This window comes from Cibotium barometz, chromosome 63, assembly GCF_041138505.1.
Source record: "Cibotium barometz isolate CiBa-2024 chromosome 63, ASM4113850v1, whole genome shotgun sequence".
Lineage (NCBI taxonomy): Eukaryota > Viridiplantae > Streptophyta > Polypodiopsida > Cyatheales > Cibotiaceae > Cibotium > Cibotium barometz.
The window spans coordinates 15,242,157-15,386,335 of record NC_141108.1 but is presented as its reverse complement, the minus strand read 5'-3'; the positions used below and the strand labels follow the sequence as shown (position 1 = coordinate 15,386,335).

Genomic DNA, 144,179 nt, shown 5'->3' with positions numbered 1-144,179 from the left:
AGATTGAAGCGTAGCGTCCCTCGAAACAATGTCGGATCCTGATCAAATTAACATTGGAAGAATACTAAGATAAGCCAACATTTCATTGTGATTGTTAGTTAGTCTCACATCTTGCATATGTGTAAAACATGCACAAATATCTCTTCATAACACATGTTTGTTGGACCTTGGAATTTGAAACAAGTTCATTGTTTTACTTAAAAACACATGATATTACGAGAATGAAAAGTAACAAATGAACTTATGAGAATGAAAAGTAACAAATCATCCATTCAAAAGAAAACAAGCATATTTTCTCAAAAATCTATTTAGGTGATTACAAATTTCAACTAAGCATAAGTAAGAAGAAAGAAAGAAAACAAGCATATTTTCTCAAAAATCTATGTAGGTGATTACAAATTTCAACTAAGCATAAGTAAGAAGAAAGAAAGAAAGTTCAATTAATGTCTACAAAGACCAAAGGGTCTATGAGACCCAAAGGGTCTGTGAGACCAAAAGGGTGTATGAGACATCTCATCAAACTATTGGTCATCTAGCTTGTTGCACTTGTGTCTCTCTATCTAAGGTAGGGTGGCATCTATGGCACATGTGCTATTAGTGTGCATTGCCTAGTCCACTGAGTAGGGGCATTCAGGTTGGGGCTATCTCATGGTCGGTGGGGTGACATTTGTGGCACATGTGCTACTAGTGTGCATTGCCTGGTCTGGTGAGTAGGGGCAGGTTGGAGTTATCTCATGGTCATCGACAAGGGCCTCCATCCTAAGTCAGATGAAAGAAACGTGATGGCAGACTATGAGGTTTAGAGCCCCATCTCACTAGGATGACTAGGGACAAAAAAAAATCTTCTACCCGTGCCATGACTCAAAGAGGATGAAAAACCATCAGAAGGTGCTCAACAACATCAAATTATTGGCTACATCAAATTATTGGCTTGACTATTTTTTTTATAGATTCCTTATGCCTGCATTAGAGGGTTTACAAGCCCCCACAAGCATCACTCCCCCTTGGTGGGACGAGGATTTTACTTGTGCTAGAAGTGCATGTCTTATCTAAGCCCATGGATTGAGCACACCCATCATGTCTCTTAGTGTACACACGTCTTGAATTTACATGCCATGTAAGATTCCTACATTAGAATCTCAACCATAAGACGTACTAAAGATTTCTCTCAGATTGCTGAAGTAAAGATACAATAAAGAGTGGTCAAATGACACCTTCTAAGCATCTTAAAGGCATATCACTTTGCAAACTCATGTGAAAGTGCCATCACATTTGGCCAATTTCCACACTTATAAAACCTATTAGTTATAAATATATTATTGGAGTGGCTCTTCATGAGCTCTTTCATAGCAATGAGAATTTGCAAGCATGTCTAAAAAGTTGTTTGTGAGAGAAGATAGGTTCATTGAGAAATGTTCAAAAACCAAGAATTGTGAGCTTAAGAGACAACCTAGCCTATCTCTTGAGCTCACAAATAGCTTCTAATTTGAAAATCCATGCTCACCTATGTACATGGTTCAAGTTTGCGAGCTATTTATGCTTGCCAATGCAACGAGAGAATTCGTGATGGAAATTGGCCCCTTGAGATGGGTAGAGGACTCCTTCTAAGCATCTAATAGGCATAATTGTTCACAACCACTAAAATACTCCTAATATTCATGGATCGTTTTGGCTATATTCTAAATCTTGAAAGCAAAAATGTGGTGATGGCACTCTAAGGGAACTACCTAAGGGTAATAAATTGCTCCTAAGCTACACTTGGCACAAATTATAATCACACTACATGGTTATCCCATCTTGGGTTCCTATTAGATTCTCGCACCCTTAATCTCCTGCATTTGTATGCCCATGTTGAGGATGCTAACATGCAGACATAAATGAAAACATGTTGAGGATGCTAACATGCAGATATAAATGAAAAAAATAATCTCCCATGCTTTTTTTTTTGTGTGGAGAGAGCTTGAGATGAAAAAAAAACTATAGAGATGGTGATAGTTCACATTCAGAGAAGGCATTGACTCATGTGGGATGCCTTGAGTATGGGTCTCATGCCATCATGTGTGGGTTTCATGTTAATCCTGGGATAACTTTATGCAAGGCATTGGCATCTAATGATGTGCTGCATCGGTGTCTCCACATTTGCATTTATGACATTTATCCATGAACATGCATATCTCATGCATGGGGTCTCATGCACACAAGGAATTACATGTGTATTTGTGTCGACAGTATGATACAAACTACTTATAATTGATTAGTGCATAAGGATAGCCCTAATTAAGCTAAATACAGTTATAATCACTTTTCTAAATGCGATAGTGGGCGAACCTGTGGTATCATGGAGATCCGTTGTCGCAGATCATCAAGAGCGATGAGTTTGATGTCAACATTATCGACAAGGATACGGCCTTGGCATGCCTTGTTTTCCACAATCCGAAACAGTGCAGTCGCTAAGCTGGACTTGCCGCTTCCGGTACGCCCTATTATACCAATCTTCTCCCTTGCATCCACCTGCACAGTTCCTTGTTTAGCATGTGCGATTAAGAGGCTTTTAAACAACCCATTTTTGGTGAAACCTGGTATTTTACTTTTGAATTGCTCAGTTTTTTAGCTTATTAATCAGGAGAAGACCTTGAGATCTCCCTTTGTATGATTTTATTTTACATAATAGAAGCCTCTTTTCTGGAAAAAAAAGGAATAATTAGAAGTATAAGGCTAGATAGTTGTCACAGCAAGCAAGCTCCAACCTGTGTAAGCCCTAAATCAGCAGAGGATAGGATATAGGAGATAGGGAGTAGAAAGGAGTTGATGGAAGATAGGAGAACAACAAAACTCCCAACTAAAGTATGTCATGGTGTGATTGTATATTACAAGGCACGGCAGGTTGTTCACTCTCACATCCTTTACTGTCAAATGTGTGCATCAAATGAAATTTACATTCCCTTTGAGGTGTTGAGTTTGTACCTGGAAGGTGAGTTGTTTAAGAATGGGAGGAAGATCTTCTCTGTAAGCCATGGTATAATTGATGAATTCGATCCTTCCTTCTTGTGGCCAATGACTTGAGATCAATTCTGGTGAAGTCACCTGATCTGCTTCTGTTTGTAGGTCAGCATAGGTATGAATCCTCTCCACACTAGTGAAGCAGTTCTCTGTGTCTGCAGCTAGACGTACTGCGAACTGCAAGAAGCCTGTAAGCTGCAGGCTTTGAACCAATAGCACACCTGCAAAATGCACAAGGTTACTTTAGAGGGTTTTGGAAATTCAGTAAATGGAATAGCTTGTATTTGAAGCATTGAGTCATATCCATCAGATTACCTGCAAGGCCTGGTGAAATGGAGTTTCGCAGAAGTACCACAGCAAGGGCTACCAGTGTCACCCAGACGGCTGTTATATAGTCTAGACGAATACCGAGCCAACGAGATGTATGCACCGACATTATGTATGCTCGATGGTTACCATCCACAGCTTCAACAAATCGCTTGTGCATTTTGTGCTGGACACCATATACACGAACTGATGCTATTCCCTGTATTTCCATGAAGCATACATCCATTGATGAGCTTAACGCTCACTTATATAGCTGATAGGTGAGAGTATGCTTAACTTTGAAGTCACTTTAAACTAGCTTATAAATTAATAACTTCTAAGACACAATCAGTATTAAGTGTCCTATAACTGAGTCACTAATCAGGTACATAAGCCTAGCCTCATCAGTCTAATTATGCCTTTTTGCGGACAGAACATGCCATCACATGAATGAATGAAGTATGCATGAAATAGTTTATGAACTTTGATCCTTATTCAATTAATCACTCATAGTTTGCAATGAATAATTGAGTTTGCATGGTGCATCTGTACCAAAAGAAATTCAAGCACAACTTCATCTGAACTCTTTTTGTTCTTTTATTATGCCAAGAAAGCCTACAAATACCTGAAGTGTCTCCATAAAAGCTGTATATATAGGAGATCGAGATACCCCTTCTAACCGCTTGAGTTCACGCGCCACAGCTAGGTATTGGTGTTGCAAGTAGAGGTATAACAAAAAGAAAGGTATACAAGCTAGCAAGGACCATGGAAGAATCGTTGCTGTAATGGCCATAGACCCCAAACATCCCACAAAGCTTTCAAACATTTGCTGCATGGTGCACATCATGTCCACGAGTAGGCAAAGTTTGTTAGGATTTCATAATAACGTCTGTGTGTTTTCTAAGGAAATGTCCAAACTCTCGGCATGCCAAAGATAACAAACTCAATGGTTTCAGGATTAATTAGCATGCACTGTAGAACTCAGAAATACAAGACGTTTTGTATGTCATTTTCCACTACTTCAAGGTTGGATTTGGAAAGATTACCTGGGCTGTATTTGGAAGTAGCTCATCCACAAGCGCTTGGTCTTTGCTGAACCTGTTCAATATACGTCCTACAGGGTTCTGCATAAAGATTGCATCAGACTGTTCCTCAGAAAGTTGAGCTGAATCAGAGTATAATTAGTTAGATAGAAAGGAATCCATACATAAATACATACATACATACATACATACATGATGTATGTATGTATGTATGTATACACCTTTGAAAACCTTGGTGTACCTGATCAAAAAACAGCTGTGGGGAGCGGAGAACCCGACTAGTCATGACATTATGCATTGCCTTTGCAGAAAGAAGCGCTGCCATTGTGAAAAGAAGTGCACGGGCAAGTGATAAACATGTCGAAATTGTCACAAAGCCTGCATATATGGCTATGTATTCTCCCGTTTGAAGGGAGAATGTTGTGTCCGTCCATACTCCCAACCAGTAGTCAACCAAAGTTCGCACTGCTTGTGCAAGTAAGAAGAGGATCATGATAGCAACATACAAAGGTGATCTGCAACCAGAGAAGCCCATGATTCATACAAAATAAAGCTCTTTATTTTCAGCCCAAACATGATGTAAGCATTGTATGTGAATCTCACCCTCCATTCATGATGTAGTACTTGTAGGTTGACCACTCCACCTTGCCCGCCCTTTGATCTTCTGTCTGAGTGACATGGTATTTTTTAGTGAGAAAATCATGGCTTTCTTTTTCTCTTGATACTTGGTTTCGTTCTTGACTCAAATATGTGTTACAGTTTGTAGCTTTTGGATCAGCTTCTTGACTTAAATTCTCCAACTCCATTGCCTCTGTGGTTTCATGATGACCAATGGTGTGTATTGATATGCCACAGCCTGATTCTGCATTCATTTCAGGCTTATCCTTCAAGGTGTTGTTCATATAGGCTAAGCTTTCGACTTGTTCTAGGGGACTGCTCACAAAGTTTTTTAATGCTGGTGACGGCTTGGTCTTTCCCTCAAATTCTTCTTCAACCATGGCATATAACCGACCATTTCTCATTTCGTATATGTGGTCACAAGACTTTGCGGCTTCCACATTATGAGTGACAAGGATAACAGTGCTTGATTTTAAGATTCCACAGAGAACGTGCTGTATAAGGTGCTTAGCCATTGGGACATCCACTGCTGCAAATGGGTCATCGAGAAGTACCAATGAATTAGATAGACAACTGTACGTGTGATAGCATGCACGTGCAAGGCTAAGACGTGCCCTCTGACCTCCGCTTAGATTCTGGCCTCTTTCCCCCTGCATATACACACCCACCCCATAAAATATATTAGCTAGAACTTGTGGCGAATCTTCAGAGCAGTCAAAACATGTGCAATGTCAACATAGACTCGGTAGGGTCTTAATCCAGCTTTTGGAGGTAGATTTGCATACTATCTCTGTATCATGGCCGCTTGGAAACTTAGAGATGTCTGACTCCAATGAGCATGCTCTTATGACGTCGATGTAGTGCTGCTTGTTGTGGACGTTTCCAAAGACAATGTTGTTGTAGACGGTGTCATTTACTATCCAGGCCTGCTGAGGCACATAAGACATGATGCCACTTCTCACTCTGCGTGTGCCTGCTAAGAGCTGAAAGAGTTGCAACATGTCTCAACAATTAGAAGGGCACAAAGATAGCCCAAAAACACTAGACTTGTATACATCTTCAAAGCACATAGTTCATCTTCAAGCCAGGATTATTAGTATGAAAGAGAGATAAAAGCTGGCAGCTGATCTTTAATTATATTATGACATAAACAAATCTTGGTGACATCACCTTCAGCTCGCCTAGAATACCAAGGATGAGGGAGCTCTTGCCACTGCCGGAAGGTCCTACTATGGCGATCTTCTCCCCTTTTCTTACAAACATGTTGATTTGCTGCAAGCAATTTGTACCTGCAAGATACTGTTTGAAGTCTTTTTCCTCTGATAAGCTACCTGTAAGGACCCTTACAGCCGGTGTTTTATTTCTGGTGTTGCCATCAAATCTTTCAATTGGCAGATTTGCAAAAGCTGCAACATTATTTGAAGAATCTTCCGAAGTCCAAGACATTGTACAGTTCGACAGAATAACACATCCATCGGAACCATCTTCATCATCCTGCTACAATCAAGTGAAACTTGTACTTTTCAGCAAGTGCTACAATACAGTGAGACTTATACTTTTCTAGATGCTGTGGCAGTGTGGCTTTGTGGGCCTGCAGGTGGTATTTGAACTAGCCCTTGCATCGGCTGGCTCAATATACCACATGTGGTGAAGCTTACATGTCCATTTCTGCCCTCTTCTGCGTGATCTGCAGTCTCGTGCAGCAGCACTTTTCAGCTCTTGTCCTATTTGATTTAAACTTACATATATGTTTTATGTAACACAAGCATTTTTAGCATATGGACAGTATGTGCCTCTGTCCCGACATTAAGGGGGCTAACGCATTTCATGTGTGGAAATGAAGAAAGGTCCCGAGATTTAGGGTGCACAGCAGGATTGAGCCAGACAGCCACCATTGCTTTACACACCATTTCATGGTTTCAACATGCTGGAGCTGACAGAGCTTCTGACCAGAAAAAATTTTGATTTTCATTGTTGGGGGGCCTTGCCGCTGGCAATCGGATGGGCAGGCACTACACCTATGCTCCTATTGGATACTATTCCTGTTTTCTGTTGGCAGTGGGCCATTCCCAGCATAGATGGTAGATTTCATAGTCAATGAAGCAACATTGGGAACGTGAGACAGCCATTTTCAGCACATGGAGAGTACATGTCTGCATTCCAATATTAAATACATGGATAAAAATGGCGATGGATAGTATGTGCCTCAATGTAAGTACACGTTGATGGATAGAGATGTGCCTCGGCCCTCTATGTAAGTGTATCTGCATTGAGTGACTGTATGTGCCCGTGTGTAAGTGTATTCATTGAGATACAGGCTCATGGTAGATATCGTTGCTACAGAAGCAACGTTCGGCATGTGACAGCCATTTTAAGCACATGGATAGTATATTCCTGTGTCCGGACATGGATAGTATGTGCTTCTATATAAGTACAAGGTGGTGGATAGTAAGTGTCCCTTTGTACACTGTACAGTGTAAGTTTATTCTGACATTAAGTATATGGATTGCCTGTGTGTAAGTGTATTCATCAAGTTGCAACCTGTAAAAAGTATTTTCTGGATTTGTTTTATGCGCTTTAGTTGTATCTCGATAAAAAAATCTTTAATTTTTCAAAGAAAGCGTGAAAATTTTTGAAGTCGTAAGTCGGCAAACACTCAGCAACATGTGCATCGGAAGAACTTCAATTATGTGTGCATTGGAAATGAATGTAGTATTAACAAACCTTGTATTTGGTGGTCTCTTTGATATCTGGAAGTATCTCTGGTAAATCGAGAACCCTTTGGAGCCTCTTCATAGCTATGATCGCTTCACCAGCATATTGCACTCCTGCTCATATATCAGCATTAAGCAAGCAAAAGAAAGAAAGTACAACATGAGCTTGACAAGACGAACTTTGTATGCCCTGCAAAATCAGGAAAACCTGGGTTTTTCAAAAATTGAATTTCATGATACCTATGGGTGCATTTGAAAATATTCTTGAGAGTATACTGAACAATGCTAGAACTGTGAAAGCAGTCCCTGTCTGAATATGGCCACCATGTAGAGCAGTGTAGGTTCCGAACGTTGCCAATGATGCCATTGGTGTTGCAGCATCCTATCTCATAGGAGGAAAGTAAGCAAACCGGACTTCAGAAACAACATAGAGCAAAAACACCAGTAGAATCGGCACACACTTAGTCCTCGTAGGGTTAGTTTGAATTCATGCATTTCATATCGTGCATGTTTGGTTGAGCAAGTGTGAGCAATTAGTGATTACTTTTAGAACAGATGTGGAAGCTCGCAGAAATGAAGCCTTTTGAATCCAATGCAGCTCCATGTCCCGCAAACCTGAACCATTTAATGGAAAACCAATCCTTGGAGGTTGTTGATGCAGATGTAATGAATCACTGGAGCTCATAGTAACCTTTGGTACACATGCAGTCATCCAGAAAGAAAAATGGACGAGAGAGCATTTGGGAAGAAGGGACTATGTCATTTTCAAACCTTTAACTGTACTAATGAACTTTGTTGTCCATCCATTGAACTTTAGAACCTTGATTCCAGTTAGTATCTCCCCAAGCGTGTGCACACGTGTGTCAGTGAACTGAATAGACTTTTGTCGGATTTTCTTGACTGCATGTGCCATAAAAACCTGTTCATGAAATCAAAATGCTCTCTCAGGCAGATCTTATTGTTTGGCTTGCCATGGCCCATGTGCATCATGTGTGACATGCATTCAAGGTTTCGCATTTAATGTGCATGCACTTCTGACTGTGGTGGTTAATTAGTCAAATGCTTCAGGCAAGTCATTTTCTTAGCCATGTATTAAATCTAAATTGAAGATACTTACTGACAAAGGCATGGTGAGAAATATAAGTAGAACACCAGGAATGGCAGAAACACCAGCTTCAATGATAGAAAAGCCGGCTACTATTGTGATCTCCACCACGGAAAACCAAACTGTATGCAACACGTGAAACTCTTAGATTGCATTGCTTCTGTCAAGGGACTAGGTAAATCATTAATAGTTACTAATAATGGCTTTGCAGCAGGTAGTACTGAAGGATTTCAAGCACTGCAAGGTACATGTAAATCTACCAAAGTGGAAGAAAATACTAGCATCTAAGAAACCAGTGAATTTACCGAAGTGGAAGAAAGTAGTAGCATCTAGAAGCTTCTGAGTGTCATTAGTGATCAGGTTCATCATTTGCCCGTTGCTAGAACTCTTGATGAGAGTTGCTGTTGTGAGCTTACACATCTGAAAACACAAGCCCAGATGCAATATTAAGGTTCAGAAGACACCGTAGTGCATGGACGCCACTGGTGGGTTAAAAAAAAAAGTAAAGATCCTGCTAATCAGTCAACAATGTTGCTCCTCAACACACTGGGAAGAGGGAGATGCCATGGTTCACCCTTAGGCAACGGAGAACCTTGGTGTCCATAGTCTTGGGCAAGTGGGATTTGAACTCATGCTCGTGAGTTCAAATACTTACCAACTGGCCTACGAAGCTGTGGTCACGTCACTGGTGGGTCATTTAGTTGTGAACTCAAGTAAATTCCTACTAGACAGAAAGGACCAACCTTCTTAAAGACTGCAGTTGCAATGGCAGCCCTAATCTTCATGCCAACCTTCTGACTTAGTGTGAAGCACATGTGGAGGCCAAAGCTTTGCATCAATGAGGATAAAAGCATGCCAAACACCAGCGTTGCTGATTGGAGAGGACGAATTGAGCTTCCAGCGTGCTTTGATTCCTCCACCACCTTCACTAATCCCTTCAGTATAAAGACCTGCATTGCATTGTTTTCACAACTAATTAATTGAAGGGAAGAGGTGCATAGGATGCATGCTTATGTCTGCATGTATAGCGCAAGCCTTTTATATACGTACCTGGGCAATGAGGGGTATTATCCATAGAGGCTTAAGAAATGCAGCTATTGCCATCTCTCTCCAAAAAGCATTGTGCACGATCTTCCACACCGGTGTGTGATCTCCTGTGAGCTCGAGCTCATGTTTGACAGATTGCTCCCATTGATGCTCACAGTGTTGAGCTGCCTCCTGAGGGTTCATGTCATATAAGTCATTTTCCTGCAAAAATCAATGATGCATCCATCAGAACACACGCGTGCACTCAGAAGAAGCAAGTGTATGTGGTAACATATTGTCGAGCTGCTACGCGTGTCGTATGTACATGTTCATGTATGTGACACTACCAAAAAGGTACATGTGTCTTTATAACGGTACACGTGTACATACAACAATGCACCATACAATGCCTCTTGTATGATTAGATTAAATTTAGTGTTAATGAGCAAGCAGTTTCGAAGCTCAACTTAAGAGAGTGCCTCACCTTGAGAGGCTTGCGGTTACCCTCACGGACGAATGGAGAAGCCCAATGCCATGTGACCAAGCTAAGGAGGTTGGCACGAAGCTCAGGGCTGGGGGTTGATGAAGCAGGTCTAGGGCTAGTCATGTTGTGCTCTGAGGTGATGAGAAAGGAGAACACAAAACAGGAGTGATACTCTCACCACCCTACTCCATGCAGAGCTTTTGTAGAGTAGAACGTGTGAGGATAAGGTGACGTGGATTTTACTGGAGGTGATTAGATGCATATAACATAATATCAACAAAATGGGTCCAGGTTATTAGATGCGTTTAATATAATATCAACAGAATGGTTTCTTAGAGCGCCACTACCCACTATTACATGCAGAACTGACTGCACAAGGTTTCAGCTGAGCTTGACTTTGTTTTTTTGGCTCTCTTTAAACAATTAAATAAATTGGGAAGCTTGGAAACGGAAAATGCATTAATTAAATGAGTGTCGCGTTCGATATTAATTTCTGTAATTAGTACTTTTCTACTAATCATGATTAGATCAGTATATTTAGTATCGTTTCCACTGATATTAGAGATCGTCCAATCTGGTAAATTGAGATTGAAGCTTGCGAAACAGTGCCGGCTTGACTTTGAAAAGGTTCTGGTAAATTGACGTTTAAACGGTGCCGGCTTGACTTTGAAAAGGTTCTGGTAAATTGACGTTTAAACGGTGCCGGCTTGACTTTGAAAAGGTTCTGGTAAATTGACGTTTAAACAGACTTTGAAAAGGTTCTGGTAAATTGACGTTTAAACAGTGCCGGCTTGACTTTGAAAAGGTTCTGGTAAATTGACGTTTAAACAGTGCCGGCTTGACTTTGAAAGGGTTCTGGTAAATTGACTCTGAAACAGTGCCGGCTTGACTTTGAAACGGTGCCGGCTTGACTTTGAAAAGGTTCTGGTAAATTGAGATCGTCCAATCTGGTAAATTGAGATTGAAGCTTGCGAAACAGTGCCGGCTTGACTTTGGAAAGGTTCTGCGACTCGTGAGTCCTTGGGAAGTTGGGTCTGGTCAAGATTTAAGACGACGCATCTGCATCATGACTGCGGCGGGCGGCTACGGGCAGTCACCAAAAAATATATTACTAAATCCTGTAATTTTCAAAGGGCTCTTCTAAATTTCAGTGTTCGAAAAAAACCCGGGTTTAGTGTAATTTGCACCTGCTGCAACTTCTGAAAATTACCTTCAAATTCTTAACTTGAAGGTACAAAAACCTGCAAAATTTGGGAAATTTTAGAAGGAAAACCTCCAAAATTTGAGAAATTCTTCAATTAATAATTTCCCAAATTTCTAATGAAGGTTTTTAACTTTTTCAAAGGGCTCTTCTAAGTTCTAATGGATTTAAAATAAGGCTGCACGCGTTTATCATGGTGCACACCCAGTAAGCCTGCACGTTCTAGGAAGGTTTCGCACGTTTATCATGGCGCACACCAGTGCTCATGAAAAACGAATTTTTAAGCAAGTGAAAAAACCCCCTACTTCTCATTCAAGCTGGGATTTCTATTATAGGCCGGTTTTGAAATGGCGCCATGTCAAGTATGTCGGTTTTTCAAAGCCAAAACAACAATCATTTCGGTTTTTAAAAGAGAAGCTCTTAGCTGACCAAAAACCATTTAAAAAACACAACTCTAAAACTAATCCTCTTTTAGTATGTTGCCAAACAAAGCTATTTACATAAAATAACCACTCATAGTTGGAGACCAACTCAAATTTCCTCCCGCTTTCCCATTTTGTACCCATTGAGAATACCTTCAAGAGTCCAATGCGAGTCTAATGCATGTTGACACATAACCGATCACGTAGCTCGCATCACCACCGTTTCTTTTAATAACTAACCCAGCAAAAGGGCAGCAGTGTCTCCTCTTACCATCACTCCACGTCCCCAGGAGGGGGGTGGGGTCTTGCAACGGCCAGAACTTGGGTATATAGTATATACTATATATATTTTATGTCCTTTAGAGTAAGGTATATAATCCTTGAAAAAAAGGGAAGACTTTTGTCCTATAGTGAATATCAAGTTTTAGGATCAAATTATCTCGTTTTTTGAAAAAGGATTAGACATTTTTTTTTCCCTTTAGGTCCAAAGTTTGCCTTGATAAAATACGCTAAAGGGCGGTTTTTCATGAGCACTGGCACACACCCAATAAGGCTGCACGTGCCAATATGTTGTAGACTCATAGTAGGGCTCTATCTTTTCTAGGAAGGTTTACCACAAGTTGCCCTTCACTTATCTCACTAAATTTCATATGTTCATCAAGTATTTTATATGCTGGAATTTCTTGGAGTCGAAAATTTCAAAATATCATTCAATCACAAATGTTTCAATACCATAACGGATCATGAAAAGCTACTTCAATTCTAATGTCAAAATATAATGGTTGAAGATCAAATAAGATAAACCCTAGAAATCAGTATTATGCTGTCATTACATTCACATTACGATGGACTTTTAGATCATCCCAGGTGACATAGATTGCATCCCATTCTACTTCAAGAGGGTCTTTGGCATCATTATAATTGCCAAGCAACGTGCCCTACTTCGTCCAAGACATGTTCTCTTCAGCCTAACCATTTAAAAACCTTACATTATTTAATATTAATTATTAACACATAATTTTTTTTAAAAATGAGTGCCCTTCATGTGCAAGGGTCACTCTTTTGTGGCCTTTCAAATTGAAGGGAAAAATCCCCCCCCCACACTTCTCTAGCAATACTTGTATTGCTCTGATAATTCTGTTGTTGTTTGCAAGTCAAATTACATGTAGAAGGGCTCTCCAACCTTCACAATCATTTTACTTTTCAAATTACATTTAGGTTGAAGTGCTCTAAGCTTTTGTTGGCTTCTAGAGCAGCATCAATAGAAGTCTAATAAGGTCAAAATCGTAATTGGGTGGGAACTTTTGGTGATTTTGAAAGCTTATGAGAAATAAATCTACAACATGTGTATTAAAGCGAAATGCCTTCTTATTTGGATGGTCTTCTTGAGCATATCAAACCGATTTTACTCTTGTTGACAGTCATTTTTTGGACAACACCGATCCTCTTGGCTCAGATCGTTAATGGAGGGATAACACTCACTCTTACTTTTACCATGATAACACTCACTCTTACTTTTACCATTATAATCACCATCTCGTAGTAGCTAATTGGTAGTGACGATAGTCCTACACCATCTGGTTAGTAGTTTTGGACCACTGTTGTAACTAAACAGGCATCATCACATTGAGTGCCATTGGCATGATCTTGTAGTAGGCCAAGCCCTGCATACTATAAGTGGTTGGCTATTGCATAAGAGGGGAATTCTATTTTTTGGGATGAGGAAGCTCAATTCTTGGGAGATATAGCTCTGCCTTCTTTCTCAGAGAAAAAGACTGATAACTAATATGCATTGGTCTTGACGCGTGATTTTTAATACTCCTTACATAGCTTAGCTCTCTCATTTTTTGGGAGATATAGCTCTGCCTTCTTTCTCAGAGAAAAAGACTGATAACTAATATGCATTGGTCTTGACGCGTGATTGTTAATACTCCTTACATAGCTTAGCTCTCTCATTTTTTGGGAATTACATGCATTATGTCTTTACGAGAACACACACAATGTTATTAAGAGTAGTAACATATGTGGCAATAGAGGAGTGTGGTCCAACATTTCCTCTTCCCCCTCCTCGACGGTAAGGTCATCTTTGCTTAGGAAATGGGACCATAGGCTAACACACTATTTGCTAGCATAGGTGATTGTTGATTGTGCATTCTTCCATGGTATTCTTCCATTGTACCTATGGCATGCGTGTTGGTTTGGAAAAATAGCACAGTGTGGAATCATCTTGCAATTACATTGTACCTATATACTTCGATAGCATGCATGTTGGTTTTGAAAAATAGCACAGTGTGGAATCATCTTGTAATCCTTCTTAAGATCTCCATGATTGTTAAATTGTTTGTTTGTTTGGAAACATAGCACATAGTGGAATCATCTTGTAATCCTTCATAAGATATCCATGATTGTTGAATTGTCTATTTGTTTGGAAACATTGCACAGTGTGGAATCATCTTGTAATCCTTCTTAAGATGCCCATGATTGTGAAATTGTGTGCACCAAGTATCCATTCTTCCAACCTATCAAAGCCATCAACTACTACACCCACTGAGGCAAATAGTTGGCTTGAGTTGTGTGTTTGCATGCCTTGGACGAACCATTCATCTATGTGGGTTATGTTGGCATCCTATCCACACTGATTTGAGCGAGCCTTGAGGGTGTGGAATTTCATGGCATAATCTTCTACAAGTACGTATTTTTGCTTTAAGTTTCGTATCTAACAATTGCAAAGATGTTTGGTCCATTTGAAACCTGAGCAAGAAGATTTCTTTGAGATCGATCGACATTTGTGGGGATGTGATTTTGATCATATTGTGATAGCCAATCAATGGCTTTCTTGCCCAAAGTTCCACAAAAGGCTAATTTTTCGTTTCATCTAGAATTGTGGGCCTCGTCTCATTTGTCGACCATATGTTTTTAAATTGTGCCACATGCGTGTCCGAGTACTTCATGATGATATTCTACTATGCTACACCATGATGTGTGTCGGATAAGGCAGAGTGGTTGGGTAGTGGGGGACGGGTGGAGGAATTAGTGGAGCCTATTGTTGTTGGTTTTCACTATTAATTTCAGCAGTTTGGAATGGTACGCCAAATGAGTTGTTTAGCAAGAAGTTCTGTGCAACCTCAAGTGCTTGGCCCTCCGTGAAGTGGTTATTTCTCTTGTTACATCACCTTACGCTGCTTTTCTGCTGGAGTTCTCAATGCTCGCCACTTAGTTGTTGGTGACTTGATACACTAGCCATGTTCTGGCTACTATTGATCATATCTCCTTTCATCCTAAAGGGTATGCAGGTTTTTCCACGAACTAGCCACATTTTGACTATTGATCATTTCTCCCTTGATTCTAGAGAGTATGAAGGTTGTCAAGTCATGTTTTGGTGTTGAGGTTAAACTTCACATGCATTCCGCTCAATAAGGAAAGCAATAGTCTAAAATGATCTAAGTGAATTCTATGTGGTATGTGGAAGTAAGACTAATGGCTTTTGGGTATTTCGGAGTCTAGTAGTGTGTCCATTGGTGTGAACACACCCTTAGGGTGTGAACAACCCTTATTAAGGTCTAGGCTAAAAGATGAGGCTTGGTGCCTATGTGGAAGTAAGACAAATGGTTGTTGGGTGTTTCGGAGTCTAGTACACCCCCTTAGGGTGTGAAGTCCTTCTTAAGGTCTAAGTAAAAAGACAAGGCTTGATGCATATAGAAGAAATGTACATGGTGGAAGTATTATCATAATTTATTCATCATTATGTTGTGCAATCTCTCTCTCCTTTCCCCCCCCTCTCTCTCTCAAGCATCATGTAATCATACATGGTATTAGAGCCATCCACCTCTCACCTTTGTTTTCCATCCCACCATGATCATGCTTGGATAACCCTTTTCTCCATGAGATCATGCTCATCTACTTCTTTGTGTTTATAAGATTTCTACCTTTTTTTTAAGGGTTTTTGTATTTTTAGGGCTTGTGCATTTTTGATGCCCCTACTCTATAGCACCCCTATTGTGCATTTTTGTTGCCTCTTTTGCCCGCCATGCAGCACCACACATGGTTGTGTTTTCATCTATCCATCTACTCACTATTGCTATCGCATCTACCCGACATACATTGCTGTATTTTTTGCTACATAAGTTGTGTGTTCTGCTATCCATCTGCCTCCATGAATAAGCAACCACAAGATCATACATAAGCTGCATTTCTTCTTTGCTACATGGGTTGTGTTTTTCCCTTCATCTGCTACTACAGTCCACCATGCCTACACTTGGTTGCAACCTAAAGCAAGTAATGCAAGCAAGCGAAGGCTATTAATGCAGGCAAGAGGAGGAGTTGCAAATTAACAAAATGCAAGCATTTTCATCTACAAAGACCAATTAGCAAAACACAACCATCTACATCATCATCATGTGTAATGATTCTTTGATAAGAACTTCAATGGATCAAAATCTCTTCAGTGTTTGGCTTGAATCCTTCAAAGAGGAGGCACAAGCTGCACAAATAGGTGCTTCAACTAATGTTGCTGAGACAACGAGCTCCAAGTTACATTTTCTTGGAAATGATGATGCAAAAGGATCTTCATCGACATTGAGGGTAGACTCTTCTTTCTCAACTTCTAGTCCTTTTTGTTTTTAGACTTCAAGGGTTCTCTGGCCGGGATATCCCCTGAAATCTGAATATTTTGTAGTCATGAGTTCTCTACCCAAGATGTCCCCCAAAATCTGAATCTTTTGAGTTTCTTTTTTGCAATGCTCCATGATTCCCTTTTACCTTGCCTTGAGCACGTGGCTGGAGAGAGAGAGAGAGGTAGGGAGGGAGGGAAGGGAGGGGGGTCTTGATAGACTGATGTAGGCTGTCTTTTGTCTCCTGAGAGGTAGGACATGACCTTTGAGACTTTTGCATTGATCCATGTTACATGAGCCTTTGAGCCATGCTAGTTAGCCTCTGAACCATGTTCATGAGTCTTTAACCCAATTGCGAGGAGTATGTCCTCATTTCTGAGCCATGCTTATTTGCGTTTGAGCCATGCCAGTTAGTCTGTGAGCCATGTTCATGAGTCTCTGAGCCAATTGCGAAGACTATGTCCTAATTTCTTGCTAGTGTTGGAATATTGAGACTATTGAAGGTTTGTAAGGCACTCCGAAGGGGGGTTTGTTGGGTATTTTAGAGTCTAGTGGTGTGTCTATTGGTGTGAACACCCCCTTAGGGTGTGAACATCCCATATTAAGGTCTATGTCAAAAGATGAGGTTTGATGCCTATAAAAGCAAATTATGTACATGGTGGAAGTATTATCATAATTCATTCGTCGCTCGTTATATTGTGCAATCTCTTTCCATTACTCTCTCTCTCTCTCTCTCTCTCTTTCTTGATGCCTTATTCCATGTAGCTCCAAGATCTCAAAGGATAATGTAGAGAAAACATTTCTCAAGATGCTCTTGGTCGTAAAGGTATCAGTATAAAGGAGACAATCGTGGTCAACAATTTGTTGTATATGTGAACCAGCCAAATAATAGGCTAAAAGTATTAAACTATCTCACATAATTGCTGGAAGTAGCACTATACTATCAATGGGGAACTTTTAAGTGAACTCGAAGAGCACAATGAATTTGGTTTGCCTATTACATTTAATGGGGAACTTTTAAGTGAACCCCAAGAGCACAATGAATTTGGTTTGCCTATTACATTGCAATGCCATGACAATGAGAATTGACTGCTCGGCAATGGTGAGTAATAGTGGTTAGTGGTGAGTAATAGTGGGTGAGTGGTGAAGGCAAAGCTATGTCATGAGAATAGTGGTGAGGACTCCCAAAGTTCCCACCTTCTTAGAAACTTTGCCTCAAAGTGGAAGAAGCAAGGATTTGACCACGTGTGGAATTTCAAAGAGCTATAAATAACCCCTTGCGCTTGCTGTGCTGCTTCATACTTGATACAATGGCATTGAGGTTGCAGGCAGCTTCTTCCTTCACTAGCAGCAGCTCCTTCCCCAAGATGACTCCTGATTGCAACCCTCCCCCGCCCAGCTTTGCGCTCTCCACCTCCCCCATCACCGCCAACCCGCCAGGCGCGGAGGCGCTTCACATGAAACATTTCGCCCCGCCGCCGCTTCACCAGGCCCTTACGGCAGCTCCCGCTCCACCCTCTGTCCGCCAACCCTCTTCACCTTCCAGTTCTCGTACTATCAAGGGTCGCCTTGCCGCTGGCGAACGCCTCTATGGGGCGTTTCTCTGCAGCTTCTCGCCTTGTATGGCGGAAATCCTGGGATGGGCGGGCTACGACTACGTGGTGGTGGACATGGAGCACGGTCCGGGCGACACAATGGCTGCGCTGCAGTGTCTACACGCATTGGCGGCGACGGGCACCCCAGCCATCATACGCATCGCCGCCAACGACGCTGTGCTAGCCAAGAAGGCGCTGGATTTGGGGCCAGCTGGCATCATGGTCCCCATGGTGCAGGACGCCCGGGAGGCGGCCGAGGCGGTAGCCTCCTGCAGGTACCCACCTCGAGGGATCAGGGGAGCGGCGTACCCGCTGGCGCGCGCCTCTAGGTTTGGTCTGAACAAGGCCTATCTGGACACCGTAGAGGAGGAGCTGCTGGTGATGCTGCAGATCGAGAGCGGGGAGGCGGTGTCGCGAATCCCAAAGATCGCGGCGGTGGACGGTGTGGATTGCCTGATGATCGGCCCGCGGGACCTCAGCGCCAGCGTGGGCTGCCTTGCGTGCCCGGAGAGCCCCGTGGTGAAGGAGCTCCTGCAGCAGGCTGAAAAAGCCGTGCTCGCGGCCTCTTCTCATCAGTATGTGCGTAAACAGAGACGTGTGTATATGGCGGGAATCGCCAGGCCTAATGTAGATCCGCCGCCGAAGCTCCACGCTCGCGGCTACCACATGGTGGCGGGCACCGTGGACGTCTCCCTCTTCAGCAGCGCCGCCCTCGCAGACGTCCAAGCACATAAAAACCGTGTCGCAGCTCCTCCTCCCAGTGAGCAAAGCGGCACCTCCTCACTCACTGCATGGTTTTCTTGAGGGAAAGAGTCCAACAATTAAACCATATCCATGTCATCCTGACTTTCAAAGATGCACATAACGCTTTGAAATTTTCATGTTAACTTCCACAACTTACTTTCTCAATGATAATGTGAGTGCAACCTCATATGGGTGCATCTAAAAATCTCTTCCATGGCTTACTCTCTCAATGATGGCATGAGTGTCGGCTCATCGGTGCATCTATTGAAGAGAGAAAGCATACTATCTGTTGAGATCTGCGCCTTTAGATGAATTCCAAGAAGCCAGAAATGAATAATTATATTTATAAACATGTATCTAGAGGGGTTCATCTAAAAATATGTAAGTATACCACGTGAGTTTAATTGAAGGGGTTTTTAATTCAAATTTTTTTGTTGTAAATTTACATAAATGGTTTTTTAAATCAATTAAAAAAAAGATGTAAGTCCATGAAAAAATTTATAGGTAAGGGGTTTTTAAAACTTACTTTCTCAATTCTCACAACGATAATGTCTTCCACAACTTACTTTCTCAATGATAATGTCTTCCACAATTTTCATATGGGTGCATCTAAAAATCTCTTCCATGGCTTACTCTCTCAATGATGGCATGAGTGTAGGCTCATCATTGGTGCATCTATTGAAGAGAGAAAGCATACTGTCTGTTGAGATCTGCGCCTATAGAACGGAAGAGTTGAGAAGGCAATTCCAAGGAGCCAGAAATGAATAATTATATTTATAAACATGTATCTGGAGGGGTTCATCTAAAAATATGTAAGTATACCACATGAGTTTAATTGAAAGGGTTTTTAATTCAAATTTTTTTTTTTGTTGTAAATTTATATAAATGGTTTTTTAAATCAATTAAAAGAAAGATGTAAGTCCATGAAAAAATTTATAGGTAAGGGGTTTTTTAAATATCCCTTGAATGCACGTGATACATAGGGTTTCTAAGTAGTGCACCCCCCCGAGATATGTATATACTAAGTAGTACATGGCTAGGACTGGTAGAGGTATTCAATGTCAACCCCACTATTTCTCTCTCTCTCTCTCTCTCTCTCTCTCTCTCTCTCTCTCTCTCTCTCTCTCTCTCTCTCCAAAACCAAAAAAGTGAAACTACCAATTTTCAAATGAAAACATATTTGCTCTAATGTATTAATAAAACAATATCAAAGAAATAAATAAATTATATTTGCTTATACTCATTAAAATTGTTCATGGATAAACAATATATTATATTAATATTCAAACAAGTATTCTAAAACCATGTACAATTTGAATTGAATTTCATTGGACTTTCTAAAATAAAAAATATTAAAGGTTGAATCAAGAGGTTAAATTGATTTAGCTCACTATTTATTCTTTCTTTATCCCTCTCTCTCCCCTTCCCCCACCCTCTTCCTTCTCCCTTCCTTGCCCTATCCCTCTTTCCTCCTATGCATAATCTCTCTTTCCCTCTCCCTCACCCTTCCTATGCATTGTCTCTCCTTTCCTCTCTCCTTCCCCCACCCTCTTCCTTCTCTCCTTCCTTGCCCTATCCCTCTTTCCTCCTATGCATAATCTCTCTTTCCCTCACCCTTCCTATGCATTGTCTCTCCTTTCCTCTCTCCCACTATTTCTCCCTTTCCCACTCTCCCTTCCTCTCTCCTTCCCCCTCTCCCACCCTCTTCCCATTCTCTCTCCGACCACCCTCTCTCTCTCTCTCTCTCTCTCTCTCTCTCCTCCACTCCCACTCGCCTTTTTTTAAATAAAGAGATTCCCTCCCTCCTCCATCCAACAGAGAGAGGAACAAAGAGAATGGAAGAGAGAGGGAAAGAGAGTCATGCCATAATTATTTGAGAGGGAGAGGGAGAGAGATAGCAAGAGGGAGTGATAAAGAGAACAACATGGAAACATTACATCCTTAGGATTGAGGTTACTGCTTCCAATTGGAATTAAAACCAAGTTCATAACTGTTATTCACTATCATCTTTACTTCTATGGGCATCACTTATCCTCTAGGGTGAATGCTTGGTGTTGAGGTATGACTGCAGAACATGGATATCCATGCGATCAACCTCCTAGAGTTGTCGCCTAAGCATGATATTTATGGCCTGCTTGAACTTCGCGTGATCTAATGGATTGTGCCAGTTGAGCGGGTTAATTGGGGGATCGACATCCTCTCCCTGCTCTTAGGGTGGTGGTGGGGGAATTTTACCATCCCCCAAGAGTGTGGGGAATGGACGTCGAGGGATGGTTGTGACGAAGGTGGAGGGGTGGCTGATGTGACGAGGCAAGGGTGCCGAGGGTTTTGGTAGTAAAGAATGGGGGAGGCCTGGTTGATGTCGAGGGGGGTAAGTCTGTTATGGTTATGGGAAGGCCTAATTGGAGATTGAGGGTCGTAATGGAGGCGGAGTGGGGAGGTGAGGGGGTGTAGAGGACTGTGAGGGGAAGAGAGTAAGTGTGGTGGTGCTGGGTGGGGGTGGGGGTAGTTTGGTGCTTATGCTAGGGTGAGAGGAGCTGGGATGAGGGGGTTTATGCGGGGGAGATGAGGGTGGAGGATGTTGATAAGGGTGGGTGCTTGGGGCTCCTCCACCACGGTCGTCGTTGTCGTCTTTGTCAGAGGAGGTGTTGTCGGGGATTTTGGAGTGGAAAGAGTTTTGGCTTCTTGGGGGGTGAACTCCATGGGGATGGCCATATGGGAGTCGTCGAACTGCATTATCCTCGTGGATTGTATCACCTCCATTTGTAGATGGCATCGATGGTAGAGAATTAGAAGGCCCTCAGCTATATACGACAGGAGCTCATATCGCAGGAGGGATTTGTATGCCGCATATACGATATCCCAACCAATGCGATGTAGGAATCAGAGGGCCTCGATTGTTCGAGGGGAGGGGTAAGGGCATAGCCCGTCTGGGACGGTGAGGTCTATTGGGTTAGTTTGCTTGGCAGGTTACCTGAAGCAAAGGAGGTGTGCTCAGTTTCATAAGATTGGTTTGGAGGGGATGGGCAAGGAGTTCAAAAAATATGGTGGGGTGGGTGAAACACAGTTGGCCATAAAGAAGAAGGTTTCTAGGAGAGGGAGATGATATGAAGCAAAGTAATCTACTCCAGGTGTATGACTATAGCCAGATCCGTGTGACAACTCTGTAGTAACAGGGCCCTGTATAATATAGGAGCTTGTGCTCCACCTTATGATTATTTTTCATAAAGCTGTGGATGGTGTCCACTCACCTGTTTCATTAAGGGCTTCTTGAGGTGGGATAGCTATGTGGGGAGCTTGGCATATTCTTCAAAGCGGCCCCCAACTGCGATGCTTCTTCTTCTGTGGGTGGGGTGTGGGGGGGTGAGGACTTTGAGGGAGGAGTCTGAGTGTTCAGCCATTGGATGGAGGATAGGAGGTAGGAAGGTGCAAGCTCAAGAAAAAAATTGGCAAGGGTTTGGCTAGAGAGAGAGCAAGGGGTGAGGAAAATGAAGTGGTGGGTCCCTTTTTATAGTTTTGTAGGAAGGACATGGGCATGGCAAAGATTGGTATGGCTATGGCAACCAAGAAGGTAGGGACATACCTTCTTCAAGGTATGGTCGTGGCTTGAAGTTGGTACGAGCGTGGCTTCTCTTGGGAACGGCCATGGCTTCTCTTGGGAATGGCCGTGGCATAGTGGATGGAACGCGCGCATGCTCTTGATAGTGAGAATAGTATGGGCATGGCTTCTTTAGGGGGCATGACATTGGCTTCTATGTTGAGATATCGAGCTCAACTAGTGCTACGGGGCAGGCATTGATGACCCGCCTGGGTGATAGCTTCCGCATCTACACCACTGGTATGGTTGGCGTGATATGCGGAGAGTGAAATGATAGGCTGTGTGTGACAGCCATTTTGAATTACTAGAGACTGGCATAGTTATAGCGCCAGCTCATTTAGTCGGGTTCACATTATGGACTGACCCTTGTATGTTGTAGTAGTTGAGTACTAACCCATATAATGTGTACTCTTATCTTTATGTTATGTTGGTTGAGTAGAGGAGAAGAAGATAGAAAAAAATTCAGTTATCCATCTCTCTCTTGTGTCTTGCTCTCTCTTGTGTGTGTGTTTGCTTGCTAGGGTTTGAAGCTCTCCCTCTCCCCCACATTCTCTTTTTAGTATGAGAGCCTGGTTCGTGTGAGAGCTAACGAGGTAAGTAAGAGGCAAGAACAAGCAAGGAAGGAAGAGGTACTACAAGGGTAAGCACACCATCATCTCTTTCCCCTTCTTGGTTTAGGTACAACACCCCCTCAGTAGCTTTGGGAGCTACACATCTCTGATTGAGGAGCTATCTTCGTAGGAGGAGCGGAGCTACAAGCAGGTATAGTATTTTATTGGACAGTATTTTTTTAGCGAGATTCACGTTTCGGGCACGTTGTGGGCCCCGTTTCGTCACTGCAGTGTATTTTTGACAGTCTCTGGAAGTTCTGGTGGTGGTAGAGAACTATTTTTGCTCGAAATCTGGTTACTGCAGTGCAGCATTGCATTTTTGAAGTACAGACAGGGTTTGGTCATATTGATATTGGGTATATGTACATGTACTCTGGTCACATTTGGTGACACAGGCTATGCTAAAGTACCGTTGCTGTGCAGCAGTTACAAGAGATACTATTGTATCACAAGAGATACTATTGTATTACAGGTTGCATACAGAAGCTGTCTGTTTGTAGGTTATTTGATTGTTGTAGGAAAACATGTCTGATGGAATTAATCATATTGTTAGTGAGAAGTGGATAAGAATAACTTCCATGCTTGGAAGTTTAGAACGACCAATTTTCTAATGGAAAAAGGCATGCAAATAAAATGCCTAATGGTGTTTGCTCACTTTCAAAGATTTAAAGCCTTGGTCGAGAAGGAAAAAGACATTCAAATAAAATGCCTAAGATCAGATGGTGGGGGAGAATATTTCTTCAATGAGTTCAGCGATTTCTTGAGAAAGCAGGGAATCAAGAGGCAGTTTACGTGCAGGTGCACTCCGCAAACAGAATGGTGTTGTAGAAAGGAAAAACATGCACATTGCAGAAGTGACACGTGCCTTGATGGTGGCTGAAAAGAATATGTCACATTACTTTTGGGCAGAAGCAATAGTAACTATTGTGTACATTATGAACAAGACACCCACTGCAGATGTTCATGGTATGACTCCTGGAACAGAAGTTTACAGGCATAAGACCGGAGTGTCCCACTTGAAAGTGTTTGGGTGTATTGCATATGTACATGTTCTTGATGAAGTGAGAATAAAGTTGGATCCAAAGGCAGAGAAATGCATCTTCATTGGCTATGGAGAAAAAAGGTTATAGATGCTATAACCCTACCACTCGTGAGATGCGAGTAAGCAGAGATGTTTTCTTCGATGGGATGAGTAGCTGGTATGCACGAGTTGTGAAGGCAATAGAAGATGTAGATGTAAGAAGTGCTGATGTTGCACCACATGTAGAGAGCAGCAATCACAGGTGCTGAGTGGACCTGGGGAGTTCTTGAGCAGTGGATCCAATGTTAGCCCATGGTCAGGCAGCTTAAGGAATGATGTAGGTACACATGTCTCACAGAAAGGGAAGGAAAATGTAGATCAACCTTTTGTGCCTGATCTGTCAACAGGTCACTCATGTGTGGATGGTGACTCTAGTGGCTCTGAGCAAATTTTCATAATGGATCCTATATACAGTGGTTGGGCGGTTGGCTAACCCATGGGATGGACTGATGGATCCCTATATTTAAATTCAATTCTGTTCAAGTTATGATAGTTGAAGTAAGTCCCGGGATAATCCTTTTTCTATGGAAAAAGAATCAACGGTTGTGCCTCTAATTATGAGGAAAAAAGCATTGGTCTCTATGAACCAAGTGCAAGTTTCTCCCTAATTCAGCCATGTGACCTGTGGGTTCGGTCAGAATACAAAGTTTAGTTAAGACCCTTATCTACGTTAGAAGGTTTTTCTTGGATAAATCGCCTATGCTTTTTGGGTGAGGGAAGTTTTTTCCGAGTTCGTCGGTTTTGGATGAACCAAGGTATTAGTCTCTTGTCCAGACATTCGTGGGCGAGGCCCCAAGTGGGAAACCCTACCCCGCGCGAGAGGTTGCTACTTTTGCTGCTAGCTCCCAAATTTCTGGTGCGCGGAGGGTGCAGGGGTCTCACAGCTAGTATCAGAGCGAATTGGTTGAAGTTGATCAACCAAGAAAGCAAGAATGTTAAAAAGTTATGAGTTACCAGAGTGAAAGATTATAATTATGTGTTAAAACTTGTACAAATTGATATTCAGAATGAAAATTCACAAATTGGGAATTGGGTTTTTAGATGGAAGTACCACAATTGTGTGGAATCCTTGACTTGAAGCCAAAAATGAAGGGTAAGCCTTAATCAATGATGTTTTTCTATCTTTCTCAATTGTAATCTTCTTTCCAACCTCTCTAATGCTTGGGAAGCTTTTTAATCAATGGTTTTCTCTTAAAATCAAGATTTTTAGTGATTCATAATGTTTAATTGGATTAATGCTAATCTTTTATGCTTAATTATAATATTTTTGATTAGTAAATCTCTCTTTTGAAAGATTAATCATCTTTATGGTTGGATTCTTGTTAGAATGATGAATCTTAATGGTAATCTCATTATCTTAATCAAAACTCTAGGCTTGACAAGCTAGAGAAGAAGATTAAGTATTTTTAGGATTTTAATCTAGTTAAAAATGATGATTAATTCATTTAAGCTTGTTTATAATTAAGAAAAATCATATTAATTCATTTTAAGATTGAAAGAGAGTTATGCTAACATTTTGTAAGTATTTTTATATAGTAATGAGATGAATGGAGATTTTAAGAATAATCAAAAGGTTTAAATATAATTATGTTTATAATTATGCTATGTATGCATAATAAAATTTTAGTTTAAAAGAGGAGTTCTTATCACATTTCAATTATGAGTATTTATTTAAGATTAGAAAATTGAACATTCTCAAAAATTGCAGCGAAGCTATGGCAAAATTTTCTAGAAAAAAGATGAATCTTATTTTTATGCATAAATTTAATAAAGCAAAAAGAGGAATTCCCCTCATATTCTAGGCATAGATATTTTTATGCTAAAAGAATGATTTTTGTCATATTTATGGAAAATAATTTTATAGTATTTATGCATAATTGTTTAAATAGAGAAAAGAGCAAATTTTGTTATATTTATCTTTATATATGTACATGCATAAATAAATTTTATGCTAAAAGTATAGTTTTGAGCATTATTTAATAGTCAAAAAAATAAAAAAGGTTATGCACAAATTTTATAGAATCATTCAATTGATGAGAATTATGAAAATGATTCATTTAGATAAATGGATTAGTGTTCATACTAAAAGAGTAAATATGGGTATAATTAATTTTATAAATCCCATGAATCTTTTATTCAAAAAGAAGAATATTGAGCATATTTTATTTTGAGAAATTTGTGAATGAATGTGAATGGATGTAGGAATGATGTGAATGGATGTAGGAAGGATGTGAATGAATGTGAATGGATGTAGGAATGATGTGAATGGATGTGAATGTATATGAGTGGATAAAGGAATGATGTGAATGGATGTAGAAAAGATGTGAATGAATGTGAATGGATGTAGGAATGATGTGAATGGATATGAGTGGATGTAGGAATGATGTGAATGGATGTAAGAATGATGTGAATGAATGTAAGAACGATGTGAATGAATGTGAATGGATGTAGGAATGATGTGAATGGATGTGAGTGGATGTAGGAATGATATGAATGAATGTGAATGGATGTAGGAATGATGTGAATGGATGTGAATGGATATAGGAATGATGTGAATGGATGTGAGTGGATGTAGAAATGATTTGAATGGATGTTGAAACGATGTCAATGGATGTGAAATGATGTGAATGGATGTGGAATGATGTGAATGAATGTGAGTGGATGTGGAATGATGTGAATGGATGTGAAATAATGTGATGTGAATTGATGTGAAATAATGTGAGTGGATGTGGAATGATGTGAATGGATGTGAATTGATGTGAAATAATGTGATGTGAATTGATGTAGAAAAATGTGGGATAATGATAATGACGTGGAATGATATGGGATGATGAGAAGTGATGAGAAATAATATGAAAGGATGTGGAATGATGAGGAAGGATGGGAATTTTGTTTGGAACTGTATTTATATGTGAAACCTATTTTTAAAGATTGTTTTATGTCAAGAATGCTGGGGAAGCATTTTGACTATCTTGTGGAATGAGGTCGTGGTGGGGACCTAAGTGAAAAAGTTGCAACAGCTGACGGAGAGTCAATGAAGGACGTCTCGCGTGGCAAGGTCGACTGAGGTCTTGACTAGCCTCGGTTCGATTAAAATGGTGAGCTTCCGGTGGTGGATAAGGGACCAAGGAAGCGGCCTATGAGTGAAGCACTAGATGACCTATGAAGGAACCTAGAGGGTGTCGATCATATGGTGCTAGGGCTCTAGGTTGCCCAGGATACCCACGCGTGCGACGAGGAAGAAAAATGAGTTGGATCTATTTTCTGAACACGGGCATGAATCTTGTTGATTGGCCTTGCTGGTCTTCAACGGATGAGTTCATGACTCTTTTAGATGGATCTTATTGGTTGATCTTGTTTGCTGATCCTCCCTAACTGAGAGTCAATGTAAGATTCCTCCCCAGCCTCTCAAAATGTCCAGCATCTTCCCCTGTAATCAATCCCTCTTCAGAAATATAAAAGACTTGTTTCTAACTGTTTTAACCTAGAGAGAGAAAATATTCTAGAGAGAGAATATTCAGATTTTTAATATTTTTGGATAGAAAATTATCTCATCTTATTAAAATAAGTTCCCCTGAAACAGAAATTCAAAAAGAACTTTCCAATGTGCAATTGGAATTAATTGGAAATGGGTATAAAGGACCTTAGCCTAAGGGTCTAGATTTTCAGAAATTTTTGGATTATGGTCCAATTAAGGTTCCTATGGGCCAATAGCATCAATCCATGTGTAGGGAGGAGATAAATCCAATTTGTAAAAGAAGATACCCAAAAATGAGTAAATGCTCACATAAGATGAAGAGTTGAAAATGTACAAGGTTTATTAGTAAAAAACTATGAGCAATATTAAAAATATGAGATATTTTGGGTATCCAAAAATGAGTAAATGCTCACATAAGATGAAGAGTTGAAAATGTACAAGGTTTATTAGTAAAAAAACTATGAGCAATATTAAAAATATGAGATATTTTGGGTATAATGATTCCATTTTGACACATATGTAAGGAAGGGGAGTTCTTTAAAGGAGGTGCATATTTCACATAAGATGAAGAGTTGAAAATGTACAAGGTTTATTAGTAAAAAACTATGAGCAATATAAAAAATATGAGATATTTTGGGTATAATGATTCTATTTTGACACATATGTAAGGAAGGGGAGTTCTTTAAAGGAGGTGCATATTTCACATGCTTGAATGAGTTTTAAACTCATAAAAATTGAGATATTTCATCTCTCCTCTCTCCTCATTCAAGTCTAGTTCCAAAAAGTTAGCTTAACTGACCTAAAAATGGTCAAATATTGACCAAACTGATTTAGAAAATTTTAGAATCAGTTTGTTTGGTTAGGAGCTCAATTTTTCCTATAAATAGAAGCCTCCCCCTTGTTGAAAAATATATAGTGTTTATGCATCGTTACTCTACTCCACCTAAGCCAAGAACTGTGAATTCATTAATAATTCACTAGTTTTTGGAGCTTCCATTAGGGAAAAAGGGAGCTCATTTTGGGGCCTTTTACGGTTTGGAAAAATAAGCTCTCAACCAATGAACAGAGGGCCAACGTAACGTTGGAAATTCACAAAAATAAAAGAAAATAGATAAAAGAAACAATATTTTATGTAGGTACAAGCGTGCTACATTAATGTGGAGATTGGTTTTTTATTCTCACAAGATCTTTGGACATGAAGATAGAATCTAGTCTGACATTTTCTCTGACAAGGGCCTTCCCGCTTCCACCTCCCTTTGAACTTTGAATTGTTGTGCTGCCTTTCCTTCGAAAGGTCTACCATTCTACACCACTACCTCATTGTGCAGCAACCTCTTCTTTTCCAAAACTGCTCCCTTGATCCAGTTTGGCTTAGAGTAAGATGTTTCTTGTCAACTATCTGTCTGCCTACTTTCTCTTTCTTGAAACTTCACTTTGTTATCTTGTTTACATTACTTTGCTGTGGTTACAGATTCACAAGGTATCCATGGTGAATAAAAACTATGGTCGTTCTTGTGGAAGACGCTCTGTGGATGATAATGCTATGAAGGTAGAATTATACCACACATCCTTACCCCGTCGACCTGCTTCTTCTATTTCTTCGGTAGAGAATTCAAGTACAGTCAAAACGGAAGGAACTTGGGAAAGGTTTACTGTTTCGAAAGGAGCATGGGTGCTCATGCAACCTAGTAAAAGAAAGAGACCCCAGACAAAAAATATTTTCTTGGCATCATGGAAGGGAAGAGTACGAGATTTTAAAATCACCAGAGGAAAGATATCGGTGACAGAAGTTTTGATTCAGCATGTGTACATGCATAAAGAACTTGTCTTGCGAGACTATCCAAATGATCTTCCGCAACACAGGCCTAATTGTATATTTTTCTATTGTGGTTTTGCTCTTTATGAGGTGCATGGATTTTTAAGACAAAGCTTTCTTTCTTTGCTTATTGATATTCTTGTGTTATTTTATTTCAGATTTATACCCTTCATCGTATGAGACATGGCAAAACATCGATTGTATTCTGGGATTTATAGATGTTTTGCATGGATCGATAGGAGAACAACAATATGAAGGTCGATGTGCAACAGAGCTAGCTCAATCCGGTATATTTTTTACTGATCATTTTTATCAGTTGCTGGACAATGCAAACACACATGGTGTGTTAAGAAAACAAGACCTTCCAGCATGGAATTCAGTGGATTGGCCTCTCCCACATTTTAGTGTTACAGAGGCATATAGAGCCAAGCTTTTCAAAGAAGTACAGAAAGCTCTGAGGCCCAATATTGCCACAAGGATAATAAAAATTTCTTTGTGCATGCCTCTCACAGTTTTTGTAGACTTGTTTAATACCTTTCCAGTGAAGGTTTCAAAAACAATGTTCACAGTTAAAGCAACAAGTCTGGCATGCATGCCACAATTTTTGGATAAAGGTTGGGATAAGAAGACATGTAGTTCAGTGTTTTGTGAGGTTGTCCAACCTTCTATGCAACTGAAGTACATGGTTGCATCACAAAATTTCATTTTTTCTTTTTATTATAAGCGCAGTCGAATGCTAGGTACAAAACTAGTCCCTATGGATCAAGATGAAGATTCTTTTGGTGCAGAAAATAAACTTCTTGATATTGATGTTGTTGAGAATGGTGATGTGCTAGTCAATATCACATTAAGACAATGTTGCTCCCTAGCTCAATTGCGCAATGACATTCTATTTGAGACAGAAGGTTCTATTTCAAAGGACTTTTTATTTATCTACAACAATAAGAAGGTATACCATGTGACTTATCCTAGTCTCATTAAGCACTGCTATTAGTTTACTTTACCCTATTGTTTCATATTGCTTTTTTGCAGGTGCTCAAAAGAAGAGAGAGATCAATAAAATGCAAAGACATTGAAAATTTTAAAATTGAGATAACACAGACTCCATAAACAAAGGTATTATATTCAGAAATGTAAAATTCTGTACAGAAGTGTTTAATTACATATGTAGAACATATTCTTGACAACAATTTTCTATTTATCTACAGGCTGATCTAGAGGCTGCTCTACATGGTCCAAGCTCACCGTATCATCTTTATTTGGAGAATCTACTTTCTGTTGCTCCATCTTGTCGTGTACAGTCTCTTGGTGCTGCTCCATTGTCTCCTCTACTGCCCCTGGAGCATCTGTTTGCTGTTGCTCCATCATTTCCTCAATAACATCAACAGCAGCAGGTCCTTGTTCTTGTGGCTTCTCCTCATCAGCACTAGGTCCTTGTTCTTGTGGCACCACATCTGCATCATCTGTGTCATCAAGGTGTATGACACCTTCTCGGACTTTAGAGCTCTCACCTAACTCGACAGTAGCTGGTACAATAGGTTTGGGGAAGGCATACTTCAAAAACTTCCAAATTATATCAGCTCTGAAACTATACACATAGCTCGAGTTGAAGCTATCTTCTCTCATCTGCAATGAGATATGATGATTTAGAACACTTTGTACCAATATCAAATTTTTTGAAGCTAAATGAAAATTATTTTTTCTTACAAGCTCTGGCTGTCCTATCTCAAAATAGCTTGAAAGTATATATTTGGCACTAATCAGCACTCTCCAGCCACAGCTACTTGAATCATCTTGTTGTGGTGTCTGGATAGTTGGAAAGATATGTTAGAAACTGTTAATGTCTGAACAAAATAAAATTATTCAATAAGTTCAAAGGCATAGCATGAAATAGACATGAGTAGAGGGAGCAACTTTCTACCTCTAAATCTATTGGCTCTATTGAATCCAAAAGATTGACATTAGGAGGACACTGATCCAATGCATCTAGAAGTCTTCTAATACAACTGCAATACATATAATTCAGTTAGTGTGCATTAAATCCAAATAATGAAGTTTAAAGTTAAAAATAGCACACAAACCACTTACAATTTAACCTCTCTGTGTGTGTTTCTAAGAGAGTTGAATAAAAAGCATTGCTTCTGCTGGATGTCAATAGAAGCAAAGCTCCAGTGGTCACTGCATAGGGAAAAAAGCATTAAGAAATCAAAGGCTACAAGAGTACCCAATCTTAAAGGAAAATCCCAAAAGAAGCAGCCACACACATACTTGTTATGGTATGGAAGTAGCAAAATATCAACATGATCAAAATCACAGTGTCTGAACCAATTGGAAATATCCATGGGAGTTTCCTTTGGATCTCTTAACTTGAAGGAAATTGCAGGATCAATAATATAAACTGTATGCTGTACAGCATGGTTCAGCCAGCTTCTCATCATGCTACATTGGACAAAACAATAATTAATAAGGTGTAAGGGAGGAGGTACAATAAGGATTGTTTTGCAAACAAATGTAAAATAAAAGACACTTACTAGAGCATTGCAAGAATGATAGTATCTGAGCAATACTCATTCTTATGAGCCAATGCTGCCAAGCATGCTCTTGTCAAGTCAAAATTATTCTCTGAAAAATCATCTTCAATATGGACAACTATGTTAGGGCCCAGCTCCTGCAACCTTCTCTGTATCTGTAGCTCCATCTGTACAGTCTCCACATTTATAGCAGATTTGGATTCCTCTATTTGCTGCTTCAGTGACTCCTCATAAGCAGCTTTCCCTCTGGTGCTCATTGAGTGGGTCACTTCAATAACCTTCACGTTGTCTGCCTTCAATTTTCTTGTAGGTGGAATTAATAATATGTCTCTCATTTTAATGTCCTGCCATTCCACAGGATGGACCAGCTTGTCATACCTCCACCTCACTCTGGACAATGTGTTGAAGTCCTTGGCCATCAGAGTTACCCTATGAGCATGGGCTGCTACAAGCATTGCATCTTCAAAGTACTTCTCCAAGTAATCCTCTGCCATTTCCTGTAAGGAAAGAATGGCAGTCCTGTTCCACCTAAAACCAAGGTGCCAGCTATCACAAATTTCTCTCACTAGCCTCTGAAAAGGTGCCTTGGGGATTGCAAAGCCTATAGCTTTTTGCTGTTTCCTGATCTCCTTTAGCACACCAGCAGAATGCTTTAACCTCTTGGACTTTTGCTGCAGCATGCTCATTGGCTTCCCCTTCCTGCCATGTGCAACTCTTCCTTTTGTAGGCACACTAGTTTCCTTGACATCAGCCCCAGCTGCTGCTGCTGCAAGCCCTGGCCCCTTGCCAGACCTCCTTGCAGTTGCCTTGGTTCTTGCCATCACTCTGAAAAGGTCCATACAAAGCAATAGTAAAAGATTAGAAACATGGAGAACATAGAATGATTAAAGAAGGTGATGACAAATTGGATAAAGCAAAATTGAACAATTTGCAACAAAACGCGATTATGATGATTTGAAATTTGTAACAGCTCAAAATCGCGTTTTTCTGCAAATACTTCAAACAACATGCTATTGCATTCATATGATGAATTCTCTATCTTTCCAACTATAAACAATATGTATTGAGTTTATAGAAGAACTATGCAGGCTTGAAATGGGTTGATGAAGAAGCATTTTAAAATTTGCAACAAAATGCGATTTGGACTATTTTGAGATTTCTAAAATCCTCTCCTCACGTTTTGCTGCAAATTTTAGAGACAACATACTTCAGCATGCCTTTAGTCATTTCAGTGTGTATGCAGCTTGGTGCAACATGGATTGAGCCTATGGACATCAAGAAGTGATCAAACTCTCATTCAACAGGCCCAAATAAAAAGTCTTCCTGCTTCTACATGCAGTGGAGAAAATCTAAAAAATGCATATAGTATTTATCATAATATGTAACCTACATCACATCAATCAATTCCTTACCCTAATATACTATTAAACAAGAAGAAAAGGAAAAAGATTTTCTTACTAACCTGGAAGCTATCAGCAAGTGTGCTGTGCTGATGATGAGTATCCTGTGCTGGGTATGAACCTCTGCTGCTGGTCTGGATGCTGATGGTGTAGAGTAGGGAGGTAGAGATGCAAGAGAACTGAGTTAGGAGAGTAGATTATTACAAAATACAAATAATGGAGTTATTAAATACCACACGTGTGAGATATAGTCGTTTTTTAACACGTGTGGGTCCCACCAGATCTTTTGGAATTTGAAATTTATGGGTCACTTTTTGCCTTGGAAATTGTGTCAATCATGATTTCATAATTAGATCCATTAACACTTTTCCCTCCCCGTATTCCATCCCTGCCAGCACCCTCCCATCATCCTTTTCTTTCCCACTTTGACCACTTTCTACCCAACACACTCCATCCACTCTGCAACCTGTCTGAAGACTACTACCATTACCAGATCTCCAGGTTACCAGTGTTACAGCTCAGTTTTGGAAGAGAGCAGGAGAATCTCCAGGGCTATTCCAACAGTATGGAAGAGAAAAAGAAAGGTCAGAGATCTATACCCTTTCCAATGTTTTCTGATATATATTTCTTCCATCTGTAGAATTCTTAAATCTCAGTGCCTAGAAATCTAGCAGATCACCCTAGGATTTGATTAGAGATGGATATGAGTAGGATTTAGAATTTTGCAACAAAATGCGATTATAGTGGTTTACATTTTCCAAATGCTCCAAATCGCGTTTTCCTGCAAATTCTGATATTTGTTTTAGTTTTTATTTTTTCCTCCTTCTTTTAATCTCTTTTGCACTGGGGAATTCTTCCTTGCATCATTTACTGTCCTGAACATTGTGAGATATCCCTAGCACTTGATTGGAAATGGATGTCAGTAGAAATTTAGAATTTGCAACAAAATGCGAGGAGAGCACTTTACATTTTTCAAATGGATCTGCATCGCGTTTTGTTGCAAAGTCTTGTGTCTCTTTTGGTTTTTACTGTTTGCTCATTGTTTTGCTTTCTATGTCCATGGAGATGTCTTTCTTGATGATGAGAAATGTTTTTGCTTTGGAACAGTTGATCCTCAGGCCCCTCCTTTCAAGAGGAAGTTGGACTTTTCTGCTGCTATACTCAAACCACAGCAATCACCAGGTGATTCATGTGTGCTTATGAAGAGTTTTGTTTGGTGATATCCTATACATTATTTGATTGCATATGTGAGCATATAGAATTCATGTTATATAAATTTTGCTTCAGGCAAAAGCAAGAGACTAGAGCAGAAAGGTGAGTCTTCCCTTTCAAAACAAAGGGAACCAAAAGAGGACAAATCTCCAGATTTGCTCCTATTTGACTTTCTTTACAAGTGCAAGGCTCAAAGAAACTTCCACATATACCACAGTATTTTCAACAGGGAGTTCACTATGAGCTCTCTCTTGGACCATCACAAAGATTTCCTTTCAGACCATTGGGATATCTTCAAACAACTGACAGAGGCAGGAAGGATTGTGGAAGGTGAAAAGGTTTTTGTGCATTTAAATCATATTGTCTCCATTGACAAGCTGAGGTACCATGTGAATAGAAGGTTTGACAGCCTGCCTGAGGAATATAAATTCAGCTGTAACTTGCACACCAGAAAGTGTAGAGTGCTTGAGGAAAACATGGCATTCCTTATGTACATTGTCTTTCAACAGCAATCTCTAGAAGAGCAAGGGCAGGATACTGAAGAAGAAGATATATCTGTAGCGGAGGTAAAAGAGGATATTCCTATGGCAACAGATATCACAGAGCAAGAAGAAGATATCAACCTCGAGGATGAGGGGCTGCAAGTGGCTGCTCTTGACCTTGTTCAACTGAGGACTGAAACTCTTAGGGCAGCACAGCCAGTTGAAGATTTTGATGTTCAGAGCAGCAACTATGCAGTGCCCATGCTTCCAGGTGTCTTGATTGGTGGTAAAGATTATGTTTTCCTCCATGATATAGAGTGTATGTTCAATTTGAGGGAGGACTATGCCATTTCCCTTATTGCCCAGGCTTCAAGGCTTGACAAGGAGGTTGGCATAGAGGATGACCATTCACTGCTAGCTTTGGAAACAACCTTTGATCCTGCAGAGGCCCTTACTATTTGTTTCAAAGAGGCTGAAAGTTTCCAAGAGCCAGATGAAGCTGCCTTCCAGCTCACCCAGGAAGCTATGAATCTCTCATCACTTCATAAGGAAAAACTTAAAGAAGAGGCTGGACTGGAGGGGAGAGGAATAAATCTTTGGAAAGATGAACTTCTTGTTGCTGATGAAAATGAGAGGGTATGATATTATTACTTCAAATCAAATACTTTATGTTGTGTTTAAATGTTTTGTAGTTATGTATCATTGTCTCACTATAATCTTTTGATACATGGCAGCTACAAATTGAGGATGACACATTCCTCCAGAGATCAAGTGGAAGCAGGCCAGCTGGGTTTGGCAAAATGTCAAGCCTAGCTCATTATATTCATGATCTAGGCAGTGCTAAGATCTTGATTTACCATAGGCAGTTGAGCAACAATGGAGAAGCCATTGTTTACTTCTTTAAATGTTTGTCTAGGGTATTAGGTGGACATGATCTTCCATGGCAAAAGGAAAAGATCATTTTAATAGAGAGGTTGTCCGCCATAGATATATTTGGGGATTATGTGAATAAGCAGGCCTCTAGGGCCTCTTACTTTTTGTCTTACACTTCTTATGCATTAGCATGTGGTGTTAAGGAGCCCAAATGTCTAGAGGGCTATGGAAAACACAAGCTCATAAGGTTTCGAGAGCCACCCATGATTGCATCAGGCCACACAATCCAAGAAGAAGAACACGTGGAGATAGCTCAAGACAAGGATACCCCTCTCAGACAAGCAACAGAGGCAAGCATTGATAAACAGAAAGTCGACATCAAGCCAATAAGGAAGAAAAAGAGTCCAATCAAGTTCAAAAAGAGAGTTCCGACTCGCAAGCCATGGGAGTAATAGGATTTAGTCATCAAATATAACACAAACATTATGTTGAAGTTGAACTGATTTGTACAAAGTCTTTGATCCTCATCAGTTCCTTGTCCGTACGGACGATCAGTACCCTTTTGCATTTGTCCCATCACCGTACGACACTTCAGTACTCTTCCCACACTCAAAAGCTTCTAAAAGTGTTTGACACTCAGTATTTTATTGGTAAGGATCAACAGTATGTCTAGCATAATTAAGTAGTATTGATTGAATTTTTTGTGTGTTAATATATGGATGTATTGATGCTTGTTAATATAGATCACATGTTTCACAAAAGACTTACTTTTGATGGAGTCTCAAAACATATAGGCATTACACCAAGAGTCACTTGTTCCACAGAATAAAAATCTATTGATTGAGTTTGAAAACATGTGGACATAACACCAATAAGTTACAAACTGCTATTCATGTTTACTTGTCCATTTATGGTTTCTAAATATCTTCGAATCCCTCCACTGTCTATGTCTCTCTGCTGCCATTGAATTGTCCAAAGTTTGTCTTCGTCTTTGCTTTTGGGCTAGAATAAAAGCAAGCTTGACTTTGGAGCTAGCAACTTTTTTTTTAGCATGCAGCCTTTGTAGAATGCCTCGGTAAAACCATTGGAAGACTTCCTTCAGACTATTTGCCTTTTGACTCCCTCCATAGTGTTGTGTGTGTCTGAAAAATGCATTACGTGCCATGTAGTGAGACTTCTCCATGCCTTGGGTAGACCAAATTGCTGGGCATCCATACTTTTTGACAAAATAGGGAAGGTGGTTGTAGATGATATGCTGTTTTCACAAAGACATAAGAATGCATAGTAAGTTATAAAAGAAAAGAGGATCACACTTAAGTAAAAGAAGAAGACATCACTTTACCATGTAGTGAGTTATATTGCAGGCTGTCCATGCGTCTTTCATTGACTTCCCAAAATGTTTTATTGCCTCTTCAAAGTTCTTGTAATCACTCTTTGTCCATGTTACATTGTCACAGAACATGAAAAGTTGATCAAGAGACCTCCACACCTCTGCCTTCACATTTCGTGCTTCCCCATCTGCCTCATGATCTTTCACGGCATTATGGACTTGCTTCCACAATCCATAACTAATCCTTGAAACTGTTCTACCTTGCCTTACTTGCTTACTATTGTGTTTGGGTCGAGACAAGAATCTTCTTGCCTTAACACCACCAATAGAGGGCTTGATTGGTACCTCCTTGCCATTGCTAGACTTTTTAAAATCCTTTGTGATATGAACATCACCTCCATGCAGACCTATATCGGATAACACTTTTTCCAATGCATGAAGAGCATCCTTTCTATTTCTTTCGGGACGGAGTTTCCAAGCAAATCCAATATACAAAAATACCAATTTCTCAATAATTCGACATAGAGCATGCAATGTGCATATGTGAACATTACATAGTGGAATGTCAAGAATGGCCTTGAAGTCAGGGTCAACTTTATCTCTATTAGGTGCTCTCTTCCACCATTTAGAATCCATTACGTGCGCTGATTCTTTGCAGTAAAGACAAGGAGACTTTGAGTTACCTCCCTTACTAACGTTATACATGCACTTAAGTGTTTTAAGATCCCCCGCCATGTGCCACTCTACTTGAAAATCACCTTTTCCTGCAACATGGAGATTCTCTCCTTGCACCTGTCTTTTAATTATTCTTGGTATTTCCGTGTGGTGAAACACCCAATCTAGTGTTTCATGGTCTTCTGTCTTTACCTGTGATTATACAAAACAAAAGTCTTACTATAAAAGATTTGAAAACATTGACTAAAATCAAGTACGAAATAAAAAATGATCATACCTGGAATGAGCCCAACCACCATATGTGTTTCTCCGACTGCACACTAAAATACTTCGAACTCGCTTCATTCAATGATGTATCAAGTGCTCCATTCATCAATGTGATAGTAATCCTTTCCATTTTCTTTTCCTTTACAACCTCACACTCATCCAGTTTGATAGCAAATTTCAAAATGCCTTTGCACTCTTCAAATGTTATTCCATAAAACTCGACCATTCTTCTTTGAAGTTGTTGTAGATCTACAAATATATTGTTCCAAGGGTCATACACAGTGGTTCCTTTAGCACCATGAAATATATCTTCAATATGGATATATGGTCCAATAAACTCATCTATTCTTTCATTCAAATAACCTCTTATCTTCCACACTGTTGCTGGATTTGGCAGTAAAACTCGTTTAATCCTTTGATCTCTCAAAGTTGAGGATATCGCATGGAAAATCGAACTATATCCCTTCCTGCTAACTCCACTAACATCAAGAGCCTCTTGGATTGTAGTACCATCAACTTGATTATTGGATATAAAGTCCTCTACAACATTGCGTTTGATTGTTTTGTATTTTTTTTCTTCAATCAAACCTTTTGCTACACCACAAGAAAGCAATCCTTTCATTTGTTTAACTGGAAGAAGGTTGGGATCCATATTTTCTTTTGCAGGCTCCAATAATTTCCTATAGTAACAATATAGTAACAACACAATATGCCTATATTATTCAACACTTCCAATCCTGTTTTGCATTAATGGACAAAATACATATAGTCATTTGAGAGTATTTTTGAGTTTAAAAAATAAAAAATTGCAAACTAACCTTGCTTTCTGAATTCTTCGCTTGCATCCACCAGTCCCAGCCTTCAAATTTGCAATGTTTTTAATCTTCCTACTTCGTTGTCTGTCTCCAAGCATGGTTCTCTTCCTTCTTGATCTTGTTAACTCTTTTTTACTCTTTGAATGCTCCTCAATTTCATTCTGCAACTGCTGCTCCAATTTTGCACGAATAGCTATCTCTTGAATCCTGGCTCCCTTTTCTTGTAGGTACATTATTTTATATGTTTCTGCAAATGCAGACTGTGCTGAAATATAACCAAGAAGTCCATTTTGTCCATCGCCCGCAAACCTCAATAGTGTGGTTGGATTGACAAATGGAGGTGTAGAGTTTTGTACTAGACATTTTGGATATATACTTCCATCACACCATAAGTCAATATGTTGGAGCCCTTCTCTTCTCATATTTTCCCGTTGTTGAGCATTTAGCACCGTATCCTTTCGTCTTTTTTGTGCTGGAGCATATTGTTCTTCTAAGTCGATGTGAAGATGATATAATCGCTTCTTCTGAGATTGTACTTCACTAGTATCGGCCATTTTTGTGCTTCTGAGGTTGCAAAGTTGGCTTGTCAATCTCATAGTCTTTTTGTAACATGAATTGTGGAAGTGTGGCGGTATTCATACAATCATTAAGTTCAGTGATGGATTCTTTATGAGAGGCCTGCACACGTCGTCAAAAGAGATGCGAAATCTTCGAGAAACAAAAAAAATTAAGGAGATATTTAATGCAAAATCGTGTTAGTTAGACAAAAGATTATCTTATTCTTTTCTGAACTGACAGTTCAGTGGTCCTTACTGACAGTTCTGAGCCACGTTTCCATATTTTATTATTTTTGAGATCTTTTAGGAGAGAAATAAATCGAAAAATAGTGAATTTTTTACAGGGCCCCAAAATGAGCTCCGTTTTTCCCTAATGCCTCTTTCTTCAATCCCCATTGGTGGCTCCATCAACATACTTAACCAATTGATTGGTTGGGGGCCTCTACCGTGAACAAAGAATCAAGAAATTTGTAAGGTAATTAGTGAATTTTGATCATTTTCTATAATTTCTCAATGTTTCTCTCTTCTCAACCCCTCTCAAGCTTGAGAAGCTTAATTGGAATGGTTTTTGAATGCTATTGAAGTTAATTGATGAATGGTAGCGAAGAGTTACATAATTTGTTGAATGCTATTGAAGTTAATTGATTAATGATAGTTAAGAATTACATAAATTTTCATTTATGCTTAATTCTAATGGTTTTTATGTAATTTCTCTCTCTCACTCAAGAAATGGTCATACTCATGACCCATTCTCAATCCAAATGAAGCTTTTCATAAAGCTTTTCCTTAATCCAAGATTAATCTATGCTTGAGGCCAAATTAATGGCTTTTTTCTATGCTTTTAGTTTATGTATTTCATGAATATTGATGATTCAATCCATTATGGATTAATGACCCAATTAGGGATCATTCTATTTATTTCCTTAATGATAAGATTTATCCCTTAGAAAATTTGAGATTTATCAGTCATAGCAGCGGAGCTATGGTAAAATTTTTATAAAAATTACGCATAAAATAATTTCATTCAAAGCATGAAAAGAGGACTTCCTACCATATTCTAGGAATTATCATCCTAGATTAATTGAAAGATATTCATTGTAATCATAGAGAAATTGATTTTTATATTATACATAATTGATTTTCATGCATAAAGGTATGCATAAAAGATTATTATAAAAGTGTTACTTTTATCATAATTAGATTTCATGCATAGAGATATGCATAAAAGATTATTATAAAAGTGTTACTTTTATCATAATTAGATTTCATGCATAGAGGTATGCATAAAAGATTATTATTTTAATGTAAAAGTGTTACTTTTATCATAATTGAATTTCATGCATAGAGGTATGCATAAAAGATGATTATTTTATTACAAAAGTGTTACTTTTAGCATAATTGAATTTCATGCATAGAGGTATGCATAAAAGATGATTATTTTATTATAAAAGTGTTACTTTTAGCATAATTGGATTTCATGCATAGAGGTATGCATAAAAGATGATTATTTTATTGTAAAAGTGTTACTTTTATCATAATTGGATTTCATGCATAGAGGTATGCATAAAAGTTGATTATTTTATTATAAAAGTGTTACTTTTATCATATTTGGATTTCATGCATAGAGATATGCATAAAAGTTGATTATTTTATTGTAAAAGTGTTACTTTTATCATATTGGATTTCATGCATAGAGGTATGCATAAAAGATATTCTTTTTATACTAAAAGTGTGATTTTCATCATAAATGGATTTTATGCATAACTTAGATGCATAAGAGAAATTCTTTTATTCTAAAAGTGTAATTCCTACCAAATTGAATTTATGCATAAGAAGATGCATAAAAGATTGATTTTAAATTTAAAAGTGTCATTCTCATCTAAATTGAATTTATGCATAGGAAAATGCATAAAAGATTGAAATTTAATTCAAAAGTGTCATTTTCATTTAAAATGAATTTATGCATAGGAAGATGCATAAAAGATTGATTTTTACTTTGAAAGTATTAATCTCCTTAAATAGAATTTATGCATAAATAAATGTGTAAAGAAATCTTATATCAAATATAAGAATTCTCTTGTATTCTATAAATAGATATGAGATGTAATAGGATGTGATAAGAGGTGTATAAGATGTGATAAGAGGTGATAAGATGCTTATGAAATAAGTTAGGAGGTGATAAGATGAATTAAGATGTGATAAGATATGTATGGGATGAGGTAAGAAGTGTATGTGATAGGATAAGATGTATATGGGTTGTGATAGGGCGAGAATGGATGTGATGTAAAAGATTAGATGTGAAGGCATATGGGGCTATATGAATGGGAATGTGAAAATGGATGTATGTATGTGGATGTGTGGATGTGGAGATGGGAGTGTGGATGTATGAATGTGAAAATGGATGTATGCATGAAGATGTATATGCATAGATGTGAATGTGGATGTAGATGTGAATGTATAGATGTGAATGTGGAATGTGGATGTGGATGTATGTATGTATGTGGATGTAGATGTGGATGTATAGATGTGAATGGGAATGTGGATATGGATGTATGTATGTATGTGGATGTGGATGTATGAATGAGGACGTGATAGTGGATGTATACATGTGGATGTGGATGTATGGATGTGGATATGGATGTGTATGTATGAATGTGGATATGGGATGTGGATGTATAAATGAGGATGTGAAAATGGAGGTAAGCATGTAAATGTGGATGTATGGATGTGAATGTGGATGTGGATGTGGATGTATGGATGTGGATATGGATGTGTATGTATGAATGTGGATATGGGATGTGGATGTATAAATGAGGATGTGATATGAATTAATGTGTCGTCGATATGAAGAAATGGATGAGAATGAGTACACATTGAATGGAATGTGGAATAAGTAATGTGGACTGAGGGATAATGTGGAAAGACAAGAGTTCGATTTAGAAACTGTATTTTGTGACTGTTTGTAAATGACTGTTTTATGTCAAGAATGCTGGGGAAGCATGTTGACCGTCTTGTGGATTAAGGTCATGAAGACCTAACTGTTAAAGTTGCAACTACTGACGGAGAGTCAATGGAGGACGTCTCGCGTAGCAAGGTCGACCGAGGTCTTGACCAGCCTCGGTTCGATTTAAATGGTGAGCTTCCGGTACGGTGGATGAGGGACCAAGGAAGCGGCCTATGAGTGAAGCGCTAGGTCACCTGCGAAGGATCCTAGAGGGTGCTGACCATACGGTGCTCGGGCTCTGGGTCGCCAAAGATACCCACACGTGCGTCGTGGAAGATATTGGAATAAAGAATAAGAATTGTTTTCTGAAACCGGGCATGGATCTGGTTGATTGACCTTGCTGGTTCTCAACGGATGAGTCCATGGCTCTTTTATATGGATCTGTGGGATGATCTTGCTGATCTTCCACCACGGAGATTCCATTCTATTATATGAATATATTGCTGGTTACTATGAGCTAGGAACTATGGAAAAGGCCCCTGAGTAAACAGGTGGTGAGCGTTCTGGTTGCCAATGATGCCATAAGTATACCGATGAATGAATGACTGGAAATAAGGATTCAACCAGAGACTATGAGGATTGTCATCAGTGACATAATGGTTTCATTAAAGGATTGTTTTAAAGTTAGCTGATGCTAAGAAAAAGGCAATTTCATATTGGGTGTGTAAGTGGTGTGACTAGTTTTACGTTTGCATGAACTTCCGGCTAGGGGGCCTTGGAACTCTTTTTCTTGGTACCCGAGACAAAACCTAACCAAATTCTTAATTGGATCCCATCACTATAGTGGTTGGGCGGTTGGCTAACCCATGGGACTGGATGGGGTTAGGCTGGACTGATGGATCCGTAAATCGAGATTTAATTTCTATTATTACGATAGATGAAGTAAATCCCGGATAGTAATTGTTCTATGGATAGGAATCAACAACGGCTGTGCCTCTTGATGGGGAAAAAAGCGTTGATCCCAATGATCCAAGTGCAAGTTTCTTCCTTGATCTGACCAAGTACCGTTAGAGGTGCAGTCGGATCAGTTTGATCAGTAATGATCTTGACTACGTTAGAGTAAAGAGTTATCCTGGTGGAATCGCCCGTGCTTTCCGGGTAAAGGAAGTTTTTTCGGTTTCGATTTTGGACAAACCGATGGATTAGTCTCTTGTCCGGATATCCGTGGGTGAGGCCCCGAGTGTGAGACCCCTACCCGCGCACGATGTGCTACTTCCGCTGCTAGCACCCCGAATCCGTTGCGCAGTGGAGACAGGGATCTTACAGTTGGTATCAGAGCAAATTGGCTAATAAAGATCAACTGAGAAGCCAAATATGTCAAAAATTTATCAAGTAGCACAAAAAGGTTGTAATTGTGTGATATAATTCATACAAATTGATATTCAAACTAATTTTGTAAATTAGTAATTGGGTCTTCAAATGGAAGTACCGCAATTATATGGAACCCTGACTTGCTTGAGGCCTAAACATGATGGTATTTACCTTATAGTTCCAAGTATCATGACTACTTGTATATACCGAGGGTATAACTGCAGCTCTTTACCGGCAATATATACGAGTAAATCTAAGACTTGAAATTATAAGCATTAATGCTATCCAGTTGATGAATTCGAATGTGGTTGATATGATTTTTAATTCTGTTTGGGAACTGATGAATTGATTGGGATTCTGATTGAAAAATGATGATTTTTAAAATTTAGTTGAAATATAATAACCTGAGCAAAACCACAATGAGGATGAATGGGACGAGTCCCTGTGATGATAAATGATGATAATGATTTCAGCAAATCACTATGAGATTAGTGGATTGTGCTGTCAAATTGCTACTGTTAATACTTGACACGGATGATCAAATTAAGGAATGTCAAATTGAGAACTTACTTAACTGAAATTCCCGTGGAGGAATGTTCAGAAGAAAATTTTTCGGTCTAATGGACCATTATCGTGTTAAAGATATGAATGATATGATCTGAATGAATTGTTATTTAATGATGAGTTCTATATAAGGGATATTTATCCCCGTATTCTGTTGGGTTGACCTGAATATAAGGAACCCCAGAATAAATTGGATCTTAAGAAAAAGAGTTGTCCTCTACTTTGCGAGATAAGGACATCTCGCACTTTTTAAATGGGGTAGAATGTAAGATTTCTCCCCCAGCCTTCGAGGTATACAGGAGTAAGAATCTTATAATTATTCCCTCTCTAAATAAAAGAAAGATTCTATTTAAAAAGGGAAGACACTTTACCAGAATACCTTCTCAGGAGCCCACCTGTTTTAAAGATTCAGAACGATGAATTCAGAAGTGAGAACTGGTGTTTTGGATGCCAAGGTTTTGACCATCAGTTAAAAGACTGCCGACTCCTACCATGAAAAGGGCACAGGGAAGTCTAGAACCCAAATTCAGAGACCAATTCCTTCATACCAATCTAATCAGGGTCCGTCTCGGACAAGATTGCTTAACTCCATTAACTAGGTCTGACCCATTGATTAGGGTCGAGATGACCAGTCAAATGTTTGGCGACTTAGAGCAACAGATGCAGGCAATTCATAAAGATATAAACGCTGCCCAGGATCGACAGAGACAATATACAGATAAGAAGAGGACAATCAGAGAATTCAAAGAAGCAGTTATAGTCTTTATTTGAATACGGGCCAAAAGAATTTCTTTATCTCTAGGAGAGTATAAGTAGTTATCCCCCAGATATTGTGGACCAAAGAAAGTAAGTGACTTAGCCTACGAACTTCTTTTATCTCTTCATCTCAAAGTTCTTAATGCCTTCTATAGAAAAATGTGCCAAACCCAAATCATGGAAAGACGGTAAAACTTCAGTGGCAAGATACCGTTGGCTTCTAAGTTACGCTAGCTCCTTCCTTTATATAAGTCGTAACTTTTACTTGTCGCTCACAGTAATCTTACTTCCATTGATCTCCCTTCTTCTTAATCTCCTTCATGGCTTGGCAACAGGAATTAGTTTTATCCATGATGATTTCTCACCTTCAAGACGCAAGTGAGTCTGTGAAGAAAGATTTTATAGAACAGTATGAGCGCTCACTTTTTCCTCACTTTGGAACGTCTGTAGCTCAGACCAAATGGCGGACCTATCAAGACATAACTAGGGTAACACCCTGGGGTCAGCAGCACTTTCGTAACAATGTCCGCTTGGCCATGGTTATTGAAGCCTTGGGTTTGGGTCCCCGATACTACAGCGTCATGAGATCAAGACATCTTGGGTTTTCTGAGCGGGTCTTCTTACTGGCGTGTTTTCTTCCTCATCAGAAGATATGCCTTTACCCCGTTTTTGGCTTGCCGCTCAGAGGTCCTTTTGTTAGATCACCTCATACCACTGAGATAGGTACGGCAATAACCAACAGAATTATTCCCATACATGAGTTACCTTATACGTGCGTAGCTTGTGAGTGCTGCTTTTGTGATCATATGATGGACGGGCTTATGGAAGTGTAAAGAGTTCTTCTATCTTTACTGTATATGTTCCAAGAATGAATAAAGTTTAAATCTTGTTCTTGTCTTGGCCCTTACTCTCTTTGAGACTTTTTTAATTGGTGATTAATCTTAATTAAAAATTTTCTCTCAGTCTCATACTTGTGCATCTTGCGAAATTACCCCCAGTTTGCGAGATGAGGGCATCTCGCGTTTTTCAAGTGGGAGAGAATGTAAGATTCCTCCCTAGCCTCTCAAAATGTCCAGCATCTTCCCCTGTAATCAATCCCTCTTCAGAAATATAAAAGACTTGTTTCTAACTGTTTTAACCTAGAGAGAGAAAATATTTTAGAGAGAGAATATTCAGATTTTTAATATTTTTGGATAGAAAATTATCTCATCTTATTAAAATAAGTTCCCCTGAAACAGAAATTCAAAAAGAACTTTCCAATGTGCAATTGGAATTAATTGGAAATGGGTATAAAGGACCTTAACCTAAGGGTCTAGATTTTTAGAAATTTTTGGATTATGGTCCAATTAAGGTTCCTATGGGCCAATAGCATCAATCCATGTGTAGGGAGGAGATAAATCCAATTTGTAAAAGAAGATACCCAAAAATGAGTAAATGCTCACATAAGATGAAGAGTTGAAAATGTACAAGGTTTATTAGTAAAAAACTATGAGCAATATTAAAAATATGAGATATTTTGGGTATCCAAAAATGAGTAAATGCTCACATAAGATGAAGAGTTGAAAATGTACAAGGTTTATTAGTAAAAAAACTATGAGCAATATTAAAAATATGAGATATTTTGGGTATAATGATTCCATTTTGACACATATGTAAGGAAGGGGAGTTCTTTAAAGGAGGTGCATATTTCACATAAGATGAAGAGTTGAAAATGTACAAGGTTTATTAGTAAAAAACTATGAGCAATATTAAAAATATGAGATATTTTGGGTATAATGATTCTATTTTGACACATATGTAAGGAAGGGGAGTTCTTTAAAGGAGGTGCATATTTCACATGCTTGAATGAGTTTTAAACTCATAAAAATTGAGATATTTCATCTCTCCTCTCTCCTCATTCAAGTCTAGTTCCAAAAAGTTAGCTTAACTGACCTAAAAATGGTCAAATATTGACCAAACTGATTTAGAAAATTTTAGAATCAGTTTGTATGGTTAGGAGCTCAATTTTTCCTATAAATAGAAGCCTCCCCCTTGTTGAAAAATATATAGTGTTTATGCATCGTTACTCTACTCCACCTAAGCCAAGAACTGTGAATTCATTAATAATTCACTGGTTTTTGGAGCTTCCCTCTTTCTTCAATCCCCATTGGTGGCTCCATCAACATACTTAACCAATTGATTGGTTGGGGGCCTCTACCGTGAACAAAGAATCAAGAAATTTGTAAGGTAATTAGTGAATTTTGATCATTTTCTATAATTTCTCAATGTTTCTCTCTTCTCAACCCCTCTCAAGCTTGAGAAGCTTAATTGGAATGGTTTTTGAATGCTATTGAAGTTAATTGATGAATGGTAGCGAAGAGTTACATAATTTGTTGAATGCTATTGAAGTTAATTGATTAATGATAGTTAAGAATTACATAAATTTTCATTTATGCTTAATTCTAATGGTTTTTATGTAATTTCTCTCTCTCACTCAAGAAATGGTCATACTCATGACCCATTCTCAATCCAAATGAAGCTTTTCATAAAGCTTTTCCTTAATCCAAGATTAATCTATGCTTGAGTCCAAATTAATGGCTTTTTTCTATGCTTTTAGTTTATGTATTTCATGAATATTGATGATTCAATCCATTATGGATTAATGACCCAATTAGGGATCATTCTATTTATTTCCTTAATGATAAGATTTATCCCTTAGAAAATTTGAGATTTATCAGTCATAGCAGCGGAGCTATGGTAAAATTTTTATAAAAATTACGCATAAAATAATTTCATTCAAAGCATGAAAAGAGGACTTCCTACCATATTCTAGGAATTATCATCCTAGATTAATTGAAAGATATTCATTGTAATCATAGAGAAATTGATTTTTATATTATACATAATTGATTTTCATGCATAAAGGTATGCATAAAAGATTATTATAAAAGTGTTACTTTTATCATAATTAGATTTCATGCATAGAGATATGCATAAAAGATTATTATAAAAGTGTTACTTTTATCATAATTAGATTTCATGCATAGAGGTATGCATAAAAGATTATTATTTTAATGTAAAAGTGTTACTTTTATCATAATTGAATTTCATGCATAGAGGTATGCATAAAAGATGATTATTTTATTACAAAAGTGTTACTTTTAGCATAATTGAATTTCATGCATAGAGGTATGCATAAAAGATGATTATTTTATTATAAAAGTGTTACTTTTAGCATAATTGGATTTCATGCATAGAGGTATGCATAAAAGATGATTATTTTATTGTAAAAGTGTTACTTTTATCATAATTGGATTTCATGCATAGAGGTATGCATAAAAGTTGATTATTTTATTATAAAAGTGTTACTTTTATCATATTTGGATTTCATGCATAGAGATATGCATAAAAGTTGATTATTTTATTGTAAAAGTGTTACTTTTATCATATTGGATTTCATGCATAGAGGTATGCATAAAAGATATTCTTTTTATACTAAAAGTGTGATTTTCATCATAAATGGATTTTATGCATAACTTAGATGCATAAGAGAAATTCTTTTATTCTAAAAGTGTAATTCCTACCAAATTGAATTTATGCATAAGAAGATGCATAAAAGATTGATTTTAAATTTAAAAGTGTCATTCTCATCTAAATTGAATTTATGCATAGGAAAATGCATAAAAGATTGAAATTTAATTCAAAAGTGTCATTTTCATTTAAAATAAATTTATGCATAGGAAGATGCATAAAAGATTGATTTTTACTTCGAAAGTATTAATCTCCTTAAATAGAATTTATGCATAAATAAATGTGTAAAGAAATCTTATATCAAATATAAGAATTCTCTTGTATTCTATAAATAGATATGAGATGTAATAGGATGTGATAAGAGGTGTATAAGATGTGATAAGAGGTGATAAGATGCTTATGAAATAAGTTAGGAGGTGATAAGATGAATTAAGATGTGATAAGATGTGTATGGGATGAGGTAAGAAGTGTATGTGATAGGATAAGATGTATATGGGTTGTGATAGGGCGAGAATGGATGTAATGTAAAAGATTAGATGTGAAGGCATATGGGGCTATATGAATGGGAATGTGAAAATGGATGTATGTATGTGGATGGGTGGATGTGGAGATGGGAGTGTGGATGTATGAATGTGAAAATGGATGTATGCATGAAGATGTATATGCATAGATGTGAATGTGGATGTAGATGTGAATGTATAGATGTGAATGTGGAATGTGGATGTGGATGTATGTATGTATGTGGATGTAAATGTGGATGTATAGATGTGAATGGGAATGTGGATATGGATGTATGTATGTATGTGGATGTGGATGTATGAATGAGGACGTGATAGTGGATGTATACATGTGGATGTGGATGTATGGATGTGGATATGGATGTGTATGTATGAATGTGGATATGGGATGTGGATGCATAAATGAGGATGTGAAAATGGAGGTAAGCATGTAAATGTGGATGTATGGATGTGAATGTGGATGTGGATGTGGATGTATGGATGTGGATATGGATGTGTATGTATGAATGTGGATATGGGATGTGGATGTATAAATGAGGATGTGAATGTGAATGTGTATATGAATTAATGTGTCGTCGATATGAAGAAATGGATGAGAATGAGTACACATTGAATGGAATGTGAAATAAGTAATGTGGACTAAGGAGGGATAATGTGGAAAGACGAGAGTTCGATTTAGAAACTGTATTTTGTGACTAATTGTAAATGACTGTTTTATGTCAAGAATGCTGGGGAAGCATTTTGACCGTCTTGTAGATTAAGGTCATGAAGACCTAACTGTTAAAGTTGCAACTGCTGACGGAGAGTCAATGAAGGACGTCTCGCGTAGCAAGGTCGACCAAGGTCTTGACCAGCCTCGGTTCGATTTAAATGGTGAGCTTCCGGTACGGTGGATGAGGGACCAAGGAAGCGGCCTATGAGTGAAGCGCTAGGTCACCTGCGAGCGACGAAGGATCCTAGAGGGTGCTGACCATACGGTGCTCGGGCTCTGGGTCGCCGAAGATACCCACACGTGCGTCGTGGAATATACTGGAATAAAGAATAAGAATTGTTTTCTGAAACCGGGCATGGATCTGGTTGATTGACCTTGCTGGTTCTCAACGGATGAGTCCATGGCTCTTTTATATGGATCTGTGGGATGATCTTGCTGATCTTCCACGGAGATTCCATTCTATTATATGAATATATTGCTGGTTACTATGAGCTAGGAACTATGGAAAAGGCCCCTGAGAACAGGTGGTGAGCGTTCTGGTTGCCAATGATGCCATAAGTATACCGATGAATGAATGACTGGAAATAAGGATTCAACCAGAGACTATGAGGATTGTCATCAGTGACATAATGGTTTCATTAAAGGATTGTTTTAAAGTTAGTTGATGCTAAGAAAAAGGCAATTTCATATTGGGTGTGTAAGTGGTGTGACTAGTTTTACGTTTGCATGAACTTCCGGCTAGGGGGCCTTGGAACTCTTTTTCTTGGTACCCGAGACAAAACCTAACCAAATTCTTAATTGGATCCCATCACTACAGTGGTTGGGCGGTTGGCTAACCCATGGGACTGGATGGGGTTAGGCTGGACTGATGGATCCGTAAATCGAGATTTAATTTCTATTATTACGATAGATGAAGTAAATCCCAGATAGTAATTGTTCTATGGATAGGAATCAACAACGGCTGTGCCTCTTGATGGGGAAAAAAGCGTTGATCCCAATGATCCAAGTGCAAGTTTCTTCCTTGATCTGACCAAGTACCGTTAGAGGTGGAGTCGGATCAGTTTGATCAGTAATGATCTTGACTACGTTAGAGTAAAGAGTTATCCTGGTGGAATCGCCCGTGCTTTCCGGGTAAAGGAAGTTTTTTCGGTTTCGGTTTTGGACAAACCGATGGATTAGTCTCTTGTCCGGATATCCGTGGTGGGCGAGGCCCCGAGTGTGAGACCCCTACCCGCGCCGCACGATGTGCTACTTCCGCTGCTAGCACCCCGAATCCGTTGCGTGGTGGAGACAGGGATCTTACAGAGTCCATATGGTTTTTATGTGATTATACTCCTAGGTACTATGGGCTAGGAACTATTGAAAAAGCCCTTGAGTGAGCAGGTGGTGAGCATTCTGGTTGCCGATGATGCCATAGGTACCCTAAGGAAGGAATGACTGAAATTGGATTTTATGGTTGGAAAAGGGAAAAGTTGGAAATTGGATCTAGAAATGGAATACTGAGAATTATTATGGAAACACTGTGGTTTTATTGCAAATCTATTTTGGAAATAGTTGAATCAGAGAAAAGGCAATTTCATATTGGGTGTGTAAGTGGTCTGTCTATTTAATTTTTGCATGAGAGCCAGCTAGGGGGCCTGGGAACTCTTTTCTCTAGTACCCGAGAAAACATAACCAATTTTTCATAATGGATCCTATCAATACAGTGGTTGGGTGGTTGGCTAACCCATGGGATTGGATGGGGTTAGGCTGGACTGATGGATCCCTATAATTAAAATTCAATTCTGTTCAAGTTACGATAGTTGAAGTAAGTCCCAGGATAATCCTTGTTCTATGGAAAAAGAATCAATGGTTGTGCCTCTAATGATGAGGAAAAAAGCGTTGGTCTCTCCTTGATTCAGCCATGTGACCCGTGGGTTCGGTCAGAATACAAAGGTTAGTTAAGACCCTTGTCTACGTTAGAAGATTTTTCCTAGAGGAATCGCTTATGCTTTCTGGGTGAGGGAAGTTTTTCCCGGGTTCGGTTTTGGATGAACCGAGGGATTAGTCTCTTGTCCGGACATTCGTCGACAAGGCCCAGAGTGGGAAACCCTGCCCCGTCCGAGAGGTTGCTACTTCCGCTGCTAGCTCCCCGGATTCCGGTGTGCGGAGGGGGCAGGGGTCTCACAATCTTGCAGCCACCCCGCCTCTAAATCCTAGAACGGAGATATAGAAAAGTGAAAGTAACCAAACCCAAACTCATCCACCGGTCTGGAGGGCCATGCCCGCCCCAAGAATGGCCATCAATTCATACTAAGTCCATAGACCAATGCTAAACCCAAGATAAGAACGAGCTCTCCAGGGGCCTGAGACATCCTATCAGAGAGAGAGGGCCTACCTGGCCCCATCATATCAGCATAGGGTACCAATGTACAAGCAATACCTGCCTCAGGGAGCATACCTAGGATACCATATGGGGCCATATGAAGCACAGCCAAATCCTCCCATGAGACAAGGACCCCCCATTAGGAACTCAATGGAATCTTCTTGGGCCCTTTTATTTGGCAGTTTAAGGAGTCAAACCTTTTCTCTTAAGAAGAAACGTTTTCTAATTTGAAGCTTCAAAACGGCTACTTTATTCGAATTTGAATTTTGGGAGAAAAATGGAATTTAAAATCTAGCGGATAAAACCATATCATGTAACATATCTATGGAAAGCTCTTGATGCGTAGATCACGGATCTGTAATCTCCGCTCAAATCGGAGCTTGTATGTAGAAGTTATGGAGGTCCGAAAATTGTAAAATTGTCCCCTCCCCTTTTTGGGGGAAAAAGTGCACCCTTTGACCACTCTTACACCTCTCTTACAAACCATTGGTTTTTGCTTACATGGCGGGCTCCTATTTGTCAAAAAGTTAAACGTTTCCATAACCTCATGGCAAATTAAAGGGCCCAAAAAGACTCCATTGAGTTCCTAATGAATGGTCTATTATCCACCCGACCCAGTTCCCCCACCTATTATTCCCCAACCAGCAGCCGCTCCATCCAAGGCAAGGCTAACCTTGAAATGTTAAGAATAGCCATGGAAATAGGGAGGGGGTAGCTACTGGCATCACGTCCCCAACCCCAGCTCCGCCTACATAAGGGCCCAGATAGGAGCAGAACAAACCTGCTAATATCTCTAAACTGATCCCCAAGTTTGATGGAACTGGGAACCCCATACCGTACTTAGAGATGTTTAATCAGATTTGCGAAGCATTTGTCCATGTGGACAATCAAGTCCCAATGAGGCCTTCAAAGTTGGATACTCCCATCAGGGAACCCGATGGAGTCCCATTGAGCAATTACACAACATCAAACAAAAGGATGGCGAAACCATCCGAGACTACATCAATAGGGTAAGGTATCTCCACTCCTGTTGTAGTGCTAGAGACAAATTTTCTAACGAAAGACTAATAGGAAGATTTCTGGAAGGCATAGATGACGTGCCCTTACATAATTCTTTGTATGCCTTAGCACATACCTGCTTTGAGCAATGTTGTAGAAGGGCTATGGACTTCGAGGATAACTTCAAGGGAATACATTCCCAAGAACTTCATGAGGGTACATCTGAGGCCTCCTTCAAAATAACCAGCACTAGATTTGAGGAAAAAAGCAAGGAATCCACCTCGGGACAACAAGTCAAACAGCTGGCCATACATTAATGTAGCAAATGACCCAACATTGGAGAACCTGCCAAGGCCTGGATCGAGTTGGTCAACCCCATCTCTACCCCAAGAGGGAGCTAGTGTGGTGCCCGGTTTGTCGAGCTAACTATACTAGCATGGAGTGTCCACATCTACGACTCTGTCCCACCCTCTACTACACATACTGTTAAAGATGGGGCAGTCATGAAATTACAAATTGCTATTAGCAAAGGGCTGCTCAAGCCCAAGTCCTGCCTTAAGCCCTACTAGCAAACCCCATGCAACCACTGGCCTTTCTAGCACCTACACTTCATAATGCACCTCAACCAGGCTAGGAAGTGGCCCAAAGAGGAGTCCTCAGGGTACCAGAGATGCCCTTACCACCCCATGTACTTCCACCTCAACCCACATTACCACGAGTCACCCCTCAGCTAACCTTGATAGAAATTTTTAAAGAAGGGATGAGGGGGAAGTCGCTAAAGGACCCATTTACGAGCCTCTTGAACCAAATAGGCCACCCTCTCAGATTTTAAGCCACTATGTGACGGAGGGTGACCAGATGTACCCTGTATACTTAGCCACCCGAACTCCATGGGGACGGGACATGAACACTATGGCTAAAGAACCACCCATGCAATGTTACCATTGTGTAGGACCTCACCGCCGGGTAGTTGAGTGTCTAATCAAAAAAGGGATGGCAAGTACCTCCATAGGTGCTTCCACACTAACCTCTTTATGTAGGTGTGGAATTGACCACATGTATAAGGATTGTCCCACTGAGAGCAAGCATGGTAGGAAAATCTCATGAAGCTAATCCCAGCACTAGCATTAACTTGGCTAAGTTTAACAAATTGGCTTAATCCACACGGTCCCTCTCAATGCAGTGACCAGATTACAGAATAGACAAAGGGCCATAGCGCATGCTACAATAGAGGCATCAACCTCACAAAACTAGGGACATGCAAAGGTTTTATCTTAAAAGAATGTCCTAGAAAAAATGCACACGACTAGACGCTTGTGAAAAAAGACCACAAAAATTAGAATTGGGGATAGCCAGCAGCATGTGGTCATTAAAAGCCGTTCGAAAGATGGCACAACCACCCATGCATCAACCTCTTCATCTGAAGAGGAACAACTGCTACCTTCAGCCACCCATGTGCCAGGAGCCAATTGACCCTAACCAGCTTCTTAGAAAGTTAGCTGAATACCCTAACCCCATATTGAGGAGAAGGAGACGCTAATGCAGCCCAAGAGTTGGTCCGAGACTACCAAGCTCAACTAGAAGATAAGCCTCCAATAGCTTACCTCGAGCCATGCCCCTCGGTTTCCAATATGTGACCTACTGAGGAGGCGCATGTGTATAATAAAGAGTTCTAAGAACTAATAGGCCAACACCAATAGGCAGCACCCACTACGGTAGATAACCCCCACCAGGGAAACCGGGTTAAATATCTCAAAAACCTGTGGGATGACTGACTTAAAAAGATAGGCACAAAAGTCCAAATCCCAATACCATATACAAACAAGCGCTTGAGGACAAGCCAAGGTGACCTTCCTCAAGGAACTACATCTACTCCCAGAGATTGTAGGTCTCTCTTCCTTCCTCTCTTCTCAGATCCATATCCCCATTGGCACCTTGCTTCAAGGTAGCCCAAGCTTATGGAAGAATCTAAAAGATTTGATGGAGGGACGCAGGGATGCAGGAATCCGTGGAGCTAGATAGCTCTAATGAGACTAAGGAGGATAAACTCATTGAACCCTATGGGATCAGTGACACCCCCACAATTCGAGTCTACAAACTCGGACAATATTTCGAACGTGATGAACTCAATGCGGTATTACCAATAACCTTCGATGGACTTCAAGTCACTGCTATCCTGGATGGGGGGCAGGAGTAAGCATTGCCTCCAAACAATGCTGGGAGAAATGGGGGGCAGGAGTAAGCATTGCCTCCAAACAATGCTGGGAGAAACCATGGATGACACGACCTTGTTGGTGAAACTCACTGATGGAGCCATTGCTAGGCCCATAGGTCTTTTGAAGGATTTAAAAATCAAGATCCTTGGGACCACCTTCCACCACACCTTCGTGATGATGAACTTCGGCCAATAGCCAGTTTTGTACGATTGCATCCTTAGATGACCCTCTATGAGGGAGACAAAAATGATCCATGACTTGGATACCGACTACATCTATATTCAGAGAAAAGACCAAATAGTCAAGATCAACCTACACACTTGGAAGGTCCATCCCATGAGTAACCCACCCTTCACAGAGGACTAAGTAACAACCACCTGATCCACTTTAGTCCACCTGTGTGGCAAACTTGCCACAAAACAATAGATGAGGAAAAGGATAGCAAGGAATGTGCACCCCTCTTGGAGCCAAAAGACTCTAAGAATCGGATGCATATTATTGCCACCTTGGACATACTTTCAAGGCGCACAGGAACCAAGTTCATGAAATGGGCAGGAGATTACGTCTCTCTACATATTTAGCACCACATACTTGCCTGAAGTTGCTACTCATGAGCCTAAAAAGGCCGATAATGCAAAACCATCATGGGGAACATGCTCACATAGAACTCGCAAACTTGATGGATTTCGCGGACAAGAATGCTATGTTTTCGCTACCCGACTCAGACACCCACTAGCTTAAATATGTAGGGGCAGTTGAAGCACATGAATACTTCAACCAAGTATGGCAAAAAGAGTTCACTAATAACTCCCTCCTGGTCCACACGACCAACCCCAAACTAATGGAACCTGTTGACCCCCAAGCCGAACTGCAAAAGCTTTTCCGCTCTGTGTGCGAACTGTGTGCGAAGCACACAACAAGAAGTTAGCACTTGTAGAGAAAGAGGCCAAAAAGTTGATAGAAGAGGAAAGTGTGTTGGGTCAACCCGATGAACATAAGATGGATTTCCCTATCAGCTTTTCCAGCTACCGCTGCTAACTCAACGAGGCAGAATGGAATTATACCACCACTAAGAGGGAAGGGTTAGCTATGGTTTACACGGCCATTATCTTTTGGCAACCAAATTTATCTTCTTTGTAGACCATCAAGCTCTTCTCTATCTAGTAAACAAACCCTATACTATTGGAAGGATCACTCGATGATGGCTGCTAATCTTACTTGAGTTTGACTTCACTGTCACAGTGCGTAAGGGATCACAACATGTCTTGGCAGACCATATGTCATGCATCCATAACGGCAAGCCAACGGTGGGAGTCGATGACAATTTACCAGACACTGCCCTGTTTCCAAGATCCATGCCCGTGTTCAGAAAACAGCTCCAACTCATTTTTCTTCCTTGTCGCACGCGTGGGTATCCTGGGCCCAGAGCTCAAGCACCGTATGGTCAGCACCCTCTAGGTTCCTTCGTCACAGGTCACCTAGCGCTTCACTTATAGGCCGCTTTTTCCTTGGTCCCTCATCCACCGTACCGGAAGCTCACCATTTTAATCAAACCGAGGCTGGTCAAGACCTCGGCCGACTTTGCCACGTCCTTCATTGACTCTCCAACAACTATTGTAACTTTTTCACTTAGGTCCCCACGACCTCATTCCACAAGATAGTCAAAATGCTTCCCCAACATTCTTGACATAAAACAATCTTTAAAAATAGGTTTTACATACAAATACAGTTCCAAACAAAATTCCCATCCTTCCTCATCAATCCACATCCTTTCATATTATTTCTCATCATTTCTCATCAGTCCTCATCACTTCTCATCATCCTATATCATTCCACATCATTCTCATTATCCCACATTTTTCTACATCAATTCACATCACATCATTTCACATCCATTCCACATCCATTCACATCATTCCTACATCCATTCACATCGTTCCTACATCCATTCACATTCATTCATATCATTCCTACATTCACTCATATCCATTCACATCATTCCTACATCCATTCACATTCATTCACATCATTCCTACATTTATTCACATCATTCCTACATCCACTCACATCCATTCACATCATTCCTACATCCACTCATATCCATTCACATCCATTCACATCATTTCTACATCCATTCACATTTATTCACATCATTCCTACATCCATTCACATCATTTCTACATCCACTCACATCCATTCACATCATTCCTACATCCATTCACATCCATTCACATCATTTCTACATACATTCACATTCATTCACATCATTCCTACATCCATTCACATTCATTTATAAATTTTTCAAAATAAAATATGCTCAATATTCTTCTTTTTGAATCAAAGATTCATGGGATTTATAAAATCAATTATACCCATATTTACTCTTTTAGTATAAACACTAATCTATTTATCTAAATGAATCATTTCCATAATTCTCATAAATTGAATGATTCTATAAAATTTGTGCATAACCTTCTTTATTTTTTTGACTATTGAATAATGCTCAAAACTCCACTTTTAGCATAAAATTTATTTATACATGTACATATATAAAGATAGATATAACAAAATTTTCTCTTTTCTCTATTTAAACAATTATGCATAAATACTATAAAAGTATTTTTCAAAAATATGACAAAAATCATTTTTTTAGCATAAAAATATATATGCCTAGAATATGAGGGGAATTCCTATTTTTGCTTTATTAAATTTATGCATAAAAATAAGATTCATCTTTTTTTTAGAAAATTTTACCATAGCTTCGCTGTAATTTCAGAGAATGTTCAATTTTCTAATCTTAAATAAATACTCATAATTGAAATGTGATAAGAACTCCTCTTTTAAACTAAAATTTTATTTTGCATACATAGCATAATTATATTTAAACCTTTTGATTATTCTTAAAATATCCATTCATCATTACTATATGAAAATACTTACAAAATGTTAGCATAACTCTCTTTCAATCTTAAAATGAATTAATATGATTTTTCTTAATTATGAACAAGCTTAAAAGAATTAATTATCATTTTTAACTAGATTAAAATCCTAAAAATACTTAATCTTCTTCTCTAGCTTGTCAAGCCTAGAGTTTTGATTAAGATAATGAGATTATCATTAAGATTTATCCTTCTAACAAGGATTAATCTTTCAAAAGAGAGATTTACTAAATCAAAAATATTATAATTAAGCATAAAAGATTAGCATTAATCCAATGAAAGCTTGATTTCAGGAGAAAACCATTGATTAAAAAGCTTCCCAAGCATTAGAGAGGTTGGGAAGAAGATTACCATTGAGAAAGATAGAAAAACATCATTGATTAAGGCTTACCCTTGATTTTTGGCTTGATTCTTTGGAGAGAAGTGAAGCCCACAAGGGAGAACTTGGCCACCAAGATGTAGAGGGTAACCTCCAAGAGGGGATGGAGATTAGTGAAGCTCCAAAGCTTCCCAAAGTAGAGGCAAAATAGAGGGATAATAAAATTATACTAATTTGAAGATAATACTGGCATGTAAATACACAAAGATGAAAATACAAAGGAATGACGGTCTATTTATAGGTGAGGGAGGCCACTAAACCAAGTCCAACTGGGATCTAGAGGCTTCCAGCTTCAGTTTGATCCATTTTGTACAAGTTTTGGACCAGTTTAGCTCACTTTTTGATCCAGTTTGCAGGAGGATAGGAGAGATAAAAATATCTCATTTTTTGAATTAAAAATGCAAGGTAATGATGAAAAAAAGGCGCCTCCTTCATGAGCCATCTCCCTCCTTTCTAAGGTGTCAAAAATTTATTTTTTAACTAATAAACCTTAATTTTTTAACTAATAAATCCAGTACTTGGTCAACTCTTCATCTTATGTGAGCATTTACTCATTTTTGGGACATTTTCTTTTATTCTTTATATTTTTGTCATCCCAACACTTAGATTAATCCTATTGGCCCTTTCGAACCATATTTGGATCTTAGTCAAAAATTTTTGAAAATGTGGACCCTTAGGCAAAGGTCTCCAATACACATATTCAATTAATTTCTAATGCACATTGAAAAATTCTTTTTGAACTTCTATTTTAGGGGAATTCATCTCAGATATTAGGAGAAACTTTGCATCCAAAAATATCTCAAATTTGTATTACCTCTCTCTAGAATATTTTCTCTCTCTAGGCCAAAAACAAGGGAAAACAATGTTTTCTTGTATTCTGAATTAGGAGATGATTACAGAGACTGAAGGGGAGGTTCTTACACCTTTACATCACAAAATTTGGAGGGAGGAATCTTACAAAGATAAGGGTACTCACTTTCGTTCACTCTCTCTAAAATTGAGACATCGACGCACCTCGGGCGGAGTACCTCAATCATGATATCACCATCAATTAAAACACGACACGCGTCTCCCGAGCTTAAAGCACCATATCTCAAATGAGATACCAACTAACGCCACGCCAGCAGGTCCGGGTCTCAAGTCACCATCCATGTCACCAGTACAGGTCACCACCACCACATTATCTCGATCGAGATATGCATGCCACTCGGATCCACGTCAATGCCACAGTGGATCCCCCTGGACATCCTGCTCAGATGTACATTCAGCATATTCAATGATGCCGTCTCCACCGTCCACATATCTCGAACGAGATAAGGCAATATAATCTCGACCATTGAAAAATCTCATTCGAGGTATAGAGATGTAATCTCATCTGTCCACATATCTCATTCGAGATACCAAGATGAAATCAAAGCCGTTCAAAAACCTCTGATAGGATACATCTACACAATCTGACGTGTCCATTTGCGCATATTTGAAGATGCGATTCCAGTCGTTTATATATCTTGATCGAGGTATGGAGTGAATCTCGACCATCAAACATACCTTGATCGTGGTAATGACCCAAAATCTAAGCTATCCATGTACCATGAACGAGGTACTTAATTCAAATTGCAGCCACCCCCACCAATCCTAAAATCAAATGCGTATCTTGGTCGTTTGTCTCACTAACCCTAAAATCGCGCGTACATCCGGCACGTACATCCGGAGCATACATCTTGCAAACCCTAAATGCATGCCACTGACCTCGATCGAGGTTATAAAACTGGAAAGTTTTTTTTCTTTCGCCTCATTGTCACACATCGTTTTCACTCTCCTTGCTCTCTTGCTTTGGATTAGCAATTAGTGGGCTCATTAGCATTTATTTATAGCTTCATTAGTGCTACTTAGCACTAAGCATTGGACCTTTCACATTGACCGTTTGTGTTAGGCTTAGGTTTTAGCATGGAGTCATGCGAGGAGGGTTGCTCGTCTATTGTGGACCTCATTGTGTGGAGATAGACCACGAGTTCGCAGCTATCCATACTGCTAGAGACACACCGTCTACATTACATATTGTGTCAAACTTGGAGGTGATGCTATCGTCCCTTCGTGGCCTTCACGATATTGTTTACGTAGATGAGCGGATAGCCCACCATCGCATTGCTCTTGTGTCACATGGCCTCACATATCGTCAGGTCTGTGATCTTGGTCCAACTATTTTGCGGTGTTTGCATCCTCGTATGGAGGCACATATCTATAGTCGGTATGTTGCCGCATATGGGAGGATGCTGAACAACCGCCAGATTCCCATATACTTCGCAAAGCAATTATATACAGAGTTTGTCTTAGGGGAGGAGGTGGATTACACTAGCCATCGGCCTGGTGGCGGTGCTGGGCCGAGGTTGTCTCCAGGGCCTGCGTAAACGGCCTCCACAACCCCTTCGTGTAGCTGCTACAGATCCTGTGTTTGTGCCTTTGTCGAAGGCCGAGGCTCTTGGCACCTAGGTTGGCATCGACGTACGGAGTACCACCACACGGAGAGTATCCACCAGCACGTGGTGCGCTTGTTGTCACGATCGATACTGATGACAGATGTCGAGGTATTTACACATTTATTACTTCTTAAGTTTTTTCATAGTCATTTATTTTTATATGTACTTTTCTATATTTTTAAAATGAGCGACGGTTGATTGTGTCACGTAAGGTCCCACACCTACGAGTGAGAGACTCACTCAGGAGTTGATAGAGGCAAGAGCAAAGATTGACCACCTTAGAGCTGCATCGCGAATGGCAAAGGCAGCTACTGTTGCAGAGGCACGACATGTGCGAGAGTCTGACATCCAACAGGTAGGTTTCTCTTGTGCGTAAAAAGAGTTATAATTAAGTTCCAAAGTTATAAATTTTTTTAAGTATACCTAATGAGAGAGACTAATTAATTATTTATATTCTTTACTTTTTGACTGAGGTAGAGAGTTTTAGAGTTGAGGCGGAGTAGCACATGATTATGGAGCGGATTGCACAGCATAGGGTAGAGCAGTTGATGCTGCATGTTTGGGAGTTTCGTAGATCCTTAGACGTGACAGTGCCTTACTTGCCTCTATATCCAGGGCCTATTACATAGGTTTTTCGACGACCTCTCCCTCAAGATGCACCACCATTCCTCCGTGATGCCTACTGCGCTCTATGTCTCGAGGATATTGGTTGATAGTACTGGTGGCACCTCGGCGGGTGATGGTGCTAGTAGTGTTGCTTCTCATGAGCAGTGTGTCCTTACAGCAAAGGAGTTTACACGCGAAGAGTGGCAGGCACGAACCATTGCGGATTACAGATTTTGGGTTTACAGAGACAGAGACGTCTTGCAGTAGCATGACGTAGAGAGAGGGAGAGGGCTCTAGCAGCTTATGGGACTCGTGAGCTCCCGAGTACACCAGCACCAGCTTATGATCTTGCCTTTGAGGTAGACCTCCCCGTAGATATTCGATGACTCCCACAACAACCGGCATAGCCTCCTCGATGTGCATAGTAGCCTCAACGCGCACGTCGACCACCAGTGAGAGATGACGATTTTGATTGGGTTGCTATTGTGATAGTGACTAAAATCTATTGAGTTAGTGGCTAAATCCATAGTAGCTGGGTTAGCTCACATTTTGATGTACTTAGTTGATGTTTATATCATTATGAGCTTTTCCATTATTGAGGATCATTACATTTTAGCTCATGTTCATGGTTTTTTTATTTTTTTAACACTTTGGCTACCATATTATTTGTTGAAAATCCCCATGCCATCATACCCAAACATGCTTCGATGGGAGGACCAAACTTTGCAAGCATGTGGGGAGTACCCACCCCCACATGCTTGCAAAGTTTGGTCACCCCCATCAGAGAATGTTTGGGTTAGTAATTAGCACCTAGTGCATATTTTTCAAGTCTCTTGGTGCTTAAGAGGCCATGGAAAATCCCGCTCTTTCCCATACCATTGTATCCAAACATGATCCGATGGGGACCAAACTTTTCAAGTATGCGGGGGGACCACCCCCACATGCTTGCAAAGTTTGGTCACCATTGGATCATGTTTGGGTTAGTAATTAGCACCTAGTGCAGATTTTTCAAGTCTCTTGGTGCTTAAGAGGCCATGGAAATCCCGCTCTTTCCCATACCATCCTATACCCAAGCATGCTCCAATGGGGACCAAACTTTGCAAGCATGCGGGGGGGACAAACTCCCCCATGCTTACAAAGTTTAGTCACCATCCGAGCATTTTTTGGGTTAGTAATTAGCCCCCAGTGGAGATTTTTCAAGTCTCTTGGTGCTTAAGAGGCCATGAAAAATCCCGCTCTTTCCCATAGCGTCGTACCCAAACATGCTTCGATGGGGACCAAACTTTGCAAACATGTGGGGGATCCACCCCCACATGTTCGCAAAGTTTAGTCCCCATCGGAGCATGTTTAGGTTAGTAAATAGTACCCAATGAGGATTTTTCAAGTCTCTTGGTGCTTAAGAGGCCATGGAAAATCCCACTCTTTTCCATAACATCATACCCAAACGTGGTCCGATGGGGACCAAAATTTGCAAGCATGTGGGGGGGACCAACCCCCACATGCTTGCAAAGTTTGGTCACCATCAGAGCGTGTTTGGGTTAGTAATTAGGGCCCAGTGTGGATTTTTCAAGTCTCTCGGTGCTTGAGAGGCCATGGAAAATCCTGCTCTTTCCCATACCATCGTACCTAAACATGCTTCGATGGGGACCAAAATTTGCAAGCATGTGGAGGGGACCCACCCCCACATGCTTGCAAAGTTTGGTCATCACCATTGGAGCATATTTTGGTTAGCGCCCAGTGTGGAGTTTTCAAGTCTGTAAGATTCCTCCCTAGCCCCTCAAGATGTCCACTATCTTCCTCTATAATCAAATCCCTCTTCAAAAATATAAAAGATCTTGTTTTTACCTGTTTTTACCTAGAGAGAGAAAATGTTCTAGAGAGAGATTATTCAGATTTTAGATATTCGGTGTACAGAGGGGGCAGTGGGATCTCACAACGTCTCTTGGTGCTTAAGAGGCCATGGAAAATCCCGCTCTTCCCCATACCGTCGTACCCAAACATGCTCCGATGGGGACCAAACTTTGCAAGCATGTGGGGAGACCCACCTCCACATGCTTGAAAAGTTTCGTCTCACCATCGGAGCATGTTTGGGTTAGCAATTAGCACCCAATGCGGATTTTTCAAGTCTCTTGGTGCTTAAGAGGCCATGGAAAATCTCCCTCTTCCCCATACCAGGGAGGTTGCAAGATGAGGGTACTCACTTTCGTTCACTCTCTCTAAAATTGGGACATCCATGCATCTCGGGCGGAGTACCTCGATCATGATAGTGCCGTGAATTAAAACACGACACGTGCCTCCCAAGCCTAAATCAACATATCTCGATCGAGATGCCAACTAATGCCACGCTAGCAGGTCCAGGTTTCCAATCATCATCCATGTCACCATTACATGTCACCGCCACCACATTATCTCGATCGAGATATCTATGCCACTCGGATCCACATCACGGCCACGCTGTATCCCCCTAGGCATATTTGACTAGCACATCTCCATCGTCCACGTATCTCGAACGAGAAATTAAAATCAAATCGCGACCATTCATTGTTCGAGGTAAAGGGATACAATCTCCACCGTCCACGTATCTCGAATGAGATATTGAGATCCAATCTCCACCGTTAAAACAGCTCGTTCGAGATACAGAGATACAATCTCCACCATCCAAATATCTCGTTCGAGATAAGTAAATGCAATCTCCACCGTCCAAATATCTCGTTCGAGTTACAATCTCTACCGTCCATTCAGGTATGTTGGAAGATGCGATCTCAGCCATTTAAATATCTCGATCGAGGTATATAATGAATCTCGACCATTGACATACCTTGGTCGTGGTAATGACTTTAAATCATAGCCGTCCATGTACCTCGAACGAGATAGTAATATCAAATCTCAGCCCGTCGATCCTTCACCAACCCTAAAATTAAGTGTGTATCTTGGCCGTATGTTGCACTAACCCTAAAATCCAGAGCGTTAATCTTGCAAACCCTAAATTGCATGATTTTACCGAACCTCGATCGAGGTTATAAAACTGAAAAACTTTTTTTTTGCCTCATTGTCACAAGTCGTTTTCACTCTCCTTGCTCTCTTGATTTGGATTAGCATTAGTGGGCCCATTAGCATTGTTTTATAGCTTCATTAGTGCTACTTAGCACTAAGCATTAGACCCTTCACATTAGACCCTTCACATTGGAACCTTCACATTGGACCTTTGTGTTAGGCTTAGGTTTTAGCATGGAGTCACATGAGGAGGGCCACGAGGAGGGCCGCTCATCTATTGTGGAGCTCATCGCGGAGATAGACCGCAAGTAGCGGCTATCTGTAGGAGTGCTAGAGACACACCGTCTACATAACATATCGTGGTAGACTTGGAGGCGATGCTTTCGTCCCTTCGTAGCCTTCACGATATTGTTTATGTAGATGAGTGGATAGCCCACCATCGCACTACTCCTGTGTCACATGGCCTGACATATCGTTAGGTCTGTGATCTTGCTCCGATTAGGGATGGAGCCTACTTAGATATTTTCCTCGATAGTGGGATGAGGCTTGGGGCGGGCAAGCCCCTTACTATTTCGCGGTGTTCGCATCCTCGTATGGCGGCATATATCTATAGTCGATATGTTGCCGCATATGGGAGGATACTGAACAACCGCCAGATTCCCATATACTTCGCAAAGCAATTATATGCGGAGTTTGTCTTAGGGGAGGAGGTGGATTACACTAGCCATCGACCGGGTGGTGGTGCTGACCGAGGCCGTCTCCAGGACCAGGGTAGGCGGCCTCCACCAGCCCTTCGTGTAGCTCCTACTATAGATCCTTCATTTGTGCCTATGTCGACAGTAGAGGCTCTTGGCACCCAAGTCGGCATCGACGTACGGAGTACCATGGAGAGCATCCAGCACGTGTTGCGCCTGTTCTCACGATCGATACTGACGACAGATGTCGAGGTATTTACATATTTATTACTTCTTAAGTTTTTTTAGTCATTTATTTACATGTTTATATGTACTTTTCTATATTTTTACATGAGCGGCATGGTTGATTGTGTCACATAGGGTCCCACACCTACCACCCACTGAGAGACTCACTCAGGAGTTGGTAGAGGCGAGAGCGGAGATTGACCGCCTCAGAGCTGCATTACAGACGGCAGAGGTAGCTACTACAGAGGCACAGCATCTGAGAGAGTCCGACATCCAGCAAGTAGGTTTCTCTTGCACGTAAAAGAGTTATAATTAAGGTCCTAAGTTATAAATTTCTTTAAGTAATACCTAATGAGAGAGACTAATCAATTATTTTTATGCTTTACTTTTTTACGTAGGCTCAGACCGATGTAGAGAGCTCTAGAGCTGAGGCACAGCATCACCAGATTATGGAGTGGATTGCCTAGCATAGGGCAGAGCAATTGATGCTGCATGTTCGAGAGTTTCGCAGATCCTCGGACGTGACAGTGCCTTACCTGCTGCGCTTTATGTATCGAGGACATTGATACTACTGGTGGATATGCCCTGGGATGTGGACATTTTTTCCATTTGTCTTGCATCACCCAGGAGCTAGTACGGTTCTCAACATGCCCCTCTTGCCATGCACGCATCGACCTAGCAACATACAGAGTTTTGGGCATTGATGATCTTCACCCAGGCCTCCTTCGAGTAGATGCTAGGACTGGCAGGCCTATTGATTTTACATCAGCTATTGACTTGGGACTCGATGCCTTCGATGATAGAGATCAGGAGAGCCTGAGGTGCCTCCAGAGATTGAGTGGAGCACACATGAGTTTGAGAGAGTCCTACATGAGAGCCAGATCACAGCATATGAGCGCGTGGGTGGTGCTGGTCCTAGTGGCACCTCGGGTGATGGTGCTAGCAGCAGTGCTGCTTCTCATGAGCAGCGTGTCCTTACAGTAGAGGAGCTTACACGAGCAAAGTGGCAGACACGTACCATTGCAGATTATAGATTTTGGGTTTACAGACAGAGACGTCTTTGCATTAGCATGACGTAGAGAGAGAGAGAGGGCTATAGCAGCTTTTGGGACTCGTGAGCTCCCGAGTATACCGGCACCAACTCACGATCCTGCCTTTGAGGCAGACCTCCCCTGCAGACATTCGACAACCCCCGCAGCCAGCACAGCCTCCTCGACGTGCACAACAGCCTCGACACACACGTCGACGGACAGTTAGAGATGACGATTTTGATTGGGTTGCCGTTGATAGTGACTAAACTTAGACTAGCTGGGTTAGCTCACTTACATTGTACTTAGATTTATGGGCAGTGACTAACCTCAGACTAGCTGGGGTAGCTCATTTTCATTCTGATGTACTTATTTGATGTTTATATCATTATGAGTTTTTTCATTATTGAGTATCATTACATTTTAGTTGATGTTCTTGATTTTATTATATTTTTTAACACTTTGGCTATCATATTGTTTGTTGAAAATCTCCATGCCATCGTACCCAAACATGCTCCGATGGGGACCAAACTTTGCAAGCATGTGGGGGGGACTCACTCCCACATGCTTGCAAAGTTTGGTCACAATCGGAGCATGTTTGGATTGGTAATTAGCGCCGAGTCCGGGTTTTTCAAGTCTCTTGGTGCTTAAGAGGCCATGGAAAATCCGGGCCTTCCTCATACCATCGTACCCAAACATGCTCCGATGGGGACCAAACTTTGCAAGCATGTGGGAGGGACCCACCCCCACATGCTTGCAAAGTTTGGTCACAATCAGAGCATGTTTGGATTGGTAATTAGCACCCAGTGTGGGTTTTTGAAGTCTCTTGGTGTGTAAGGTTCCCCCCTTCCACAAATAGGGGAAACACTTAAGATAGTCCGCTAAGTCTTATCTTAGAGAAAATTTCCTACTCATCGACACCTTGACCATACAGAGATTCAAGGGTACGATTCATAGGTAAGACCTAGTTCTATCCCGCACAGGGGGAGCGTGGTCTTCTAAAATCAAATCACCCATAGGGTAATTGATCACATAAATTGGGCAACTACAAGACTTGATTTCTAGAGGCAACGCTTTTTTCCTCATCCATGTAAGGCACAGTCGCACTGGCCTAGTCTTCTAGAATAGAGTTGCCCAGGGACCTAACTATCTAATGTAGGGCTTTCACTTAATCTATTGGAAAGCTACCCGACTAATCGGGTCCACCCGTCCGTAGGATGGTGCCGTCAGGGCAATCCATCCTCCCACTTTCCACCCTACTCACGCATCAATTTGTTTTCTAATTAATCCTACCACACTGTTTGACATAAATAAACATATTCCTTAATTAAGGCCCTTTTTCACAAGGTTCGTTAGCCATTCCCTCACATGGTGATAATGCATCTCAATGTGTTTCGTCCGTGCATGGAAAATTGGATTTTGTCGTGCAACTGCTAATGCGCTTTGACTATCAATTAAAAGGGTGATAGAAAAGTGATGTCCCATACCAAGATCAGCGAAAAGAATGCAAAGCCAGACACGCTCCATAGTAGCTATGAAGGCCGCCCTCCTGTACTTAACTTCACAACTAGACATGGCTCTTGTTGGCTGCTTCTTACTAAGCCATGAGATGCATGAGCTACCAAGAAGGAAACAATATCCATTGGTTGACACTCTTGTGTCGAAACATCCTGCCCAATAACTATTTGTGTAGGTGAACAAGCATAAAGAACATCCATTGCTATAAAACAATGTATAGTGCTGTGAGTGCCTTAAAGGTAGCAGAAGACACGCTTCACTGTGCCAATGCTAAGTGTCGAGACAATGTATAAACCTGCTCAATTGCAACACTACATACTCAACATCCAGACGGGTATTGCACAGATATATAAGGCATCCAGACGGGTATTGCACAGATATATAAGGCATCCAACATCTTACTGATAGGTGGCTACATCAAAGGGCTCAAAAGAGTCCTCAATTAATAGTCGTAGACAGCGTTCCACAGAAGTAGAAACAGGTTTGCAATCAGTCATTTGGAATCATTCCAAGAGATGTTGAATGTATATTCTTTGAGATAACATAATGCCCCCCTCAGTCAGAACAAACTGGATACGCAAATAATAATGCAGAAGACCCATGTCAGAAACATCAAATGCATTCTGTAAGTTAGGTACAAAGACTGAAATGTGCCCCTTGTCTCGGGACCTATCACGAGCAGATCGTCCACATAATAAAGGTTGAGGATAAGGAGATGATTCCCTTTTTTTGCAGGCAGACATAAAGAGTGCTCTCAATGGGGCTATTCTGAAACATGCAAGAGAGCAGGTATGAATGTATTTTTTGATACCAAGGACTAAGAGCCTGCTTAAGACCAGAGAGTGCTTTGCGCAATCAGCATACCTAATGTTTTGCACCCTACTGAAGAAAGCCAAGAGGTTGTGTGACATAAACCTCTTCTTACAAATCACCATTCATAAATGTAATTTTTACATCCAACTGATGCACATTTTAACCTTTATGCACAGCCAATGTAACTAGAGTCCAAATGGTCATTGTGAGGTGAAAACAAGAAAAAAAGACCATGCCTCTATAGCCCTTCACCTCCCAACTTCGGAAACACTAACACCAACGGGGGCACCACCAGCCCCACAGGCTCGAACACTTCTCACTGTTCACCACACCACCCACACCAAAAAGACAGCCAAAACAGGGGCACCATAGAAAGTAAACACCCAGCAATTTAATTCCCAGTCAACACTTCATACAAGCTTCTCCCGACACAGAAGCCTTACTCACACAACCATACAAACACTCAGACTTGGATTTACTGCCAAGGGAATTTAACCGCAGCCACACCACCTCAGGAATTGCAACCTTGCGTCTGACGACCAAGCCCTTTCAACCACAAACACCTCAACACTTCTCTGCATTGCCCGGTGTCGTAGCGAGCCCCACCTATCTCCAGCCCACGCAAACCAGGGACCTTGCTCCCTCTTCTCTTCGCACTCCTTTGCACCTGCAGCTCTGCCAACCACACCAGAAAGAACCCGGCCACTTCTCACTCTTCAGAGGGCGCCCCACCAGCAACCCTCAACTCTCTCTGCAGCCCATCACTTCTGTGTGTGTCGCCAGCAGAGCAGCTACCCAAACACCTCTCTCTCTCTCTCTCTCTCTCTCTCTCTCTCTCTCTCTCTCTCTCTCTCTCTCTCTCTCTCTCTCTCTCTCTCTCTCTCTCTCTGCTGATCCTCTACCACAAGCAGCTTCTCTGCAGTGCTACCGGCCCCACCAGCCAAGCAGCATCTCTGCAGTGCTACCGGCCCCACCAGCCAAGCAGCATCTCTGTCCTTCTCTTCCAAGCGGCCCCCTTTGCAGTCGGCATCCCTCTATCTCCGACTCTCTTCAGCTACCACCTCAAAAAAACCACCCACTTCACTTTACTCCTGCACATCCAGCCCCTGCTCTTCGTTTGTCCACATCCAAACAACAACCCAAACAACTCATCGCAAGGCTTTTCTCTGGTCTTCGCCTGCGCCAACACCCCCATTTGCTTCACGTGCCAGCCTCACCATCGTTGAAGCACGCCCCCTCTTTACACTCCTTTTGCCCAGTCAGCCACCATAGCCATCGTCTAGGCGACCTCCTCTGCAAGTCGTCAGCCCATCAGCAACCTCCACGTCCCTCTTGTGGTGAACCTGCCACCACTGGCCATCAGCAACCTCCACGTCCCTCTTGTGGCGAGCCTGCCACCACTGGCCATCAGCAGCTGCATGCTGGTCCTCTCTGTCGCCTTGTGTGTCTGCGCTCCACCTCAAAAGCGGCCTCCCAGCAAGGTCACCTCACCATGCTTCTGCTCTGCGCACTGCAGCTGTTTCCCTTGGCTCTGTCCGCTCACGAGAGCGCCTCCGGTTGCGCGCGCCTGTGGGGCTGCACCTAGCCACACACAAACAAAAGGCCACTTTCTTCGTCTTGCGCTCCAGGCTCTCTCCCACAAGGCGGCTCCTCCCTTTGCGTTTGTCTCTGCAGAATGATCAGAGCCGTTCTCGCACAAGGCGGCTACACACAGCTTAAAGACAGCTCAAACCACGATTCGCCAACCTTCTAGAGGCCCCGCTGGCAGCTACGTTGGCAAATAAGCAAGCGGCCAAGTGGCTTTTCTTCTAGCTAGCCTCGTTGATATTTATTATTTTTATAAAAAGCCTAAAAGATGGCCACCCCAATGCTTTTCACACCATGCTCTTGCATACGTCCTTTCACTATAAATTGTCCATGCTTCCACACCTTCAAATACAACCTACTAGTGCCCATTGTACTTGGGACGCGCACACATTTCCAGGCAACCGAGCAGCTAATACCACCTCCAGCAGGCCTCCACAGTAGACCACGCTTCGAATAAGCCTGCACAAGCCCAAAACAAAACCATCCACCCTGTACATCTGCCAACGCATTCCAATAGACCACGCTTCGAATAAGCCTGCACAAGCCCAAAACAAAACCATCCACCCTGTACATCTGCCAACACATTCCAAGGTCAAGTCTTCACACATGCCATGCATCCATATGTACACAAGCCCAAAACACCTTTCAGAAAAACACCTGACAGTCATCATACATGATGCAGGTGCAAAAGTCTCATCATAGTCAATGCCTTCCCTTTGGGCATAGCCTTGGCGACTAATCGAACCTTATACCGATCAACGGAGTTGTCAAGCTTCCACTATAGCTTAAACACCCATTGGGGGCCGCACGTTTGCCGACATGAAATCACATAACTCCCATGTATCATTTTTGACAATGGAGTCCAACTCTCAATGCATGGCTGAAACCTAGTTGTCATCCTTCAAGGCATCAAAGTGAGAAAGCAGTTCCTCATTTAGTGCAATAGCAACAAGGATTGTGTCTATAAATTGAGATGCATGTCGAGAGGCAACTCATGTTCGTCCTGGCAAAGGTTCTGGCAGCTTGCTGTCACCATGCAAGGTAGCTTGGAGCCAACACGAAATCCATTGAGAATCACGAATAGCATCCTCTTCAATTAATACATTACCCAATGCTTTCGGATTAAAGGGTTACTAATTTGGAGCATCAACAGGGACATTGTTGAACTACTAAATCTACGGATGGGTGGTAGCATAGCAATAGGCTCAATCATCAAAGGCGAGGAGAGCTCAGAGGAATCAGCCAGTACCAAACAAAGGTGACAATGTATCAAATACATCCAAAGCATAAATGGTGGATGGCATGGTTGAGATGCAAATTCATCAAAGACAAAAGCCTTTGCTTCATGGTTATGTCTGTGATGTGATGGTACATGCACATAAGCTAGTTAGCCCAAAACACTCATATGAGTAGTGACTGGAATTCTGCCATTCCAAGATTCATAATCTATTATAGATCTCAAATCCTTAATTGGACAGTAGTTCAGTACATAATTAGCACACATGACCACTTCAAGCCAAAATTTAGAGGTATAATCCTTGCTTTTAAGCATACAGCTAGCCATTTCCATGAGTTTCCCCACCAATATCGATGTTCAACCACACCATTCTGTTGTGGTGTATAAGGAGTATTACACTGATGAGAAATGCCATGTGACAACATAAAAGCAGTAAACTCTTTTGACAAATATTCCCCCCCTCTGTTGGTATGCAATGTGAGCAGCTTATAATTGTAAGAATTTTCAGTAAGAGGAAGAAACTAATAGAAAGCTGAAAGGGCATCCTACTTAACCTTCAGACCATACACCTAGTAGAAGCGTGTGTAGTTATTAATGAAAGTCATGAAGTACAGATGTCTGCCAAAAGAGGGGGCCCTCATAGGACCACAAAGATCACTGTGTACTAGCTGCAACAATCGATGAGTGGCACAGACAATGCCATCTTTCGAAAAGGACTGACGATGCATCCTTCTCAGTATACATCCCTCACATAGGCGGAAACTCATGAACCATAGCTTGACACTGTATAACCATAGAAAAGTTAGAAAATTCAAGTGACCAAACCGAGCATGCCAAAGCTCAGTGTCATGCTAAATTTGAGGCATGGAAACAATCAAGTCATTTGCATGAGGATCATTACTCCTGTCATACATGTCAAGCCTGTACAAGCCATTATGCAATGTTCCGGACACGAGAAGTACATCATAATTAGTTCTGTCATGAATGGAATAACCAACAATCTAAAAATTGGATCTTTAAGCCAGCTTTAGCAAGTGCTAAGATAGAAATTAGATTCTTACAGATTTTGGCGTGTACATATAAGGTGTCAACAAGAGTATAAGGATCCTCTGAGCATGAAGTCAACTCCACATTGCCAATGCCTTTTATGGCATAGGATGCATTGTTAGCACACACAACACTATTCCACCTGCTGAGACGGAGCGTCTCTCAAGGTAGTAAACAACTGCCTTGCATGAAGTAATGTACTTAGTGGCATCTGAATCAAAGTACCAGTCAACACTGACAAGGACAGACAAGAGGCAAGCAGATCATTGCATGTTACTATTAGTACATAGCCATGATGTGAAAACTTTGCTTCCTTTGCATTGTCACTTAAAGTGGCAGCAAGTCCTTGTGTTGCTTCTTCTTCTTCTTCTCACTCTTCTTCCACTTCTAGCAATCCTCTAAAACATGGCCAAGTTTTTTACAGTAATTGCATCTCTTCTTCTTCTATGCTGCCTCCTCTTTGGAGCTTAGGGTTATTTGACTGGGCTTGTTCTTTGCCCTTAGGCTTACCATGAAATGGAGCCCCAGCTTTACCTTTTCCACTATGGGAGGTGGCAAATGACTAATCGAAAGCAAAATCATATTGTTCCTATTGGAACAAGACTGCTCTTTGTGAAGCAGGAGAGCCAACAACTCATCACAGGTATACAACTGTGAATTTCCCTTTATTAGGAAGCAAAGTGTGGTAGTGAATCCCTGATATGATTTAGGCAGTCCATTAAGAATGGTAGAGACAAGAGAACTATCCGGAGTAATCTCATCAATATTGATCAATTGCTCCCCCAAATCCTTGACATGGGTAAGAAATGCATCCATACATTCACCCTCTGTTAGATGCTTTTTTCGGAGATAGGCGTCTCGGGCTTCATCGCGGATATGATATAGAGAGACAAGGACATCCCATGCATTCTTAGCAGATGTACATGATCGAATGTGAGAATAACTTACCATTTGTAGGAGAGAGCAATAAGTGCATGAGCTTGTGCATCTTTGCCATCCCATCTAAGTTGTTCCGATGTAGAAGGAACAGGGGTAGGCTGTACATTACCACTAGAACAAGATTCACTAGTTCCAACAGAGAGAGTAATAAGTGCATGCACTTGTGCATCTTTGGCATCCCATCTGAGTTGTTCCAGTGTAGAAGGAACAGGTGCAGGCTCTACACTACCACCACTAGAACTAGATTCATTAGTTCCAAGAGCTGATTCATTAGACGTGCTTGACAACAGATGATGTAGGCCAGTAGGTCGGAGGTCAGTACCAAATACATATACCCATAGGTTCTTTTCAACCAGTATATGCCGCATCATATATACCCACATCGGATAGTTGGTTCCATCCAACTTGTCCTCAACAGACACACAGCATGCCAAACAACTCATTGGTGTTTCTAGATATGTTGCACAACAAAGGAATATACAGACTCAAGTATAGCTGACACAGGGAGTACCTACAAGGGAGTCAAAATACTTCAAATGTCTATAGAGAGTTGTGCAAACTTACCAAATCAGAAGCTACAAGTAGCGGAATCAGCAAGTGCAAAATCGGATGGGGAAGGAGGAGCAAGTTGGAGTCAATTGACTGGTGCTGATGTGGAATCAGCAGATCTGATGCTAATGTGGAGACAACAAATCTGTTAGCAACAGGTCTGGCTGGCGTGGAAATAATAGATCTGAAGCAGCAAGTCTAATGCTGATTAGGAGACAATAGATCTAAATTAGCAGGTCTGATGATGCTAACATGGCGACAACAGGTCTAGCCAAGAGCAACGCGTTGAAGATGGAGAGCCAAGTGCTAAATGCAAAAGACTAAAAGCCAGACTCTGAATGTGGGAAGCAAAGGACTAAGCAACAGACTAGGAAAAATAGAATAATGCTGAACAAGCAAAATCAATTGATGGAAAGGTCAAATGCTTACAAAGAATGCTGAGAAGTTAACAGGTCAAAGCTAATGGGGATGCAAAAGTACAATAACAAAAGAAAGCTGAATGACTGAACAAAGTAGAACCAGCTGAAAAACTCTGATGTAAGCTAAGTGAAGAGCTAGTGCGGGGGTGAGCCTTGAATGTACGACAGTATTAATAAAAATGACACCAATGTACAAAAGAAGGCAAAAACCCTAGATTTGAGTAAAAGTGCACAAAGCGAGATCTTACACACAGAGCATGCGACGACGCCAATGAGAAGCAGACCAAGAGCCCACGCCAATGAATGAATGGAGTCAAGGCCAACAACCAGTTTTCAAGTCGAGATCGAGAATAAAGCGTAGGCAAGAGCGGAAACAGAACTAAAAGCTCTCAGACCCTTGCTCTGAAACCTTCTCTAATACCAATTTTGGATGTGTCAGAACATGCACTGCTCATACGCACAGACAAAACATGCACACGAGCTTAGAGAGCGACATAGAAGATAGCGCTAACTGGAATGTACTCAAAAAGATAATGAGCGAGTGAAGTACAATGTACTAGTAGGCCTAGTAGGGCTGATATGTCTGGTAGCACACTAAGGATGTGTTCTCATGGGGAAAAAAACCCCTGCCAGCACAGGTAAAAAGTGCCCATGATCAGCTCTGTTCACATCTGAACTTCCCGGAGGGGCTGAATGCTAACAGGCTCATGGCTCATGCTTTGTGGGCTTAGACTTATGAGCGCACACCTAGCTGGGTTTGCGTCTTCTGGTGGCCCACACCCCTTTTTGTATAAAATAGGATCATGCACGTCTTGATGAGCTAGACCCATGTCACGCGTTGTAGGCTCACATCATGTCACACCTAGCTGGGTTTACGTCTTCTGGTGGCCCACACCCCTTTTTGTATAAAATAGGATCATGCACGTCTTGATGAGCTAGACCCATGTCACGCGTTGTAGGCTCACATCATGTCACAAGTTGCAGGCTCATGTCACGAGTTGTAGGCTCACATTATGTCATGAGTTGAGGCTCACATCACGCCTTCTCATAGACCATGCAAGTCTAGTGAGCTAGACTTACATCATGCCTTATAGGCTCATATGTATGGGCTCATGTCTTGTGGGCTCACGCACATGGGTTCACTTCTGTTGGCTCATGGCTCTCATGCCTAGCTAGGGTCACGGATATTTCTATGAAATACGCTCACGGTTTTTTAATGAAATAGGCACACTTGGGCACGGATTCTAAGTGGTGCATAGGCTCCAGCTTATGCCTATGACAAGGTTGGTGAGTAATTAATGGACATGGACAATAATTGTACTTGATGCTCCAATATTTTTAAAGAATAAAAATATTCCTTAGAATTTGTTATTGGTACATATTGTAAATCTTTATAGGTCATGAGTAGGTGTTCATAAGTATTCAAGAAGGCAAGTTTTAACTGGTTGGTACAATATTAACTTCACATAACTCTAGACTCATGAGACTGACATATGTAAGGTCACAGCTCACGTCTCTAGGCACACAGCTCACATCTCCTAGCCTAAGAGGTGGTTTGGCTTGGTTTTTAGAGTTTTTTGTGGTTTCTTGGACTTGAATTGGGGTGATTAAAGTTCTTAAATCTAATTAATAATGATCATGCTAGTGATTATGTGTTTTGGTATGATTTTGGTTGGTTTGGTATGCTTTTGGTTGGTATGCTAGTGATTATGTGTTTTGGTATGCTAGTGATTATGTGTTTTGGTATGATTTTGGTTGGTAATGATTATGTGTTTTGGTATGATTTTGGTTGGTAATGATTATGTGTTTTGGTATGATTTTGGTTGGTTTTACATGCTCTAAGCAACCAATTTCAATAATGCATGAGAAATTATGAAATGTATGAATAAAAATTCAACTTTCTCACCCTAATCCACACCAAATATAGCTTGTATAGCTGATGTTATTAGAGTGTATTACACTTCTAATCACAAATGCTTCAGTATTTCTTGATTCAATACAACAAGATCAAAGCATTGTGGGCTTCAAAATCATGCAAATCACTAAAGAAATAACAGTTTTTCCCTTCCAATGTATGCAAATAGAATGACCTAATGCAAACAAGCTTCAAAGCAAAATAAAAACAACAAAACTAATATATCCAAGGTATAAGACCAGGTAATATTGGGCAATCCTAATAGCTTAAAATAGATGAAAAAATGAAGCTAAGCACCCTAGGCTAGTCCTCATCGCCAACACTAAATATGTTCAAGTCAAGAGCTTACCTTAGCCTTTGCCAAAATAAGTGTTGTTTGGTACTTTATCCAAAGTCTTAAATACAACTTCCCTTGTGAATGCATTAGCTCGTCCCATCGTGTTGTCACTCAATTGTCACAATGGAATACTTTCATAGCTATGGGGACAAAAGAAGAGCCTCTCTTTGCCTAGATGGAGGCAAGAAGAGAAGAGTCTTCGTAGTGGCTCTCTCTCACAAGAGATGGGTGGAGAAGAGCCTACATGTCAAGCAAGCAAACCATCAAGCATGCAAGAATCAAACAAAATATAAGCAAGCAAGAGTAGAGAAGAGGGAGAAAGTGTTGTATTGTGAGGCAATGAATATGTATTGCTTAATGTCAAAATCCACTTATATACAAACGACTAGCTTTCACACTAGGCCAGTAGACGAAACTTAAAATTAGTCTCGAGCCAATAGTTCTTAAGCAAGTACGCATATGAAGTTAGTGACTTCCCGATTTGGCATAAATCTCGAGGTAAGGTTGATGTATAAAGTTCAATGCCGTCTTAGAAAAGATGGGCTTCCATTACACGTGGGGATAAGATGGCAAAACGTCTTACACCGCAAGTCGAGCGGGTGAAACCATGTTAACTTGTAAAGTAATTAACACACACAAATGTGTAGATCTTTTGTATATCATATAGTTTTGTCATCTATATTCTTGTTCCACTTAAAGTTTTATGATGTGAAAGATTATAACTGTTGCCTACATATACCTCCATACACCACATGTTGTATCCTCTTATAATGCCCTCAAACAATCAAGAATCCTCACCTCATAAAGCTTCACGCTAAGTGTTAAGCTAAACAAGGTGGAGTTCAAAGAGATAGAGCAAGGCATTTTTTCTACCCAAGTTGTGCTTAAAGCTTCACACACCCCTTCTAAGTATTTTATAGGGGAACCTAGTAGACCACTAAATTTATATAAAATTCCCAAGGGGAGCTGGTGTCTGGCCCAAAGAATTTGGCTACTCAATTTTGTCGCTCAATTCCTATCACTGTGTGAGGATACCTACATTGCATAATGAAAAGACTATGTTAGATCTTATCCATCGGAACTCTGGATACATAGACCTTTTGACTCCTTCCTTGAATGCTACCATACTTGAAAGGACAAAAGCCTTGGATATGATGAATTCTTCCTAGTTCTCTAGGAGAAGCTATACACTATGGTTTCTAGGTTGGAAAATCTAGCTTTAAGGAGATGAGAATGGACATTTTTGTGAAATGCTTTGATCAAAATTGGTCCTACACAAATTTCTTATACTACTTTTGCTCATTGGAGACCAATAACCATGCTTGATGTTATATACAAAATTTTGGCTAAATCTATAACTATTAATCCTACTTCTTGCTTGTAGTAGAAGATGATTTCTTCCTCATCATATGGATTTATTAAAGGTAGAGGTATTGGTGGTAGCATCTACAATGTTCTTCTTGGACTGGAGCTTGCTATGACCAAGAAAAATATGTAATGCTGCAACTTGAACTTGAAAAAGCATATGGCAATGCATTAAGGTGCTTTAGAGAATGAGCTTTGTCCCTTCGCCCTTACATGGTAATGTCCCAAGGTGCCTTCTCTATCTCTTGTTGAATGGTGGGTGGCTTCCCTCTCAACAGGTTTGTGAGACAAGGGTGTCCTCCTTTAGCTCCTCTCCTCTTTGATGTCAATTTATCACCTCTTCATTCAAGTCTCGTAAATATTATTTATAAGACTTGTAAATATTATTTATATCCTTGATGATGGATACTTGTTGTTGTCCTTGTCAATGTTTTGTTGATGATTCCATGCTTTTCCTAGAACCCAATGTTAGATGTTCTTTGAAATAGGTGAATATGTTTGCATTGCTTGTGGATCCGAATGTAACGTTCTTAAATCCAAAATTATTAAGGTCTTTGTAGATGGTTTTTTTTTTCGTACACACCCGGGGCCCACTCAAGTGGGTGGAGCCGATTTCCCCTTCCAACAATTAGCCAATTATCATGGTCGGGCAAGGGCCACGTACCATCGGGCAAGAGCCACGAATTAGGCATCCCCCATGACCACCGCGATGAGTCGAGCGCTGGAACAGCGGAGGGGTCTCGTATGGATCCTCCTATCTCGGGTGATCCACCACCCGAGGAGGAGGAGTCACTCGAGTGTTCAAGGGGCAAGAGCCCGAGCAACCAAACACATCAAGCGAGCATAGGTGTCCCTTTATAACATGAGAGAGCCTAGTGGGACTTGAACTCATAACCTAGAGGTTACAAGTCGCAAGCTTGACCACTACACTAACTCAGTTGGGACTTTTGTAGATGTTAACTTTGATGTCTCTAATTGGGACTGTCGGATAGTGGAAAGAGAGCAGGTTTTAAGACATTCGGATGCCTTGTGGCTATTGTGGCTATAGATGGGTCGGTTTCTCCTCAAACTAAACTAATTATGGCTAAAATGGTTAGAAAGATAAGGAACTGGGAGAATAATCTTCTTCCATTGCACTCAAGGGTAGTGGTGCCCAACTCATTGTTAAATTCCTTTCAATCTTACCTTCCCCTTATACCTGGTGTATAAATCAATTGAATAAGATTTCTTTGGAAAGTCCTTACTACTAGCTTGCCAATAGGTATCAAACTCAATGCCAAAAGAGTGCTATATGGTTTGTATTTTAGATGCCATTCAACCATGAAGAGTCCCCAGGATTGCTTTTTCTTTATCTTATTGCCATGATTTTATCAAACAAACTGTTCATTGGAGTGGACGGGACGGGTGAGTAAAGATTTGAACTCTTGTACCATGAACAGTAACCTAAAGCTCTACAGTTGGGTCACTAGCCCTCATCACACTGCTCCTTGGGTTGTCCCATCTATAAAGGGCTATTGGGGAAAGATGTTAAAATGGGCAAGGCAAACTACCTATATCCAATCCTTGCTTGGTTGTGACATAGGGTATGGCTAGGCCTGTTCGTTCATTGGCTTCTCATGCTCTATTGGTCTAATAAAACATATATGGGAAACTACCACTTCCTACTCGTCTAATGCTATACACAGACGTTGGAAAAAGAGAGGACTGTGCTGCATGCTTAAGCTGTTGCAACATTGCTTCTCAGGAGTGGGGGGCATGCATGGCTGGAGTCCTTATTTGAAGGGGGACGCACTCCTGTCTTGCTAGAGGCATCCATGCCTCTTTGGGGATTTGGAATCCATATTTGACGGAAGACACACTCATATCCTACTCGAGGCCGGCATCATTAAAGATTAATTGTTCTCCCTTCCTTACTTCGTCACTTCATGTGGTTGTTGATATAAAACTCTCATTGTGTTTAAAAAAATGTGCACTAAGTATAGTTGCTCTTCATTTTAAAAGGTCTCATGGAATACACCAATGGATGCAACTCCTCAATCTGTCATTGACATTGCAAATGTATTCAAGAGCATGCATGGCATAAATATTTTTAGCATTCCAGATTTTGCAACCTTATACAAGGTCTTGTGGCATCTTGACAAAATGAAACCAATACCTTGTGGTGTCTTGGGGTGATTGAAGTTAGAAATGATTTGGCTTTGCTGTGTAAAAGATGGGCTTGCGGTTCGTATGGGAGATCTTTATTCAACAATTCATGGCTTCTTAATTCAAGAGAGTCACAACAGTTGTACAACGTGGATGTATAACATATCTGCTTGCAAGCAATGATTGTGTTGATTGTCAGTGCCAACCTCAAAGCATACTTTCTTTCTTTGTTTTTTTATGATGTGTTAATTAGGCATTTGCTGCTTGATTTCCTTCTTTCCACTTGCTACTAAAGGTTGCAGCCGAATCAAAAAAGGATATAGCTTTTGCATGAAACTTGTGGAGTAAGACAGCAATACAACATGTCATATGAATTTCACAGCAAATATAAGAACTGCTAAGTCCAAAATAAGATCCTATATACAGTTTCCAAGCTCAACAAAATGGTTGGCATGCATTTAAGGGCATCCTCGCATCAGAAGTGCCTTGAAATCATGCCTAGCCTTTTAAATAAAGAGCACTGCTGACACTTTTTTGTGACATTGCACCTGCTTTACCATAAAGCTCATATGCCAAAATGGTGGCTATCTGCTCATGAACTGGTTGCCTGGCGCACGCATCTTTGAAGCATGAGCACCTGCACCATCATATAAACTATGTTTTAGATGCTGCAGTCTAGCTAGCTGATCATGTTAATACGAAAAGATCAACCGTCCAACAGTCCATGTGCCTGAGATCTGCATAAAGTTGAAGGGCAAGTACAACTTACAAGTTTTATTGCGACTCCACCATTACATTTTGAAGTTAACAGAATCAAAAGTTTTTAAATATATATACCTAGGTGAATCCAGGAACATGCCCAAATTCACCTTATAAGAAAGTGCAATTTACAACATCATGGTAGTCATCCACAAGACAATAAACCATCAACTTCATCATGCATAGTATGGAGTAGATACTATGGCATCCCCACTAACTTCAAAAGGTTTTTAAGTTTACAATGGCTACCAGTGCAAGAACGATTGAACATCTTCACAGATCTCAATGTTACGAATCATCCATTTGATCTCCCCACTAATAGGAAGCATTTTTCTATGATTGAATCAAATGCAAGGACTTTCAAGACAAACTACTAGAGGGCCTGCACTAAGAAAACTCTAGTGGCCTTGAAGGAGGCTGAATTTGAAGTCCTGCATAATCCGAGGTCTCCAATGATGTTGCTTTAAGGTAAGACCTCATGTTTCTTCCCCAAATATTTGTTGCATATTCAGTGATTGATTGCTTCCATACTACTACAATAGATACTAACTGCCTGGATCAAAGAGAACCAACACCTTTAAAAAAAATTGACCTGCCCAAAGCATTTGATTATCCCACTGTTGAGTTTCGTCTTACAGTTTAAATTGCACTTGGGTTTCCATCAGTGTCCAAAGAGACCTGAGTCTTCTGACTCCCATCTATTTTTACGTGAAGTCCACAAAAACACACTTGCCATGTCCCACCTTGTGGCAACAGGAGGACTGTCTTGCTTATGGCATTCAATCTATTCTTGAGACAAATGCTGTGCCTGCTTTGTCTGGTCTTCTTTCTTTACAGATTGTCAAGACTCCTGCTGGCTCTGACTATTTCTTGAAATATTTCCTTAAAACCAGAGAGGTTGATCAAAGCTTGCAATGCTTGGTAAGGTTGCTTATCTTGACCACCCTCCAGTATGACTTAAGTGGTTAATCCATCCAATTAACTCGGCAGAATAATTTTATTGAAACTTCTCCTCAAGGTAATCTCAAGCGGCATGGTCTATTAACTGGTCTACCAAACTGAACTTGGCAACACCATGGTAGGGTTTGATCAAGCAGCATGGTCTACTGTGGAGACCATGACAGTGGGAGTCAACCAGTCAACCGAAGTGAAGTGGCAATGCTGGCTGGTTCCCATGCATGGTCAACTTTTTGACTTCAGCCTTCTTCAGGGTCACTTGTATTCTTTTTCACAGTCCATTGCCAAATGTTTCTCCAAGATCACAGTAGTTGCCAATCAGTCCAGTTAAAATTCACAACAATTCTGGCTTGTTCTCGTGCATGGCTATCTTGGTGACCCTGGCATCCTGCTTCTTCTCAATGTTGGCATTGAGCTGCTTTAACTTCTTTCCCAGACTCCTCATTTCCATGGCCATTGCCAAAATCTTTCTGAGAGAAAAAGTTGCTGAGCAATCTGAGCACTTTGCTGTGCGAAAGCATATTAGTCAGTCTGTGAAATAGATCAAAGTTAGTTCATGTATTCTATCCTAATCACCAGTAAATACGTAATTGGTGATTTTGATATCGGCGTTGAGCTCCTTGAACTTCTTCCCAAGCCCGTCTTATTTTCACAATCCAGTAAAAATTGCTTCTCCAAAGAGCAAAAGTTGCTAAATCATTTGCGCACAATGCTGAGTCTGTTGTTCGGCTCGAATCCTCTTTCTTCTGCCTTTTGGATTGTTTCATTATCTGCATTAAACATTACTAATCTCACATTATTTTCTGCATCATCTGTACCTCCTGAGAGAGAAAAGTGCATAGGCCTGTCGTATTGTGGCCACAAGAACCTCAATCATTCTGGATTTTCTAGCTCTAAGCAGGGAGCTGTTTTTTCTGGTTTGCAGGATAGGTGTCTGTAGAATGCAATTGTGCCATAAATCAGTAAGATCAATGGGTAAAAGAAGACTACCTTTAGGCCACCTAACCTCTGTGTTTGTGGTATTGTGGCTCACTTTTAAAACCCCATGTCAGTCCAAATGGAGCAGATGGACTCGGCCAGAGGGGTGAGAGCACCTCGATGGCCTTCCTGCACAACGGGCCCGCCAAATGTGCCATACAGCTATGCTGCTCATGATCTCCCATATCCGGCTAGTGCACGGAGACGGGCTCTGCCGAACTGTCAGGGGTGGAAACTATATCAATCCTCCAATGTGAGAGTCGGAGGGCCTGGCCACCTGCTGCCTCCTTGTAGAAAGGAGCAGGGCCAGTCTCAGTAACCCAGGCTACTCCCCCCAAGTGATAGTATGCAGCGTCGACCACACTGACCTGTATAGGCAAAGGATCCTCTACCAAATCTGTGGCGCTTTGGGACAGTCCCAAAGGCAGTGCCATTGCGACTCTGTGGGGTGGCTGCATCGCACGCTATGTGCCGGACGTCCTCCAATGGCCAACCAAGTGACGACAACGAGGCTGCAGTCGGCTAACTGCCAGAGGAAGAGTGTGAACTTCCTCAGCTGATAACTGTCCCACAGCCACTTCCAGAAATCTCCAAGAAAGAGATACACTAGAATGCCCAGTGGTCTGCCACTGCTGGGGTGCCATCAATCTCATGAATCTTGATTCTGCCAACCCATCCTCGCCGAGTAATGAAAAAAGGGGGGTCGGGCTCTCCGGGCTTAAGGGATCCTGCCACTCCCACTTGCCTGGATCCCATGGATGCAAGTCACAGGTCGGCTCTCCCAGAGCCATAGGCACCAAGAATGCGTGCCACCTTGGTCGGAGGAGGGTCTATGTGCCACTAATGATCATGAAAGCCAAGAATCCTCACCCACTGAAGAGATCCACCACTACAGTCCTCTATGGGGGAGAGGGACAGCTGGCCCTGGGGACCAAATAACAAAATGAGTGCCACCCCCCACCAGAACCGAGGACTGCTAGAGGGAAATCAGGTCAAGTGAGAGCACGCCACTAAGATGGGGGGAGGATCCTAGAGGGGGGTCCCCCAATCGGGGGGCATGGCTGAGTCAATGATGGTAGCGGCCCTGTATCCCTGCGAGGCGTCTGTCCTATGTCTCTGAGGGGAGCCTCCTGAAGCCGACCCACTCCCCGAGCGACTGCGCGGAACTAGGGCTGAGGGGCCCCCATGCAACGTGAGAGTGAGTGCCCAAGGGGTGACCACTAGGCATCCTCAAGAGGGGGTTCCAAATCAAGGGCTGACGGAGTCTCTCCTCATTTAAGGTCAGGGTTAACTGTGTGAGGGCAGGCTTGAGGTAGCTCCAAGCTCTGATCAACCTGGCAGCGAAGCAGTCCTCGAAGGAGCTGAGGCCGTGGGCTTAGGCCTCCATGAATATCCACTGTACATTGGGGGTCCAAGGTCCACCGAGAGTCAGCGCGCAGGCCGAGTGCCGAGGTCCAAGCGAGGAGGAAAGCCTTCTAGGGCTCACCCCCTGGCTGAAGGCCTCAATGATGCCCAACCCACCCTGATGACGGGGCTGAATAATAACCCTCCAGGCCACATGCATGGGAAAAAGCCCAGCAAGAGGTAATGTACCGCATGGTGGCCAAGAGCAACTGTTGGCCACCACCACTCGCTTGGAAGCTCTGATCCAAAGAGTACCTCAAGGAGCAGACCCACACCACCACACAGGTTGCACGGATGGTACATGAAGCAGTAGCAGGGACACCAATGTATGATGACCCAAGCCCACTTCATGGGGATACGGAAACAGTGCAAAGCAAGAGATGCAAGTCCATGGGGATTGATGTCGAGAATATCTCACAGCGGCAAAGGATATGTGATGGAGAATAGAGAATAAAAGCAAAGAGGTCGACCAAGAAAATATAGCTTTCAGTCTCAAGGTGAAGGCATGGCTTCAGTATGACCTCAAGGGGAGCCATCCATTCTCGAAGAGGCAGTCCACCGAACTTGGTGGGCAATCCAAAGAACTCTGGTCAACTGCAAGGTCAAATGCTTTGGTTTGATCGAAGGCAAGGTTAAGTGCAATCGATACATTTAGAATTGTGCAAGAGGAGTACCAGCTGCTTGTTTCTTCTCCGAGAGATTGCACCCTAGACCACGAGGTCCAAAATGATGTGGTTTTCTAATGACGATGTACCCTGCAGGACAAGGAGAGATGCGCCCAGAAGTGATGGCAATAATGAGGTCACAAGGGCCTGTGGAAAAAGTAACAGATACGAATTCCGGTCAAGACATCAAGCTAAAACCAGAGCATTGGGCAAGACAGTAGAGAGTTCAGGAACAGGTCACTAAGCTTGTGAAGAATGCACAAGCAGTGGCCTGGACAATGCAGGAAGACCCAAGCCTAGGAGAGCAAGTCGATCAAGGAAAGAGTGTTGCAGGCAAGAAGCCACAATGCAGCATTAATATACAAAAGAGAAGGGTGTAGGAGTGCCAGAAAGATTCCGAAGCAACCCAGGAATGGAGGAAAAAGGATGCAAGCGTACCAGAGAGAGCCTGAAGCAACCTAGGAATGGAGAAAAAGGGTGCAGGAGTGCCAGAGAAGCCCAAAGCAACCCAAGAATGGGGAAAAAGGGTGCAGGAGTGTCAGAGAGAGCCCGAAGCAACCCAGGAAGAAAGAACCATTGTGCGTGAAAAGGAATAGCCATGCAGTGCTCCAGTACAGAAGCTTTATCCGAATGCTCACAAGAAGAGGGGCAAGATGCTGCTCCAGAAAAATATCAATCCCCACTTGACATCCCAAATATCTGACCCGGGTGCCACAGGGAATCTGCTGAGACGGCTCAACTTGTCTCCAAGCTGGGGTGGGTGAGGAACCAACCCAAAAACCACGTGACTTGTGCCAATTGATCTGAGCTCTTGATGCCATGCAGAAGACCTCGATGGCCTATATGAATCTAAAGATTCTCCTCTCCTGAGAGGTGGGCGGCAGCATCATCTGCTAACTCCGAGTCTAGAAGCTCCTCCTAGGAGCGGATGGGGAGACGAAGACCCTATAGCCCTATCCCCTGAGCAGCCAAGAAACTGCTCATTGCCTCAGCAACAAAGAGGAAGACATAGGGGGTGAGTGGGAACCCCTGACGGACTGATCTGGTAATCGAGAACCTGTCCCCTTTGGCCCCTTGAATGAGGACCTAACTGTGGGCAGCGGAATAAAGTGCCGAGACTCCCCATAGCCATCCGGCTGGGAATCCCATCCAAAGCATGGTGCCCTCAAGGAAAGCCCATTCCACTCTATCATAGGCTGTCACAAAGTCCAGAAGCAACACAACCAAATCCTCTTGGCGAAAGTAAGCCGTGGCGGTCACCTCCCAGAAAGTGAAGATGTTATCCAAGATGCTCCTATCCTGGATGAAGCCTCTCTGTGTGCCATGAATTAGATCTGGGAGGTGAGGCTACAAGCAGCGGATGATGGCTTTGACGAGGATTTTGCAGGCACTGCCAAGGATGGTTATGGGGCACCATTGTCGTATCTCCAAACAGTCACCACCCTCCTTGGAATCAAATGGATGAGGCCCTCCAAAAGTCCCTCCGGCATGACGCCAGTGATCATGATCTCATACAAGGCGGCCTGGAAGACGTCCTCCATGAGGTCCCAGCAGTGACGAAGGAAGAGGGAAACCAAGAGTCCATAAGCTCTTGGGCATTTACCACGAGGCAAGGCCTGGAGGGTGTCCCTCAACTCTTCTCTGGACAAGGGGAAGCTCAAAAACTTCCGCAGTCCAGGGGAGACCACGATCCGGGTGTGCAGCCACACTCTCTCTTGCTGCCTTGATCATGGGGGTGAGGAGACCAACCAAGAGGAGATCTTTGTAGAAATTTGTGTCAATGGCTCGCATCAGGGGGGGGATCTGACTCAATGGTACCATCTAGACTCCTTAACCTGCGGACCCCATCTCAGCAATGGCGAGGTCCTATAATCTCGAAGAAATCCCGCGTGACCATGTACCCTGCCTCGAACCAAAAGGATACATGGGCGTGGTACCTGAACTCCACCCTCCTCTCCTCTATCAAGCGTATCTCCGTGCGGGCTGTCTCCATCTATGATTCTAGCCATGGGCAATCTCCGATCTACTGGCTCCACTGTTGCTATCAAAAAGCAACAAATGCCGGTGATTTTTTCAAGCTAGCTGATGAGGACTACCTGGAGCAAATCCCGGATTTGTCCGCGGGCAAGGTAGATCCCTACAATCTTGCAAACCAAAGAAGAGGCCGCAGGGGAGGATACTGTCGAGGCTAAGAGTCGGAGGTCTACCTCTGAAAATAGGCAAGGGACGGTGGCCTTAGTTGGGGATGACGGAGTGGCTGCCATGGAGTCCTCCTGGAGGGCGAAGATTAGAGGTGCCTATTCTTGCCGATGAAGAACAAACCCGGAAGCAAAGTACCGGTGCAGAGGAAAACGGGTGACGGAAGAGGGAGCTCTTGCGAGACAGAAAGCTCGCAAGAGGAACTGACAGGGAATTAGGCCACGCAAGGGGAGGCGAGGGCAAAAGCGAAGAGGAAGAGGGAAAGGAGGCGCAAAGGACAGGATTGCGCACAGTCTGACAGGGGGGCAATGGCACGGGGCAGCAGGTGCACAATGGGCAGACGCTCCAGTGCGAGCTCGACTCAAGTTTTTGTCTATCCAAAACCTTTCAAGAAATGCTACCTTTTGGTTGCTGTGTCCAAAGTCCGCAACTTCCCGTTCTTCTTTGGGACTCAAAAGTTTGTTTCTTCTATCCTAGTAGATTTCATGAAGTTTCTTTTTTTTGGTCTGTATCTCATTTAACTCTCTTTGTATGTGTGTGTGCGCGCCTGTGTGAGAGAGAGAGAGAGAAAGAGAGAAAGAGAGAGAGAAAAAAAATCACAGTATGATTCATGGAGAAATTTATGAATTTGTCTGATTCATGGAGAAATTTATGAATTTGTCAATGTGTGCCTCGCAAAATTCAACGCAAAGGGGAAAAATGTGGCACTCATTTCAGAGATATCCCTGGTGCTCTAATGCATTTATTTGTGGTGATTTTAATGACTCACCAACATATGATGACAATACTTCACATCACTCTCACATGATGGCATCTAAAAAGCAGATATGGGACCAAACCCTTATGCGTTTACATGGATGTGATCTTTGGACACAAGTTATGATATGCATGATAAGGACTATACCTTCCATCATAATGCTATTACTAATTATTGGACACGTTTAGATCGCTGGTATCTTTTGAATGCAACACAATATGATGTATTCACTTGCAAAATGTGGCTCAATCACTCCCTACAGCTTTCAGATCATGCACCATTATGGTTGGCATTGTATTTTGGAATGAACACATGTGATTATTCCTTGAGCAATCCGAGATTGTTGATTGTCAACGGACAAAAAGATATTGATCGTTTCATGTCAAGAGCTTTGGAATGTCTATGGAGACCTACATCTAATAAAAAGGCGCTTAGGCTATTGAAATATAAACTTGTCTATACACCGAAGATACATAGTGGTTTGAATATTCTCAGCATACAATATCATGTGTTGGCCAGAAAAGCCACCTTATGTGCAAATATGCACATAAGGTGATTTTCTGCAACAAAAATAGCCATGTGGGCAATTATCCTAGCCACCTTATGTGCAAATATGCAAACCTTAGCATTTGGCAATTGGATACCTGCACACTAGGACATTGTCCTTGGACTTTTGATGGTAAAATACATGGCTGTCCGTATTCCACCAGGCTTATTCACGATTGGAAACAGATCCTCTCACACTTGCATTTGTCTGGCAAGAATGCCAACACTGGAAACTCTCTGGGTTTGGAAAGTATATACTAGAGCAGAGTCTTTGAGGAACCACTAGCATTATTGGAACCTTGAAAGGCTTATTTTCTATCCAACAAAGGTATTCGATATGTACATGATGTTATAGATGCAAATGGACAAGTTCTCAGCTTTCCTCAAGAAAATCGTCGATATAATTTGGCCATGCATCACACACCAATATAGCATGAGATTATGCAAATAATGCAATCTATACAACCTATTCCGCCGCTTAAAACAGGCTGATGGATTGGAAATCGAATAGACAAATGCCTGGTTATAAGCCTATCTCATTTGATCAGTTGACTGTAGCCAGAAGCTGATTATTCCTCCCCCATGGATTGCTGAGCATGCTAATCAGCTTTGGTCTCTAAGCCATTGTGTTGGTGGAAAACATGCCTTAATAGAATAAACTCCCTTTGAAATAGAGAGTCTTCCTATGGAGATGCCTGGTTGGGGTGCTTCCTGTGGGTATACTATTGGCCAAGAGACACATTGTCTCACCACATTGTTATAGGTGCTATCATGCACGAGAAACCGTACCCCTGAGAGAGAGAGACGAGACCGCTTAACGTACCCCTGAGAGAGAGAGAGAGAGAGAGAGATGCTGAACTTACTAAGGTCTTCTCTTGCAATTATTTCTCGCCATTCTTGAATTAGAGCACATGAAAAACATAATGCATGGGCCCAAAAATCATCACATGATCCTCCCTGCAAATAAACAAATGTTGATTTCCATAAATAAAAAGGGTGGCAGCAAAGCCTACAAAATTCTCATACTTCCTTAAGCATAGTCATCCCTCGTTCTGCTGGAAAAAAATAAGGCAGCTTCATTTTGATTAACAAAAATACAAAGCACTTTCCTTTCAGGAAAACAAAATAAATAAATTTGATAGAAGAAAAGGAAAAAAAATGGCAAACACCTTCACTCAAGACAGCCAAACATCATGAGAAAAAATCTCAACGCATACTTGCTCACCATACTTTAAGGCTCAAGCATGTAAACCCACGATCTTATGATCCATTGATTTAAGGCACAAGTATCCACTCATCAACCACTCCAAAGAAGAGGAGAGAGAGAGAGAGAGCATCTACTAAAGACCCGATGGGGCTATGAGACCAAAGTGATACAATAATGTCCATTGCATATCTCATCATGGAACGGAAAATAAAACACAACAAATCAAAACTCTCTCATTGGAGTGATACAAAACTGTCCATGGAAATCTCATGATGGAATACAAGGAACATGAAACATGAGAGGAGCATCAGCCCCCAATAGATGGTATACCATTCTCCAAAATATCAAGCATGGGGCTGATGAGTATGGCCAAGAGGTCTCCCTCAGCTACGTCACGTGGAAAGGTAGCTCGATGGCGATGGAGCATGTCTTGGATCTGGAGTTGATGAGGGGATTGTGGCCAACGTCTGGGGAGCCGGGGGCACCGGACACGTTGGAATGTGGACGCCGGGTCCGAGGTAACTCCTCTCGGGGTGAGGTAGGTCCGCAGTAGCCCAATGTGGTTCCACGGGATCCACGGTATGGGTGTCCTCCTCTTGGGTCTGGAAGAAGCTGGTGAGTTGGCTGGCGAGGGAGGGATCGGGGTGGTTGAGGCCAAAGCTCTCTCAAAAGAAAGTGTCCCTATGTCTACGGAGTTTGAGCAAGAGAAGCCCTAGGCAACGCTTGTGAGGAAGGTCCAAATCCCTCATGGAACAGACAGCGAAACCTCCCGCGGATCTCATAGTATAGTGGGCAACAACATATGTAATGATCCTTGGTCTCAACCTGTGTGTAGCATAATTGCCAGATCCTCTCCTCCTTGGTTCTCCGTATGAGCTCCATGGCTCTGAAAACCCGTTCAGCTCTCCGTGTCTCCGCTCTGAGGCAGTGGGCTAAAACCCGTATCTAACCAATCGCAATCCACATGGCATGGGACATGTGAACACTAAGGTAGCCAGCTGCTGGATGAATCCATCCTTAGGAAGCCTGAGGAAGAGAGAGATTTTATTTACATCTATAAAAGAGACAATGGGTTTATGAGACCGACATGTGTTGCAACAGTCCCATGTAGACTATAAGCATTGAAACAGAAAGTACTGAAAATGAAATGAAAAGAAGACTTGTGTACTCCACAGGCCTCCCATGTACATGTGGTACTGAATGTCCCAGAGCAAGATGGCCAAAATACTCAAGGAATGTATCCGAGATCTCCTGGGTGAGCCCAAAGGTCCCAGGTGAGTATCCATGCAGCAATGTAGTTCCAGGAGGATACGAAGCCTCAGCATCTCTGGTCCTGATAATCCATGAATCCAGTGAGCTATCCAATTCTTTGTAAGAAGCATGTTAGGAGTATCTAACACTAAATCTATTCTTCTTTCCTCCTTTGTCCCTTCATGAGTCAGTCTCTATGTCTATATCTCATGCAAAAAGAGTGCCACACCTTTTTGGTCCTCTATGACTCGACAAAAAGGAACAAATCCCTTCATGAATAGTCAGTGAAAGCTGCCTCTAACCTCACATGCTGGGCATCAGAAGATGGGGTGCTTTCTGGTCTCAACCTCGTGTATATTACATGTACATGTTCGCAGCTCTCAGTTCCCATGTGTTGATGGAACCTCTCTCCCTGCCTGGATGTGGAGCCTATGTGACGACACCCGAGGCTGGCGCATCAAGAGCCTTAGTGCAGGTGACATATGAATCTTCAGGTAACATGGCATCTGAATGAAACCCAGTTGTTATTACTGTTAGAAAGTGATCAATACCCTATCCTTGATAAGTGTGTCTCTGGCTGTATCCATGTATGGATGTAATCTGCCACATGTCATCTCTAATAACTTTATTGAGTTCTTGCCGCAATAATGCATGGGGCAAAGCAACTATAGAGAAACCATGTTCTGTCCACCACTTTGTTGCTTTGGTATACCAACAATTCTGAGCCCTGTGTTACACAGGAGGCATGTTGTCTACCCTGTGTCGTTCCAAACTCATGTAGCCTCTGTATACAAGTAACCCGCTGAAATGACGCATCTATGTGGAGAGGGTGGGCTGCAAACTCTACTGGAATAATGTGGTGTAGAATGGAGGGTTTGTTGATTATGATTCGTGAGAGCATCATGACTCGTACTCTTTGTTGAACTCCAATCACATGAAGTGAGATCTACAGTCCAAAACACTGCTCCATATATGGCTGCCGGTCTAACTAGTGAGTCGAGGAGATTTTGGACCTCCTGGAACTGTACTTGAATGTATTGCCTTTCCAAGCATGCTAGCAATGCATAACCCATGGCTAATCTTGCCTATGCTACTGGATTCATGAGGAAATTTTTTTAGAATACAACTCCTAGGTATGTGTATTCCATCACCCATTTCTTGTCCTTCAGATGTGGAACTGTCTTTTTGCAGCCTCTGATAACTCTTGTAGAAGACCATGACCTTTGTCTTGTCGAGCTTAACATGCAAGTCCCATTCCTTATAGAAAGAGTGTAATGCATCCAAGCATCTCTGCAACCCTTTTGTTGTGTGTGTCATCTGCATAGAATAGATTGAGATTACCGACCGGCATCCCCGCTGAAGTGGAGTCCTTTTGTTGTGTGTGACAGTGGCACTACACTATCTGCATAGAATAGATTGAGATTACCGTCCGGCATCTCAGCTGAAGTGGAATCCATGCCATCGCGTCTGTCCATGAAATCTGCCAAGTGATCTGTATAGAGACCGAAAAGGGTGGACAGCCCTGCTTTACCCCAATCATGCTCCACACTGGATGCCCTGCTCTGTGCCCACACGACCAGTCACCCACTCATATAGTGTGATTGTGGCCCAAGTGACCTCATCTTCCACCCCTAATTGTATCAAATCTGGCTCGTGGGACCATGTCAAAAGCAATATAACTTCTCTATTCGATGCTTGGCTTCCTCAATGATGGCGCAAAGTGTGAAGATGTGGTCCAATGTGGAGTGGCCGCACCAAAAGCCTGCCTGACACATGGCACAGATCCCTTGTCTTCTGCCCAATCACTAAGATGTGCCTCTACTGCTGATCTGGATATCTTCACCATCAGATGGCCTACCACATAATGGTCGGTAGTTTTGTGAGTTGATGGGGTCCCCTACCTTGTGAATGAGTATGATGGAGTATTTTCAGACAAGTTGGGGGAAGTTTTGGATAATGGACTCATTGAACAGCTTGGCTAGGATTGGTGTGAGGGTCGTGCAACCATGGATGAACAACTCTAATTTTAGGCATCGTGATCTTTTGTCTAGACATTCTTGAGTTTCCGGACAGCTTGGGTCACTGACTTGGTGGTGAAAAGAGCAGTGTGGTGGGTCAGGGTATATTTGTGACATCCATTGGGTTTGATTGGCTGCATTGAGAAGAGTAACAACTGGAGAGAGGAAGAGAGAGGGGGGGGGGGGGGGGGGTGGATGTGGCTGGGGGGGGAGGGGCGGGGGGGAGAGGGAATGGAAGAGGAGAAGAAAGAAGGTGAGTGAGAAGAGATATTGCAAAATGTTGTTAATTTGATCTACACAGGACCTGAACTTGGGGGCAGATAGGGAGTTGTTAGGGAAACAGCTTAAATGGCAGAGCAGAAACAGCTGAAGCTTTCCATTTTGGAAAATGGAAAAGAAGAAACAGCTGAAGCATCCCATTTCGGAAATGAGGATTGGCTGAAACATCTGAAACACGTTTCAGGTCCATGGACCTCCTGAAACAGGCATTTTTTGGCCCAGGAGACCTGTATTACGGTCGTTTTCCGTATCTACAGGTTCTATAATAAGTTTCTAGCTGGACTAACTTGCTTATGCATTCATGAAACACCATACTATTCACAAGAACTAGGTCGTACTAAACTTGTATGTTGGCTTGACTCAAAGACAGCAAGTCATAGGTTCTTAGTTCATGGCTTCCAGTTTGGAATGACATGCAGAGATCTCAATAGTTTTTATCAGATACAACATATATATACTAATGGCTTTCCCTTGCCACAGATCTGCTGCAAAGATTAGAACACCAGCACAAAGTACTGCAGAGGATGAGGTTATTTTACCGGGATGCTGTATCTCTTGCGTAGCTTGCGTCGGACACAACATGTGTAACAGTAACATGCTAAACACAATGAGAAAATTAAATAGTTCTCGCATGCCTCTTCTTGAGCTGAAAAGACAAACAGTCAACACAGATTCACATCAATGAATAAAACACTTTCTTTAATAAGATTAAGTTACAAAAAAAAAACACCAAATGCTTCCTCTTCAACAAACAGACACACCTCAAAGGTGAGATTTGACTAATTACAAATAAGAATCTAAAGAGTTGCAAACAGTCAGTTTGCACTTCCAAAGGTTTATTGATGTTGGCAGACAAAGTATATATATCAAAGTGGACTTGAGAGGTTAATCAGGTCATCATCAACCCTGAAGCCCAAGTAATCCTGACAATATCAATAGATAAGTTAAGATGAGGGAAAAAAGATATGTTTTGCATCGACTAATCACGTCCACTTGGGTTCCATCTAGGAGACCCCAATGGGTTAGCCATCATATCACTTGAACCATGCAAGCCGTCTTTCTTTCTTTGAGGAGTTTTGACAGAAATTTTTCTTTGGGCTCGTACACAAAGATTGCCACTTATCGAGTGGCAATCAAATAGGCACAACCCAACATTGCGTTGAGGATGTATAGAGGCTCAGAAAGAGTAATGAACAAGGATTGCCACTTAACTAGTGGAGATCAAATAGGCACAACCCAACATTGTGTTGAGGACGTATAGAGGCTCAGAAAGAGTAATGCAGATGATTTCACTTCTGCGTCTCATATGACGTGGTTGCTTTGCGTAATTCCTCTCATCACAAGAATCATCATTGCATTCATTACGACATCATGTGCTCTAATGTGCAAACTCTTGATAATTTTTGAGGGAGAGAAGAGAGATTTAAAATATATTAGAAGAAAATGCTTACATATTTTTTCATCTGTCACAATGGTTGCTATGTTAGCGAACGTCCCACATGGATACATGAAAGTTCCAATGCCTGCAATTGTCAGCAATAACAAAAGACCTCAGTGCTTTTAAAGGATCCCCATTCACATGCTTCCCATCAAAAGGGCTTTGCAACTAAGACTCAATTTTACACAACAGCAGTAAATATGCTTGCAAGCATTATCCAGCTGAAACAATCAGTTTGTAACTTCAACCAGAAGCCTCCATAATTAGGCACAAATCAAACACAACCGATCAAGCTAAGTCGTAAACTATAAACCAAGACAAACAGAATCTGATGCTTTAATTTTTAGGTAGCTCGTCCACCTTGGTGCTAAGGGAAGATCTCCAAGGTCAAAAGAATCTCGAAGAGATAAAAGAAGGGATCTCCTGAAGAAAGAAAAATAGGGAAAATATCTTGTGTGGCAAAGATCAGCCGATTTCTTGCATGATAGATGAACCATAGGGCCCAAAATCTAGTCCACGTAATGAAAGTATCAAATCTTGGTAAAGTGGGGAAAATGTTGCCAAATAGGCAAGACCATAGAAATCAACTTTCGCGTGGATGTGAACATCTTCTACAAGATGCGGAACCATCTACAAGATGCGGAACCAATACATCTTTCGGCCAGAAAACTGCCAACAACCGGTAAAGCACCAACAAGGCACTCCAGAAGAAGACTCTCTTTGAGGGATAATTTACTCTTCCAAATCTTCAAGAGAGACACCCTCCACCACCCAGAAGGCTTGTTAATGTGCCATAGTGAGTTTCCATGGGCCTATATCCAAGGAAGAAGCAGAAGCAATTTATATGCATTGTCTGCAGTCAGATTGTGAAGGGGCACCGCACGGCAACTTGCATTTTGACCCACCAATATCCAATCATCCAAGCTATGACTCAATTCTAGAGGAGGTACAGGCCGAAAATCATGCAATAAAGAAGCTATGATTTGCCATATTAGTCTATTATGTAAACCTAGATTGTAAAGTGTCATAGCTTGTGGAAACAAAAGAACATAGCCGCTATCATTCACCACATCCTCAACATATTTGACTGCTTTGGTAGAAAGGAAAAAATCCTTTCTTGGCTATAAGGAGCAAGAGGCTGCTGAAATGCACAACTCCAATTAATGCTCCCTCTACAAAGGGAGTTACCTTGATCACGCGGTCTACCAAACCATTTTATTTGAGCCATCAGAGCCTGCCAATCTTGAATTAATTTCGTGGAAAACAAGCATCCAGGAATATGCCCCTCTAAGCATCCAAATATAACCTCAGCATGAGTAATCATCCAATGCCCAAAAGTTGGAGTTTTCATTGTTGCAACAAGGCTTCATAACATTAAAGTTCAGCGTTGTTTTTGCTCCAAGAAACTCAAAAGAAGAGAAGCTTTCCTGGCAATAACATGAAAGTGTAAATTCAGTATATTGAGGCCACCATGCATTCTTGGAGGACAAACCAAATGCTTTTTGAGTAGCCTAATGGGTTTTCTATCCACCTTAGTACTCCACAAACATGCTAATGCTACAGACATGAAACTCTCCAAATCGGTCGAAGACCAAGGAACAAGAGACAAGTGAAACTGAATATAAGCCATCAAAATGGATTGCACAATTCTCAATCTAACATGCAACAGCCAGGTAGATAATTTCCAATATTGAAGTTTAAAATCCAACACCCACAGTCATTCTCTCTTCAAAGAGACATTCCAGCCCAGATGATACCCAAGATGCCTGACCATCTGTTCTGGTGAAATTATCTAGCCTAGCCAAAGAATAGAGTCCCAATCACAATGGCTCCCCTGCGATATTGCCCCACACATTAAGACATGGGGAAAGCTATCTTTTCCTTCCTTTAACCACGATGCTGAACGACTAGGATGCCCCCCTCCCCCCCCCCCCCCCCCCCTCCTCCTTCAAGGCTACAATCGAAGACCAGGCCATCTTCTTCTCATGCTTCCTTGGAGACCTCCACATCAAAAACATTATCAGCCAAGCATTGCCTATGCTGAGGATACAACTTGACCAATCTAGTTACAGAGAGCCCAACAGCTTCTATGCAGCAGGCGAGGCAATGGAGGCTCACCTCTTCATCTTCTTCTACATTGGCTTCGTTACAGAGTGTTGCATATATGAGTACCTTAACTATGGGGAGAATCAACCTGACATGGCCCAGAGTCATGCAACACACCAATGGACATATCTAGCCAAGCGCACTTGGTCCTATCTCCAGTGTCTCCAATCAAGCACTTCTCTCCAAACCCCTAGCAAAATCCTCTCGCTCAAAGGGGGACTTGAGCAAAGTCTGTAATGTGTTCCCCTAACCATGTGTATCGTCTCTTGGAGCAGACATGGGCTAGGCAACGCCCATAGCCACAGCTGCAAGATGATTATATGAGGAGTTCAAAAAGCTCTAGTGGACTGCGAGATCCATATGCTCTTTATCTAGAAGCATCATCTCACAACAGGTTGCACATAGCAATGTGGGAAATTCCTTTTGAGGCGCAACTACACCTGGCGTCTACCACAGACCAATTGGGAACCATGGCAGGGTCTACATTTCCATCAGCAACCAGCTTCGGCACCAAGTGACTGACTCCGGCATCCTTGTATTGGGTAGGATGTAGTGGGTGACTGTTTCTAATTGTGGAGAGCCGTGTCAGCCCTCTCAACATTTATGCCTCCAAAGGTGCTAAAGAGAAAATAGACTTTAGGATCCAAGTGAGGGTAAGAGCAACCCCATGTAGACACTTATTAAAGCATGGACAGAAATTTCAACATGATATGTTGGAATGGATTCTTGCCCTCCTGCTCCTCACACTGCTATGTGGCAGTGTCATATCCCACATAGTGGGTTGGGGTCTAATCGACTCCTCTATAAAGGGCTAAATAGCCCTTGGTCTCCCCTCATCCCCCACCTTAATTGGTGGTCTCACGGAATCTTCGGGTTTGGGGGGGACCTGGCTGGTTGTTGGCCTCCGTCCGCGTACTATGCTTCCACTCACATGACGCTGTACTGTTCTGCGTTCTTTCATGGTATCAGAGCCTCGTCGGCTCCTGCTCGGCATCGGGCTTCGCATCCAGGGAGGTTGTTGGAATGGATTCTCCTCCCATGTGATGGTGTTGAACCTGCCACTGGTAATCAACGAAGAGTAAAATGCTGAGTACTGAGAAGGCAAATGTGACAGCAATGTTATGGCCATATCCTCTGACGATATGTCTTTCCCAGCCCACAGAACTTCCTACTAAAGAGCCTGCAGCTTGTTGATGTGCTCCCGCATCGTCGACGACTTTGCAAGATTCATCACCCGCATCTGTACTTCCAAGGAGATCCTCTTCATGGGCGATACCCTGTTGTAAATAGAAGCCAAATGCTGCCATATACCTCTGGCTAGCGTCATATGCTTGATATGATTGATTACCTGTGGTGTGCAATTGAGGAAAATGAAAGAACGGACCCTGGCATTGACACGATCCCATAACTGTGCTTGTGTCTCACGTTCCTTCCAAATCGAGGGCAACTCCCCTTTCTCTAACTCCGGCCGTGGAACCCCAACAACAATGAAATCAATAAGGTAGACTCCAAAATAGATTCCATCATTACCTTCCATATGCCGTAGTTGTTTCCGTCCAACTGACGGTCCACAGGGAACGTGGGAGTGTCAGGATCTTCACGTGCCGTCTCAAAACGTAAATCTGCCATTGCGGGGGTGTAACTGAAAAGGGTGGGTGGGTGGCAAAAGATGAGGAACTAAACCTGCAAGTGGCTGTCCAGCAAATCAGCCCACCTTCCTCTTGCTTCTCTTCCCGTACGGTCCAAAACATTCCACCAATCAGCAACAAAACAGCCCCCCTCTTGCTCACACAGTTCCCAAGATCTTCTAAGAGCCTAGAGCTCTGATACCATGTCAGAATATGCAGCGGAGATGAAGACAAGATCTGAAAACACAAGAGCAAGTGCACTGCAGAAAAACACAGCAATAGAGAGGGAGAGAGAGAGAAGCGTGTAACTCTGCTACATACACAAGAAAATCCCGAAATCATAATACAATGAGTGTGGGGGCTAGGGGCCATTTTATATGGCCCCTATGATCTAGTGGGCCAGGCCAAAAAGCAACCGACAGCAGCATCACGCTCACGACTTGCTCCCATCTCCAATCAGCCAGCATAACTCACTCAGCCCGCACAAAGAGGGAGTCGTGGAGCAGCAGGGGCAGTTGGCCTATGCCAGAACACTCAGACCAGCAGTCGGCCAGTGTCTGGATCAGCCAGGAGCCACAGGACAGCCTCCCACACCTGGTAAAAATAGGGAAACAATGGTCTGCTCACTTTCTCTATTGAATCCCATGGCAAACTAGAGAGATCAGAGCTTCCCTTGGAGGATTTTAGTGGCTGCACCTTGCAGAGGGTGAGGGTGATTGGTTTTCGAGCACGAGAATGGCATATTGATCCAGCACCGGCCAAGGTGGCTAGGGAGAGATTATGGCGGCTAGGGATATGGGAGTGCCGACCTCTCACATGCCTTCAGTGGACCCAGGAGAGTGGACTTGGCATGATCCAGCGGATCGGGAGGAGACTTTGGATGCCCCCTTCTTTGCATATACTGCAAGACTAGGCCATAGGATCCAGATGCCTAAGAGCCTCTCACAGCCTTTCCTTTCAGATTTCTAGAACAGACTGTAGGACAACCTGGACAAGAAAGATCACCCTCTTTCTTTGGTTGATGGCACATAGGAGTTTGGCAGTCGGTACTTGGCTGGCAGTTGGTGGTCGACCAGTGGCGTGGTCGACCAGTGCGGTCACCCCCAGGAGACTCAGAGAAATTGCCTTTGGGATTGCCCGAAGGGTCAGCTGATTTGGCAGCGGATTCTCCACATCTTTGCTTTGAACAGGGCGCCGACCCGGATCATCACATGGGGCACTATCACTTGCGCCACAGAGGCTAGAGTGGTCATGGCTTATGAGGAGGATGGGGGCTAGGACTTCAAGTCCCTCACCATCGTATTGCAGCAGTACCAATCACAGCCCCACCTACCAGCGATTGGCAACCAGGCTCATGCCAGAGATGGGAGATTTGCAGTAGCATAGCAACTTGGCACATTTGGTGTGCTAGATGCAACGAGGCCATAGAGGGTACCCACACTCCGTCGGCAGAGACCATCAAGAGCATATGGCTTGATATCATTCACACCCTCCGCGGTTAGTGGGGGAAGTTACAAGGAGGTTCTGACTACATGCGGAAGCGGCAAGAAGCTTTCTTGAGACTTTGGAGGCCTAGCCCTTTCCTCACAGATAGAGGCGGTGACCCCATTTGGCATTACAGAACACTTGTATGGTTGCCCCCCCGCCCCCCCCCCCCCCTATGAGATAGCCTTCTCCTCATAGAGCGGCCAGCTGGAGAAGAAGCGTCTCTTCCCCTTATGATCATTTGATTCCCACCCTTAAATGAGGCGAGTTTGTATTTAGCCCTTCGTGGTTGTATCTAGCCCTTCGTGGTTGTATCTAGCCCTTTGTGGTTGTTTTTCTTTAACTAATTCAAGGATCTTTTTCTCAGAAAAAAAAAACCCTCGTCAAAATAGTACTCCCCAAACAAATCTCTCTCTCACCCCCCCCCCCCCCCCCCACCCTGAAAAAAACAAAGCGTTTCATTCAAAATATGAAACCTATTTGAAACGTTTCATACCAGCCATTTCTGAAACATCTGGCAATGTGCTTTGTAAACTTGTCTCGTCTTCCAGGAAATTTCTCACTGCCTCCATCACAAATAAGAAGAGAAAAGGACCAAGGTGCCAAAGGGCAAACTGAGTGGGAAATGGAGAAGTGCTCGCCTCGTGTGTCTCAATTAAGTACCTAACTATGGGTACAGGAGTACAGACCTGGCACTTTTCTCCCCCAAGAGGTTGAAAATCTGATACAGTTCATAGTGCCCTCTAGGAAAGCCGATCACAAACAAGAAGAGAAAAGGTGCCAAAGGACAGTCCTGCAAACTGAGTGGGAAATGGAGAAGTGCTCGCCTCGTGTGTTTTAATTAAGTACCTAACTATGGGTACATGAGTACAGACCTGGCACTTTAGTCTTTTCTCACCCAAGAGGTTGAGAATCTGATACGGTTCATAGTGCCCTCTAGGAAAGCCTAGCCAACCCGATCATAGGTCTTCTCGAAGTCCATCAAAAGGACAACAACGTCCTACTTGCAAGCCCGTCCTGCTACTGTCTTCTCCAAGAAGGTGAAGATGGTTCCAGGATACTCTTGTCCTGGCAGGTGAAACTTGTTTGGGTACCATCATAGATCATGTCGGGGAGGAAAGTTTGAAGACAATTCTTGATGGCTTTGGCAAGGATTTTGTATGCAGCATCAAGGAGGCTGGTGGACAAGCCACTGCCCAGAACTTTAGCTGTACACCCCACCCCCCCCCCCATCCCCCCTTTTTCCTTTCCTTTCCTTCAGAGATCAAATATATAAGGCCCTCTACAAGGTGCTCTGGGAGGATACTCATGGCCATGACCTCGTTGAAGGCCTTCCTGAGGCTAGCCTTCAAGAGCTCTCAATACTGCTGAAAGAAAGTGTGAGCCCATCCTCTCACACGTATGCATATGGCAAGTACAGCGGTTCATCCACAATTTCCAATGTGCAGGGAAAACAATGGCCACAAACCCTCAGCCAAGGTGGCTTGGAACATCATCATTCACCTATTATTGATCCACCTATTCAGAGCAAGGAACTTTTGGGCAAACTCATTGCCTGCAGCCTCCAACCTTGAAAAGAGGGGGGGGAGGGGGGGAGGGGGGGGTGTCGTGTGGAGTGATGTGCATGGAAGGGCTTCTTGCTCTCCTGCATAATCAACTGCACCCCCACCCACGACGGCCCCTTGTCCCATGGCATATACATTGAATTTTCACCAAGGCCCTTCTATGCAAGTTCAACACGTCTTTCGAGAGAAACTTTGTAGACAACCTTTTCCAAGCCTAGGCCATACTTCAGCCAATACTCTCACCCCCCCCCCACCTCCTTTCCTACACAGTCATATGCCCTCGCCAAGATTTGAGGGGTGGGGAGGCGGGTTTATCCTCAACATCAATTTGACCATCCCTCCAGAGTGGCGAACCCCAATCTACTCTCCTTCATCCCTAGTACGATACCTCCTTCATCCCTAGTACGGGTATCGGTCTTCTCGCACCACGGCATCCCACTTTTGATCCTCGGCTTCAAAGAGGACCTCCCTCCACTAGCTTTCAAGGTTAGCCAATCAGGGCATCCACAGCCCGCAGACACCATGTCGAAGAGGATTGCACCTCCAACCTCCAGCTGGTTCGAGTAGTAGGCTTCCATGGGCGGAGTTCTTATTCTTTCTTTAAGACCTTTCTCTTGTATTATTTATCCCTAAAATCTAGAAGAGCCACAAGATTCTTGTAGTTTTGGCCTTTCGTCTACACAGGTTGAGTAAGAAGCAGTGAAGCAGTAAGGTTGAGGAAGATTCCTGGTGTAGCACACGGGCAGCCAACAAAGTTGCACTACAAAATCTATTAAGTATTACAGAACTTATAAAAGTCAAGACTCAATCAAGGGACAAAGATGACTCCTCAAAGAATAATCACTGCTGGCAGAGCAAACCAGGGTTTTCATCCCATTATTCATATTGACTTGCTCAAGAAAATCTAAAGCAGAGGTTTCAGTTCATTTTTTCAACATAAAGTATTAAGTACCGCATAACAACAACAAGCTTTTCAAAATAGTAGAATCCAAAAGATATTACACTTACAGAGATAGGGGTCCTTGTAAAAATGAAAGAGATGATTTCCCCACTTCCCACTGGAGTAGGAATTATTTTCTGACTTTGTATCTTCATCAGCTCCAAAGGATCCTTCTTGGCTGCATTGGGAGAAGCCACAAGGTTGAGCAAATTGCAAATATTCCTCATTTACATCTATACTCTTACAAAACAATAGATCTAACCATTCACTTTGTAGAAATATGTGACAAGACACACGATGAAAAATAGCACATGAATCAATTAGATTTGAGTAGCAAGTGTCATGTCATGGGGGGGAGAATCATGTTTTCGTCTTTCCTTCTTTTTGACTAAGTAAAAAGTACCTATTCTGCAAACATGAATGCAGGCAACTTGCTATTAGTTCAACTAAGAAATGAAGAATCTTTTAAGACTCAAGAGGAGCACTTTCTAGAAACCTGGGATAATGGCAGCACAAGACTGGACCGTGCCCTAGCTGAGGTCAGCCTCGCAGACAGTCTATCCCCTCTTTAGAGATTCCAAGAAAAGACCCCAAAAAGCCCCTGGATTGGGTTCCAGATAGAAACAGACCACACCCCTCTTGATGCAATCGAGTCTTCAAAGACAAAGTACTGGTACTAAAGTCACTCACCTCTTCAATCTCTCAACACAAACAGGACAACATACATCGTCCCAATGGATCAGATAAGATAATAGAATTTGATCCACTAAAGTCACTCACCTCTTCAATCTCTCAACACAAACAGGACAACATACATCGTCCCAATGGATCAGATAAGATAATAGAATTTGATCCCCTGAGTCCAAGAAGTTTACATGAACTTCTATCATACCCATATTTTGGCGGACTGGACTTAGCGAGTTGTGATTGCACCTGGCAGCAGATCTAGCAGCACACTCGAGAGCTGGTCACCAGCATTCCTCATGGCCCACTTCTTCATAGAACCCTCCAGGCCGTCCTCAAAGGAAATTGCCTCCGAAAGGATGCCATACCAGTAACGTTCTTTGGATCCCTTGAAGGATGGTCCACCTTCAACAGGATTATAGAACACTTGTGCCTATGTGCAGAAGAGATCGAGAAGAGTGCTGGGGAATCAACACACTTTTTTTTTTGTGAAGCCACTATATATTAATGAAAAAATAAAGTACATTCATAGCCACCCGATGTGGGTGGTGCTATGAATAAGGAGCTAAAAACAGTGTGAAAAGACCTCAAACTGCTGAAGGGAGAGCTCTCCAAGATCGAAGCAATCACGGAGAGACCTGAAAAGAGCAGTACGGAAATGGGGAAAAGGTGGAACGGGGTCACCACAAAAGTGGAGCTGATTCTGGGTGAAGTAGATGGTCCAAAACGCCCAGAATCATGTCCAGTCAAAGAAAAGCACGAACTCTGAAAGGTCCAAAGGTAATCTACCAAAGACCCAGAAAAGGCACTCAAATCGATTGCGAGGAAAACGAAGCTGTAAGGAGCTGGAGAGGCGGTGAATAAAGTCGCGAGAATGCTGACATGTCAATAACATATGAGGTACAGTCTCAACAGTGCGGAAGCATCGACGACAAAGAGCTTGAGCAATATGCCAGCGTGCAAGCAAGGCTCCTATGGGAAGCACACCAGTAATGCATCTCCAGAGGAAAACCCGTTGTTTGAGTGGCATCTTGGATTTCCATACCTTTTTTAATGTAAGTCACCACCAAGACAACGGCTTGTCAATATGCCAAAGACTGGTCCCATGATCCACAATCCAAGGTGGAGGAATAAGCAAGCGATATGCCTTTGAGGCAGTGAGGAGATAAAATGGAACAACTGGATAACCCAGCTGCTGATGATCAAAAGACCAATCCTGCAATGCATCAACCGTCTCAAGAGGAGGCACTGGCTGAAAGGGCTCCAATAGCTGAATAATCTCATGCCGAATCGGACGGTGGTGCATTCCTAAATGAAAAGTCCGGAATGCTCTAGGAAAAGATAAAACCATGCCATGCTCATCCACAACATCGAGCACAGAACAGATACCCAATACTGACAAATGATAGGCTCGTCGAGGATGATCTAAAGCAAGTGGTCGAGGAAAAGCCCTACTCCAATGAATGCTCTGAATGAAGGAGTTCCCTCTGTTTGGAGGCCTACCAGACCAATGTAGATAACAAAGGATACGCTACCACGCTGTTATCAAAGAAGTGGCATAAGGACAACCGGGAATGCGACCAGTGATATGCCCAAAAATGACATTAGAGTAATCAAAAACCCAGTGACCATAAGCATCAGCTCTCGTATTGACACATAGGGCTGCCAACATTTTGGTCCAGAGCTGTTTTTGACATGCAACGTCAATAAGCAGCATGGCTTTCAGGGCAAAGACATGGTAGTGTATATCAAGAATATTCAATCCCCCATGCATCTTTGGCGTGGATATCATCTTTGGCGAGCATATCCACGCAGCTTTCAACAAATGAAGGCCCTTACGATCGGACTGAGTCTTCCAAAGACACTCCATATCACGAGACATAAAGGAGTCAATCTGTCTGCGGGTCCATGGCAACAAAGGAAGGTGGAACTGAATATATGCCATGAAAATAGACTGAACGATTCGCAGACGAACGAACATGCAAAGGCCAAGTAGACAGCTTCCAATAGTTAATTTTGCATTCCAAACAAGTCATGACCAATGCAACCTCATCTTTTAAGGAAACATCACATCCAATCGGATAACCCAGGTGCCTTACCAGCTCTCCTTTAGGAACAATCTGCCCTGGCCACAAGAGAGAATGCCAAAGATATTTGTTTGAGTGGCAAAAGTTTGGATTTTGAGAAATTCACTTTCAGTCTAGCAGCCAGCCCATAGAGCAAAAGGGCCTGCATGATGGCTTGTAGATCTGTAGGTGTATTTCGGGGGAAGAAAAACAAGTCATCAGCATAGGCCTGAGCCACAAAAGTAGAGCTGTCGGCATCCTAATACCATGCAAGCTGCCTTGCTGCGTAAGTTTGTCCATATATAACAACATAGGATGCGTAGCAATAGCATAGAGTAGTGAACTGAGCAGACAGCCTTGCCTCACAGATCTATGGGGCCGAAAGCTCACCACCAAGGATACATTGAGTAGTGCCATCTTGATATAACCAGTAAATCACATTCTAAGGAATCAACACACACAACACACACAATAGTCATAAACTACTAATCTGTATTTTTATTTATTTATTTTCCCGGAAACAAGATCTTTCTATTAGTTAACAAAAAAACAGCCTCGAAGGGCTAGATACAAACTCGCTTCCATGTACGGGGCGAGGACCAAAGAACAAGAAGGGGGGTAGGATGCATTTCTCCTCCCGCTGGCTGCTCTACAAGGAGAAGACTATCTCATACAAGGGGTGGGAGAGGGAATAACCACACAAGTGGTCTGTAGTGCCAAGTGGGCTCACCACCTCTATTTGTGAGAAAAGGAGTTGGCCGCCAAAACTGCAAGAAGGCTTCCTAACGCTTCCACATATGGTCAGAACCACCATGTAGCTTCCCCCACCGACCACGGAGGGTATGAATGATGTCGAGCCAGATGCTCCCGATGGACTCCGCAGACAGAGTGTGGGTGCCTCCGATGACTTTGCTGCATTGAGCTCTCTAGATCTGCCATGCTACAATGCTAATACAAATCTCCCATCTCTAGCATGAACCCAGAGTCCAGTGAAGATGGGGCTAGGATTGGCACTCTCGAAATGTGAAGGTGAGAGACCTGAAGGGCTAGCCCCCACCTTCCTCCTCATAAGCCAAGACAACCTCAGCCTCAGTGGCCCAAGCGATTATGCCCCATGTGATAGTACAGGTAGTCAGGCATTGACAGGTTGCATATTGCTATGGCAACCACAAGTGAGAGCTCTTCATTGCTTCACATCAAGAAGCTTGAAGGCTCGCATAATTATGATATTTGGCAAACCCAGTGCTACAATGTGTTGCTCCAGAAAAAGCAGCACAAGCCTATCAAAGAAAGGGGTGTAATGCCCGCTTCTCTTACTGCTGAAGAGTGGGAAGATATGGATGAGCTGGCAAGATCTACTATCATGTTGTCTGTGTCAGACTCATTACTTTTCAGCATTCGTGAAGAGAAGACAGCTTGGGGAATGTGGCAGAGATTGCAGGACTTGTATGCCCAACAAAGTGCCTCAAGCAAAGTGTATTGGTTGAAGAAACTCATAGGTCTTCAGATGAAGGAAGGGGCGTCTATGACAGCCCATTTAAATGAGTTTAATGGTATTGTTAGCCAGGTCATTAATCAAAAATTGGCAATGGACGATGAGTTCAAAGCCACTTTTCTGTTATGCACTTTGCCAGAGAGTTGGGACACATTCAGGACAGCCACTAGCAATTCGAATGCTATGCTGTCATATGCAGATGTTGAGGGTGCTCTTCTTCAAGAAGAGATGAATAGGAAGAACAACTCTGTTGGAAAGTCCAATGCAATGAATGCACGTGGGAGATCCCAGCAAAGGGAAAAAAGCCAAGAAAGGGGAAGGAGCAAGTCTCGCTCCAAAAAGGATTTGGAATGCCATGGAAAAGGCAAAGACAAAGACAAGGATGAAGCCAAAGATGTAAAGCCAAAGGGCAAAAGTGGAGTCAAGATTGAAGAAATCAATGTGTCACATGCAGGTGGCAGTGAGGATGAGGTCCTATTTACGTCTTCACTTGATGCCCATTCACTTCTTACAGGTGGTCATGGTATGCACTCATGGATCATTGATTCAGGTGCCTCCTTTCATGTCACAGGTTGCAGAGACTTGTTTGTCAGGTATACTGCTGGCAATGAAGGAGTGGTTTATTTGGGTGATAACCATGCATGCAAAATTCTTGGCAGAGGTGATGTGAGGCTTGTATTTTCAGATGGCTCACAGCTTATGCTCCATGATGTCAGGCATGTGCCTGAGATCAAGAAGAATCTGCTTTCTAATGGACAGCTTGATGATGCTGATTATGTTACCACATTTGGTAGTGGAAAGTGGAAAATTAGTAAGGGCTCACTGGTTGTTGCCAGAGGCTCTAAGGTGGACACTCTTTATTTCATGCATGCAGGTGTTTGTCACCATGCTAATGTAAATGCAACCGAGCTGCCGGAAATTTCTATGTGGCATAGCCGGTTGGGACACATGAGTGTCAAGGGAATGGAGCAATTGTCTCGTTTGGGTTACTTGCCTTCTCTAAAGTTTTCAAGTTTTCAGTTTTGTGAGCATTGTATATATGGTAGGCAACTACAGTGCCTCCACAAGAAAGCTCTTGGACAGAAAGATGCTCAGTTAGAGCTTGTGCATACAGATGTATGTGAGATGCCTCAGCTTTCTTTGGGAGGGGCAAAATATTTTGTGTCTTTTATAGATGCTGCCACACGCAAGGTGTGGGTTTATCCTCTTCGTTTGAAGAGTGATACATTCTCAGTGTTTCAGAAGTTTGTTGCTCATGTTGAGAATCAAACTGGCAAAACACTGAAGGCTTTGCGTTCCGACAATGGTGGAGAGTATATGTCCAAACAGTTTCAGGACTTTTGTGATGCTAAAGGCATCAAGAGGGAGCTCTCTACTCCTTATGATCCTCCACAAAACGGGACAGCAGAGAGGATGAACAGGACCATTCAGGAGAAGGTCCGTTCTATGTTGTCACATGCTGCATTACCTCATGGTTTTTGGGCTGAAGCTGTTATGACAGCCGTTCACCTTATAAACAGGTCACCTAACACGAGGCTTGGTGGGAAAGTGCTAGAGGAAGTATGGACAGGGAAGCCTCCGTCATACAAGCACTTGAGAGTGTTTGGTTGCGTTGCGTACGTGCACATACGCAGGGAAATGCGCACCAAACTTGATCCTAAGTCTCACAAATGCATATTCCTAGGATATGGTGACAGAGGTGAAATGGGGTATAGACTTTGGGATCCCGTGAATAGAAAGATCATACGCAGCAATGATGTCATTTTTGATGAAACATGCATGTATAAGGAGCCTGCAAGGCAACAGGAGCCTGGCAGAGTCATCTTTGATGATGATGGACATCATGGACAACAACAAAGGGCTGTAAATCAGCCATTACAGCAGGAAAACCAGCCCTTAAATGGTGCTGAAAATGGTCCAAATGGACAGCCAGAGATGGCAGAAGATATCCCTATGGATATACCACAGTTAGAGGAGATACCGGGCATGATTTTTCAGCCTTATGGCATGGAACAGGAGCCACCAATGGGCGATATGCAGGCTGGACAGCAACCTGCAAATGATGGTCATTGGGTACGGAGGTCCACAAGACCCTCCAGAGCCCCTGACAGGTTTGTTCCAGGGGTTGACTACTTGATGCTTACTGACTGTGGGGAGCCCTCATGTTATAAGGAGGCTTTACAAAGGGCAGACAAAGCTCTTTGGGAGCGTGCCATGAAGTCAGAGATGGATTCTCTCCATAAAAATGAAACATGGAAGTTGGTGCATTTGCTTGCAGGCAAGAAGGTTTTGCCATGCAAATGGGTTTACAGGCTCGAAGTTGCACCAGATGCAAAGCCAAGATACAAAGCCAGGTTAGTGGCTAAGGGCTTCAAGCAGGAATATGGTGTGGACTTTGATGAGATCTTCTCTCCAGTGGTCAAAATGACCACACTTAGAGCTGTGTTAGCTTTGGTTGCGCATGATGATCTGGACTTGATTCAGATGGATGTGAAGACTGCTTTTCTTCACGGTGATCTCCATGAGGAGATATATATGCAGCAGCCAGAGGGTTATGCAGTAAGTGGAAAGGAGAAGCTTGTATACAAGCTGAAAAAGAGTCTTTATGGGCTCAAACAGGCACCAAGAGAATGGTATCATAAATTTGATACATTCATGAAATCTCAGAAATTCAGGAGAAGTGACATAGATCACTGCTTGTACACCAAGAAAGCTTTGGATGGCAGTCTATTGATCCTCATCTTGTATGTTGATTGCCGGGAAATCTCGTAAAGAGATGGATGCCTTGAAGCAGAGGCTGTATCAAACCTTTGATATGAAGGATTTGGGTGATGCAAATCACATCTTGGGTATGCGGATACTTCGGGACAGAAATCAGCATGTGTTGTATTTGTCTCAGAAGGAATACATTGGCAAAGTCTTGCAGAGGTTCAATATGGAAGGGGGGAAGAAGACTAGTACTCCTTTGCCTCCATATGTGAAACTCAGTGCTATGGACAGCCCACAGTCGGATAGAGACAGGGCTGATATGGCCAAGATTCCGTATGCTTCAGCTTGTGGCAGTCTCATGTATGCCATGGTTACTACTAGGCCGGACATTGCATTTGCAGTGGGAGTGGTTTCTAGATACATGGCCAACCCTGGCAAGAAGCATTGGGAAGCAGTGAAAGGTGTCATGAGATACCTGAAGGGCACACAGGATTTGTGCATTTGTTTTGGCAAACAGGATGCATTAGTGCATGGTTACACGGATTCGGATTATGCCGGTCATCCAGATAACCGGAAGTCTACTACCGGTTATGTATTTACATTCACAGGAGGTGCTGTGTCATGGATATCCAGGATGCAGAAGTGCACAGCCTTATCTACTACAGAGGCCGAGTATATTGCAGCCACAGAGGCTTGCAAGGAGGCATTATGGCTATCTCGGTTAGTGGTTGATTTGGGTTATACAGGGGATATTCCATTGTTGCATTGTGATAGTCAGAGTGCCATCCAGTTGGCAAAGAACCCTGTCTTTCATGCAAAGACGAAGCATGTGGATGTGAAGTATCACTTCATCAGAGAGGTGATAGAGAACAAGCAAATTCAGCTTGTTAAGATTCACACGGATGACAACCCGGCTGATCTGTTGACAAAGAGTTTGCCTCCGGAGCGGTTTGCTCATTGCAGACACTTGATGGGCATTGGATGAGGCCAGTTTCAGCCTTGATATGGCCTTGTATATTATCATGTACATGCTGATTTTTCTTTTCCTTCATTTAAGGGCACTTTGCCTTTAAGTGGGAGGTTGTTGGGGTAAAGGCGTTATGCCCACCCTTATAGTGTGTACAAGCCCATAAGTTATAGTACATAGTACACTTTAGTACTTTTAATGTACTAAGTACACTATGTGTACTAGTGCAATATACATGTGTGATAGGGGAGTCACACACTCATGCTATTGATGAGTTGACTTATCCCCACAACTCTCTCTCTCTCTCTCCCTTGTTCTTCTCTGTGTATGTCTCCCACACATGACCTAACCCTAATTCTCACTCCCACACAACCCATCCAGTACATTGTGCCCTCTAGAGAGCCCCAGTCAACTCTTATCATAGGCTTTCTCGAAGTTCAAAAGGAGCATAATGAGATCCTGCTCCCTCATCCTAGCCGAAGCTGTCGCCTACCAGAAGGTGAAGATGTTGTCTAGAATGCTCCGATCCTGAACAAAACCTATCTGAGTGTCATGGATCAAATCGAGGAGGAAATGTTGTAGTCTCCAACTGATGGCCTTGGCCAAAATCTTGTAGGCAGTCCCAAGGAGGGTGATGGGTCTCCACTACCAAATCTCCAACATGTAACCACACCCTCCTTAGGAATCAAATAAGAGCCTCTCTGGCATGGCGCTTGTGATCATAATCTCATTGAAGGCTGCTCGAAGGCTGCCTTCCATGAGATCCTAGTGGCAAATTTCGAGCTGCTTTCCATGAGATCTTAGTGGCGACGAAAAAAGAAACTGGAAGCGCATCCGCCCCTAGGCATTCCACTAAGATCTCATGCTTTCCATGAGATCTTAGTGGTGACGAAAAAAAGAAACTGGAAGCGCATCCGCCCCTAGGCATTTTCCTCTAGGAAGAGCTGTCAAGGCCTCCACCAACTCCTCTGCTGTGAAGGGAGTCAATAAGAAGGTCTGGAGAATGGAAGGAACCACCTCTCTCATGTGCCGCCAAACCATCTCTCGCGCATCCACCACCTATGAGAATAATGGGGCACTGGTGAGGAGGGATCTTAAAAAATACGTGGCAATGGCTCTCACATGGGGGGGGGAGTCAGAAATAATATCTCCATCCTGGCCTCGCAGCCTACGTATACGATCTCTCCGCCTATGGGGGCTGGCAATCTCGAAAAAATCCCAAGTGACTATCTCCGACTTGGGTCCAAAAGGAAGCTCTGGCATGGTATCTGTACTACTCAACCCTCCTCTCCTCTCTGGATCTAAGCTCTGTACAGGTGACAACCAACTGACTCTCTATCCACAGGCTATCTAGGGAACTCCTCTGAAGTCGCTGGAGAGAAGAAAGACCCTGGGGAATGATACTCTCTTGCTCACGGAATCCCATCAATCTGCTCTATGCTACCTCTTGTAGTAAATTGCTAATCTCACCAAGGCCTGCATCCAAGGTGCCTGCAAAACAGAACTTGAGAGAAAATCCAGTCCTGCCCATATCTGCTCTGTCCTGCTGCTGCAAATCTCAAAGTCCTATATGAGGCTATCCGAAATCCTAGTGCTCAAGTGTCTGTCCTACCTCCATGGGTCCTCCAAGGACAAAATAACCAGAGCATGATTAGAAAAGGTAGTGCCCACCAAGATACTGTCAGAATGAGGAGCGAAAATGAGACAAACAACTGAGAGAAAAGAAACACAGAGGTGTTGGAGAGAGAAGGGCTGCATAAACTCTGCTATATACGCGATATCCAATACAACAATGATGTGGGGGGGAAAGTGCCTAATATACATGGGCAGGGGCTATTGGTCCACCACTACAAAACAGGCCAACAGCCCCATAAGAAGAGCCCACGACTAGGATATACCTAGTCATCTAACATCTAACCTAGTCGGCCAGCACACAGTCAACTCATGCTGGCCACCAAAACACCTACAACCGACCAAGGAAAAAAGATAGCACCCCACGACTAGCTAAAATGGGAAAATGAACAATGAGGAAAAAAATGGAGAAACTCACACAAAGGCGGGCACACCCACAACACTGACCCTCACTCCCTACAATGTAATATAGTGCAGACAGGAGATGACTACTAACAGCCCCTCTCAGCTCTTGGATGCAGAACCAACCCCAATGGCTGGAGTGCTGACAAAGCATCTCCTGAGGTAGATGAAGAGGTCTGCCGCACTGTCCTCCGTTGAACAAAAGACAAGCAAGAAGTCACCACCCAAAATCTTCTCACGAACAAAGTGATATTGTATCTCTATGTGCTTGGTCCGGGCATGGAAGACCGGGTTCCGAGCAATAGCTATACAACTTTGGTTGCCACACTGCACGACTCTGGGTTCCTTCTGTGGAAACCCAATCGTGTCCTCATACTCATCTAGCTCTCCAAGAAGCGGCGGTTCCTCAACAATGGAAGCTCGAACATGCTCATCAAAGACAACATCTCTGCTGACAACAACCTCATTCGGCTCCTAGTCATATAACCTGTAGCCTTTGGAAAGAGAGTTATATCCCACAAAAACAAGCTTCTAGGAATTTGAGTCAAGCTTCCCCCTCTGCTTCTTTGGAATGTGAATATAGGCATCACTCCCAAAAACATGGAAATGTGAGACAACTAGTTTCCTGCCAAAATAAGCCTCAAGCGGAGTCATCTTAGGTATTGAAGTCGTCGAAGATCGGTTGAGGATATGGACAATCGTGGCCACAGCCTCTTCCCAAAGTGGACGAGAAAGGTCTCAATGCTCCAACATCGTCCTCACCATCTCCACCACAATCCGGTTTTTCCTCCACCACAGTCCAGAGAATGTCGATGGGACCTCTAACTGAAGATCTATGTAGCTCTCCTCTGAGGACACATCGCCTCTGAAAGCAATGAGGCTCCCCTAAACCCTGAATGTTCCATGAGGCTATCTGCATATCAAATCTCTCTAGGAGGCAGAACTATCGGAACTGCCCTCCACTCGAAGAGTCTTGGGCATGAGTTTCGACGAGGAGTAGTCACAATCAATCCTTGGGCAAAGACACACCAAGTCAGCGCGGATCCTGTCCTCCACTATGTCCGAGCGCAAGAGTAGGCATACTCTGAACTCCATCGATCACAATGAAGGTATCTATAAGAGAGGGGAAGGAGTACTGCAACTGAGATATGAAGGAACACAAAGAGCAACACCTCCAGGCTAGAACACACCACCTCCCCATCCTAATCTCTATGGCCTGAGCCTCCCAACTTCATATGAGCCAGGGGCCTGAGATGGGTGAGCACGTCTGTGATGCGCAAATCATGACTATGGTGTGAGAGCTCTACTACCTGCCCCTGGCTGGCGGCAACCAGCGACTCCGAATCCCACTCCATCTTGCGGGAAGGGTCGGACGCAAGGATGAAGGATGAGGAGAAGGGGGGGAAGGAGGCGGAGGGGGATGGGGATGGGGATGGGGATGGGGATGGGGAGGCGGGGAAGAGGGAGATGGGAGCGGCTGGGAGTGATCCACCAGAGAGGGAGGGTACAGGGAGGGGCTCGCGGAGGGCTCAGTGGGGCCAGCTGGCCTCGCTGGCATCTAAGAACCTAAGGAAGAGTCTCAGCGGGGTAACGGCCGCCAAACCGAAGGAGCCAAAGGTGGGACCCTTGCAATGACTGTGGGCACACATCGCCAATGGGCACCATACCTAGTTTTATATCTCTAGTACCTCTCAAATGTGTGAACAGTGCAAGTAAGGAGCGAAAACTGCTCTGGAATGTTGGCAACCGACGGAACATGGTCACCACTACCAGGAGATAGCGATGCATGTACATGCAAATGCGAAGTATCACCAAGTGCACCCTCATCACCATGAGACTGAACTCCTTGTGCATCCAAATTGCAAAAGTATCACCAAGTGCACCCTCACCACCAAGAGACTGCAATGCATGTCCATTAGGCTCAGTACTAAGCCAATCGCTTTACATCCTGAATCTGTAACGTGCGAAAGCTTCGGGGGAGATCGGTAACTCCAATGCTCAGAAATCAGCACACTTGTCACGACGAAATCAACGCACAAAACTGAATGTAGATGTAAAGAAAAATAGAGAGAGAGAGAGAGAGGGAGGGAGAAGAGGACACAGTATTGGGTCCCGAATACCCTTTGTAGGGCCCCCGTCACGAATGGTGTATTTGCTTTTATTAGAATGATGCAAAACTGAAAATAAAAGGCTAAACCTGAACCTTCTTGGCCGAGGAGAATCCTCTGCCCTTGACCTTTAATCCTTCACCCCTTTGCGTTAGCTTCTCCTTGGCTGTCCAGGCCCTTTGATTGGCTTCAGCACTTGGTCACATGTTCACGTTTGATGATTGTGCATCTGAGAATCTCATATCCACATAGATGGCAGCTGCTTTGGGTATTGAAGTGGAGGACATGGGTCCTCAAATTGAAGTAGGGGCTGCCTTTGTTGGTAGAGAAGTGCAGGTCATGCTTATTTTTGGCAAGTTGCGCATACACATTCAAGGCTATATGGATCATGAGGATTTGCTTGTGGGCCGTGGCGCCTTTGAATGGCTGTGATGTCTTGCTTGGAAAGCCTTGGCATACACAGGCTTACAAGACGAACAGGATCACCTTCATGCGTAAAGATCGAAAGCATGTAATTGATGCTGGTGAAGAGGGTGATACCATTCCCCTTGTATCTCATGTATAAATTAAGAAAGTAATGAAAATAATGTACATGTAAATACTCTTAGTAATGTACAAGAGCACAATGATTGTTTGTTGGTCTGAATCCAGCGTAATGCCTGATGGTCAGTACAAACCTCAAAGTCACGGCCATAAAGAAAATGTTTCCAATGTTTTAAGGCCTGTATAACTGCGAGGAGTTCACGATCGTAGACTGAGTAATTCTTTTCTACGAGCAGTAACTTACGAGACATGTAAGCTACTAGATGACCATTCTGTTGTAATACAACTCCAATTACAATGTTACTCACATCGGTGATCGCCTGAAATAGCTCGTCCCACGAGGCAATTGCTAAACAAGGCGCTTCTGATAAAGCCACCTTGAGGTTCTTGAATGCCTCCAATGCTCGTGGAGTCATTCGAATCTATTGCCTTCTTGTCTTGACACCCTTTAGCAGATTGGTGAGATCCGCCGAGGTCAAAAAACTTGTCTATGTGGGTGGAGTATGCCTGGCATATACCCACGAAGGATCTGATGTCATAAGCAGTCTGAGGTACTTCCCAATTGACAATCTCGGCCACCTTAGCCAGATCAAGTCGAATGCTTTCTGCACTAATTATATATCCAAGGTAATGAACCTCGAACAAATAAAATTCTAACTTCTTCCCATTGACGTAGAGCTCGTTGCTTTCCAGCAACTTCAAGACTTTCTCCACATCAATATCATGCTGCTCAACCGTAGCTGAAAATACCAGTATGTCGTCCAAAAATATGAACACACACGTCCTGAATAACCAATTTAGCACCTAGAGCTTCATACTTGACGCTCATTGTCATGCCTGTGCTAAAACCCTCAACTTGTTTGTCCACCAAAGTCAGGATGAAACGGGCACACCGAGCAGCCTGTTCCGTGACCACGTACTCCGTGCTACCGCTATCAAACAAGACGACGACTCTCTGGCCACCTATGTAGCCAAAGGTCTTGAGCAATTTGTTGCGCTCATACTCCTGGTCATGGGCGCCCTTCTGCTTAGCTTCGAGCTCCTGGCTAATGATTGCTCCAACTGAAGCATTGGGATTTGAAGAACTAGGAACAGCCACTGGGGTCTATGTGAAAGCTAGGCCCACAGAAGCTGTGGAGGCTGAGGCGGCGGTCTTTAGAGCAATAGTCTTCTTAGGACACTCTCGAGAAGTGTGTCCCTTTGTATAACAAAAGAAACACCTACCCTCCTCCTTGTACTGAGCAATCTCCTCAGCACTCAACTTGCCACCAGTCTTGCCTGCCTCCGCTTTCTGGTCTGGAGTAAGATTAGACGCATTGGTCGAGTTCTTGGAGTGAGAGGCTCCCATGCTCTGTCCTGGGGAAGACCCCGTCTAGTTCTAACTTTTCCCCCCCCCCCCAGACGGTAGCCTTGGGAGTAGCCGGCTGGGAAGTCTCGGGCTTACCACCATTGTGCTTCATTTCAACACTCTACGCAAGCGAGAGTGCGTCTTTGAAGGTGGCTAGCCTAAACATACGCACCTCCCACTGGATTTGCATGTCAAGGCCATACAGAAATTGCCCTTTCTTATCCGTATCAGATAAGCCTAATTGCAAACATAAGGTCGAAATTCTATTGGCAAACTGAAGGACTAGTTGCACGTTCTGACGCGCTCTCCTGAACTCGTCTTCAAGTCACCCTTTCTTATCCGTATCAAATAAGCCTAATTGCAAACATAAGGTCGAAATTCTATTGGCAAATTGAAGGACTAGTTGCACGTTCTGACGCGCTCTCCTGAACTCGTCTTCAAGTCACTCAAGGTAATGGGACGGTAGAAACCGCTGCTTAAGGTCACGGACAAACTCGTCCCAAACATAAGCTGCCATACTTAATCTGGTGTGGGCATGAGCCCACTGGGTCCACCAAGGAATGGCCTCACCCTCCAAGTACCAACTGGCTAAGATCACTCTGTCAATATCATTCTTTCTAACTGCGGCAAAGTAAGCTTCAAATTGATGCAACCATGAATAAAGAGTTTTGGGATCGAGTTTACCAGAAGCTTCGGGGGAGATCGGTAACTTCAATGCTCAGAAATCAGCACACTTGTCGCGACGAAATCAATGCACAAGACTGAATGTAGATGTGCAAAAAAATAGAGAGAGAGAGAGAGAGAGAGGGAGAGAGAGGGAGAAGAGGACACAGTATTGGGTCTTGAATACCCTTTGTAGGGCCCCACCACGAATGGTGTATTTGCTTTTATTAGAATGATGCAAAACTGAAAATAAAAGGCTGAACCTGAACCTTCTTGGCTGAGGAGAATCCTCTGCCCTTGATCTTCAATCCTTCACCCCTTTGCATTAGCTTCTCTTTGGCTGTCCTGGCCCTTTGATTGGCTTCAGCACTTGGTGAAATATGAGATGAGTGAACTGAATTATGCCTTGGATATTTATACCCCTCACATATGCTGGTCGGCTGGTTTTACCTCAGTCGGCTGACTGAAAATAGCCTCACAACTGCATAAATAGCATTAAATGCTGGAAAATTCATGCGCATTCGCAACGGGCTGTCTGGCTAGCATGTGCTTCTGTTATGGGCTGCTGGGCAGCCTGTGTGGGCTGCCGGCCAGCCTGTGTGGGCTGCCCCACACCTGGCCGACAGCCCTCTAAGGGCTGGATGCCCTATCGGCTGCCTGTCCAAGGGCCCTAGGGTTGGCCTACAGCCCTTCCAGCCCAATCTAGGGCAAGTGGGCACAACATGGGGCCCTCCTGGCCCCTTGGGGTGGTTCTAAACCTCCCCATGTCCACTACATGAGCCTTAGGCTTGGCTCTGGGGTAGCCCTATGGGCTGGCCCCTATTCTACATGCAAACCTACGTGTCAACACAAGAGGTCTGGCATCCACTATCATACCAGATACACATAACCACTGACATCATTCCCGAGGGAGACTCGCAGCACAGACTTGCACTGTTTCATGTGCAAGACAATGCACACCTAACCTTGGACGCATGTGCAGGACAATGCACACTTGACCTCGGACAACTGGAGTGGAACTCTGGCTGACTCGTCCCAGACTAGGCTCACATGGGACCAGTTTTCCACCCCAGGTCGCACCTTCTGTCCAAATATGTCTACGTGGCATCCAAGTGCGGGATGCACATGACAGAATCATCAGCTTTTGTGGAGTCTGCATCATCAATGAGAGAAACATAGGGTTAGGGTGCTCCACTAAAGGTTTTGGTGCACAGGAGGAGGTCGTAATCCGCTGACCATAACCCAATGCTGCTGGGTCTGGGATGGAGCAGCAGGAGGTCCATCAGGTAGCTGTTGTGCCAGTCCCCTGGGCATCCGTTGCTTGCATCTGCCTCTTCTCTTCCTGTTTCTAGGACACTCCCTAGCAATATGGCCTTGGTGATGGCAGACACAGCACTTCTTCAGTTTCCCAGTAATCTCCATACTCTGTCTGAAGTGCAAGCCATCTGGTCTCTGCAGCAAGACATGATCTTCTCGAATGGCTGGATCAGAGACAAGAACAATAACTCTGGGTACCCCGTCATCTAAGCTGGCAGTGACAGCTTTTGAGGCAGATGAGGGTGGTGGAGGGATCTCCAATACCGCGGGCCAAAGGCAGCTCCTATTGACCTCAGAGCAAATTACAATAGGCCCTTGGGAGGCCAGGAAATCTAAGTGTAATGGGGGTGAGGCGTTGGTCTTCTTTCACTGGATCAAAATCTGTGCAATACCTGAAGAGGAAGATCCTTTTAGGACCAAAAAATATGTTGAGTCAAATGAAAAAAGTAACTTTTGATTTACAACCAGTTTCAGTTGAATGAATGGAGAATACTCAAAGTAAATTTGAGAGTTAAGTAATTTGCAGCAACATCAAATCGAAAGCACCATCTCCTACAGAAGTTCGTTGCAGCAAGGTTTAAGCATACTTATGACTGATAGACATATCGTCTTCCGTGGTTGAAAAATCACTCTGTTCCTCTCCATTGCCTTGGCCCTTAAGAACTACTGATTCATTGAATCTTTGCCTTCTCTTGGTGTATGCATTTGCAGAATCAGTCACATAAATCAAATGCTGGATAACATCACATTGATCAAGATCCATGCCTTCCTGCATGCGTTGTAATTCTATCCGTAGCTTGTCTTTTTCCTTTTGAAGAGCTTCTTGGAAAGGGAGATTCGGGTAGCTACGTGCAAGAGATTGCTGCAGCACTACTGCATCTGTGTCAGTAGGCTCTGATTTCAGTATGGTGTCCTGAACTCTTTTCTCCTCATCATCCATGGTATAATCTTGCTGGTCTCTCTCAATCACACTCAACCGTTCCTGCTCAAATGTGCTAAATTAGAACCAAAATTGTTTTTTGTATATGCATTCAAAAATGTGTTTACAAAAGCATATGCTTACATACATGTGTGTATGCATGCATCTGTGCACGATATGCGTGTGCATGTGCATATGCAGGTATGTAGGTACACATGCACGCAATACCAGATGTTTCAATGCAACACAAGTGCAAATAAGAAAACTCAGAAGGAAGAATTGAAATTGTGTTTTCCCAACAATCTTATGATGTAAGGTTGCATGACATTCATTTTATTTCAAAATGATGCAAGAACTGGTAATGTTAGAAGTCAGCAACACTACAGAGCAAGTAAGCATGCTTTAGGAAACAGATACACTATTCAATATATATATACCTAGATGAATCCAGGAACATGCCCAAATTCACCTTTTAGGAAACAGATATACTATTCAATGGCTAAATAAGACTGTAGGCTGTCCCAAAAAGATGTGACTAAAAAGTTAAAGGCCCTACAATGCAATTGTAATGTTGTCTGGCTTAGATACCCACCAATGAGTGCCATTGTATACCACAAGCATATAGACATCTCATTCTCAAATTCCTTCAGCCTCTGTCTATGATGCCTTGAAGAGTATGAAGTTTCACAATTCAAAAAGGGATCCCAATCCCCTAGTTAAGAATGGCATAAACAGGGGTTCAATGATACCAACAGGTAGCATTTACGAGTAGATCAGGTAAGAGGACATGGTGTATCAAGTAGATTCCTGCAAAATCAGGGGTGCCACTTATCTCTAACCATGTTTGGGCTGTGCATAAAACAACTACATTGTATGAAAAGTGTGCCATTGCACAAGTCATACTTTTTAAAGCCATGGGAGGACACACACCAGCTACCGCAAATCTTCATCGAAACGCAAGCCTACTAAATAGTGACAAAATGCACTCCCAAGTTCAGGGACTCCCAGGTTCTGGGAGCTGGCTGCACCTTGTGATAACTCAATAAAGTGAAATCAACCTACAAGCTAGCAGGAGGTTCAGCCTCTGTCTAGTCTTCTCTATCCGAAAACAAAGTGCATACCACAAACACTGTTTAACTCAGTCTACGAATGCCCTTGATTGGACTAAAATCATTTGCTTCTTCTCTATCAGTTTAGAGTTTAAATTGTGCAACTGTGGATGACAATTTCTTGCCTAATGGGGCATATGAGCCTGTTGACTTGGTGGTCCTTCCACTATGGAGGTGCCATTATATCAAGGAATCTGTTAAGTGTACAGTCTCTTATCTCCAAGAAAAAAATAACCTTTTTACTATTTTATCGGATTCCTTGGTTACCACGTTAGTATCTTTACACAAATGACAAATGCAACTGAGAACTAACAAAATATTGTGCTGCACTCACCCGGTGATTGTTGTCCACAAGTGATATTAATGGTATCAGCCTGAGTAAACTGTCAATCTCAGCTTGGGATTCCTTGAACTGATTGACAGTATGCCATCCGAGGGCAAGCAAATACAGGTAGCTTTTGTTCTGGCAGCTGTGCACAAGAACGTAGGCCTTCTTCAGGGCGTCCTCAAGCTCCTCTAGAGGCTCTCCAGTTTCTGGCCGCTCTTTGAGTTCCGAGAGCTTCAGCTGTTCTAACAAATTCCCAATCAGTTTCAAATGCTGTGCAAATCGCTTGCAGTTCTTCTTGTGCATGCGGGCATTGTTGGCAACCTTGACAATGAGAGAGATTAACTTCACCGCATCAACACCAGCAAGTTGAGCGATAGTAGCAGCTTCTCCAGCCAAATTGAGAGCCATTAATCACTTCACTGTCAAAAGATTAGAATCCCAAGCAATGGATTAGCCACACCACGTGTGGTCTAAACCCTAGCTGGTCGCAGTAGTGATGTCAAGAGAGACCGCTTGGTAACCAGGGCTATGGTCGCACTAGGTTACCAAGGCCAAATGAGCCAAACCCCTAGTTGGGTAGACAGGCAACCTCTTTAACACACAGAGAACCATATTGTGCAACTCCAGAACCAAAGGGCTACCTAGGCAGTCGGATGGAGACCCACTAAACCTTCACTATCTGCCGTACAAAGTGGATTAACCAGGCCACAAAACCCTATTGGGTTAGGGTAGAAATGTTATCCAGCCACATTGAGACCATTAGCCTTCACTGTCAGGCCAATACCAAAGGGTCACCTCCAAATGGAGTCAAATCCCCGCTTGAACCTCTTGACTTGAAGTGTATAATCAGAGGCAGAGCGATTAAATTTCCACTTAAAGTATATAATTAGAGGCCAAAAGGTAAAAACCACTGAGTAATCTCGGCCAAATGCAGTCACGAGTCTGAAGGTCGGCAACAACAATGCAGACAGGACTCAGTACCGGAAAACGAAGGGCGCCCACAATATAAACATGATTTGGGTTCTCAACTGCAGGGGGCGTTGTAGGAATAGCTGGACATGTGGCGTTGGGCGATACGCAGAATGTGCAGAGTGAAACCTACAGAGCGCTTGCGGATCTGTATTTTTCAGACAGAGATATGGCGTGCTTGGGTATCCACCGGGCTTGAGCCCGGATCCAGATTGTGCGGAGAACGTGACGAAGTCAGTCACGTGGTGTCGGAGGAATCGGACGAAATATTATATGCAGGTGTCTTTGTTGTCTTCAGACCGTTTAGCGATCAAAATTTATACACGCATTTAAGATGCCCAGGCCTTTGCCTTTCATACACAAACCACTGACATCCTTTGCCTTTTTGACATTGTCTTTCTCCATACACTTTGCATTTCAACTTTTCAAGGGATAGACACTCCACAGTTGCCAACTTGCTAGTGTGATAAAGTGGGGAGATGGAATGCCACCTTTCCACCCCTCGTGTCAAATCCATGTACTACCAAGTTGGCAAAAGGGGGCCATGATGATGCATTTCAACTTTTCAAGGGATAGACACTCCACAGTTGCCAACTTGCTAGTGTGATAAAGTGGGGAGATGGAATGCCACCTTTCCACCCCTCGTGTCAAATCTATGTACTACCAAGTTGGCAAAAGGGGGCCATGATGATGCTTAAACCCATGCTTTGCCAAGTTAGGAGCTGCAGGGAGGCAGTAGAGAGATCGGAAAAGGGTTTGTTTGATGTTTAAACCCATGCACTGCCAAGTTGGGAGCTTAAGGGAGCCATGAGAGATACAACAAAAGGGTTTGTATCCAAATACCATAATGCTTAAAAAGACCATATTAAGATGTTTGGGAAATTTTTAATTTTTATTTTGTAAGATTAAAAATGGGGCACGATAAACCTTTTTAAAATTTTCTTAGAACCCTCTCACGTGACATCATCGATGGAAAGCTTTTGAAAAATAGATTCTAAATCCACAAGATATACTGGTATGTTCAAGACAAGATACACCAAAAAAGTAGATTGAAAATTGGTATGTTCAAGACAAGATACACCAAAAAAATAGATTGAAAATTGGTATGTTCAAGACAAGATACACAAAAAAATAGATTAAAAATAAAATTCCAAAGTAATGGGATTTTCCTAACTCTTTAATATAGTCTTTAAGTAGATATACTGCCAATCTAAATCTAGGAGCCTAAGGAAGCCATTAGAGAGACAACAAAAGGGTTAATTATATCCAAATGCCATGTGAGGCTTAGGGGCGCAGCGCAGAGAAGGTGTGCAGAAATGAAAGACGCAGGAAAGGAGAAGGTGTGCAGAAATGAAAGACGCAGGAAAGGAGAGAAGAGAGAATGGAGCAGCTGAGGATGGTGTCGATTCCTATTATACTGACCCGGTGTTGCTCCACGAGCGTGATGAGGGGGATGAGGCGGAGGAGGGCGTCGATTTCCTGTTGCGATTCTCTGAACTGGGCGACGAAGCGCCAGCCGAGGGCGAGCAGGTAGAGGAAGCTCTTGTTGCGGCAGCTGTGCACCAGCACATAGGCCCTCTTCAGCGCCTCCTCCAGCTCTCGGAGGGGCTCCCTTGTCTCGGGCCTGCACCTCAACTCCGAAAACTGCAGCTGCTTCAACAGGCCGCTTATCAGCTTCAAGTGCTGCCCAAACCGCCTGCAGTTCTTCCTGTGCATCCTCGCATTCTGGGCTGCCTTTACTATCAGAGAGATCAGCTTCAACGCATCAAAACCTGCGAGCTGAGCTAACAACGCCGCCTCCCCTCCCAGCTTCAGCGCCATCTTTTGCTTGATTTAATCTCAATTAGTGCCGCCACCCTTTGTCTTAATCACACCCGCAATTGCAATTCATGCGTCCTCGCATTCTGGGCTCGCATTCTGGGCTGCCTTTACTATCAGAGATATCAGCTTCAACGCATCAAAGTCTGCCAGCTGAACTAACAACGCCGCCTCGCCTCCCACCTTCAGCGCCATCTTTTGCTTGATTTTTAATCGCAGTTTCTCAATTAGCGCCGCCACCCTTTGTCTTAATCACACCCATAATTGCAATTCATGCGTCGCTGCTTAGAAATAATGATGATTCTGCATTGTAGACTCCCTTCTTGATGCAGTTCCTGCAGACATCAATTTGATTTCTGCTTACGTTTTCTTGCACTTCTTGGCTGAGGTGAGTCTGGTTCCATTAACGCCTTGGCCTGCTTAGAGCAGGTTCACGCGCACTCCTTACAACCTAAGGACTAAGGAGTACTAGGGTAAATTCGAACTCAGCACCTCCACAATGGGAGGCAAGGGTGCTATGGTTTGGCTATAGTATAGGAGGCAAGTTTGGGGCATCTCTATATCTCTTCTCTATAGCATCTCTATATCTCTTTTCTATATATTATATAAAGGAAGAGTTTTATAAAGCTATCACGTGGCAAGAATTCGGAGGTAAAAATATCAAGCTGGAAATCATATACGTATGAAGCACGGGTCAGTCCACTAGTATTATGTTTCACAAAGCTACCAGTTTAGAGGTTCGAGGATGGGTAAAATTTGAAAAATATCAAGCTAGGAATTATATATGTGTGAAGCAGCACGAGTCAAACCACTTGTCTATACATATGTACTCTCTCATTTTTTTTTAGGGGAGTGCTTCTCATCCCATAATCAATCAATATACACTAAAATCTCAATAATATTAACTAGTTACGATGCATACACTGTTATAAATTATACACATCCAATTGAGAGACACATTATAATTAATTTATCCACATCCAATTTAGAGACAAATTATAATTAATTTAAAATAACAACAAATTTGATATTTAATTGCACAACTTTAGAAAGCAAAACAAACATCATGACAAAAAAATCAACACCACCAAGAGTTGAGCATGACTCAAGACTAAGGTATAATTATTTTAAAAGGTACAATTATTTTAAAAGTTTTATCATTGGTATTTTAAATGTTTTAATTTATTATATATACAAACTTCAACTTTTTAGTCAATAAGAAAGTTGTATATTATTTTGAATTGTCATAGAATTGTTGAGAGAGAGAGAGAGAGAGAGAGCACAATAGAGAGAGGAAGATAGTGGAGTAGTATTCAAGCTTAAAAACTAGTCAAGATAATATTTTGATATTCATTAGTTTTTTGAAAGACTCTTAACACTAGTTTGGTACCAAAAAAGGACACTTAAGTATCCTTTTTCGGACGATGCAAATAAAATGCTACTTGCGCTAGGAAAGACATATTCAAAATCCCTCTTGAGGAGTTTGAATATGTGACCTAGTGTGTCTTTAAAAAATGTAACCTTGCAATTTGGATGCTGGCACGATAAGGAATTACACCCATAAATAGGACTGCAACTCAAGTTTGAGAAAACCGCCTTATAAGCTTAGAGAAAAAAATTACTAAGTCCCGTGAAAAATTCCAAGTAATTATTTCATATTTGTGTCAAAGATTCTGCCAAGTTTCACATGAAATAAAATTCAATTGAGAGTGTCTAAAATAGTAGGAAGTTGTGTGTGTTTGATACACCACTTTTTAGCATCCATTTGTATCTAAACCAATACATGGTTTTAATGTGTTTGTAAGTTTTTTAAGGTGATACAATACTTACTCTATCCATTGAGATCTTAAAGTTATATGTAAAAGCCCCTTAGTAAGCTACAAATATTAATTGTTTCAAAATGTCAAAACTGCACACAACAAAAATTCTGGATTTAGATTCTTGAGTCATACGTATTGCATTCCTTAGTAAACTTGCAACATTTTGTCTGTATAGAATAATTCCGCTAAGGTACATTGTACAAACATAATTTGGACACCTAAAACCTTTGTTTCATGGTTGTTGAGAGAGAATTTAAAAATTTTGAAGAATGTAGCACAATTGAAAAACTAAGATAGCGCTCAAGTAGCAAGATTTACTTGAGCTTGGGACCCTAAAAAATATGTATTAACTTGGTTTTGAACTATATAATCATTTCTGATTGCCATTTTGCACTCACATAACCCTAGTTTTATGGAAGTACCTTTGGAAGGCCAAAATTTTCCTCTTTTTCAGCATCTTGGTAATTATGAGATTTTTGTTATAGTTCACAAGTAGCTTAGGAACTAGGACCTAAAGGAGATTGTATTGTTTTGAAACCCCATGTTCTACCAATTAACTTTTACAAACATGAAAAACATGATTTATTCAAGAAGTTATAGGCATTTTATGGGATTTTTGACAAAACAGCTTCAAATTTCAATGAAAATTTCAAGTTAGAGTTTTTTGTCAAATTTCTAATATAGCTTGTGTTTTAACATCATGAAAAATTCCCTTTATTTTTTGACTTTTAACCGACCTATGGTTGAAACAAGGTGTAGAAATGTTGTTTCTAGGTTCCCCAAAAAATTTCAAAGTTTTGGTGAGAAACAAGACACTAAAGTGTCCTCGGGACACTTTAGTGTCCAATTACAGAACTAGTGTTAAAATCCATTTCGTTGTAAGCTTATCTACTAGGCTAGTTAGATTAGAAGGTCAAGACCTTCAACTTGTTGCGATGTCAAGCTCAACATGAGCTGACACTCACGAGATGCCTGCATGATCGTTTGACATTTACATCACTGGCGGGTTCGATAGCTAGCACCGACATATCTTCACCATAGATTCTACAACCGAACTACATCAATTAGTCCACACCTACCAACTCCACTTAGAGTGTTCACATTATGGACCGCTTGTATATAGTCTATTATTTGTGTTAGTCACTTTATCTTCTTTGATAACCTCTTTTGTTGTGTGAAGAAGAAGAAGAATTTTTAGCCTCTCACCTTGTGTGTTCTCTTATAGGGTTTGTGTGAGTGTATGTTTGCTTACAAGAGCTCAAGCTCTCTTCTCCCCCCTGCATCTTTTCATGGCATTAGAGCCTGGTTCATGCTAAGGGTTGAGCGACAAGCAAGAGAAGCACAAGAAGCGGTACGAGGGTAAGAGCTTCATCTACTCTTCCCCCTTTGTGTTGAGTACTACACCCTTGTCGGGAGCTCTTCGGGAGGCACCGGCAAACGAACTCTAATTGAAGAGCTTTCTTCGTGGGAGCAGAGCTGCAGGACACCTATACTGTCTGTTATCAATTGGATAACACTTTTCGACCGAAAACGCGTTTTGGGCATATCTAGACCTCCATTTTTCAATTTGCGGGCATTGCGGGTAAGTTTCAATTCTCTACAGAACTGGAACTGCAGGAAGGACGGTTGGTTGTGTAGACATTGTGTGTACTAGAAAGAGGTCTTAAAGTTGCCATTGGGTGTATGTGTGCAAATTGAGGTCACTGGTTATGACAATTTGGGTGCAGTATAGTACCACTGCATAGAATACAACAGATTGTGCAGATCAAACAAGAGTACTGTTTTTGGTAAATTTGTATTGCAGACAAGATGTCGAATGATGGAATAAACCAGATTGTTGCAGAGAAGCTTGACAAGAACAACTTCCATGCTTGGAGGTTTAAATTGACAAATTTCCTAATGGAAAAAGGTTATTGGGACTACATTGAAGCTGAACATGAGGAGGCACCAGAGATACTGGAGATTACTCCAACTGTACAGCTGTAAAAGAATTCAAGGATTGGAATCAAGGAGCAAGGAAAGTCATGTATTGGCTTTCTATCAGCATACAAGATACTATGATTGGGCATATACATGATGCCAAGTCACCTAAGGAGGCATGGGACACCTTGGTGAAGCTATATGAAACAAACACCAAGACAAGAAAGATTCAGTTGAAGAATGAACTTCATACTGTGGAGAAGAAAAATATATATGTAAATGATTATGCCTTGAAGATCAAGAGCATTGTGGAATCATTTGCATAAATTGGTGTTTCTGTTTTGATGATGATGTGATAAGGTGGAAGTGTGTCTACATAGTCTCGGGCCACAATACAAGGCGTTCAAGATGTCTACTCAGACTCGGAAGAACATTCCCAACTTCACAGATTTGGTGTCAATGCTGATCATTGAAGAGAAGAATTTGGGTGAAGATCAACAGTCTTCACAAAACAAAAATAGTTCAGCGCAGTAAGCCTTCTACACAAGTGCAGGAAGAGGAAGAGGTATAGGTCGTGGACATGGCCAAGGTGGTGGCCAAACAAGTAATCAGAATTATGGTCAGCAGCAACAGTTCGAGGATTCACAACAACAACAACGCACAAGTGGAAGAGGATAGTTTAGAGGTAGGGGGGTCAATGAGGTCGTGGTAATTGGCAAAGGCAGCATAACGATACACAAGGCTGTTTTTACTGTGGTAAGCCTGGACATGTGCACGTAAATTGCTATAAGAAACAGAGTGACATGCGAAATAGAAAAGTGCAACAAAATAACTATGCGTCCTCTAACAAAAATAATGAGGATAATGAGAGGTTACAAGTTTGTTATGCAACATGTTAATGCTGTGTCTGGAAATGATGTAGCAGCATGGAAGGACGATGTATGATATGTTTATTAAGGTGCTTCAAACCACATGATAAGTCATGGTAAGTGGTTCAAGGAAATGAAGAGTCTTGAAAAACCAAGTTTTGTTTGAAACAGGGGATAACACTGTTCATCCAATTGCCCATGTTGGAGATGTACCATTGTCTATGTAGGATGGTAAGGTGAAGTATCTTACAGATGTACTTCATGTTCCAAACATTACAAAGAATCTGGTTTCAGTTGGCCAGATGATTGATTGAGCAGGGTTTGCAAGTCCGATTTAACCCTGATGGCTATTATGTAAAAGACTTTAAAGATAAGTGCAGGTTGGTTGCAAAAGGCAACAGAGTGGGCAAAATATTTATATTGAATGTAAATATGCCTGAAGTGAGTGTTGCAATGTTTGCAATTGGTTTAGGAGTTATTGTAGATACAGACATTTGGCATAAGAGAATTGGGCATGTAAATGTGTAAAGAATAAAGTCTATGTAGATTAAAGAAACTATGACAAGACTGCCTAAGTTTAAGATTGAAGGTATACAGAAAGTATGTGAAGTATGTATTTGAAAAGCAAATAGAGCATGTATTTTTACATGATAGAAATGTGAGCAGGAATGTACTAGATGTTGTGCATTTAGATGTATGGGGTCCTGCAAAGACTATGTCTATGGGTGGCTGCAAGTAATACGTAACATTCATAGATAACCACACGAGGAAAGTGTGGGTGTATTTCATGAAGGAGAAGAGTAAAGTGTTCACTTGTTTTTAAAATTTCAGAGTGCTGGTGGCTGAAAAACAAACAGGAAAGCATGTGAAGTGCCTAAGATCAAATAGAGGGGGAGAATACTTCTCCAATGAGTTCTCTAAATTCATACGAAAGAATGGCATTCAGAGATAATTTACTTGTAGATACACTCCTCAACAAAATGGAGTTGCTGAGCAAAAAAACAGGCACATTGCAGAGATAGCACAAGCATTGATGGCAAAGAAGAATATGCCACATAGCAATTGGGCTGAGGCTATGTCTATAGCAGTTTATATCATGAACAAGACTCCTACTGTAGCCATACATGATGTAATGCCAAAGGAGAAGTTAACTGGCAAGAAACCTGATTTGTCTCACTTGAAAGTTTTTGGATATATTGCATATGTGCATGTGCCAAATGAGTTGCGTACTAAGCTAGATCCAAAGGCAGAAAGATGTGTGTTTATTGGGTATTCCCTTAAGCAAAAGGGATATAGATACTATAATCCTGCTACATGTGAATTGAGAGTAAACAAGGATGTTGTATTTAATTAGATGAGTATCTAGTATGCTGCTAAAAAAGATGTTATTGGGACTAATGTGAGTGGAAATGTGATTGCACAGAATGCACGTTAGTAATCACAGTCATTGAGTGGACCAAGAGAGTCCTCATCCAGCGGTTTTGTTGATAGACCATGGAGTGACAGGCTGCGTCATAATACTAGTCCTAGAAATGTTGTTGGTATATCACATAAAGGCAAAGAGAAAGTGATTGAGCCCCTTGGTATGCCTGATATTTTTGCATGGCATTCTCTTGTTGACGGAGAGTCTAGTGGCTTGGAGATGAGCCTTGATGCGAGGAGCTTGGGATTCTAGCAATGAGGACACCTCGTGTGAAGAAGGCTATGGAAGCCATGAATGCAAAGTTACGAAGATTTAGAAGAGTTAAAAATCATGTGCAGAGGTTGACTTATGATGGTTATGTGGCATATCACTATGCTTATATGGCAAAAGTTGTGCAGGTTGTAGAATCCACATGTTTTGATGAGGCTATTGGAAATGCGTATTGGGAGAAATCTATGGATGAGGAGATGGATGCACTGTATGAAAATGAGACTTAGGATTTGGTGCCATTGCCTGAAGGCAAGAAAGCTATTGGTTGTAAATGAGTGTATAAGGTGAAACATAACAGTGATGGTAGCATAAGCAGGTACAAGGCTAGATTGGTAGCCAAAGGATATGCGCAAACACATGGGATTGATTATGAGGAGACATTTGCCCCGGTTGCAAAGATGGCTACTGTGAGAGCTGTGATTGTAGTGGCTACAGAGCTAAAGGGTGGTTTTTACATTAGATGGATGTAAAAAATGTGTTTTTGCATGGTGACTTACAAGAAGAAGTGTATATGGATCAACCACCTGGTTTTGAGGATACAAGTCACCCAGAGTATGGTTTTTATATCAGATGGATGTAAAAAATGTGTTTTTGCATGGTGACTTACAAGAAGAAGTGTATATGGATCAACCACCTGGTTTTGAGGATACAAGTCACCCAGAGTATGTATATAAGCTTAGTAAGGCTTTGTATGGGCTAAAGCAATCTCCACGAGCATGGCATGACAAGATTGTTGAGTATCTTGTCACTATTAGTTTTCATATGGAATATGCAGATCACTCTTTGTATGTGCGCAAGAGTGATAAGGGTATTGTGATCATCACCATCTATGTAGATGATCTTATTGTTGGGAGTGACAACTTGGATGAGATTGAGCATGTGAAAAGTCTTCTCAAAAGAAAGTTTGAGATGAAGGATTTGGGAGATTTGTGCTACTTTTTGGGAATTGAGGTCATTTGCACACCTGATGGTATTTGACTGTCACAAAGATAGTATGTATTAGACATGCTGTCCAAGTATGGGATGGCTGATTGTAAGCCTATCTCGGTGCCATTAGATCAAAATGGCAAGCTTAGTGTGCGGATGCAGGTTATGTATTGAAGGATCCCACTATGTACAAGGATGGTCACCGAGCGATCTCGGTGGAGGGAGCTCTTAAGGGCTACCCTCTCTCTCTACTTGAACAATCTCTCTCTAACTATTGCCACCACCATCTTCGTCCACCACCGTACAGCCCACACCACCCTCTCTCTCCTTCTCCCACCCTCTTCCCTCCCCCACTCTCTGTCTTTCCTCCCTCACTCTCTCTAGGAGATCCTCCTAGAGAGAGTGGAGAAGGAGATCCTCCTCTCTCCTTCTCCCACCCTCTCTCTCTCTCTCTCTCTCTCTCCCTTTCACTCTCCCACCCTCCCTCTCTCTCCACTCTCTCCCTCCCTTTCACTCTCCCACCCTCCCTCTCTTTCCTTCTCCCACCCTCTTCCCTCCTCCTCTCTCTTCCCTCCCTTTCCCTCTCCCACCCTCCCTCTCTCACTCTCTCTATCCTTGTCTCTCTTTGCTAACACTCTTGCTCTCTTCTATTACCACCATCCATTTCTCTCTCTCCCTTTCACTCTCCCACCCTCCCTCTCTATCCTTCTCTTACCTCCTATCCTCCTTCCCTCTCTCGCTCTCTATATCCTCCTCTCGCTCTCTATCTTTCTCTTACCTCTTATGCCCCTTCCCTCTCTTGCTCTCTATATCCTCCTCTCTCTCTCTCTCTCTCTCTCTCTCTCTCTCTCTCTCTCTCTCTCTCTCTCTATCCATCTCTTTGCTCACTCTCTCTATCCTTCTCTTTACTCTCTCTCTCTCTCTCTATCCTTCTCTTAGCTCTCGCTCTTTCTCTCTTTATCCTTCTCTTTGCTAACTCTCTCTATCCTTCTCTCTTTTGTATCTCTCTCTCTTCCTCTCTATCCTTCTCTTACCTCCTATCCTCCTTCCCTCTTTTGCTCTCTATATCCTCATCTCTCTCTCTATCCATCTTGTTGCTCACTCTCTCTCTCTCTCCTTCTCTTTACTCTCTCTCTAACCTTCTTTTGACTCTCTTGCTCTCTCTCTCTCTCTCTCTCTCTCTCTCTCTCTCTCTCTCTCTCTCTCTCTCTCTCTCTCTCTATCCTTCTCTTGCTAACTCTTTAGTCCTTCTCTTTGCTCACTCTCGCCTCCCCCCCTCTTTTTCTCTCTCTACCCTTCTCTTTGCTCTTTCTCTCTCAGTCTCTCACTCTTTGAGTTCTTCTCTTTATTCACTCTCGCCTCTCTCTCTCTCTCTCTCTCTCTCTCTCTCTCTCTCTCTCTCTCTCTCTCTGCTTACTTTCTCTATATTTCTTTCTCATTTCCCAACAAATCTTACTTAACTCATGTTTTGCGTACAAATCCTCGAGTCTACAAATGCTTCACTACCTTATTCATCCACACAATATAGAAACTGTGAATTCTTTATTGGTTTGTACGTATATAAACATCGTTTGCATCACCCTAACATGTGTTGCTCTTGCCCACTTTCTCTTGCCATACAATCATAAGATCATGACACAATCATAAACAATTGTTACAAATAAGATCATGACCTATATTCACAAATAAATATGTTTACTGCACTGCAATGAAATCTTCGTCAAGACACCCCCCCCCTACATCCTCATTGAGGTCAATATAAACAATGTTCATGCCTAATTTTTTTACTACCATAGCACAATCTCCACATCCAACATAAAGCTCTACTAACACTTGTCCTTGATTTACATGATGGCTCAACAAGCTATCCCAAAAGTCATATCCACGCTGAGATCCACTTGTAAAGAAAACATCTCTCTTAATTCCACCAAAAAATGTAAGGCCCTTATTTAGGAGCACATGAAAAGTTAACTCCATACCTTGCCATGATGTCCTATCTGGGCATCTGACCCAGTGCATCATGTTGCAAGGATCAATGATATAATCAGGTGAGAAAGGTTGCGCATGAAGGTAGCAGCAGCAAGACGAGGGTATGTATCTACACAAGAGTATGAGATGATTTTTTGTATCACAAAGTGATGCTCAATGGAAACCTCTATGATTAGTGTTGCTTACCTCTTTTCCAAAGGCCCTTCCAATCTCTGGTGTACATCGCACATTCACCAAGGTGTCCAAGGAGAAGCCATAATGCTCGGCATGAGTTAATGGTTGCCACTTGATACACAGTACCGATGACAATAATAGAGCCATTATCGTCTAAGATGGTCTCGCAAATTTGAAGCAATGCATGCTCCTCTCCATCTACTTGGAATTAATTAGAATGACTTACACAAAAAATGTAAGCATGACATACACATAAGCAGCATATGTACAACAACACACAAGGTCTTAATGAAGGGAAAATAACCTCATCACTCACATGTGCAGAGATTCCATGGTGGGACAATGTCATGGGAAAACCATAAATAGAACCTCCTGTGGGCAACCTCACTACAATACAATCACACGATGTGTTTGTATTGATACCTTTATTAACAGTAAAGGTCATGTCTCCCATGTTGGCCTTCAACAACATATCAAAGACATGTTCTAGCTTCAGTGAACATTGCTAGTTCAAAAGTGCACGGCCTATCTTTAAAGGATCCCCAACACATGCCATCATCTTTGTAGAATGATGTCATGCCACACCATGTTGAGTAGAGTTATACATCAATTGTTATTACAGAATATAAAAGACACACCTTTACAATCATTTCACATGTGGTCACAATTAATTATTACACCTGTTAACACCGAGGCTTCTATAATAGTAGAGGAACTAGCACTTTGATGTTCAGTGGGAGCACCGAGGACTATTGTCGTGGTACGTCGAGGCACTCCTACAAAGCGTACATTTTGTAAGTGCATGCACCACACAAATACTTTACATTATCATTACCAACAATGAGTAAAATCATTCCTTGCAAATTCATTTGGATTGGAGTCAAGTCACCTAGGCTAGTAGGTGGATGAATTGGTCACAATGGTGCATTTGGCACTTCACCTCTTGTCAAGCTTATCTAAATCCATAACTTGATCTATGTTAGTATGTAAACAATGTAACAATAATACCAATTAACCACAAGTAAAAGAGTGCCATGTTTGTGTTGCTTAATGACCAACTTCTTCAACTTTTGGAGTTGCCTAAATCTTGTGTGTGTTATCATCAGAACAGCTTTTGTCATATTCTGGAGAGGTATCAAAGTCGTCCTCTTCTTGTAGTGACTTTCCTTTTCCCTTCATTGCATCCTTTTTTGGCACTTTTGTCCCTTCATGTTAATCATTCTCTTCATCATCATCATCCTCGTCATCTTCATCATCCCCTTCATCTTTCATAAGACCTTTACCTTTGCCTTGAACATGTGATTTGTCACGTAGACTTCTAGGCTTCATAATAGAATTCACCATTCAAAAAGATATAAGAAACAATATTTAAATTAAAGTAAAATATCTAATTATATAGTTCATCCCATAGTTGATTGCTTTATTTTACAAGCCCGAGTATACATCTTCTTCTCGCTTTTGGGAAATTTTTCAGTTGAAAAGTCAAAGGTCTCGAAGTTGTTGTTGTGTATACATAGTGCTTTCAGGTTTTGGATTGCACCATTCTTTTAAATTTGCAGGCACATATGCAATAGATCTCTCCTCATGGCACTTACAAATCCATCTACACATTATTACATTCATTCAGTTTACAAATATAAAAGTACAACCAAGTAGTAAGTACACTTTATGGAATGTTACGCACTTGAACACAGCATGCTTGGTAGCCTTGATGACAAAAGGGTTTGAAGCTACCACACCTTGTTTCTTTAGGGATCCCACCATTTCCTTGAACAACTTCCCAAAATACGTTCTCTTAAGATCAGTCAGGTCATTAAGGAATATATCTAGAACAATTACCTTGTACTTTTTTATATTTCTACAAGGATGGTTATACCTTGCGCTCTAATCTCATGCCATATGACTTATCTTCAAATCCAATCCTTGAATAAACCTACATTTACTGCATTGCCATTAAAATTATTATTCAAACAAAATAGAGTACTTTGTAAATATCAAGAAAATAAGAAAAGTAATTATTACATACTTTTAGAGATTTGTGAATCCTTCGGCCTCTACAAATCGCCATTAATCAAAATATCCAACATCTGTGCTTTGTGGTCATTTAAATGGCAACGAGCTAGCTGCTGCTATGGCCTATCCTCTGTCAAACAATCTGGTTTCTCGTCCCAATCAACTTACACTAGTTGTCTGCAATACAACACCATAATTAAACCGCAACATTAAAACCATTAAATGTTGTTGCCTACGAAATAAACAAAGGAAATAGTGTAGGATTTCTTACTCAAAGAAACCTTCCCCTTGTGCAGGGCTTGCAATCACTGCCAGCCGCCTTGTAGCATGCCTCCACTTTCTTTTATCTTTATAAAATGTTCTTCGTCTCTCTTCAAATGCTTGTGGAGACAAACTATCTGCTAGGGAGTCAATATCTCAGGTGGTTGTGAGGTACTCATCCTATTATTCATGAATTGCAACATTAGTGGATGATATGAAAATGTTTATCATATATTGCAAGTGTCTAAAGATTGAAGGTTTATATGGAATACTATTTGGGAAAGTTCCGAAAGCTCACAGTTATACCAAGATGAGCGGCCCCTCTTTTTTTTATGTCGAGGCATGTTTCTCCATCCATGCCTTGTTCATCTCTCTAGTGTGTGTCATAATTGTTTCTTTGTTTGTTGCCAGTCCAAGTGCCCTAATGAGGCACACTTTATCCACAAGAAAAGAAGAAACATAGCCCACTTCATCCATCCTACGCCAACAAAATTTAAGGTTGAAACATAGTACGTCAAATAGTACTTTTTTTGTCCTCTGGCAGGTGTGCACTTTACATGTTTTACGCTTTGGTTGGATGTGGGGTTTCCTTTGATGTGTTTGTAACAATCTAAACACATTGATATACAAGACATATTGCTCTCAAAAAATCACTAAAAAATAGCATAATTAGAAAGGTGAAGAGAGATAAAATAAGACTTACACAATCTCTGGCTGGCCACACAATGATGTATCCTTTGGTTTGGTTTAACTTGTTGATATCACCATCTTCGAGAGAAAAAGGAAGAGGAACTTCTCCCACTTCAACATCTTCTATCGACACGCCAATATGACCATGCAACAAAGCAATTCCATGAACAATATCCACAGCGGAATCTACATGCAAAACGGTCCTAATAACTACCTTGGTATCACTGAACATCAAGGATACTTGTATCCCTCCTTGGAATTGGAGAGATGCCACAAGGAGTAACATGAAAGCAGAATGAACAAGAAAGAAAGAGTCCTAGAAGATATAAGAAAGCAAAAGATAAAAATAGAGCAAAAAAATAATAGATATAAATAGAGGTGCTATAAATAGAGGGATAGATATAAATAGAGAGAAAAAAGACTAAATTAAAAAATTAGGGTTTTAAAAGAAGAGAAAGTAGAAAAAAACAAAGAAAAGGAGAAGAAACGATGAAAAAAACAAGAGGAGAGAAAAAGGTTGAGAGAGAGAGAGAGAGAGAGAGAGAGAGAGAGAAAAGAGTAAAGAAAGAGTTGGTGAGAGAGAGATAGAGAGAAAGCTATCTTTTTAGGATTAGAGAGAGAGAGGGGGGACAAGGATGTGTGAGAGTGTTTTTAAAGAAAGAGAAAGAGTTTTCCTTTTAAGGAGAGGGAAAAGAAAAAAAAACGTTTTGTTTTGGGAAGGAGAAAAAAACTGTTTTGAAGAGAGAGAGCGTGTTTTGTTTAGGGGGGAGGGAAGATAAAAGAGATGATAAAAAGGTTAAAATTTAAATTGGGATCACAGCAAAGATATAAAAGTTATGCAATCATTATATGAGACTTAGTTATGGAATAATCATTATTTAAGAGTTAGTTATGGAATAATCATTATATAGAAGTTAGTTATGGAATAATCATTAAATGAGAGGTAGTTATACATGCATTTATTGTATAGTATAATTATTAAAAATGCATTTTAGGTTTTGTGTATTAATGACATTATTTATAATTATCATTTTTAAAAAATAAGTATATATATATATATATATATATATATATTTAAATTTAATATGTATAGAATTCGTGTTTAGACTTTGAATTCGTTGTCATTAGTTTGTTGTATTTTGCAAAATGGTTTTTTGAGAGCTTATGTGTTTTTGAGCTAGTTTTCTGAGAGTTTTTCTTGCCCCATGGAGCACACTTCTTTTCACATGGGAGATTTGGAGAGTGATCCTATTGTTACAACTGTACAGGGTCATTATTATATTACTAAATCTGATGATTTTGATGGAATATTATGTCCTCACTCTGGATTAAAAGTTTTTGCAATCAAACCACAAGATGATGGTGTAGAACATCTTATACCTATCTAGTCAGCTAGACTTGCTGGAAAGTGTTAATCCAATTCTAGGATTAACAAGAGCTACTGCCATTATCTTACATCAAGGAGTCACGATAGATACACCAAAGGATCATACATTTAAAGATATCAAGCAATAGTGTCCAAAGCTACAACTTGGACGGGTTCCCATAATGGTGTGATGGAGTATTTATGGCAATTCCCGCTTCAAGAGCGTGTGGTATCCAGATAGGATGAAGTCCTAAGTGATGTACTTCATGGATATATTATGAGAGTAGTCATTGTAATAGCATTAGGCCTCTTATGAGCCTAAAGTGCTCGGCCGGCCCAGTTTAAGTGAGTGTGAACACTTATGGCCATGTATATAAGTGAATTTCTCTCATAATATAATAAACTCTCCCGTTGTGCAATTGAGTCTTGCTCTTGCTAATCCTCTTGCTAATCTCTCTCCCTAATGCATGCTAGTGAGTGTGTGTGAGTGAGTGAAGTGAGGTGAGAGGAGGGACGAGAACCCGTAGTGCAACACGGCGGTGTGACAACGTTCGCGAGAGACACGATGGAATTGCTTCTCAAGGAGTGGTAGAGCTTGGAGACCTCGAGGGTTACGAGCTCGGCCATTGGAAAGATCCTCATCACGAGAGTTACGGTTCACCAGGTAAGCTCTTTTTGGATGTGTTTTAAGGAGGGTTAGGGTGAGGCTTAACATTTTTGGCATCGCTGTGTCAGGGAGCCATCCCTTGGCTTTTTCCATCGTTTTGTCTCTAATCTACTCATAACCCATTACCCATTATCTTGATTAGTAGTTTTCCATGAAAAAGATGTGGATTTGATGGTGATTTGTGTGAGATTTGATGGTGATTTGATGGTGATTTGTGTGAGATTTGGTGTAGAATAGCTCTCTTTTTTGTTTTTGAAAAGAATGCTTTTTGCTTAATTTTTAGATTAAATTATTGTTTTTGTGGTTGTTTTTGTGCCTTTTCATGTTCTTAGTGCTTGCACATAGTTTGTATTAGGCTTAGTTTGCATCCATTACATCAAACAATGCAAGAGAATGCATTTTTTAGTGAATGTTAGCTCTCTTTAGTTTAAACATAGATCTAAGATCATTAATTCTAGTTTAATTGTGCGTTTTTTGTTGAAATTGTTTGGATTAGAGTGTTAGTAAGCATTAGGAGTAGCTTAATCTTTCAAAAAATTTATTAAAACTATCAAAAACTCTTGAATTTGACTAATTTCTCTTAATGGAGTGGTTTTTGTCATTAAGAGTGATTAATCTTTTTGTCATTAAGAGATCTTATTCAAAGAAAAAATTTAGAAAATATGTTAATTGGAGTCTAAATTGATCATTTGAGTAGTCAAAATTCAAGTTTTTTAGTGTTTTGAGAGCATCTAGATGCATCAAAACACCTAATCACATCAATTTTTTGATCAATTAGAGAAATTTGACTCTCTTTGCTTAATTTTACCTTAAAAAGAAGACTATAATTAAGAATTTAATTAATCCCCTAATTTAGATTAATTTATACAATTATTGATGCACATAGATTAGTTTTTCCTTGCTCTATCCAATGGTGTGTTCAATTGTATGAATTAATTAGAGATTAGTGGTTAATTAGAGTCCTTGATTAGTGTAAAAGAAGAAAAGATTAGTGAAAGGATTAATCTTTGATCACTTTTTTACATAACTCATTAAGGCTAATGAGCATTCAATGAGAAGATGCTCATGAGTTGTCAATTTGTCCATTTTGGGGGTCATTTAAGGGTGTAAGGTGTGTCATTTTAAAGGGTTGACTTTTTTGATTCCACTTACCTTTTGGAAAAATGCCCATATCCCTTTCATTCTAAATTCAAAAAATATTCTCCCTAAAAAGGGAAATTTATATTTTCCACTAGACTCCAAAAAAATAAAAAATAAAAAAATCCCACGTGAACGAAAATCTCACATGAGCGAAAAAATCACGTGAACGAAAATCTGACGCCAAAAAAATAATAATAATAATAATCCTTTGACTATCCTTTTATCTTGGGTATGGAGGAAGAATGCTCAGTGTGGCACAACTCATCCTCCTCCTCTTCAGGTTCAGGTGTGTGGGTTCTTAAATTCCTAGTCATAGTCTGATAAGTCTCTCCAAAGTTAACAATTTTGTTATAAAAGAGGACTCATATTTTTGAGGATAAGAAAGGTGCGATGCCTCCTATGTTCCTTGCGTAAATGCAAAGAAAGGTACGGGGAAGGGATTTGGCAAACCCATTGCTTTTGAGAAAAAGAAGAAATAAAAGGCAAAGTGTTTCTACTGTAACAAACCTAGTCATGTGATCAAATTATATAGATTGAAGGAAGTAAATGAGAAGAATGACACTTTGAGGTCTTTGAAGAAGGAGTCCAAGAACAATGTTGAAGGTAGAATTAGAGCTTTTTGTGAAAAATAAAGAAACATGTGTAAAGGAAGAACATTCCTCATCATCCAATGGTTCATGGATTGTCAAAAGTGGAGAATCCCAACAAATAACTAGTCAAAAGGGTTAGTATAGCTCCCTCAAGCCTATGGAAGAATCCATACTATTTTAGTGGTCGAGAATGATGCCAAGTGCCTAGCCATGGGTTCAAGTACCATTTCTTTTGTTTCTAGCAATACTAAGAAGTTATCCGATGTCCTTTATTTGCTAAACAGAAAGAGGAATCTATTCTCTTTAATAAGGTTGGTGCAGTCCATCACATATGTCAATAAAAATGTTATAGGGAGATGAATTCGGTGTAAAAACTTATATGAGCTATCAGCTTACAGCCTGAGCCGATGTCGGGACAAGTAAAGCTATGGCATTAAAGATTTGGGCACGTGGGCTTTATGATCTTAAAAGAGATGCAAAGGACTAGGTTTGTGGCACATATACCAGCATTTTTAGAGATGTCAAATGTGTGTGAAGCTTGTATGATGGGCAAGTAGCATCGGCATGAATTTTCACAAGAAAGCATGAATCATGCAAAGGCTCCTCTAGAGCTTGTACATGTAGATCTTTGTGGTAAAATTTCCACCAGCATTGGGTGGTTCTTCCTACTTCTTGTTATTACTGATGATGACTTTAGTAGAAAGGTGTGGGTGTATTTTTTTGAGCTAAAGGTTTTGGAAATTTCAAAATATGGCAAAGCTTGGTAGAGAATGAAATAATAAAGACGCTAAATAAGTTTTGAACGGATTAAGGAGGAGAATTCACATCAAGTGAATTTAATCCTTATTGTAAGGAGCATGTGATCAAGAGAGATTTTACAATTGCTCATACTTCTTAATAAAATGGTGTTGTAGAGGATGCAATAATCGCATCGTTGTGGAGATGGCACACGAAGTATGCTTAAAGGTAAAGGAATGTAAATTTCTTTTTGGGTCAAGATAGTTAACACACTACATTGCATATCACGAGTTACAAAAAGGTAGTGAAGGGCATGACACCTGAGTGTTGCATATCATTAACACCTCAAGAAGCTTATTCTGGTAAGAAACCTATAGTTTCATATTTTAGGACATTTGGATGTGATTGTTTTGTGCATGTTTTAGACTCATCTTGAGTAAGTGGGATTTCAAGAGATGAAGTGTATCTTCTTGGGATACAATATGGAGTTAAAGGGTTACCAATAACCTAGAGGCAAAGATGATAATTGAAAGCCATGATGTGGTGTTCAAGGAGTAGCCTCATCAGGTGTGTGGATGAGAAGGCCCATCCACACTATTCTTCAAAGAAGAAGTAGCCCAATAGACATAATCGCCAATGATAGTACCAACTCTACAAGAGGTGGATTCATTAGATGATGAATAATAAGGGCCATATCGTAAATGAGTGAAGCAGCTCTTGGATGGGAAAGCTCCATTGGTGGCAATCATGGAAAAGCCAATTGATGTTCGTAGATCCAAGAGAATAGAGGAGCAAAAGAGGGCCTCCGCTCACATTGTCAAAATAAGCTTGATAGCTGAGATAATAAAAGTACAAGAGCCATCCACCTTAGAGGAAGCATTAGTAAATCCAAACTATAGATCTGAAATGAGGGTGGTCATGAAGTCAAAGTAGCTATACAATGTGATGTCGGTAGTCCTCTCCCAACAAACTTTCTATTTATGTTTTAGCTCCTTCATGAGATACAGTAGGTGAAAAATGTTCAATGTTGCTACTTAGTGTCTGTCCCACTTGGCTTCTATGTCATGTTGCTAACGCATGTACCTAATTTTAGCCCAAAAAGCAGTTAATCACTATTTTTTCTTTTTTGTGATTTTGAGTTCATATCTGCCAAGAGAGATCATGGCCTCGTACCTACCCAACATTAAAAGTTGTACAAGGCAATCTAGATACTTTTTTACTCTATAATTATCTTTTCTTTCATTACACACAATGTGAAAAGTGGTGCTCACCCTTCATGTTTTACCATATCGCATTGCCTTATAGCTTAAAGGCTTTCATCCACAACATATATTTTTGTTTTAATCTCTACTTGTTGCAAATGGCATGGGCAGAACATTTTTTTCCCTCTGGAGGAAGATAGCGATGTGCAAGAAACTCCTCAAGAAACACTATATGATTTCTTACATGCGGTTAAAAAGCATCATCATATGTTTGAAATTTGAGAGATGTTCAATATGGAGTTCAATTTGCAATGTATTCTTGGGGGCTTAGAGGATTTCTTGAAAGAAAAGCTAGAAGAGTTTGAAAGGACCATTGTGCAGAGACATGTTTGTGAGGGCCAGATGTATATCTGTGTGAACAACTTAATTCCAAAGGCACATTTAAGAAAGCAAGTTGAATAGAATCATAGCAAAACTATATGAGAATTTAAAAAAGAATAGAGGTAATTGCATCAAACCACAACAAAAAATGTAGGCTCATTGACTACCATTACATGCTTTTAGATGATGATGAAAAGGGAGATAAACTCCCAAAGGAAGAAACCACTACAAGAGGAGATGTGCCTATGAGGAGACATGACATTCGGATGAAGAAGAGGAAGAGCAATTAAACCCCAAGGCACAGAGAGAAATACCTTATAGCTGAATGTCGAGAGGCTTCGAAAGGAGATAATTATAAGAGTGGAACTAGCTTATGATGATGTGGAGGAAGAGTGCATTGTCCCTATTCCCATACTCCCTTCATTTAGAATTGGTCAATTTAAATATGTGTTAATTGCAATAATTGCTCAAAATTTATAGATAGATATTGGATTTGTTGATGATGAGGACCCATACAAGTATTTAAGTCTAGATTTAAAGTTACAAAACAATGAATTTATGGATGTTGCAAGTATATTATGCCTCTTGTACACTGATGCTCATAAGTTTGAGACATATGGTCTTCCAATTGAGGAAGAATTTTTAGAAATACATAGAAGATTGAATATTAAGCACATGGGAAGGAGGGTTGTGGGGGAGCAGAGGGAGTCCTCTTCTTCCACTCCTCATTCAAGTATCAAACTTAATACTTGGAAAAACTTGTCAAGGATGAAAATCAAAAGGTATCAAGTATTCTTTTCATAATTTAATTCAAGTACTTATTTTTGCCTATATAATTCAAGTACTCTTTTTCATAGTTTAATTGGGTTTATATTAAAATCTTGTATTTATTTATAGCTTGTGGTCTTTGAAGATTATTTTTTGAGTCAAGCTAAAGGCAAAAGAGTAGTTGGGCTTGGGAAGGATGCAACATTGATAGAATATATAAGGAGGTTCAAGAAACCACACTTTCAGGTATTTCACACAAAATTTTCCAATGATCAAGTAGTGGTGCCATTATGTCGTCAAAACACTATCTAGATTTGTAGGTGGATATCTAGTACGGTGGTTCAAGAAACCACACTTTCTGGTATTTCACACAAAATTCTCCAATGATCAAGTAGTGGTGCCATTATGTCATCAAAACACTGTCTAGCTATGTAGGTGCATACAAATTAATGTTTCTAAAGATGGAATTAGCACTATGTGCATTTTTTTCATCATATACACTTGGATGTGGAGTAGAGGATCCAAGCAAGCTTCCAGCTTATGGAAAACATGAGCTACTTTGTTACAATAAAAACCTCATAGTTTTGAAGCCATAGATTGAAGATAGGTCAGCGGATGATCTCCCACCAAAAAAGAGAAGATTACATAACAAAGAAAAGACCATATCTAAGCCCTAGAAATAATGTTTTCTAATTGTGAAATTTGATTTTTGAATTTGATGTAGAGACCCATATTTTTTGATACCATTTTAACAATGCTCTCCATTGAAAACATTTAGATGCTACACTTGATGTGTGCCATACGTGTTGTCTTCTTTATTTATGAACAAGTTGTATTGCCATTTGTACTTGAGATTCTTTATTTAATTCTTTCAATGTGATCCGGTGAAGTATTTTGCAATAAAACCACTGGAATACCTCTAGCAAACTATTTGCTCTTATTTGTCCAC

The 144,179-nt window shown here is 41.8% G+C and overlaps 3 protein-coding genes, 1 long non-coding RNA gene and 1 pseudogene across 8 annotated transcripts; all 5 read right to left on the bottom strand.

The window, feature by feature from the left end:
- Window positions 1–2,922: 2,922 nt before the first annotated feature.
- Window positions 2,923–5,516, bottom strand: LOC147603746 (uncharacterized). Its single transcript, XM_086796449.1, has 5 exons — window positions 4,591–5,516; window positions 4,353–4,430; window positions 3,932–4,135; window positions 3,316–3,526; window positions 2,923–3,221 (listed from the first exon to the last, which is right to left on the bottom strand). Exons 1-5 carry the CDS (start codon window positions 4,882–4,884, stop codon window positions 2,923–2,925), a joined length of 1,086 nt encoding a protein of 361 aa, XP_086652575.1. The 5' UTR covers window positions 4,885–5,516.
- Window positions 5,517–7,682: 2,166 nt separating this feature from the next.
- LOC147603745 (ABC transporter C family member 11-like) lies at window positions 7,683–8,594 on the bottom strand. Its single transcript, XM_086796309.1, has 3 exons — window positions 8,226–8,594; window positions 7,922–8,063; window positions 7,683–7,795 (listed from the first exon to the last, which is right to left on the bottom strand). Exons 1-3 carry the CDS (start codon window positions 8,391–8,393, stop codon window positions 7,683–7,685), a joined length of 423 nt encoding a protein of 140 aa, XP_086652435.1. The 5' UTR covers window positions 8,394–8,594.
- A 965-nt stretch (window positions 8,595–9,559) lies between these two features.
- Window positions 9,560–9,991, bottom strand: LOC147603744 (uncharacterized). Its single transcript, XR_015265576.1, has 2 exons — window positions 9,837–9,991; window positions 9,560–9,736 (listed from the first exon to the last, which is right to left on the bottom strand). It is a non-coding gene; the product is annotated as an uncharacterized LOC147603744 (long non-coding RNA).
- A 71,096-nt stretch (window positions 9,992–81,087) lies between these two features.
- Window positions 81,088–122,536, bottom strand: LOC147603743 (cell number regulator 13-like). Of its 5 annotated transcripts, XM_086795894.1 has the most exons (8): window positions 121,242–122,494; window positions 119,547–119,861; window positions 119,467–119,501; window positions 103,014–103,123; window positions 95,235–95,306; window positions 94,323–94,429; window positions 89,892–89,985; window positions 81,088–81,400 (listed from the first exon to the last, which is right to left on the bottom strand). In XM_086795894.1, the coding sequence occupies exons 1-8, from the start codon at window positions 121,641–121,643 to the stop codon at window positions 81,348–81,350; spliced, it is 1,188 nt and encodes a 395-aa protein (XP_086652020.1). In that variant the 5' UTR covers window positions 121,644–122,494; the 3' UTR covers window positions 81,088–81,347. The 5 variants fall into 5 exon arrangements, with proteins under 5 accessions (XP_086652020.1, XP_086652019.1, XP_086652021.1 ...); XM_086795893.1 differs by having other exon boundaries at window positions 119,467–119,861; window positions 121,242–122,536; XM_086795895.1 differs by having other exon boundaries at window positions 94,323–94,381; window positions 119,467–119,861; window positions 121,242–122,495.
- Window positions 122,537–123,488: 952 nt separating this feature from the next.
- LOC147603742 (cell number regulator 13 pseudogene) lies at window positions 123,489–124,072 on the bottom strand (annotated as a pseudogene).
- Window positions 124,073–144,179: the final 20,107 nt, after the last annotated feature.

Excerpts from the sequence above, each read along its gene's own strand:
- LOC147603743 (XM_086795893.1), bottom strand. The coding sequence starts at position 121,643 with ATGGCTCTCAATTTGGCTGGAGAAGCTGCTACTATCGCTCAACTTGCT. Across the intron at positions 94,430-95,234 it reads TGTGACAGATGAAAAAATAT|CTCAAGAAGAGGCATGCGAG; the intron begins GTAAGCATTTTC and ends TTGTCTTTTCAG. Across the intron at positions 81,401-89,891 it reads AATTGCAAGAGAAGACCTTA|GTGCTCATGCTTCAAAGATG; the intron begins GTAAGTTCAGCA and ends ATGATGGTGCAG.
- LOC147603746 (XM_086796449.1), bottom strand. The coding sequence starts at position 4,884 with ATGGGCTTCTCTGGTTGCAGATCACCTTTGTATGTTGCTATCATGATC. Across the intron at positions 4,431-4,590 it reads CACAGCTGTTTTTTGATCAG|AACCCTGTAGGACGTATATT; the intron begins GTACACCAAGGT and ends ATCTTTATGCAG. Across the intron at positions 3,527-3,931 it reads CTTTTATGGAGACACTTCAG|GGAATAGCATCAGTTCGTGT; the intron begins GTATTTGTAGGC and ends ATGGAAATACAG.
- LOC147603745 (XM_086796309.1), bottom strand. The coding sequence starts at position 8,393 with ATGACTGCATGTGTACCAAAGGTTACTATGAGCTCCAGTGATTCATTA. Across the intron at positions 8,064-8,225 it reads CTTCCACATCTGTTCTAAAA|GATGCTGCAACACCAATGGC; the intron begins GTAATCACTAAT and ends CCTATGAGATAG. Across the intron at positions 7,796-7,921 it reads ATTTTCAAATGCACCCATAG|GAGTGCAATATGCTGGTGAA; the intron begins GTATCATGAAAT and ends ATATATGAGCAG.